Source organism: Pristiophorus japonicus, chromosome 3, assembly GCF_044704955.1.
Source record: "Pristiophorus japonicus isolate sPriJap1 chromosome 3, sPriJap1.hap1, whole genome shotgun sequence".
Taxonomy (NCBI): Eukaryota; Metazoa; Chordata; class Chondrichthyes; family Pristiophoridae; genus Pristiophorus; species Pristiophorus japonicus.
The window spans coordinates 74,422,353-74,566,531 of NC_091979.1; the positions used below are offsets into that span (position 1 = coordinate 74,422,353).

At 49.5% G+C, this 144,179-nt stretch overlaps 1 protein-coding gene across 1 annotated transcript; it reads left to right on the top strand.

Annotated features, from left to right (window-relative positions):
* Window positions 1-39,679: 39,679 nt before the first annotated feature.
* On the top strand, window positions 39,680-85,394 carry ddx18 (DEAD (Asp-Glu-Ala-Asp) box polypeptide 18). The gene is made up of 14 exons (XM_070875460.1): window positions 39,680-39,815; window positions 46,221-46,400; window positions 47,942-48,100; window positions 51,785-51,920; window positions 55,124-55,224; window positions 56,263-56,462; window positions 58,159-58,273; window positions 59,573-59,712; window positions 62,758-62,919; window positions 64,179-64,331; window positions 73,130-73,243; window positions 74,982-75,038; window positions 77,053-77,230; window positions 78,682-85,394. The coding sequence occupies exons 1-14, from the start codon at window positions 39,722-39,724 to the stop codon at window positions 78,825-78,827; spliced, it is 1,935 nt and encodes a 644-aa protein (XP_070731561.1). The 5' UTR covers window positions 39,680-39,721; the 3' UTR covers window positions 78,828-85,394.
* The last annotated feature ends 58,785 nt before the right edge of the window (window positions 85,395-144,179 follow it).

Below are 144,179 nucleotides of genomic sequence, written 5' to 3' on the forward strand. Positions count from 1 at the left end.
GTCTATGGGCAATGTTCGCCACCCACGGTCTACCGGACATCTTGGTCAGCGACAATGGCCCGTGCTTCACAAGCACTGAATTCCAGGACTTCATGGCAGGCAATGGAATTAACCATGTCAGAATGGCACCGTTCAAGCCGGCCTCAAACGGCCAGGCAGAACGAGCAGTGCAGATAATCAAACAGGGGATGCTCAGAATCCAAGGGGGTTCCCTACAAACCCGCTTATCACGCCTCCTGTTGGCCTATAGATCCCGACCGCAGAGCTGCTAATGAAAAGGACACTCAAAACCCGGCTATCCCTTATACACCCCACCATGAAAGAAATTGACGAGAGCAGGCACCAGCCACAATATGACTACCATGACAGGAATGCGAGGGCGCGATGTATTGATGTAAATGATCCTGTTTTTGTCCTCAACCAAGCTGCAGAGCCCAAATGGCTCGCAGGCACTGTGATTGCCAAAGAGGGAAATAGGATTCTGGTAGTTAAACTTACCAATGGACAAATCTGCTGCAAACACATGGATCAAACAAAAAGGAGGTTCAGCAACCCCATAGAAGAAACAGAGGAAGAACACGATGTAGAGTTCACTCCGCCACAGGTGACCGAACACCGGAACCAAAGGGAGGAGAGCCCAATCACTGTGGGCAGTCTGGATAGGCCTGAGGCACCGCAAACAGCAGACACTCAGGCCAGCGCCCAACAAACGGAGCCCCAACCCAGGCGCTCTACAAGAGAGCGTAAACCACCAGAGAGACTCAACCTGTGATTCCAAAATGACTTTGGGGTGGAGGTGATATCATGTATTCAACCAGCAGGGTAACCCTTGTATAATCTGACCTAAGTTGTACACTGTGAGAACAATGACCACTAGGTGGGAGACACTCCTAAACTTGACCTTCAGGTATAAAAGGGGAAGCTCCACCCATCTTCATCACTTGAGTGCTAAGGAATAAAGGACAGGCCACAGACTGACCTTCTCTCAAGCATGGGCCTCGTGTGCATTTATACTGTATAGTAAGGACCTATCAGTAGACACTTCAAGTCGCTGGAGAAATACCACCAATGATGTCTCTGCAAGATCCTGCAAATCCCCTAGGAGGACAGACGCACCAACGTTAATATCCTCGACCAGGCTAACATCCCCAGCATTGAAGTACTGACCACACTTGATCAGCTCCGCTGGGCAGGCCACAATGTTCGCATGCCAGACACGAGACTCCCAAAGCAAGCGCTCTACTCAGAACTCCTTCACGGCAAATGAGCCAAAGGTGGTCAGAGGAAACGTTACAAGGACACCCTGAAAGCCTCCCTGTTAAAGTGCAACATCCCCACTGACACCTGGGAGTCCCTGGTCAAAGACGACCCTAAGTGGAGGAAGTGCATCCGGGAGGGCGCTGAGCACCTTGAGTCTCATCGCTGAGAGCATGCAGAAATCAAGCGCAGTCAGCAGAAAGAACATGCGGCAAACCTGTCCCACCCACCCTTTCCCTCAACGATTATCTGTCCCACCTGTGACAGGGCCTGTGGTTCTCATATTGGACTGTTCAGCCATCTAAGGAATCATTTTTAGAGTGGAAGCAAGTCTTCCTCGATTCCGAGGAACTGCCTATGATGATTAGGAAAGGAAACAGCGGGGCTATTATTTCTGGAATCACAGTAATAAAACTACTGGAAGGTTGAGAAGGGTAGGATAGATTGACCAGTCATGTACATTTAAGGATGTATTTCACAACTCTCAAGAAAAATATATTCCAGTGAGGAGGAAAGGGTGTAAGAGAAAAGATAGCCATCTGTGGCTAACTAAAGAAATAAAGGACGGTATCCAATTAAAAACAAGGGCATACAAAGTGGTAAAAACTAGTGGGAGGACAGAAGATTGGGAAGCTTTTAAAAGCCAGCAAAGAATGACTAAAAAAATGATTAAGAAAGGGAAGATAGCCTATGAAAGTAAACGAGCACAAAATATAAAAACAGATAGCAAGAGTTTCTATCGGTATATAAAAAGGGAAAGAGTGGCTAAAGTAAATGTTGGTCCCTGAGAGGATGAGACCAGGGAATTAGTAATGGGGAACATGGAGATGGCAGAAACTCTGAACAAATATTTTGTATCAGTCTTTACGGTAGAGGACACTAACAATATTCCAACATTGGATAGTCTAGGCGCTATAGCGGGGGAGGAACGTAACATAATCACAATCACTAAGGAGGCAGTATTCAGTAAGATAATGGGACTAAAGGCAGGAAAATCCCCTGGACATGATGGCTTGCATCCTCAGGTCTTAAGAGAAGTCGCGGCAGGGATAGTGCATTGGTCAAAATTTACCAAAATTCCCTGGATTCTGTGGAGGTTCCAGCAGATTGGAAAACTGCAAATGTAACACCCCTATTTAAAAAAGGAGGGAGACAAAAAGCAGGAAACTATAGATCAGTTAGCCTAACATTTGTGGTTGGGAAAATGTTGGGAGTCCATTATTAAAGAAGCAGTAGCAGGGCATTTGGAAAAGCAAAATTCAGTCAAGCAGAGTCAGCATGGATTTATGAAGGGGAAGTTATGTTTGACAAATTTTCTGGAATTCTTTGAGGATGTAACAAACAGGGTGGATAAAGGGAACCCAGTGGATGTGGTGTATTTAGACTTCCAGAAGGCATTTGACAAGGTGCCACATAAAATGTTACTGCACAACATAAAAGTTCACGGTGTTGGGGGTAACATATTAGCATGGATAGAGGATTGGCAAACTAATAGAAAACAGAGAGTCGGGATAAATAGTTCATTTTCTGGTTGGTAACCAGTAACTAGTGGGGTGCCGCAGGGATCAGTGCTGAGACCCCAACTATTTACAATCTATATTAACGACTTGGAAGAAGGGACTGAGTATAACGTAGCCAAGTTTGCTGACAATACAAAGATGGGAGGAAAAGCAATATGTGAGGAGGACACAAAAAATCTTCAAAAGGACATAAGTGAGTGGGCAAAAATTTGACAGATGGAGTATAATGTTGGAAAGTGGAAACTTTGGCAGAAAAAATCAAAGAGGAAGTGATTATTTAAATGGAGAAAAATTGCAAAGTGATGCAGTATGGTGGGACCTGAGGATACTTGTGCATGAAACACAAAAGGATAGTATGCAGGTACAGCAAGTGATCAGGAAGACCAATGGAATCTTGGCCTTTATTGCAAAGGGGATGGAGTATAAAAGCAGGGTAGTCTTGCCACAGCTATACAGGGTATTGGTGAGGCTACACCTGGATTACTGCGTGCAGTTTTGGTTTCCATATTTATGAAAGGATATACTTGCTTTGGAGGCAGTTCAGAGAAGGTTCACTAGGTTGATTCCGGAGATGAGGGGGTTGACTTGTGAGGAAAGGTTGAGTAGGTTGGGCCTCTACTCATTGGAATTCAGAAAATGAGAGGTGATCTTATCGAAACGTATTAGATTATGAGGGATTTTGACAAGGTGGATGCAGAGAGGATGCTTCCACTGATGGGGGAGATTAGAACTAGAGGGCAGGATCAGAGAATAAGGGGCTGCCCATTTAAAACTGAGATGAGGAGAAATTTCTTCTCTCAGAGGGTGGTAAATCTGTGGAATTCGCTGCCTCAGAGAGCTGTGGAAGCTGGGACATTGAATAAATTTAAGACAGAAATAGACAGTTTCTTAACCGATAGGGGAAAAGGGGTTATGGGTAGCGAGCAGGGAAGTGGAGCTGAGTCCATGATCAGATCAGCCATGATCTTATTGGATGGCGGAACAGGCTCGAGGGGCTGTATGGCCTACTGTTCCTATTTCTTATGTTCTTATAGTCTTCTCAGGCCCAAAACATTACTTTATTGCATGTTTATGATTTTTCTATAATTACTGAACACAGGAAATCTGCACATTTGTATTTACAATGTTACTACATATGGTGATCAAGAGAAGTTAAAACTGACTGGAAAGTTAGCACGTCCCTATCCCTACCCAACATATTCTGTACCTGTGTCAAGATGTAATAAGTACAACTGTATTGAAATCTATTTAGACTTTCCAAACTATACCATGCTTATATAACTCTTTCAATCATTGCTATAGTCTAGTTTTTAAGAACTAATGATTTTTTTTCCCATTATTGTTACTAAGTACTGTGCTTAGCATTTTTCTTCCAACAATAATCTTGAAATTAGACACCATGTAATTAACACTAACTGCCATATTGTCGAAGCCACACAATTAAAATTGATGGATGCACCTACTGATTCAGATTTAATGCCAGCTCCTATGATAAGTGACATTTCTACAGAAGACCATTGAGTTGACCACTCCAGCCATTACATTTTCAGAATAGTATGTTTATTGTTAATGCTTCTAAACATCAATCTTTGACTTTTGATATATCCTTGTGTTTGAAGAGGTAACCGTGCAATAGAACACTTATTATCACATCATTTTTGCTGCTGTATTAAATGGGCACTGATTCAAGAGAACTTTTTTAGTCCGTATGTAACAAGCCCAACACGAGAGGTGGTGGTTTTGGAGTTAGTTTTGGGGAATGAAGCTGGACAGGTGGAAGAGGTATTAGTGGGAGAGCACTTGGGTGACAGTGACCATAATTCAGTCAGATTCAAGTTAGTTATGGATAAGGACAAGGATAGACCAGGAATAAAAGTCCCCAGTGGGGAAAAGCTAACTTTGCTAAGTTGTGGAGTGATTTAGCCACAGTGGACTGGAAACAGCTACTTGTGGGTAAATCAGTGTCGGAACAGTGGGAGGCATTCAAGGACAAGATCTGGAGGGCTCAGGCCAAACATATGCCCTTAAAGAAAAAGGCAGGGAATAACAATTCTAGAGCCCTCCAGATGTCTAGGGACTTACAGGGGAGAATAAAGAAAAAAAGGGAAGCTTATGTCATGCTTAAATACTGTGGAATCTTTGGAGGAATATAGAAAGTTAAGATATTAGGAATCCTAAGAGAGTATGAAAAATTCTTGGCTTCTAAAATTAAGAAAAACCCAAAGATGTTCTACAAATATATTAAGAGCAAGATGATAACTAAAGAAAGGGTGGGCCTATTAGAGACCATGAGGATAATCTTTGTGTGCAGGCAGAAGATGTTGGTAAGGTTCTCAATGAATATTTTGCATCTACTTTCACAAAGGGGCAATGCAGATACTGCTATCAAGAAGGAGTGTGAAATTCTGGATGAAATAAACAGTGAGAGAGGAGGTATTAAGGGGATTAGCAGCTTTGAAAGTAGATAAGTCCCCAGGCCCGGATGAAATGCATCCCAGGTTGTTGAGCAAAGTAAAAGAGGAAATAGCAGATGCCTTGACCATTATTTTCCTGTCCTCTTTGGATTTGGGCATGGTGCCGGAGGACTGGAGGACTTGTAACGTGATACTCTTGTTTAAGAAGGGAGAACGGGATAGGCTGGGTAATTACAGTCCTATCAGCCTAACCTCAGTGGTGGGAAAATTATTGAAAAAAATCCTGAAAGACAGGATAAATCTACATTTGGAAAGGCAAGGATTAATTCGGGACAGTCAGCACGGATTTGTTAAGGGAGGATTGTGTTTGACTAACCTGATGGAATTTTTTGAGGCGGTAACCAGGAGGTTCGATGAGGGTAGTGCATACGATGTAGTGTATATGGACTTTAGCAAAGCTTTTGACAAGGTCCCACATGGTAGACTGGTCACAAAGGTTAAAGCCATGGGATCCAAGGCAAAGTGGCGAGTTGGATTCAAAGTTGGCTTAGAGGTAGGAAACAAAGGGTAATGGTTGATGGATATTTTTGTGACTGGAAGGATGTTTCCAGTGGGGTTCCGCAGGGCTCAGTATTGGGTCTTTTGCTTTTTGTGGTATACATCAATGGTCTAGATTTGAATAGAGGGTGTACGATTAAGAAGTTTGCAGATGACACTAAAATTGGCTGTGTGGTTGATAATGAAGAGGAAAATCATGGACTGCACGAGGATATCAATCTACTGGTCAGGTGAGCAGAACAGTGGCAAATGGAATTTAATTCAGAGAAGTGTGAGGTAATGCACTTTGGGAGGGCTAATAAGGAAAGGATATACACATTAAGCGGTAGGCCACTTAAAAGTGTAGATGAACAAAGGGACCTTGGAGTGCTTGTCCATAGATCCCTGAAAGTAGCAGGCCAGGTGGATAAGATGGTTAAGAAGGCGTACGGAATGCTTGCCTTTATTGGCCGAGGCATAGAATACAAGAGCAGGGGGGTTATGCTAAAATTGTATAATACCCTGGTTAGGCCACAGCTGGAGTTCTGGTCACCATATTATAGGAAGGATGTGATTGCACTAGAGAGGGTGCAGAGGAGATTTACTAGGATGCTACATGGAATGGAGAATCTTAGTTATGAGGACAGATTGAATAGGTTGGGCTTGTTCTCATTGGAACAGAGGAGGTTGAGAGGAGACCTCATTGAGGTGTCCAAAATTTCGAGGAGCCTGGATATAGTGGATAGTAAGGGCCTATTTCTCTTGGTGGCGGGGTCAATTACAAAGGGGCATAGTTTTAAGGTGGTTGGTGGAAGGTTCAGAGGGGATTTGAGGGTTGTGGGGGTCTGGAACTCACTGCCTGGAAGGGTGGTGGGTGCAGAAACCCTCACCACATTTAAAAGGTGCTTGGATGGGCACTTGAAGTGCCGTAACCTGCAGGGTAATGGACCTAGAGCTGGTACGTTGGATTTGACTGGATAACCTCTTGTTGGCTGGCGCAAATACGATGATAAGTACTGCAGGGAATCGAATACGGGCAGGGTGATCTCCCGGACTAGTTTTGATCACGTGGAAGGGTTGGAGAGGAATTTTTCCAGATTTTTACCTCCCCCCGCCCCCTGCAATTGACCTGGATTTTTATCTGGTTTTTGCCTCTCCCAGGAGATCACGTGACTCTGGTTGGGGTGGAGTGTAGAATGTTTTGGTGCAAGAGGTGTCAAAGTTGTGTGGGGAGGACTGGTTGCGCTGGGTGCTCTTTACCTTTCCGCCATTGTTCATTGTTCATAGGTTTATATGTAATCTTCAGGGCTGCTAACCGAGGGCCGTGTGGTTCTTTGACGGCCGACACGGACACGATGGGCCGAAATAGCTTCCTTCTGCGCTGTAGATTTCTATGTTTCTATGATGTTAATCCACTTGTCAAAATAACGGATTAGAAATGCCAAGGAACATTAGTAACATTTGGAGTATACTAGATGTACTGAAAGGAATAAAAATAAAGGCCCTGACATTCCGACATTCCCGCACCCGTACGAAGTTTGTATGGACCCGGGAAGGCATCGAAAAAGCTGGTTTTTCAGCGCGCAATGCGCACTGAAAACCGGCTTTTCCAATCTGTCAAGTTTCTCGCTTGACAGATCATCCGCAGATCGGGAGCAAGGACATTTATAAGAGCAAATTTCCGATATTTACGCCTACAAATGTCCTCAAAAATCTTGCGCCTGAAAAAGCAGGCAGATAGCTTAATTTACAGGCGCAAGTGTTTTAAAAAACACAAAAACATATAAAATAAAGTTATGAAAACATATTTTATCATTAAAAACCCTCCCAAGGGTAAGTTTATTTTTTTTAACTTTTTTAAAAATCGGGAAAATATATATTTTTTTAAGGCATTAATAACTTTAATTTAAATGAATGTAATGTATATTTTCTATTTTTTATTAGTGTTGTGGGTGTTTGGGGTTATGTTTTGGGTGTTTGGGGCTGTTTCTCAATCAATGTAATCGGAGTTTAGGACCTTACGGAACTCCTATTACTATGATACTTTACCTGATTGGTTGCCCAGGGCCACGTGACTGCAGCTCCATGCCTGCGCACGTCCCGACGTGCACGCGCTGTGACTCGCAATCAGCTCAGGCCACAGATGTGAGAAAGGTCAGTGGAACTAACACAAAGCAGAGCATAAATTCAGGGAGTGATTAGCACCGCTTCCAGTTGTAATTTGATCTTGTATATAGTGTGTGACTATGGATCTGCTTGATGAGTTAGATGTGATTTTAACCAGCATTAAATTGATGTTATCAAGTGAAACTTAAAAAAAAACATTTTTTGTGCTCATCAACATCTGAGGAATGACACACTGGCACCCATCAGTATCAATTGCTCCCAGGTCAAACAAAAAACAGTGTGGAGCAGTTGTTTCCCTGGTCTCCCTAAATAGACTCCATCGCTTTCATCTTGTCTAAATTGGAAACCAAATCCCAGAGGATTTGAAAACTAGAAAACTAGCAAAAACTAACAAAGAGCTTCAAAATGGCCATCAACCAAAAAACATCACTGAATATAGACCTATGATAATGTGCATTTATACTGAAGGTGCAGCAGAACATAATGTAATTAGCAGGCTTATTCAATATTCGGTCATTGTAGTGGGAGATTGTGGAAACTTGCTGGGACGTTTCCACATTTTTGCATAGAAATTGTCACCTATTGTAGATATGTATTGTTACTATCTTGCTAAATCAGATCATTAACATGTTTTTAAATTGTTTAATTGGTTAGTGACACACAAGCACTCTTTTCCCCTTTCCCCATCCACATAGGCGCACATCTTCCTTGTCTTTAGTTCACAATGACACTCTTTTCCCCCACCAAGCACCTTCATTCCTCCCCTCCCTGCAAATGCATGCTACCATACTTCTGCTGCTGCTCTAGCGAATGGAAATTTGCTGTTGGTGGGAATTTCTGATCTTGCAAGATGATTGTTGGACTTCCCACCACAGCAGAGTTCCATCCACGAAGCAGCAACTTCAGGTAGGAGCTTGGGGCAGTACTGAAGGGAAAAGCTGTGAACTTCTCAATAACTTTGCACAATCAAATCAGCTTCAAATCCCTCTGTGCTTAACCCCTACCTCAGTGATCTCTTTCAGCCACAAACAACCTTCAACCTTGCGATCTGTCAAGATAAGTTCTAGGTTTAAGCTCATACGCAGGGCATGCCTAAACCCAGAACTTGAGGGGGCCCTATGGGCGCATGCACACCCGTAGGGGCCGTGAATTCAGCCCCATTATCATTTTATCTACATTTAGAATGAATTTTTGTTCTTGTCTAAGTCAGGGTTTTTAGTGTTGGAATTGACTAATTTTTCACCTTTTTCAGTATGATTATGGTGACATCAAATATTTGCCCAACTTCCACCCAGCGAATACTCGTGAAATTCTTACGCCCTGCGTTTATCAGCGTAAGACTTTAAAGGACAGAAAAATAAAACATTTTCAGTAATTTAAACATGTAAAAACCTGTGAAACAGGTAAGTTTATTTTTAGACTCTTTAAAATATGTACATTTATTTTTCAAAAAATTAAATTTTTGTTTTAAATAATTAATTACATTCCATTTTACTTACTTTTAAAGATGTGGGGTTTTAAAAAAATGTATTTTAAGTATATGTGTATTTTGTGGGATATTCCCATTCATACTTATGGTGATTCCGTATATATGGAACTCACCACATGTATGAATGGGAATACCCCTACTTTGATTAGTTGGGTCGGCCTACGTAGAAAATAGGTGCAGGAATAGGCAATTTGGCCCTTCGAGCCTGCACCGCCATTCAATGAGTTCATGACTGAACATGTAACTTCAGTACCCCATTTCTGCTTTCTCGCCATACCCCTTGATCCCCCTAATAGTAAGGACTACATCTAACACCTTTTTGAATATATTTAGTGAATTGGCCTCAACAACTTTCTGTGGTAGAGAATTCTACAGGTTCACCACTCTGTGGGTGAAGAGGTTTCTCCTCATCTCGGTCCTAAATGGCTTACCCCTTATCCTTAGACTGTGACCCCTGGTTCTGGACTTCCCCAACATTAGGAACATTCTTCCTGCATCTAACTTTAATTTAAATGAATGTAATGTATATTTTCTATTTTTTATTAGTGTTTTGGGTGTTTGGGGTTATGTAAAGGTCTCCTACGATGGAGCGGTGCACAAGCTACCCTTCTGGGTGGTACCGGGCGATGGTCCCACGTTGCTCAGCAGGAGCTGGCTGGGAAAGATACACCAGAACTGGGACAACGTCAGAGCGCTATTGCCCGCTCATGACACTTCGTTAGCCCAGGTCTTAAACAAGGTCCCGTCGCTGTTCGAACCAGGCATCGGGAAATTCCAAGGAGCAAAAGTGCAAATCCACCTAATTCTGGGGACGCGACCCATTCATCACAAGGCAAGAGCAGTACCGTACATGATGAGAGAGAGGGTGGAGATCGAGCTAGACTGGCTGCAACGAGAGGGCATCATCTCATCGATCGAGTTCAACGAGTGGGCCAGTCCTATTGTCCCAGTCCTCAAGGGAGACAGCACCGTCAGAATGTGTGGCGATTACAAAGTAACTATCAATCATTTCTGCCTGCAGGACCAATACCCACTACCAAAGGCCGACGACCTCTTTGCAACGCTGGCGGGAGGAAAGACGTTCACGAAGTTGGATTTGACTTCAGCCTACATGACGCAGGAACTGGAGGAATCATCGAAGGGCCTCACCTGCATCAACACGCACAAAGGTTTTTTCATTTATAACAGATGCCCGTTTGGAATTCGATCAGTGGCGCCGATATTCCAGAGAAACATGGAAAGCTTACTGAAGTCGGTCCCATGCACCGTGTCTTTCAGGACGACATCTTGGTTACAGGTCGGGACACAGTCGAGCATCTGCAGAACCTGGAGGTGGTTCTTAGTCGACTCAACCGTGTGAGGCTCAGGTTAAAACGCTCGAAGTGCGTTTTCCTGGTGCCTGAAGTGGAGTTCCTGGGGAGGAGGATCACGGCAGATGGCATCAGGCACACCAATTCGAAGACGGAGGCAATCAAGAATGCACCGAGGCCACAGAATGTGACAGAGCTGCGGTCGTTTCTAGGTCTCCTGAACTACTTTGGTAACTTCTTACTGGGTCTCAGCACACTGTTAGAACCACTGCATGTCTTACTGCATAAAGGGGGCGAATGGGTTTGGGGCAAAAGCCAAGAAAATGCCTTTGAAAAAGCTAGAAAATTAAACAAATTGCTTGTGTTGTATGATCCATGTAAGCGTTTGGTACTAGCATGTGATGCGTCGTCATATGGCGTCGGGTGTGTATTGCAACAAGCTAATGATTTGGGGAAATGGCAACCAATTGTTTATGCAATTAGAGTCTGTCTAAGGCTGAGAGAGCCTACAGCATGATTGAAAAAGAAGTGTTAGCGTGTATCAATGGGGTAAAGAAAATACATCAATATCTGTTTGGGCTAAAATTCAAATTGGAAACTGACCGTAAGCCACTCATATCCCTGTTTTCCAAGAGTAAAGGGATAAATACCAATGCATCGGCCCGCATCCAGAGATGGGCACTCACATTGTCCGCATACAACTACGCCATCAGCCATAGGCCAGGCACAGAAAACTGCACTGATGCGCTCAGTAGGCTGCCAGTGCTCACCACGGGGGTGGAAATGTCGCAGCCCGCAGATTTAGCCATGGTTATGGAAGCATTTGAGAGTGAGCAACCACCCAACACTGCCCGGTAGATCAAAACCTGGCTGAACCATGACCCCTTATTGTCCCTAGTCAAAAACTTTGTGCTTCACGGGAGCTGGTCAAGTGTCCCAGTGGAAATGCAGGAAGAGATAAAGCTGTTCCAGAGGCGCAAAGATGAAATGTCTATACAGGCAAACTGCCTTCTGTGGGGCAATCGAGTAGTTGTTCCCAAGAAGGGCAGAGACACCTTCATCAGTGACCTCCACAGTACCCACCCAGGCATCATAATGATGAAAGCGATAGCCAGATCCCATGTGTGGTGGCCCGGTATCGATACTATCAATGAGAATACACCCCTAAAACAAGAAACACAACACAATAATTTTTTAAAAAACATTGCATATTTAAAATTAATTGAAATTGAATGTAATTAAATGTTGTAGAAAAATATATATATTTCTGAATGTTTTTTTAATGTGTTTTAATAGGGTTAAAAATAAACTTACTTGACAAATTTGCTGGAGTTCTTTGAGGATGTAACAAACAGGGTGGATAAAGGGGAAGCAGTGGATGTGGTGTATTTGGACTTTCAGAAGGCATTTTACAAGGTGCCACATAAAGGTTACTGCACAAGATAAAAGTTCACGGGGTTGGGGGTAATATATTGGCATGGATCGAGGATTGGCTAACTAACAGAGAACAGAGAGTCGGGATAAATGGTTCATTCCCTAGTTGGCAACCAGTAACTAGTAGGGTGCCGCAGGGATCAGTGCTGGGACCCCAACTATTTACAATCTATATTAACGACTTGGAAGAAGGGACTGAGTGTAACGTAGCCAAGTTTGCTGACGATACAAAGATGAGAGGAAAAGCAATGTGTGAGGAGGACACAGAAAATCTGCAAAAGGACATAGATTGGCTAAGTGAGTGGACAAAAATTTGGCAGATGGCATACAATGTTGGAAAGTGTGAGGTCATGCACTTTGGCAGAAAAAAATCAAACAGCAAGTTATTATTTAGATGGCGAAGATTGCAAAGTGCCGCAGTACAGTGGGACCTGGGGGTACTTGTGCATAAAACACAAAAGGATAGTGATACGTTCGTAATAAAGGATGAGTACTGTGTACAATGAGCAAGTGTGACCTTAGCTACTTTAATAAGACTCCGGAGTGCAGGTACCTCGTGGGTGGCCTGCTAATATACTGTGCTTCCAAGGGATGCTGGGATCCCTTAGGACTCCAACAGATAGGCCCTCTGGTGGTAGTGTAAAACAGGTTACAAGGGGTTAAATACATATCACTGCCCTGTGAAGTCAAGAGTACACTTATTTACAGGGTGAGACGATCTGGGGCTTTGCGCTCCCTTGTCGATCGTCTCGATACAAATGCGGATGTGGGTGAGTTGGTTAGTTCTTCACTGGGCTGCTGGGCAGCCGGCCTTGCCGGGCTGCTGGGGATGATGAGTTTGGCTTCGTGGTCAACCATGATGTCAGTTGCCACTTGTGTGTGTGTTGGAGGGTCAAAGTTGGTGGTGTCTTCTTCGGGTTGTTCGTAGCTGTTGGTGAACCGCAACTTGATTTGGTCCAAATGTTTTCTGCATGTTAGTCCATTGGCCAATTTGACCTGAGACACCCTACTCCCTTCTTTGGCTATGACCATGCCAGCGAGCTATTTGGGGCCATGTCCATAATTGAGTACAAACACAGGATCATTGACCTCAGTATCACGTGACAAATTTGCGCAGTCATGGTACACACTTTGTTGATGCCGCCTGCCCTCCACGTGATCATGGAGATCAGGGTGCACAAGAGAGAGCCTTGTTTTGAGCGTGTTGATGCAGGTGAGGCCTTTCGAAGACTCCTCCAGCTTCTGCGTCATGTAGGCCGAGGTCAGGTCCAGCTGGGTGAACATCTTCCCTCCAGCCAGGGTTGCAAATAGGTCATCCGCTTTGGGTAGCGGGTACTGGTCCTGTAGCGAAAAACGGTTAATCATTACTTTATAGTCCCCATAAATTCTGACTGTGCCGTCCTCTTTAAGTACCGGGACAATCAGACTAGCCCACTCATTGAATTCCATCAGCGCGATGATGCCTTCTCACTGCAGCCTGTCCAGCTCAATTTCCACTTTCTCATGCATCATATATGGTACCGCCCATGCCTCGTGGTGGATGGGTCGCGAATCGGGAACCAAATGGATCTGCACTTTCGCCCCCGAGAAGCTTCCAATTCCTGGCTCGAACAACAATGGAAACCTGCTCAGAACCTGGTCATATGAGGCGTCGTCGACAGACAAAAGCACTCTGATATGGTCCCAGTTCCAGCGGATTTTTCCCAGCCAGCTTCTGCCAAACAATGTGGGGCCATCCCCTGGCACAATCCACAGCGGGAGTTCGTGTACTGCTCCATCATCGGAGACTTTGACTTCTGCACTGCCAATTACAGGGATTAGTTCCTTGGTGTAAGTCCTTAGTTTGGTGTGAATGGGGCTGAGCTTGGGCCTGTGTGCCTTTTTGCCCCACAGCCTGTCGAAGGCCTTTTTACTCATTATGGACTGACTCGCACCCGTGTCCAGTTCCATAGATACTGGAATTCCGTTCAGTTCAACTTTCAACATTATTGGTGGATATTTTGTGATGAATGTGAGTACCCCGTACACTTTTGCCTGCTCGGTACGAGTCTCCAATTCAGCCTGACCCATAGTGGATCGATCTTCCTCTGCAACGTGGTGGTTTGCAGGGTTTGCAGAGTTTGCAGGGTTTGCAGCTCGCCTGCACATTCGCTGGAGGTGTCCCATTATTCCGCAACCGTTGCACTCATAGTGCTTGAAGCGGCATTGATGGAGCCGATGATCACCTCCACAGCGCCAACAAGGTGTTAACTGCCTCGCATTAACGATTGATAGCGGACTCTGGGTCATCTGAGGTCGGGCAGCAGCAGCCGGCATGTACGTTCTACCATGTATATTCCTGCTCGAAAACGACGTTACTTTGTGCACAGTACTGGCCGAAACTTCTTTGCTCTGCGAAATCTGTTTGGTGTTGTCGCTGGTGGACATAAATGCCTGGGCTATCATTATGGCTTTACTTAGATTTGGAGTTTCAAAAGTCAACAGTTTGTGAAGGATTACCTCATGGCCAATGCCCAGTATAAAAAAGTCTCTAAGCATTTGTTCTAGGAACCCCTCAAATTCGTTCGCCGACATAGCTCGCCACTTCCTGGCCCTCCAACTGTTGACACGCACGGAACGGATATCTCGCCATCAAATCGCTTTCCTTCGGATTTAGGTGCTCCCGGACCAGCGTACACAATTCTTCATAGGATTTATCTGTAGGTTTTGCCGGAGCTAGAAGATTCTTCATGAGGCCATAGGTTGCGCCACAGACAGTTAGGAGGATCGGTCTTCGTTTGGCAGCGTTCTCGTCCCCTTCCGGCTTGTTGGCCACAAAGTATTGGTCAAGGATCTCCATGAAGGCCTCCTAATCGTCCCCTTCTGAGAACTTCTTGAGGATACCAACCGTTCTTTGCATATTCGCGTGGTTGTTCGTTATTTCATCGCCAATTGATACGTTCGTAATAAAGGATGAAACTGAGTACTGTGTACATAAGAACATAGAACAGAAGAATTAGGAATAGGAGTAGGCCATCTAGCCCCTCGAGCCTGCTCCGCCACTCAACAAGATCATGGCTGATCTGGCCGTGGACTCAGCTCCACTTACCTGCCCGCTCCCCATAACCCTTAATTCCCTTATTGGTTAAAAATCTATCTATCTGTTATTTGAATACATTCAATGAGCTAGCCTCAACTGCTTCCTTGGGCAGAGGATTCCACAGATTTACAACCCTCTGGGAGAAGAAATTCCTTCTCAACTCGGTTTTAAATTGGCTCCCTCGTATTTTGAGGCTCTGCCCCCTAGTTCTAGTCTCCCCGACCAGTGGAAACAACCTCTCTGCCTCTATCCCTTTCATTATTTTAAATGTTTCTATAAGATCACCCCTCATTTTTCTGAATTCCAACGAGTAAAGACCCAGTCTACTCAATCTATCATCATAAGGTTACCCCCTCATCTCCGGAATCTGCCGAGTGAATCGTCTCTGTACCCCCTCCAAAGCTAGTACATCCTTCCTTAAGTAAGGTGACCAAAACTGCACGCAGTACTCCAGGTGCAGCCTCACCAATACCCTGTACAGTTGCAGCAGGACCTCCCTGCTTTTGTACTCCATCCCTCTCGCAATGAAGGCCAACATTCCATTCGCCTTCCTGATTACCTGCTGCACCTGCAAATTAACTTTTTGGGATTCATGCACAAGGACCCCCAGGTCTCTCTGCACCGCAGCATGTTGTAACTTCTCCCCATTCAAATAATATTCCCTTTTACTGTTTTTTTTCCAAGGTGGATGACCTCACATTTTCCGACATTGTATTCCATCTGCCAAACCCAAGCCTATTCGCTTAACCTATCTAAATCTCTTTGCAGCCTCTCTGTGTCCTCTACACATCCCGCTTTCCCACTAATCTTTGTGTCATCTGCAAACTTTGTTACACTACACTCTGTCCCCTCTTCCAGGTCATCTATGTATATTGTAAACAGTTGTGGTCACAGCACCGATCTCTGTGGCACACCACTAACCACCGATTTCCAACCCGAAAAGGACCCATTTATCCCAACTTTCTGCTTTCTGTTAGCCAGCCAATTCTCTATCCATGCTAATACATTTCCTCTAACTCCGCATACCTTTATCTTCTGCAGTAACCTTTTGTGTGGCACCTTATCGAACGCCTTTTGGAAATCTAAATACACCACATCCATCGGTATACCTCTATTCACCATGCTCGTTATATCCTCAAAGAATTCCAGTAAATTAGTTAAACATGATTTCCCCTTCATGAATCCATGTTGCGTCTGCTTGATTGCACTATTCCTATCTAGATGTCCTGCTATTTCTTCCTTAATGATAGTTTCAAGAATTTTCCCCACTACAGATGTTAAACTAACCGGCCTATAATTACCTGCCTTTTGTCTGTCCCCTTTTTTAAACAGAGGCATTACATTAGCTGCTTTCCAATCCGCTGGTACCTCCCCAGAATCCAGAGAACTTTGGTAAATTATAATGAATGCATCTGCTATAACTTCCGCCATCTCTTTTAATACCCTGGGATGCATTTCATCAGGACCAGGGGACTTGTCTACCTTGAGATCCATTAGCCTGTCCAGCACTACCCCCCTAGTGATAGTGATTGTCTCAAGGTCCTCCCTTCCCACATTCCCGTGACCAGCAATTTTTGGCATGGTTTTTGTGTCTTCCACTGTGAAGACCGAAGCAAAATAATTGTGTAAGGTCATAGCCATTTCCACATTTCCCATTATTAAATCCCCCTTCTCATCTTCTAAGGGACCAACATTTACTTTAGTCACTCTTTTCCTTTTTATATATCGGTAAAAGCTTTTACTATCTGTTTTTATGTTTTGCGCAAGTTTACTTTCGTAATCTATCTTTCCTTTCTTTATTGCTTTCTTAGTCATTCTTTGTTGTCGTTTAAAATTTTCCCAATCTTCTAGTTTCCCACTAACCTTGGCCACCTTATACGCATTGGTTTTTAATTTGATACTCTACTTTGTTTCCTTGGTTATCCATGTCTGGTTATCCCTTCTCTTACCGCCCTTCTTTTTCACTGGAATATATTTTTGTTCAGCACTATGAAAGAGCTCCTTAAAAGTCCTCCACTGTTCCTCAATTGTGCCACCGTTTAGTCTGTGTTCCCAGTCTACTTTTGCCAACTCTGCCCTCATCCCACTGTAGTCCCCTTTGTTTAAGCATAGTACGCCCGTTTGAGACACTACTTCTTCACGCTCAATCTGTATTACAAATTCAACCATACTGTGATCACTCATTCCGAGAGGATCTTTTACTAGGGGATTGTTTATTATTCCTGTCTCATTACACAGGACCAGATCTAAGATAGCTTGCACCCTTGTAGGTCTGTAACATACTGTTCTAAGAAACAATCCTGTATGCATTCTATGAATTCCTCCTCAAGGCTACCCCGTTTGATTTGATTTGACCAATCGATATATAGGTTAAAATCCCCCATGATTACTGCCGTTCCTTTTTCACATGCCTCCATTATTCCCTTGATTATTGTCCGCCCCACCATGAAGTTATTATTTGGGGGCCTATAAACTACGCCCACCAGTGACTTTTTTCCCTTACTATCTCTAATCTCCACCTACAATGCTTTAACATTTTGTTCATTAGAGCCAATATCGTCTCTCACAACTGCCCTGATATCATCCTTTATTAACAGAGCTACTCCACCTCCTTTCCCTTGTTGTCTATCTTTCCAAATTGTCAGATACCCCTGTATGTTTAATTCCTAGTCTTGGCCACCCTGCAACCACGTTTCTGTAATGGTCACCAAATCATACCCATTTGTCATGATTTGTGCCGTCAACTCATTTACTTTGTTTCGAATGCTGCGTGCGTTTAGGTAAAGTGTTTTAATACTAGTTTTTAAACCATGATTTTTAGTTTTGACCCCTCCTGCAGCCCCTTTATATTCATACATATTGTCCCTTCCTATCACCTTGTGGTTTACACTTACCCCAGTGCTACTCTGTTCTGTTGCCTCTTGCCTTTTGCATCCTTTCTTGGGGTTCTGTTCATCTGAGCTCTCACCCACTCTAACTAGCTCAGAGCCCTCACCTGGGTTCCCATCCCCCTGCCAAGCTAGTTTAAAGCCCTCCCAACCGCACTATCAAAACCACCCACGAGAACATTGGTCCCGTCTCTGTTGAGGTGTAACCTGTCCGACTTGTACAAGTCCCACCTACCCCAGAAGCGGTCCAAATTGTTCAAGAAACTAAAGCCCTCCCTCCTACACCAATGCCCCAACCACGTATTTATCTGACTAGCCTTCCTATTTCAACCCTTACTAGTACGTGGCACTGGCAGTAATCCCGAGATTACCACCTTTGAGATCCTGGCTTTCAATCTTACTCTTAGCTCCCTAAACTCAGCTTTCAGGACCTCACCCCTCTTTCTACCTATGTCGTTGTTACCAATGTGGACCACAACCACTGACTGTTCCCCTTCCCTCCCTAGAATGCCCTGCAGTTGCTCAGTGACATCATTGACCCTTGCACCAGGGAGGCAACACACCATTCTGATGTCACTTTTGCTGCCGCAAAAGCGCCTATCTGCTCCCCTAACTATTGCATCTCCTATCACTATAGCCCTTCCCGTCTTCTTCCTCCCCCCCTGTACAGCTGAGCCACCCACGGTGCTGTGGACTTGGCCCTGGCTGCACTCCCCAGAGGCATCACCGCCCTCGCCAGTAGTCAGAATAGAGTACCGGTTGGAAAGCGGGATAGCCTCAGGAGACTCCTGCACTACCTGCCTCGCCATACTCTTGTGTGCGACGGTCACCCATTCCCTATCCTGCTGTACCCTTTTAATCTGTGGGGTGACCAACGCCTGAAACGAGCTATCCACTTACCTCTCGTTCTCTCGGATGCTCCTCAGTGCCTCCAGTCCTCGCTCAAGTTCCGAGACTCAGCGCTCGAGTTGGAGGGGCTGGAGACACTTCCTGCACATGTGGTCATCCCCGTTGTGAGAAGCATCCAGGAATTCCCACATGGCACAAGTGTTGCATTCCGTTTGAACGAGCTGCCCTGCCATCCCACTACTTACCCTTAAATTACCCAGCAAAAACACTGACTCCCACTACACACACTAAACAGCTATTTAGTAATTTATCCTCTTATCTATTAGAACACAAAATCAAAGAGATATACTCACCAGCCGATCAGCCAACCACTTACCAGCTTGGCTGTGACGCCACTTTTTGATTTCTTGTCCCTCCTCCCCGCACTGCTCGCTCACCGACTGCCGCTGGGCCTTTGTAGGCCGCTGACCCCGGACTGCCGCTGACACTGCTTCTCCCCGCACTCTGACGTCACCTCTCGATTTCTCACCCCTCTATCTTTGTCTGCAGCTGGTTGGGCTGGTCTCTGTATAATGAGCAAGAGTGACCTTAGCTCCTTTAATAAGACTCCAGAGTGCAGTTACCTCATGGGTGGCCTGCTTATATATCGTGCTCCCAAGGGATGCTGGGATCCCTTGGGATTTCAACAGGTAGGCCCTCTGGTGGTAGTGTAGTACAGGTTTCAAGGGGTTAAATACATAACAGATAGTATGCAGGTACAGCAAGAGATCAGGAAGGCCAATGTTATCTTGGCCTTTATTGCAAAGGGGATGAAGTATAAAAGCAGGGAAGTCTTGCTACAGTTGTACAGGATATTGGTGAGGCCACACCTGGAATACTGCGTGCAGTTTTGGTTTCCATATTTACAAAAGGATATACTAGCTTTGGAGGCAGTTCAGAGAAGGATTCCGGGGATGAGGGGGTTGACTTATGAAGAAAGGTTGAGTAGGTTGGGCTTCTACTCATTGGAATTCAGAAGAATGAGAGGTGATCTTATCGAAATGTATAAGATTATGAGAGGACTTGACAAAGTGGATGTAGAGTGGATGCTTCCACTGATGGGGGAGACTAGAACTCGAGGGCATGGTCTTAGAATAAGGGGCCGCCCATTTAAAACAGAGATGAGGAGAAATTTCTTCTCTCAGAGGGTTGTAAATCTGTGGAATTCGCTGCCTCAGAGAGCTATCGAAGCTGGGACATTGAATAAATTTAAGACAGAAATAGACAGTTTCTTAAACGATAAGGGGATAAAGGGTTATGGGGAGTGGGCGGGGAAGTGGAGCTGAGTCCATGATCGGATCAGCCATGATCTTATTGAATGGTGGAGCAGGCTCAAGGGGCCGTATGGCCTACTCCTATTCCTATTTCTTATGTTCTTATTATTGGACAAGGTTTTTATATAAAAATGAGTGATTTCTATGTTTTAAAACTCTTATGCTGCTAAAAGTAGGCTATATGCCTGCTTTTACCAAGCTTAAGAGTTTGAAGGACATTCGCTGGTCAAGAGTTGGGCATATAACCCAATCTCTGCCCCGCGGATGTCCTTCCTGAAATTTCAACAGATCGGAAAAGCGGTTCTCAGTGCACGTGCATCGCGCGCCGAGAACCGACATTTGTGAGGCCTCGCTGGGTTCGTGCGCACATCGTACGCACCCGGAGAGGCCTCAATTTTCGGCCCCATATCTTTGCCCCATATCCCTTAATACCTTTAGTTAACAAAAGTCTATCAATCTGAGATTTAAAATTAACAATTGAACTAGCATCAATTGACGTTTGCAGAAGAAGAGTTCCAAACTTCTACCACCCTTTGCGTGTAGAAGTGTTTCCTAAAAGGCCTGGCTCCAAGTTTTAGATTATGTCACCTAATCCTAGACTTCCCCCACCAGCGGTAATAGTTTCTATTAACTTAATATCTTGAAAACTTTGATCAAATCACCCCTTAAACTTTTAAATTCCAGTGTATACAACCCCAGTTTGTGTCATCTCTCCTCAGAATTTAACACTTTGAATCCAGGTATCATTCTAGTAAATCTACGTCGCACTCTCTCCAAGGCCAATATATTCTTCCTAAGGTGTGGTGCCCAGAACTGCTCACAGTACTCCAGGTGTGGTCTAACCAGGGCTTTGTATAGCCTTAGCTGTAGCATAATCTCTATCCCCTTATATTCTAGTTATCTGGAGATAAAGGCCAGAATTCTATTAGCCTTTCTGATTATTTTCTGTACCTGTCTATGATGTCTTAATGATCTATGTAAATAGAACCCCCCCCCCCACAAGTCACTTTGGACCTCCGCTGTTTATATTTTTTCACCACTTTAGAAAGTATTCTGTCCTATCTTTTTTAGGTCTAAAGTGGCCTAACAATTACCTCACATTTACCTACAATGAAATCTATTTTCCACAGTTTTGCCCATTCATTAATCTATTAACAGTTCTTTGTAATTTTATGCTTCCTATCTTTGTGTTTTCAGCAAATTTGGTATGTGGCTTTCTATCCCATCATCTAAGTCATTAATAAATAGTTAATAAATGCAGATGAGGTCCCAACACAGATCTTTGCAGGACACCACTAGTCACATCCTGCCAATTAAAGTATCTGCCCATTATCCCTACTCTCTGTCTCCTGCCGCTCAGCTCATTTCCGGCAATGTCAATAATTTGCCTTCAATTCCGTGAACTTCAACTTTAGCTAACAGTCTTTTATGAGGGACTTTATCAAATTCCTTCTGGAAGACCATATAAATAACATCCATAGACACTCCCTTGTCTGCTACCATAGGCACATCTTCAAAAAATTCAATCAGGTTCATCAGGTATGACCTAGCCTTTACAAATCCATGCTGGTTCTCTCTATCCTTAATTATAGACCCTAGCAATTTCCCAACAACAGATGTTAGGCTAAATTGTCTATAATTCCCTGGTTTCCCTCCCTCACCTGTCTTAAATAACGGGAGTGGCATGCACAATTTTCCAATCGAAAGGAACTGTTCCTGAATTGAGAGATCTATGGAAGATTATAGTTAGGGCTTCTGCAACGTTCTCACCTACCTCCTTCAAAACCCTGGGATGGAAACCATCTGGTCCTGGGGATTTTTCACTCTTTAGTGCCATTATTTTCTTCATTACTATTATTTTGCTTACGTTAATTTTGGTGCATCCCCGTCCTTGTTTCAATATTAGTTTCCTTAGTATATCCGGCATGCTATCCCCTTCCTGTACTGTAAATACTGACGCTAAGTAATTATTCAACTTGTCTGTCATTTCCTTAGTTTCAATAACAATATCACCGTTATCAGTTTTCAAGGGACTCACATTGCTCCTGATCACCCTCTTTTTCCTAATATCATTACAAAAAACTTTTGTGTTGATTTTGATATTCCTTGCAAGTTTCTCTTCATAGCTCTTACTATCTGTTTTGTCACCTTTTGTTGTTCTTTGGATCTCTCCCATTCGCCAGGATCTGTGCTAGTTTTTGCATTTTTGTATGCTTTTTCTTCTAGTTTTATATTGTCCCTTACCTCTTTAGTTGTCCATGGTTGTGTTTTTGGTAAGTAGAGATCTCGCCCCTTAGGGGTATAAATTGATTCAGTATCAAATTACATTCTTTTTTGAACACCTCCCACTAACAGATTACTGTGTACAGACTCTGTCTCATCGCATTGAAGTTAGCCTTACCTAAATCTAGAATCTTAATAGCTGTTTCGAGCTTCTCCCTTTCATATACTACATTGAACTTGATTATATTATGATTGCTATTAGATAAATGTTCACACATTGTTAGCCTGTAAACTAAATCTGGCTCAATACTAAATGTATTATGTCATGCCCCAAGAGAACAGCTCCGCAGGTCGGGCTATAAAAGAGCTGGAGCGGCATACCACTTCAACCTCGCTGCTCCAAGTATGCGACGATTTTGAGATGGGCGACTGGGTGATGTCATCAAAACCCTGGTCGCCGTTTTGGAGCGTGGGCAGTAACATCGGCAGGGCCCAGGTACAGAGGAGTGGGAAGGTCGGGGCAGATGAGCGGCGAGTGCTTGTGGCGAGATACGGTGAATGTTTATGGCGGAGGAGCGGTGAGAGATCGTGGCGGAGGTGCAACAGATGAGGGTACTGGCCCAGAAGAGCCAAGGGCCCAGGGGTAGCACGGGCCAGCACACAATGCGATGTGTGCGCGCGCTAGGTCTGTGCAGCAGAGCAGGTCTCCAGTCATGTTGGTTTACCCTTGCCACTGGATAAAGGCGTAGCTCTGCCAAGCCCATGTGGTGGCTGGTGTGCAATGGTCACGATACGTTAAAAAAATTGACACACAGGCATCTTCCATCCCCTCAATTGGAGCTCAGGACTAGAACATCGGGTCCTTCATTGAAACATCTGTGAACTCTTGGAAGCAAGTCATCCTCGTTCGAGGGACCGCCTATGATGATATAGGTTCTAGGACATATTGTTGCAGAAAACTATCCTGAACACACTCAAGAAATTCACTACCTTTTTGACATGAGCTTGTCTGCTTATCTCGATCTATATGAAAGTTCAAATCCCCCATTAAAATCACTCTGCCTTAACCACATGCTTGTCTAATCTCTGCATCTATACATTCTGCAAACTTCACAGCTGCTACCAGGGGAGGTGTATACACAACTCCCACTACAGTGTTAAATCCTTTTCTATTTCTTAATTCTACCGATAAAGTTTCCACCATCTACTTATTTTTCCTTATATCATCTTATCATAGAATGATCTCATCCTTAATCACTAAAGGTACTCTTCACCCTCTACTATTTTCCCTATCTCTCTTACACACCTTATAAACTGGTATATTTAGTTCCCAGTGCTGACTGTCTTGCAGCCATGTCTCAGTAATGGTTACCATGTCATACCCGCCAATTTGAATTTGCACCTGCAATTCATTCAAGTTGTTGTATACTCCGCGCATTTGTATAAAGAATGCATATTTGGCCCTTACCTGTCCTTCTACTCTAATGTTTTACTTACACATTTCTTATTTCTCTCTTCTGGTTTAACTACTTTATATCTTTTATCTTTCCCTTTACCTGTAGTGCCTAAAGCACAATTTCTGACTATTATTCTGCTCCCAACAAAAACAGATTATCTGGTCATTATCACATTGCTGTTTGTGAGAGCTTGCTTGTGCGCAAATTGGCTGCCATGTTTCCTACATTACAACAGTGACGACACTCCAAAAGTACTTAATTGCCTGTCAAGCTCTTTGAGACGTCCGGTGATCATGAAAGGCGCTATATAAATCCAGGTCGTTCTTTCTTCCTTTCATTTGTTTTAGAACTATTATTTATACTAACTTTTCAACCTGAGCCCTCTCCCCCACCCAACCCCCATTTACTAGTGTAAAGTCTTTGTGACTGCCCTATTTATCCTTTCCACTAGAAACATAGAAAATAGGTGCAGGAGTAGGCCATTCGGCCCTTCGAGCCTGCACCGCCATTCAATAAGATCATGGCTGATCATTCCCTCAATGCCCCTTTCCCGCTTTCTATCCATACCCCTTAATCTCTTTAGCCGTAAGGGCCATATCTAACTCCCTCTTGAATATATCCAATGAACTGGCATCAACAACTCTCTGCGGCAGGGAATTCCACAGGATAACAACTCTCTGAGTGAAGAAGTTTCTCCTCATCTCAGTCCGAATGGCCTACCCCTTATCCTAAGACTATGTCCCCTGGTTCTGGACTTCCCCAACATCGGGAACATTCTTCCCGCATCGAACCTGTCCGGTCCCGTCAGAATCTTATACGTTTCTATGAGATCTCCTCTCATCCTTCTAAACTCAAGTGAATAAAGGCCCAGTTGATCCAATCTCTCCTCATATGTCAGTCCAGCCATCCCTGGAATCAGTCTGGTGAACCTTCGCTGCACTCCCTCAATAGCAAGAATGTCCTTCCTCAGATTAGGAGACCAAAACTGAACACAATATTCCAAGTGACACCTCACCAAGGCCCTGTACAACTGCAGTAAGACCTCCCTGCTCCTATACTCAAATCCCCTAGCTATGAAGGCCAACATACCATTTGCCTTCTTCACCGCCTGCTGTACCTGCATGCCAACTTTCAATGACTGATGAACCATGACACCCAGGTCTCGTTGCACCTCCCCTTTTCCTAATCTGCCGCCATTCAGATAATATTCTGTCTTCGTGTTTTTGCCCCCAAAATGGATAACCTCACATTTATCCACATTATACTGCATCTGCCATGCATTTGCCCACTGACCTAACCTGTCCAAGTCACCCTCCAGCCTCTTAGCGCCCTCCTCACAGCTCACGCTGCCACTCAGTTTAGTGTCATCTGCAAACTTGCCGATATTATACTCAATTCCTTCATCTAAATCGTTAATGTATATTGTAAAGAGCTGGGGTCCCGCAATGAGCCCTGCGGTACTCCACTAGTCACTGCCTGCCATTCTGAAAAGGACCTGTTTATCCCGACTCTCTGCTTCCTGTCTGCCAACTAGTTCTCTATCCACATCAGTACATTATCCCCAATACCATGTGCTTTGATTTTGCACACCAATCTCTTGTGTGGGACCTTGTCAAAAGCCTTTTAAAAGTCCAAATACACCACATCCACTGGTTCTCCCTTGTCCACTCTACTAGTTATGTCCTCAAAAAATTCCAGAAGATTCGTCAAGCATGATTTCCCTTTCATAAATCCATGCTGACTTGGACCGATCCTGTCACTGCTTTCCAAATGCTTTCCTATTTCATCCTTAATGATTGATTTCAACATTTTCCCCACTACTGATGTCAGGCTAACCAGTCTATAATTACCAGTTTTCTCTCTCCCTCCTTTTTTAAAAAGTGGTGTTCCATTAGCTATCCTCCAGTCCCATAGGAACTGATCCAGAGTCGATAGATTGTTGGAAAATGATCACCAATGCATCCACTATTTCCAGGGCCACTTCCTTAAGTACTCTGCGATGCAGACTATCAGCTCCCGACGATTTATCGGTCTTCAATCCCATCAATTTCCCTAACACAATTTCCCGCTAATAAGAATATCCTTCAGTTCCTCCTTCTCACTAGACCCACTGTCCCCTAGTACATTCGGAAGCTTATTTGTGTCTTCCTTCGTGAAGACAGAACCAAAATATTTGTTCAATTGGTCTGCCGTTTCTTTGTTCCCCATTATAAATTCACCTGAATCTATGACTGCAAGGGACCTACGTTTGTCTTCACTAATCTTTTTCTCTTCACATATTTATAGAAGCTTTTACAGTCAGTTTTTGAGTTCCCTGCAAGCTTCCTCTCATACTTTATTTCCCCCTTTTAATTAAACCCTTAGTCCTCCTCTGTTGAATTCTAAATTTCTCCCAGTCCTCAGGTTTGTTGCTTTTTCTGGCCAATTTATATGCCTCTTCCTTGGTTTTAACACTATCCTTAATTTCCCTTGTTAGCCACAGTTGAGCCACCTTCCCCGTTTTTTTTTACTTCAGACAGGGATGTACAATTGTTGAAGTTCATCCATGTGATCTTTAAATTTTTGCCATTGCCTATCCACCGTCAACCCTTTAATTATATTGCCAGTCTATTTTAGCCAATTCATGCCTCATACCGTCGAAGTTACCTTTCCTTAACTCCAGGACCCTAGTTTCCGAATTAACTGTGTCACGTTCCATCTTAATAAAGAATTCTACCATATTCTGGTCACTCTTCCCCAAGGGACCTCGCACAACAAGATTGCTAATTAGTCCCTTCTCATTACACATCACCCAGTCGAGGATGGCCATCTCTCTAGTTGGTTCCTCGACATATTGGTCCAGAAAAAACCATCCCTAATACACTCCAGGAAATCCTCCTCCACCACATTGCTACCAGTTTGGTTAGCCCAATCAATATGTAGATTAAAGTCGCCCATGATAACTGCTGTACCTTTATTGCACACATCCCTTATTTCTTGTTTGATGCTGTCCCCAACCTCACTACTACTGTTTGGTGGTCTGTACACAACTCCCACTAATGTTTTCTGCCCTTTGGTATTCCGCAGCTCCACCCATACCAATTCCACATCATCCACGCTAAAGTCCCTCCTTACTATTGCATTAATTTCTTTTTTAACCAGCAACGCCTCCCCGCCTCCTTTTCCTCTCTGTCTATCCTTCCTAAATGTTGAATACCTCTGGACGTTGAGTTCCCAGCCTTGGAGCCATGTCTCCATGATGCCAATTACATCATATCCGTTAACTGTTATCTGCGCAGTTAATTCGTCCACCTTTTTCCGAATACTCCTCGCATTGAGGCACAGAGCCTTCAGGCTTGTCTTTTTAACACACTTTGCCCCTTTAGAATTTTGCTGTAATGTGGCCCTTTTTGTTTTTTGCCTTGGGTTTCTCTGCCCTCCACTTTTACTATTCTCCTTTCTATCTTTTGCTTCTGTCTCCATTTTATTGCCCTCTGTCTCCCTGCATTGGTTCCCATCCCCCTGCCATGTTAGTTTAACTCCTCGCCAACAGCACTAGCAAACACTCCCCCGAGAACATTGGTTCCGGTCCTGCCCAGGTGCAGACCGTCCGGTGTGTACTGGTCCCACCCCACCCAGAACAGGTTCCAATGTCCCAGGAATTTGAATCCCTCCCTTCTGCACCACTCCTCAAGCCACGTATTCATCTGAGCTATCCTGCGATTCCTACTCTGACTAGCACGTGGCACTGGTAGCAATCCTGAGATTATTACTTTTGAGGTCCTACTTTTCAATTTAGCTCCTAGCTCCCTAAATTCGTCTTGTAGGACCTCATCCCATTTTTTACCTATATGGTTGGTACCTATATGCACCACAACAAAGAAAAGAAAAAGAAAAGCTACTTACCAATCACCAGCCAATCACTTATCCCCTTGGCTGTGATGTGCCCTTTCGATTTCTTTCTACTTCTTTTTGCCTCCCTGCTGCAGCTGCACCGGCTGGTCTCCTCGACCTCCCGCTGGCGCTTCCCGACTGATGGGCCTTTTGTAGGCCTCCCGACTCTGTTGCTCCGCCTCTCCGATGCCTCCTCGGCCTCCCGTTGGCGCCTCCCGACTGATGGGCCTTTTGTAGGCCTCCCGACTCTGCTGCTCCGCCTCTCCGACGCCTCCTCGACCATCCGCTGGTGCCTACCGACTGATGGGCCTTTTGTAGGCCTCCCGACTCTGCTGCTCTACCTCTCCAATGCCTCCTCGACCTCCCCCTGGCGCCTCCCAACTGATGGGCCTTTCGTAGGCCTCCCGACTCTGCTGCTCCAACTCTCCAACGCCTCCTAGGCGACTGATCGGAGCCCGGTTCAGCTGGCGTATATCCCAATGATACAGTTCCTTCCTGTCACAGTACTGGTGCCGGTGTCCCATGAAATGCAATCCCTCTTTCTCACACCGTTGCTTCAGCCACATGTTCACCTCCCTAATCTACTTAGCCCTACACCAATTTGCACATGCCTTCGGTAATAATCCAGAGAATATAACCCTTGATGTTCTGTTCTTTAAATTAGTTCCTAGTTCCTGGTACTCTCCAAACAGGACCTCTTGCCTACTCTTTCCTATGTTATTAATCCCAACATGAACCACAGCGACTAGAAACATAGAAACATAGAAAATAGGTGCAGGAGTAGGCCATTTGGCCCTTCGAGCCTGCACCGCCATTCAATAAGATCATGGCTGATCATTCCTTCAGTACCCCTTTCCTGCTTTCTCTCCATACCCCTTGATCCCCTTAACCGTAAGGGCCATATCTAACTCCCTCTTGAATATATCCAATGAACTGGCATCAACAACTCTCGCAGCAGGGAATTCCACAGGTTAACAACTCTCTGAGTGAAGAAGTTTCTCCTCATCTCAGTCCTAAATGGCCTACCCCTTATCCTTAGACTGTGTACTCTAGTTCTGGACTTGCCCAACATCAGGAACATTCTTCCCGCATCTAACCTGTCCAGTCCCGTCAGAATCTTATATGTTTCTATGAGATCCCCTCTCATCCTTCTAAACTCCAGTGAATAAAGGCGCAGTTGATCCAGTCTCTCCTCATATGACAGCCCAGCCATCCCTGGAATCAGTCTGGTGAACCTTCGCTGTACTCCCTCAATAGCAAGAACGTCCTTCCTCAGACTAGGAGACCAAAACTGAACACAATATTCCAGGTGAGGCCTCACTACGGCCCTGTACAACTGCATTAAGACCTCCCTGCTTCTAAATTCAAATCCCCTAGCTATGAAGGCCAACATACCATTTGCCTTCTTTACCGTCACTGACTAGATCCTCCTCCTTCCCCTCCCTTGCCAATATCCTTTCAAGCTGGTTCGAGATGTCCCGGGTCGGCAATGTACCATGTGTTGCCAGTCTTAACATTGAGTTTAACAACTTTAGACCTTAACCACCGCTCCCATTTTCACTTTCACAGCAGGTGCTGGTAATGGTGGATGGCTACACCAGAGCTACTAGGAGTGGAGGAGGTGTGGGCTGCTGCTTGAAATGGTCAGCGCCCCTGGGGTCTTCCTGCCTTTCTTCCACCATGTACCCAGGCCATGGGAGACGTCTCTTCTTTTCTGAGACTTCTCAGATTTTCCAATGGTTGCCTGTCCCCTCTACTATACTGCTCTAACCATTTACACCTCCTCTAGACCCACTTTTTCTTTCCATACTTGTCTCATTATCACCTCATTTTGTCTTGCACCATCATAATTTTTGTTACTTAATCACTCCTGCCCTCCACCCAATCACACTTCTCTCCTTTTTATTCTCTTCCTGCCCCCTTCTCCCTGGCTGTGTACTTGCTTAAAATCTGTTCATCTCTACATCTTCCAGTTCTGATGAAAGGTCATCAACCTGAAATGTCAACTGTTTCTCTCTCCAGTGCAGGCCTTTATTTCTATTTCATAACATCCTCTTTTGCAAAGTACAGAATGAGTTTTCAGATGCACCTGGACATTTCTTTCAGTCAAAAAAGGGTTAGAAATAGGCTTTAATTTATCAGGCAAGAGCATCAAATCTGGCAATATGAACTGTTTTCAAAAACTCGACTGAAATTGGAGCTTTACCAAAGTAACAATGCTGCTGTTATTTTTTAAATTACTAATTTAAAGTGACAATATCTTTGGGCTACCTCACTGAATATTATTTAAAAATGCATGAGTATGCTTTAGCTTTCTGAGTTTAAATTTGGCACTTGTATGACTGATGGAAACCAACACTCAACAATGGATATTAAGGAGCTATCCATAATTGTCAGTTCTCAGAAAAAAGGGCATTCTTGTTTTACTCCCATGCCAAGAGTGTACTGTACAAAATGATGACAAATGATTATGGATGATCACTAACAGTTATGTGCTGGTAAAAATGGATCTACAATACTGAAATGCCCCCCAGCAGGCAGTCACAGCTTTATGAGCTCTTGTGTTCAATGATGCATTTAAGAGGAGGCTGAAGCATTTAAGGGGAGGCTAGACAAGCATATGAGGGAGAAGGGAATAGAGGTTTAGGCTGATAGATTTAGATGAGGAAAGCCAGGAGGAGGCTCGAGTGGAGCATAAATGCCGGCATGGACTGGTTGAGCTGAATAGCCTGTTTCTGTGCCATATATGCTATGTAATCCTATATAGATGCAGAAATGTCACTTATTACAGGAAGTGACATGTAGCACACATCTATACCTAATGCTGTGTATTGTAGCCATCGTTATACAGTAAAGCAGTCTGGTAAAATCAGCTCCAACAGTTGTAATTGTTTTACTTGATCACCAGAGGGTGCTATATAAAAGTTTTCATAAGATTCTTAGATTTTTCTAGTAAACCTTAGCAGTTAATTTCATGTTTTTAGTACATTATTCTTTCACACTAGTGGTCTCATTGAGGTCAGGCCAACTCTACCAGCTACAATCAAAGTTTGATCAAAAGTAATAGATTATAATTCATTTCAAAGTTTTATAGAGTAGCTCATACGTACAATATCATTAAGATCAAACTTAAACTAAATTGTACCTTCCATTTTTAGCAATCATTCTTAGCATTACTAAAAGGTTCAACTTAAACAAACATGTTTAAATTCAAGACTTCTATTCAGATACTCCCAAACCTGAACAATGTACACGCCTTCCATTTTTTTCTGCTTTGTTAATCCTTTTCCTGCTGTTTTTGATGCGCTTCTGACATTTTGCTCTATGAAGAGACAGGAAAGATATTTTAATGGTAGATTTCAATTAACGTAATATAAACTGGGAAAACTCAAGCAGTTTAGAGTCAGAGTTGGTAAATAGAAAGACTGCGCATTTACATAGGAAAAAAGAGCTTGCATTTATTTGATGCCTTTTACAACCTCGGGTTGTTCCAAAGCACTTCATAGCCTATGAAGTACTTTTGAAATATAGTCACTGTTGTAATGTAGGGTAACATGGAAGCCAATGTGCAGACAGTAAGGTCCCAAGGGACTGCTGCACTGTTAGAGGGGCAGTATTGAGGGAGCGCTGCGTCGTCAGAGCTGCCGTCTTTTGGATGAGAGGTTAAACCGAGGCCTCGTCTGCTCTCGCAGGTGGACGTAAAAGATCCCATGGCACTATTTCAAAGAAGAGCAGGGGAGTTATCCCCAAGTCCTGGACAATATTTATCCCTCAATCAACCTAACAAAAAAAAGAGGATCTGATCATTATCACATTGCTGTTTGTGGGAGTTGGCTGTGCGCAAATTGGCTGCCGTGTTTCCTACATTACAACAGTGACTCCACTTCAAAAGTACTTTATTGGCTGGAAAACGCTTTTGAGACACCCAGTGGTCGTGAAAGGCGCTATATAACTGCAAGTCTTTCTTTTTTCCCCACAAACAGCAGAGATAAATGACCGATGCCTTGGAACATTTTACTATGTTAAAGGCACTATATAAATACAAGTTGTTGATAATCTGTTTTAGTAATGTTGGTTGAGGGATAAAAATTGGCTGGAACACAGGGAAATTTCTCTCTGCTCTTCTTCAAATAGTGCCACGGGATCTTTTATGTCCCCAAGAGGGCTAACGGGACCTCAAGTTTAACATCTCATCCGAAAAACAGTACCTCTGACAGTAATGTGTTAGCCTAGACGATACGCTTATTGAAAGAACTAAAGGGGTAAATGTCATGTATGTAACCTTCATGTAACTGTAACCTTCATAACAACACTGCATACTGTATACACCTAAGAAATGCACACCTTGACCACAGGAGGTGAACTTGTGGGAGACACTCCTCACCTGGTCATCCAGGTATATAAAGGGAGGTCCCACGCAGGGTCATCACTTCTTGGTCCTGTGATTAAAGGTTCAGGTCACAGAGTGACCTTGTCTGCAGAATGTGCCTCGTGTGTTTTTATAGTAATGTGTAAGGACACTACATTTGGCGAAGAGAAATGGGAATCAACGACTCATGAGAATGGCTACCAGTAGCACAGAGGAACAGTACTGTGTTGGTGAGGACTGGGACGATTTCGTTGAGAGGCTGCAGCAGAGCTTTGTCATGAAGGACTGGCTGGGAGATGCAGCAGCTGACAAGCGAAGGGCGCATCTACTGACCAGCTGTGGACCTAAGACATACGCACTGATGAAAGACCTACTCGCACCCGAGAAGCCGGCGGACAAAATCTTTGAAGATCTCAGCAAACTGATCGGTGAGCACCTCAAACCACCGAGCAGTATACACATGGCCCGACACCGATTCTATACACACCGACGTCGGGAAAGACAGAGCATACCGGGCTTCGTTGCGGACCTCCGGCGCTTGGCCAGCCTCTGTAAGTTCACAGACACCTGCAGGGGGGAGATGTTAAGGAATTTCTTTATTGAGGGCATTGGTCATGCCGGGATTTTCAGGAAGCTAATTGAGACCAAGGACTTGACCTTGGAAGCGGCGGCGTTGATGGCTCAGACCTTCATGGTGGGGGAGGAGGAAACTAAGATAATATACGCCGCAACTCTGCTTCCAACGTGGCAATGGATCAGGGAGTTAACATTGTAAACGCGATTCAGAACCCCGCAGGCAGGCAAGGGCAATTCGACACCACCCAGGCAGCAACAGACTCTAGAGTGGGTCCACAACAGAGCCAATGGCAGGTTGAACGGACATTTACACCATCACGGTGGATAATGCGTCCCAGGATGGGGCCATTGACACCCATTAACAGAGTGCTCAAGAGTAATCAAAGAGACAATCAGAGAGGAATGCCTGGAAACAGCCCTTTTGTTCACAACGATCTCAGCTCATGCTGGAGGTGCGGGGGCAGATATGCTGCAAAAACCTGTAGGTTTCAACAATTTATCTGTAGAAATTGTAACTTTAGTGGACATTTAGCCAGAATGTGCAGGAAGCTGGCAGTGGGGCTAATTTACGAGGCAGATGAACCAGGAGAGGGGTCTGCAAGGCAGGTTGATGCTTGGGACAAAGCAATGGACATTGAAATTCAGCGGGTTCATGTGGCAAACATCCACAGCTCATATACCAAAACGCCACCTATGATGATGAAAGTCCTATTAAACGGCATCCCCGGTATGCATGGAGCTGGACACAGGGGCCAGCCAGTCACTTATGAGTGTCCAACAATTCGAGAAACTATGGTCACTCAGAGCTAGCAGACCCAAACTAGAACGCATTGACACGCAATTACGGACGTACACCAAAGAGATCATCCCAGTGCTAGGCAGTGCAATGTTGGTGGTCACACATAATGGATCAGAGAACCGGCTGCCACTCTGGATTGTCCCGGAAAATGGTGCTGCGCTTTTGGGGAGGAGGTGGCTCGCCGAGATGAACTGAAAATGGAGGGATGTGCACGCCATTTCATCTGTGGAGCGAAATTCATGCTAACAGGTCCTACAGAAATTTGAGTCACTATTTCAACCTGGTGTCGGGACTTTCAAAGGTACCAAAGTAGTGATATGCATCACTCCGGCGCCAGACCAGTGCACCACAAAGCCAGAGCTGTGCCATATGTGAAGCAAGAGAAAATTGAGAGTGAGTTGGACAGGTTGCTAAGAGAGGGCATAATTTCGCCCATTGAATTCAGCGACTGGGCAAGCCCCATCTTCACTGTCCTAAAAACGGATGGCTCGGTCAGGATCTGTGGCGACTACAAGGCCACTATCAACCGAGTCTCACTACAAGACCAATACCCGCTTCCAAGAGCGGAAGATCTTTTTGCCATGCTGGCAGGCGGCAATCTGTTCACCAAGTTGGACCTCACTTCAGCCTACATGACCCAGGAACTGGCCGAAGAATCCAAGCTACTGACGACCATCACCACGCACAAGGGGCTGTTTGTCTACAACAGGTGTCCGTTTGGCATTCGATCAGCGGCCGCTATCTTTCAAAGGAACATGGAAAGCCTGCTCAAATCCATCCCTGGAACAATCGTATTTCAGGATGACATCCTTATCATGGGTTGAGACACCGAGGAACACCTTCACAACCTGGAGGAGGTGCTACGCCGACTGGACCGGGTAGGCCTGCGACTAAATAAGTCCAAGTGTGTGTTTTTGGCCCCAGAGGTCGAGTTTTTGGGCAGGAGGGTTGCCGCAGACGGGATCCGGCCTACCGAATCCAAAACGGAGGCGATTCGTCGTGCGTCCAGGCCCGGCAACACATAGAAACATAGAAACATAGAAAATAGCTGCAGGAGCAGGCCATTCAGCCCTTCTAGCCTGCACCGCCATTCAATGAGTTCATGGCTGAACATGAAACTTCAGTACCCCATTCCTGCTTTCACGCCATACCCCTTGATCCCCCGAATAGTAAGGACTTCATCTAACTCCCTTTTGAATATATTTAGTGAATTGGCCTCAACTACTTTCTGTGGTAGAGAATTCCACAGGTTCACCACTCTCTGGGTGAAGAAGTTTCTCCTTATCTCGGTCCTAAATGGCTTACCCCTTATCCTTAGACTGTGACCCCTGGTTCTGGACTTCCCCAACATTGGGAACATTCTTCCTGCATCCAACCTGTCCAAACCCGTCAGAATTTTAAACGTTTCTATGAGGTCCTCTCTCACTCTTCTGAACTCCAGTGAATACAAGCCCAGTTGATCCAGTCTTTCTTGATAGGTCAGTCCCACCATCCCGGGAATCAGTCTGGTGAATCTTCGCTGCACTCCCTCAATAGCAAGAATGTCCTTACTCAAGTTAGGAGACCAAAACTGTACACAATACTCCAGGTGTGGCCTCACCAAGGCCCTGTACAACTGTAGCAACACCTCCCTGCCCCTGTACTCAAATCCCCTCGCTATGAAGGCCAACATGCCATTTGCTTTCTTAACCGCCTGCTGTACCTGCATGCCAACCTTCAATGACTGATGTACCATGACACCCAGGTCTCGTTGCACCTTCCCTTTTCCTAATCTGTCACCATTCAGATAATAATCTGTCTCTCTGTTTTTACCACCAAAGTGGATAACCTCACATTTATCCACATTATACTTCATCTGCCACGCATTTGCCCACTCACCTAACCTATCCAAGTCACTCTGCAGCCTCATAGCATCCTCCTCGCAGCTCACACTGCCACCCAACTTAGTGTCATCCGCAAATTTGGAGATACTACATTTAATCCCCTCGTCTAAATCATTAATGTACAATGTAAACAACTGGGGCCCCAGCACAGAACCCTGCGGTACCCCACTAGTCACTGCCTGCCATTCCGAAAAGTACCCATTTACTCCTACTCTTTGCTTCCTGTCTGACAACCAGTTCTCAATCCACGTCAGCACACTACCCCCAATCCCATGTGCTTTAACTTTGCACATTAATCTCCTGTGTGGGACCTTGTCGAAAGCCTTCTGAAAGTCCAAATATACCACATCAACTGGTACTCCTTTGTCCACTTTATTGGAAACATCCTCAAAAAATTCCAGAAGATTTGTCAAGCATGATCTCCCTTTCACAAATCCATGCTGACTTGGACCTATCATGTCACCATTTTCCAAATGCGCTGCTATGACATCCTTAATAATTGATTCCATCATTTTACCCACTACTGAGGTCAGGCTGACCGGTCTATAATTCCCTGCTTTCTCTCTCCCTCCTTTTTTAAAAAGTGGGGTTACATTGGCTACCCTCCACTCGATAGGAACTGATCCAGAGTCAATGGAATGTTGGAAAATGACTGTCAATGCATCCGCTATTTCCAAGACCACCTCCCTAAGTACTCTAGGATGCAGTCCATCAGGCCCTGGGGATTTATCGGCCTTCAATCCCATCAATTTCCCCAACACAATTTCCCGACTAATAAAGATTTCCCTCAGTTCCTCCTCCTTACTAGACCCTCTGACCACTTTTATATCCGGAAGGTTGTTTGTGTCCTCCTTAGTGAATACTGAACCAAAGTACTTGTTCAATTGGTCTGCCATTTCTTTGTTCCCCGTTATGACTTCCCCTGATTCTGACTGCAGGGGACCTACGTTTGTCTTTACTAACCTTTTTGTCTTTACATACCTATAGAAACTTTTGCAATCCGCCTTAATGTTCCCTGCAAGCTTCTTCTCGTACTCCATTTTCCCTGCCCTAATCAAACCCTTTGTCCTCCTCCGCTGAGTTCTAAATTTCTCCCAGTCCCCAGGTTCGCTGCTATTTCTGGCCAATTTGTATGCCATTTCCTTGGCTTTAATACTATCCCTGATTTCCCTAGATAGCCACGGTTGAGCCACCTTCCCTTTTTTATTTTTACGCCAGACAGGAATGTACAATTGTTGTAATTCATCCATGCGGTCTCTAAATGTCTGCCATTGCCCATCCACAGTCAACCCCTTAAGTATCATTAGCCAATCTATCTTAGCCAATTCATGCCTCATACCTTCAAAATTACCCTTCTTTAAGTTCTGGACCATGGTCTCTGAATTAACTGTTTCATTCACCATCCTAATGTTGGAGTTGCGTTCATTTCTGGGACTCTTGAACTATTTCAGGAACTTTCTGCCGAACTTAAGCACATTGTTGGAGCCGCTACACGTGCTCCTGTGTAAGGGTTGCGATTGGTTTTGGGGGGACTGTCAGGAACGGGCTTTCAATCGGGCGCAGAACCTGCTTTGTTCGAATAAGCTGTTGACTCTGTACAACCCCTGTAAGAAATTGGTTTTGACATGTGATGCATCATTCTATGGGGCTGGGTGCGAATTGCAGCAGAGTAATGATGAGGGCCAACTCCAACCTGTGGCTTATGCCTCCAGGTCGCTCTCCCAAGCAGAACGAGGATATGGGATGGTTGAAAAGGAAGCACTCGCATGTGTCTATGGGGTGAAAAAGATGCACCAGTACCTTTTTGGCAGAAGGTCCAAGTTAGAAACGGACCACAAGCCATTAACATCCCTGTTGTCAGAAAGCAAAGCTGTCAATGCCAATGCATCAGCGGTGGGTCCTCACGCTGGCTGCGTATGACTACACCATACGGCACCAGCCAGGCACCGAAAATTGCACTGACACGCTCAGCAGGCTTCCACTGGCCACCACTGAGGGGGCAGCGGAGCAAAGCGCTGAGATGGTCATGGCTGTTGAAGCCTTTGACAGCACAGGCTCCCCCATCACAGCCCGCCAGATCAAAATCTGGACCAACAGAGATCCCCTTCTATCCTTGATTAAGAAATGTGTCCTGACTGGGGATTGGGCACCCGCACACGGAGCATGCCCCGAGGAGGTCAGACCGTTTCAGACGGATGGATGAACTCTCCATCCAAGCCAACTGCCTACTATGGGGCAGCCGGGTAGTCATGCCGCAGAAGGGAAGGAAAGCATTCATCAGGGAACTCCACAGCGAGCACCCAGGCATCGTGCTAATGAAGGCCATTGCCCGGTCACATGTTTGGTGGCCAGGAATTGACTCAGACCTGGAACACTGTGTTCGCAGGTGCACGACGTGTGTCCAGATGGGCAATGCCCCCAGGGAGGCCCCACTCAGCCCTTGGCCCTGGCCCACCAGGCCATGGTCACATATTCTACACGTGCCCGTTCATGGGAAAAATGATACTCATTGTTGATGCGTACTCGAAATGAATCTAGTGCATCATATTGAATTCGTGCACGACATCCACCACTGTGGAGAGTCTGCGTGCGGTTTTTGCGACCCACGGCTTGCCGGACGTCCTGGTTAGCGACAAGGGCCTGTGTTTCACTAGCTATGAATTCCGGGAGTTCATGTCGGGTAATGGCATCAAACATGTCAGGACAGTACTGTTCAAGCCGGCTTCCAATGGCCAGGCGGAATGTGCGGTCCAAATCATAAAACAGGGCATGCTCCGGATTCAAGGACCCTCCCTTCAATGCCGCCTATCGCACCTCCTGCTGGCCTATAGGTCCCGACAGCATTCGTTCATGGGTGTCCCGCCTGCGGAACTACTCATGAAACATACACTTAAAACTCGGCTGGCCCTCATTCATCCTGTCCTGTCAGACATTGTTGAGGGCAAACGCCAGTCCCAAAATGAGTGCCATGACCGTAACTCAAAGGGGAGATGTATAGAAATCGATGACCCTGTATTTGTTCTTAATCACTCTTTGGGGCCCAAGTGGTTTGAGGGTACTGTAATTGGCAAAGAGGGGAATAGGGTCATAGTGGTCAGACTTAACAATGGACAGATATGCCGCAAACATCTGGACCAAGTAAAAAAAAGGTTCAGCATGGACACTGAAGAAGATCATGAGATGTTGCCCACACCACCGCCAGTGAACAAGCAACAAGAACATTCAACAGCATGCACAGTCCCTGCGGCCAGCCCGGACAAGCCGGAATCACCACAGGTGACAGAGACGCATGCCAAGGCTCAACAACCAGAGCCCCAACTCCACGAGAGTGCGTCCACTGCCTGAAAGACTTAATCTTTGACCCCATAAGACGTTGGGGGGGGGGGGGGGAAGGTGATGTCATGTATGTAACCTTCATGTAACTGTAATTTTCATAACAACACTGCATACTGTATACACCTAAGAAATGCACACCTTGACCACAGGGGGTGAACTTGTGGGAGACACTCCTCACCTGGTCATCCAGGTATATAAAGGGAGGTCCCACACAAGGTCATCACTTCTTGGTCCTATGAATAAAGGTTCAGGTCACAGAGTGACCTTGTCTGCAGAATGTGCCTCATGTGAATTTATAGTAGTGTATACAGTTAAGGAAGAAAGGTTCTTGAACTGAGAGCTATTAGACTCTAGGATGCTTCATCACAAGTTGCTAGTGAGTTAGAGACTAGAACATAATTTCAAAGGAAATGGGATAAATATTTGAAAAAGAGGAATGTAAAAGGATCTGGGGGTGGGGTTACAGGAGAGAGCGCCAGCACTGGCAATAGGGCCCAATGGCCTCCTCCTGTGCTGTAATTTGATAAAACCTCTCCTTTCGAGTCCGAGCCCAGGGAGTGGGTTGGACATGTTGGCGCTGTGCCCGGTGAGAATTGCCCCACACACCGAGCCCGCTGCCCTTCGTGCAATCTCACACACTCGGAGCATAACCCGGTCTCTTCTCTTTACAATTACTGACTGCAGTTCCACAATCCTTATTTCATTGCCATTTCTCCCGATTCAGTGTGAGCCGCTTCGCCCGTTATCAACTGATCTGCGACTGCGCGATCGTTAGTTGTCTGAATAGATCGCCAGAAAAATGGCAAATGACAAACCTATTGAAAAGCGCTTCGAGTGTCATTTCACGAAGGGATATGTTTAATTAGAGCAGAGATTATTTTTTGAAGCGCATAATCTGAGAATTCGCCGAGTCGTTGCTTCCGGTGAGCGGGCACTGCCGCAGCCACCCCGAGCGCTGGGTCCTGTCCTTTCACGTGTTGCGGCTAAGATGGCGGACCTGCACCTGAAGATTATCCGCAGGAGGCTCCAGAGGAAGAACGCCAAGATTAAACAGATCAATCTAGCGGCGGCGGCCGGAAAAGGTGAGCGCCAGGCGGTTATCGGAGGTGACGGAGGCCGAGGGAAATAAATGTGTGGCCCCAGCCCCCCACTCCCGTCCGGGAAATCCATGTGTGGCCCCGGCCCCGGCCCCGGCCCCGGCCTCCCACTCCCGTCCGGGAAATCCATGTGTGGCCCCGGCCCCGGCCTCCCACTCCCGTCCGCGCCGCGCTGGGATACCGGGTATCATTCCTATCTATTACTTCAGGGTTAGGCTGAATCTGCAATCGCTGCACCGTCCAGGTCTCCAGCAACCCCCAAGAAATGTTGGGGAGTTGTTATGATATGGAAGATGGCTGGAGCAGATGTAACAGAAATTTTCAAAAGGGAATTGGAGACGTACTTGAAGGGGCAATGGGAAAAGGAACAAATCGCACAGCTCTTTCAAAGAGCTGGTACAATGGGCCGAATGGCCTCCTGTGCTCTCTGATTATATGTTAGATTGGGGACTTAAACACGTGGTGTGTTAATGACTGGGATATATTCGGGACCTGGAATGTCAGGACCCTCATGGACAGCTCCCACCAGCGACAAACCGAAATGCCACCCACCTGTGACAGAGACTGTAGTTCCTGCATTGGACTGTTCAGTCACCTGAGAACTCACTTTGAGTGGAAGCAAGTCTTCCTCGATTTTGTTGGACTGCCTATGATGATGATGATGCATTAAATAGTAAAACTAAAATGATGTGGTATGTGGCGGTTCTGTTTTTGAGGATATTCCCATTTTTTTGGCGTTAACTTCTGTTAATAGACAAAATTTGCGTGAAAGCTGGATAGTGTTGAATGGGGGTCAGTCTACGAGCAGTAACAAGTGATACAGATAAATGGATTCTGTCGCCTCACCTTGCTGTTAATAGGTGGTGATGCCTTTACTTCAGCAGGAAGACAACTTGGATTTAATAATCAGCTGCTCTGACTAGCTGAGTTTTAAAATTCTTTTACAGGAGGTAATGCATTTGGGGAGGGCTAACAAGGAAAGGGACTATACATTAAATGATAGGACACTCAGAAGTGTGGAGGAACAAAGGGACCTTGGAGTGCATGTCCACAGATCCCTGAAGGTAACAGGCCAGGTAGATAAGGTGGTTAAGAAGGCATATGGAATACTTGCTTTTATTAGCCGAGGCATAGAATACAAGAGCAGGTGAGTTATGCTTGAACTGTATAAAACACTGGTTAGGCCACAGCTGGAGTACTGCATTCAGTTCTGGTCACCGCATTACAGGAAGGACGTAATTGTACTGGAGAGGGTACAGATGAGATTTACGAGGATGTTGCCGAGAGTGGAGAATCTTCGCTATGAGGACAGATTGGATAGGCTGGGTTTGTTTTCCTTGGAACAGAGGATGCTGAAGGGAGACCTGATTGAGGTGTATAAAATTATGTGGAGTCTAGATATAGTGGATAGAAAGGGCCTATTTTCCTTAGCAGAGCGGTCAACAACCAGGGGGCATAAATTTAAAGTAATTGGTAGAAGGTTTAGAGGGGATTTGAGGGGAAATTTCTTCACGCGGTGGGTTGTGGGGGTCTGGAACTCACTGCCTGAAAGGGTGATCGAGGCAGATACCCTCACCACATTTAAAAAGTACTTGGATGTGCACTTGAAGTGCCGTAACCTGCAGGATTACAGACCTAGATCTAGAAAGTGGGATTAGGCTGAATAGCCTCTTATTGACCGGCACGGACACGATGGGCCGAAATGGCCTCCTTCCATGTTGTAAACATCTGATTCTAGGATGTTGGCATCACTGCAAGTCCAGCATTTATTACTTTCTCCCTTTTATGCACTGAAAAATATAGTTTAAAAACAAGTTTGACTTTTTAAATAAACTGTAGATGCTGGAAATCTGAAACCAAAATGGTAAATGCCGGAAACACTCAACCATCCATGGAGAGAACAGATAAGTTAACATTCCTGACGAAGGGTCTAAACCTGATCTGTTACCTCCACAGATGTTCACCGACATGCTGAGAGTTTCCAGCATGTTAGGTATTTTGAATTTTGTTAAGGTTCATTTTCCCATCTGGTGCAACAATGAAGGTGTAACCTCCCTCTTAGGGTGCTTCATGACATCAGTGGGGTTAAACTCCATAAAGAACATTCGGCTGTAGTTTTCAGAGATTTGAGTCCATAATTGGCACTTCAGCACTGAGGTGCCATCTTTCAGATGAGATGTTAAATTCAGGCCCTGTCTGACACAGATTTCATACTTCGTTGCAGCTGATAAATAATCTTAACTCGCACCCATGACCCCTGTGCTCGCTGACCTACAATGGCTCCCGATGAAGCAACACCTCAATTTCAAAATTCTCATGCTTATTGGGGAGAGTTTAAACTAGCTTATCAGGGGGATGAGCGAGAACAAATTCAATAGGGAAGGAAGTAAAGCTGAAATTGGAACGCAAGAATGTAGAAACTGAATCTGTAAGACAGAGGAAACAAGGGTTAGTAAGCAGTAATCAAGGAGGTTTTCCTGTGCTAAATGGTATATACTTCAATGCAAGGAGTATAGCGAATAAGGCAGATGAGCTGAAAGCACAGGTAGGCAATTGGGAGTATGACATTATAGCCATTACAGAGACATGGCTGAAAGAGGGACAGCTTTGGCAGCTAAATTTTCCTGGTTACAGGATTTTTAGACAAGAAGGTGGAGGGGGTGGAGGGCACGGTATTGATTAAAGAAACTTACAGCTGTGAGGAGGGATGATCTGTTAAAGGGACCATCAAATGAGGCCATGTGGATCAAACTGAAAAATAAAAAAAGCGGCGATCACATTGCTGGGCGTGTATTATAGACCCCCCCCAAACAGTGGGAGGGAGATAGAAGAGCAAATATGTAGGCACATTTCTGTGAAGTCCAAAAATGATAGGGCAATAATAGTAAAGGATTTCAACAATCCTAATATTGATTGGGACAAATAAAGTGTGAAGAGTATAAAGGGCAGAATTCTTCAAATGCATTCAAGAGAACTTTTTTAGTCAGTGCATAACAAAACCCAACATGGGAGGGGGCGGTTCTGGATTTAATTTTGGGGAATGAAGCTGGGCAGGAGGAAGGGGTATCATTGGGAGAGCACTTGATTGCAAGTGATGGTAATTCACTCAGATTCAAGGTAGTTTTGGATAAGGACAAGGATAGACCAGGAATAAAAATCCCAAATTGGGGAAAAATTAACTTTGCTAAGTTGAGAAGTGAGTTGGCCACAGTGGATTGGAAACAGCTCCTTGTAGGTAAATCAGTGTCGGAACACTGGGGGGCATTCAAGGAGGAGATCCGGAGGGCTCAGGCCAAACGTGCCCTTAAAGAAAAAGGGTGGGAATAACAATTCTAGAGTCCCCTGGATGTCTAGGGACATATAGGGGGGTGGGTGGGGGGATAAAGAATAAAAGGGAAGCGTATGTCATATATACTTACGGCTAAATGCTGTAGAATCTCTGGAGGAATATAGAAAGTTCAGAGGTAAAATTAAAAATGATATTAGGAATGCTCAGAGAGAGATGAAAAATTCTTGGCTACTAAAATTAAGGAAAATCCAAAGATGTTCTATAAATATATTAAGAGCAAGAGGATAACTAAAGAAAGGGTAGGGCCTGTTAGCGACCATGAAGATAATCTTTGTGTGCAGGTGAAAGATGTTGGTATGGTTCTTAATTAATACTTTGCGTCTGTTTTCACAAAAGGAAAGAGGCAATGCAGGAGGAGTGTGAAATTCTGGATGAAATAGTGAGAGAGGAGGTATTGAGGGGTTTAGCAGCTTTGAAAGTAGATAAGTCCCCAGGCCTGGATAAAATGCATCCCAAGCTGTTCAACAAAGTAAAAGAGGAAATAGCAGAGGCCTTGACCATCATCCTCCAGTCCTCTTTGGATTTAGACATGGTGCTGGAGGACTGCTAATGTGGTGCCCTTGTTTAAGAAGGAAGAAAGGGATTGGCCGAGTAACTACAGGCCTGTCAGCCTAACCTCAGTGGTGGGAAAATTATTGGACAAAAGTCCGAAGGACAGGATAAATCTACATTTAGAAAGGCAAGGATTAATCGGGGACAGTCAACACGGATTTGTTAAGTGAAGATCTAATTTGACTAACCTGTTTGAATCTTTTGAGGAGGTAACCAAGAGGGTCGATGAGGGTAGTGTGTATGATGTAGTGTATATGGACTTTAGCAAAGCTTTTGATAAGGTCCCACATGGCAGACTGGTCACGAAGGTAAATGCCCATGGGATCCAGGACAAAGTGGCAAGTTGGATCCAAAATTGGCTTAGAGGTAGGAAGCAAAGGTAATGGTTGATGGATGTTTTTGTGACTGTAAGGATGTTTCCAGTGGGGTTCCGCAGAGCTCAGTACTGGGCCCCTTGCGTTTTGTGGTATACATCAATGATTTAGATTTGAATATAGAGGGTATGATTAAGAAGTTTGCAGATGACACTAAAATTGGCTGTGTAGTTGATAATGAAGAGGAAAGTCATGGACTACAGGAGGATATCAATCTACTGGCCAGGTGGGCAGAACAGTGGCAAATGGAGTTTAATTCGGAGAAGTGTGAGGTAATGCAATTGGGGAGGGCTAATAAGGAAAGGGTATACACATTAAACGATAGGCCACTTAGAAGTGTAGATGAACAAAGGGACCTTGGAGTGCTTGTCGACAGATCCCTGAAAGTAGTAGGCCAGGTGGGTAAGGTGGTTAACAAGGCATACCGAATGCTTGCATTTATTGGCCGAGGCATAGAATACAAGAGCAGGATGTTGTGCTTAATTTTTATAATACTATGGTTAGGCCACAGCTGGAAAATTGCGTGCAGTTCTGGTTGCCGTATTATAGGAAGGATGTGATTGCACTGGAGAGGGTACAGAGGAGATTTACGAGAATGCTGCCTGGAATGAAGAATCGTAGCTATGAGGACAGATTGGATATGCTGGGTTTGTTCTCCTTGGAACAGAGGAGGCTGAGAGGAGACATTGAGTTGTATAAAATTTTGAGGCCTGCATATAGTGGATAGCAAGGGCCTATTTCCCTTTGTGGAGGGGTCACTTACGAGGGGGCATAGTTTTAAAGTGGTTGGTGGAAGGTTTCGAGGTGATTTGAGGGGAGGCTTCTTCACGCAGAGGGTTGTGGGGTTCTGGAACTCACTGCCTGGAAGGGTGGTAGAGGTAGAAACCCTCACCACATTTTTTAAAAGTGCTTGGATGGGCACTTGAAGTGCCGTAACCTGCATGGTTACGGACTAGAGCTGATAAGTGGGATTAGACTGGATAACCTCTTGTTCGCTGGCGCACATATGATGGTAAGTACTTCAGGGAATCGAATACTGCCTGGGTGATGATCTGGACTAGTTTCGTTCGCCTAGATGGGTCGGAGAGGAATTTTCCAAGATTTTTTCCCCCAATTAGCCTGGGTTTTTATCTTTTTGTGTGTCTCCCAGGAGATCACATGGCTCCGGTTGGGGTGGAGTGTCAACTGTTGCGATACATAGGGTATCGCAGTTGTGTGAGGCGGACTGGTTGGGCTGGATGTTCTTTACCTTTCCACCATTGTTCATTGTTCATAGGTTTATATGTAATCTTCAGGGCTGCTGAGCAAGGGCTGTCTTGTTCTTTGTCTGCCGGCGTGGACACGATGGACTGAAATGGCCTCCTACTGCGCTGTAGATTTCTATGTTTCTATTTTCAAATCCCTCCATGGCCTTGCCCCTCCCTATCTCTGTAATCTCCTTCAGCCCCACAACCCGCCCCCCCCCCCCCCCCCCCCCGAGATATTTGCGCTTCTCTAATTGTGCCCTCTTGAGCATCCCTGGTTATAATTGTTCAATCATTGGTCGCCGTGCCTTCTGTTGTGTAGGCCCTAAGCTCTGGAATTCCCTGTTTAAAACTCTCCGCCTCTTTTTCCTCCTTTTAAGATGCTCCTTAAAACCTATCTCTGACCAAGCCTTTAGTCACCTACCCTAATTTCTCCTCATATGACTCAGTATCAAACTTTTTTGTCTCATAATACGCCTGTGAAATGCCTTGGGATGTTTTACTAAGTTAAATGCGCTGTATAAATACAGTTTGTTAAATTGCTATATGCCTCGCTTCTGCTGTTTGGGATCTCACTGTGCACAAATTGGCAGCCATCTTTCCTACCTTGTAACAGTGACTATACTTAAAAAAAATTTACTTAATTGACTGCAGAACTTCGGGATGACCTGAGGTGCTGTATAAATGCAAGTCTTTTTCTTTTCTTCAAACTGGTCTTGGAGCTGATTCGTTTCTGGGTCAGGCATATAGTAATTTAAGATTGTTGATCATCTGTAACCAAGTATGGCATCTATACCAGTGTGAGCATCTAATACTTGAACCTTCAGTGAATTTGGACTTGTATGAACAAAATTAAACTTTATGTTGACAGTGGTCCAAGAAAATGAAGTGGAAAATGAAATACCACAAGAGGTGGCAACTGATCAGGAAAAAACTACAAACATGTTGAAAAAAGAACAACGGCTTATGAAAGATGAGACTGAACGTAAATCTGTCACAGAAATAAAAAAGAGAAAGAAAAGAAAACTTGCAACTAACATCCAGGAAACTGGTAAGTTAATTTCAGTTTGTTTACTTCAATAATGCATGAATGCAATAATTTGTCATTGAAATGATAGAATAAATAAGAAGTTTAACTTGGAATCAGTCAAATCTAAAATAGTGCAATAATTAATTTGTAGGAAACTGAGAATAAGCACACTTAGCAATTAGTACTTGCCCCTGAATGAGTCCCATGTGTTTTTGTTGTTAAACACTGATGGGACAGAGATGCCATGCGATTAATACTACATTAGAAAATACATTCTGCTCTTCATTCAAAATTTAGAACAAAATTACCACTTAGCTGTGTTGCTTACATTGTTTCATTCCAATTATTGGATAATTTAATTCTTTAGTGAAAAAAAAATAGTTTGAATTATCAGGATTAGTCCAAAATCTCCTTGATTTATTATGCCTCTGTAATATAATTGTTTAACTGTCTGCAGATGAGATTAGGGACAGTTCTTAATGGGTGTACACCATGTAAAATAGTCACATTGTGGTATTTTACATTGGTGCAGAAAGGAAGGCTACCGCTGAATCGGGAAACTAAATACAGTGATGGGATAAAACATAATTTTGAAATCTTTTGTTTTGATATTTGAGAACTTAATTTTCTAAAATTGAGGCTCCTTGGTCTACTTATTACTGAGGTTCCTAATTGATTTTTATTAAATATGCATTTGGTCATGGCTCCCTATGTGCATACATATATATGGAAGATTGGGCATCTTGATTTGAAATTTGAGTTACTGCAGATGTTTGAGCTGTCAAATTAGCATAATTAAGTTTCAATTTTCAGAGTTACAACATCAGTAAATGATATGGGCAGAACAGGGTGTTGCTTTACTAGCATCCCGTGCCTTTTATTTTCGTTAAGTTCAGAAAAATGGAATGAAAGTCTCCCCTGGCCATGGTCAGGGTCCTATATGCCATATATTTAGTTAATCTTAACCCAGTGACTAAAGAATTTAGGACCAAGGCACAAAGCTGCACCTAGTTTGGCATTTAATAGGTAGTCACTCAAGCCACAAGGTTGGCTGGTGTGATAAAGTAAAATTGTTTTGTTGCCCTGATTTGGAGTTCAAAGTACATTATTTAGGCATAGTACAGAAATGTTGCTGTGTTTCTACCCTGTGCAACACGTGACCTGGACATGCTTTGATACCCAATGAGCTATTTTGCTGATTCAGCAGGTTAGGAAAATATGTATGCGTGTGTGTGGGGGTGTGTGTATATATAGTTACATTGGCGAAAACTAAATTGGAATGCAAAGCACAGCTATTAAGCCTGTTGTGTTGCAGGCTTTGCGTTTCTGACGGACAAGAACGCCACCAGTTCTGATTCTAGTGTTATACTTGCACGTTTGCATCGATGCACAGCCAAAACTGCTTTGATTTGACGAGAAAATGTCAGTACAGTTGCACCCTTATGGAGAGAATAATGACCCATTAAGATGTTCACAACATAGGAAAAGAGAATTAGTTTAATATTGCCAATGTTAGTAACACAACGGACCATAGGCCAACTTTATTTTATTCTTTATTGTAGAAACCAAAAAGCCAAAAAATGCAGAACAGAACGAGGAAAGCGAGCCAGAGGTGAACAAAGCTGATGACTTAGAAGTGGAACAAGATCAAAGGGATGAGGAAAATGATGACGAGCAATCTGAAGATGGTGACGGGCCAACTTTGCCTTTGGGGTTGACAGGTAACCTATTTCTGAGGTTTAAGCCATTGAATGTTGATGCACTGCAGCTATGTACAAAAGCAAGCTGTGATAATGTACGCCCAAAATATCACAGCAGAGTACATCAACTTCCTCTTCACAAGTGTTTGGTTGGTATGTGAAAATTGCGGGCTCGCTGTTGGATTAGCAAGCAAACACAAGAGTCAGTGGATTGGTCAAGAGTGGTGATGAGTTACAGCTGGGTGTCGCCAGCATACATGTCAAATCTGATGCCGTGTCTTCAGATGGTGTGGCCAACAGGCAGCATGTAGATGAGGAGTAGTGGGGATCAAGGATAAATTCTTGGGGACACCAGTGGTAACGGTAGGGAAAGAAAAAGAGATTGCCTGCCTACAATTGGATAAGTAAGAGTAGAGCCAATTGAGGGCAGTCACACTCAGCTGGACAATGGAGGAGAGGTGCTGGAGGAGGATGGTATGGTCAACCATGTCAAATGTTAGAGAGGTCAAGAGGACGAGGTGCTGTCATTATTGACTGATTAGGGTTGTTACAGTGCTATGGCAGGTTGGAAACCCGATTTGGAGAGGTCCCGACATGGTGTTATGAAAAAATCAGATGGATTTGGGAAGTAACATGTTCAAGGACATGAGGAAAGGTAGGTTGGAGATGGTGCAGTAATTTGCAAGGACAGAGGGGTCAGGGTAGTTTGTTGATGACTAGTTTTGAAAGGGACTGAACTTGAGAGGGAACAGTTTACAATGCCAATGAGCATGGAGGCAAGGAACTGAAGTTGGGTGGTTAGTAGTTTAGTGGGAATGGGGTTGATAGAGCAGGTGGGTATCATGGGGGTAGTATATTAGCATGGATAGAAGATTGGCTAATGAACAGAAAACATAGAGTAGGGATAAATGGTTCAGTCTCGGGTTGGCAATCAGCAACCAGTGGGGTGCCGCAGGGATCAATGCTGGGACCCCAACTATTTACAATCTATATTAATGACTAGGAGGAAGGGACAGAGTGTAACGTAGCCAAGTTTACTGATGATACAAAGATGGGAGGAAAAGCAATGTGTGAGAAGGACACACAAAATCTGCAAAAGGACATGGACAGGCTAAGTGAGTGGGCAAAAATTTGGCAGATGGAGTATAATGTTGCAAAGTGTGAGGTCATGCACTTTGGTAGAAAAAAATCAAAGAGCAAGTTATTATTTAGATGGAGAAAGATTGCAAAGTGCTGCAGTACAGCGCGACCTGGGGATACTTGTGCATGAGACACAAAAGGATAGTATGCAGATACAGCAAGTGATCAGGAAGGCCAATGGAATCTTGGCCTTTATTGCAAAGGGGATGGAGTATAAAAGCAGGGAAGTCTTGCTACAGTTGTACAGGGTATTGGTGAAGCCACATCTGGAATACTGCGTGCAGTTTTGGTTTCCATATTTACGAAAGGATATACTTGCTTTGGAGGCAGTTCAGAGAAGGTTCACTAGGTTGATTCCAGGGATGGGGGGGTTGACTTATGAGGAAAGGTTGAATAGGTTGGGCTTCTACACATTGGAATTCAGAAGAATGAGAGGTGATCTTATCGAAACGTATAAGATTATGAGGGGGCTTGACAAGGTGGATGTAAAGAGGATATTTCCACTGATGGGGGAGACTAGAACTAGAGGGCATGATCTTAGAATAAGGAGCCGCCCATTTAAAACTGAGATGAGAAATTTCTTCTCTCAGAAGGTTGTAAATCTGTGGCATTCGCAGCCTCAGAGAGCTGTGGAAGCTGGAACATTGAATACATTTATGACAGAAATAGACAGTTTTTTTTTTAAACGATAAGGGGATAAGAGGTTATGAGGAGTGGACAGGGAAGTGGAGCTGAGTCCATGATCGGATCAGCCATGATCGTATTAAATGGCGGAGCAGGCTAGAGGGGCCGTATGGCCTACTCCTGCTATTTCTTACGTTCTTATGGACAACGGTCAAATGCTGCCTTGATGTCAAGGGCAACTGCTCTCGCCTCTCCTGGCATTCGGCTCTTGCATCCATGTCTGGATCAAGGCTATGATGCAGACTGGAGACAAGTAGGTCTGGTGGAATCTGAACTGAGCATTGTTGCACAGATTACCAGTGCATAGTTGTTGATTGATGGGGCAATTGATGATTTTCCATCACTTGATGGTTGGGATGTGGTTGATAGGGTGGTAATTTGTCAGGATAGATTTATCCTTTTTTTGTAGATAGGGCATACATGGGCAACTTCCACATTATTCAGTAGATTCCAGTGTCATAGCTGCAATAGAACAGCTTCGCTAAGGGAGCAGCAGCTAGTGCACAGGGCTTCACCACCAGAGCCAGCTTGTTATCCAGGTTCATAGCTTTCGCTGGTCCAGTGGACTCTGCTACTTCTGAATGTCACATGGAATAAACTGAATTGACTGGACTCTGGCACCTTTGATGGTTGGGACCTTGAGACAGCCAAGTAAAATCACGCACTCAGCACTTCTGGCTGAAGATGCTTGCGAAAAACTTTGTTTCTTGCACTTGTGCTGGGCTCTATTGTGGCTGAGGAGATGATTGTGGATCCTGCTCCTGCTGCGAGTTGTCAACCACCACGTAATGGGGCTACTAAGCTTTGTTCTGATCTGTTGGTTGCACGCAGTAAGTTCAGTCAGTTATGATACGTGTGTGCTAACATTGTACACTGCCAGCCTTTTTTTAAGTTTAGTCCCTATTAAGCTGGAAATGTTAATGAATACTTCCCCTTTGAAGTTATTCAAATTCTAATAACTTTTACACAATTTAGCTGGAATTAGCAATAGTTATTTAAGTAGGTTTTGCTATACTTGTATATACATTTCTCATAGCATGTAAAGTAGATATTTTCTTCAGAATTGGCAATTTTAAAGAAAAGCAACCATTAAGATCTTGCATTGTAAATGGAAAAACTTCTCATTTCAGTGTGCTGGAGAAAATGTAGGATCTTAAAGTTGCACGATGCCAGGTAGTTCAGGGAATGTGTGCCTCCAATACATGTGAGAAAGAAAGGGAGGATTATAAGACACTAAAAAGGAGTCACAAGTGTCCTTTGTCAGATGTACAAGTTGTCTAATGTGTTAGAATGCCACATAATGTATTATATCTGTACAGTAACTAGCAAATATTTGAAAAATGCATAGGTTGTGAATGAAAGTACATGAGCCTACTTATGTGCAAGATTGTAGAATAATATATTTGTTGTATGATGGTGACTTGCTCAGTATATTGGCAGTTGCAGTTGGTCCCTTGTGTGAGGATATTTAAGGAAGTTGCAGTTTTTTTAATACGTCACTGCCAACAACTTTACCCAGAGAATGTGGAACTCGGTACCACAGATAGTAGTTTAGGCAAATAGCATAGATGCATTCAAGGGTAAACTACATGAGCACAAGAGGGAGAAAGGAATAGAAGGATGTGCTGATGGGGTTAGGTGAAGATGGGTGGGAGGAGGCTTGTGTGGAGCATAAATACTGGCATGGACCAGTTGGGCCAAATGGCCTGTTTCTGTGCTGTAAATACTTTATCAACATTGCTGCATTTTTTATGTGTTGCGATGATTATGCTTTGTGAAATGTGATTCTAAAGAAATGATGAGTGTCACTGATATTTATGTGATGAGTAGCTAGCCCTTCAGGTGATATCTTTTAGCTAATTTCATATTCTTTGTGTTCAGGAGCCTTTGAAGACACTGCGTTTTCTTCCTTGGCTGACATAGTTAGTGAGAATACTTTAAAGGCCATTACTGACATGAGCTTTACTCATATGACACAAATTCAACAGAAAAGTATCCGACCTTTGCTGGAGGGCAGGTAAGTTGTATTGATCATATAAGTACATGCTCAACATTATTTGGGTGCTGATTTTAAAAAGTGCCCTTTTTTGTACCTTATCCTCCTGTCGCTGTTTTGTCATTCTAGTAGGCAACTTAGATTACATCGTTCGGATAAAACATCAGAGGTAGCATAGAATAGACCTCTTTTGAACTTGCCTCCTCCACAGAAAATGGAGGTGTAGAAACTGTTGCCCTTGCAGCGTTCCATTGGAGGTCTCCAAGATGTGGTTCTCTCATCTTGGTCGTCTGCTGCCCCTTGGTAACATCATCCGCAGACATGGGTTCAACTTCTACCTGTATGCTGATGATGCCCAGCTCTTCCTCTCCACCACACTTGACTCCTCCACTGCCCCTTTGCTGTCAGACTATGTCCAACATCCAGCCTTTGAGCTGCAATTTCCGATATCTAAACATCTAGGAAAACTGAAGCCACCATCTTTGGTTCCTGCTTCAATCTCAGTACCATAGCCAACAGTTATTCTCTTCCCTGGCCATGTCTCAGACTGTTTACAACCTCGGCTGCCTATTTGACCCTGAGTGGAGCTTCCAGTCCCATATCCTCACCATCATGAAGACTCTACTTCCACCTCTTAACATCGTCTGTCTCTGACCCTGCTTCAGCACGTCTACTACTGAAACCTTAATCCATGCTTTTGTCATGCCAGACTTGTCTATTCCAATGCTCTCCTGGCCTGTCTCCTATCCACCACTCTGCTGCCCATACCCTACCCACAACAAGACTCGCTCATTCACCTCTCCTGTATTCACTGACCTGCATTGGCTTCTAGTCCTCTAGCGCCTCAAATTAAAAATTCTAATCCTTGAATTTAAGTCATTTCATGGCATCATTCCTCCTTATTTCTGTGAGTTCCCTCCAGTCCTGAAAACTCCCACCCCAAAACTCTGTTCCTCTGACCTCTTGTGTGGTGTCGCCTTCTCTTTGCCCCAACGTTGGCGGCGATGCCTTTAGCTTCCCAAGTCCCACATTCAGGAATTCTCTCCCTAAACTCCTCTGCCTCGCGACCTCCCTCTACTCTATTTTTAAGAGACTCTTTAAAACCCACCTCTTTGATCAAGCTTTTGGTCATCCCTGCCCTAATATCTCCTTTGGCTTGGTATCCTTTTTATTGATTGTTTTTGTGAAGCACTTTGGGACATTTTTCTACATTAAAGGTGCTATATAAGGGCAACTTGTTGATGCAGCGGAAGATGATCTGAGTTGAGAGTGTTTTTAATTTGAAAACATATTTAGAGTAAATGATATCCTTTTTTCTGGAGTTGCTATGTTTGTTCACAGTATTTGATCCAATAAATCATTCCCGATTATTGGATGTAAATTTGTAAGACATGTTTAAGGAGAGTGGAGAGCAGTAGTTCAAACTGTCACATGTCGGGGAGTGGAGAGCACCAGTTCCAACTGTCACAGGACGGGAGAGTGGAGAGCACCAGTTCCAACTGTCACAGTAGAGAGAGTGGAGAGCACCAGTTCAAACTGTCACAGGACGGGAGAGTGGAGAGCACCAGTTCCCACTGTCACAGGAGAGTGGAGAGCACCAGTTCCCACTGTCACAGGAGAGTGGAGAGCACCAGTTCCCACTGTCACAGGAGAGTGGAGAGCACCAGTTCCCACTGTCACAGGAGAGTGGAGAGCACCAGTTCCCACTGTCACAGGAGAGTGGAGAGCACCAGTTCCCACTGTCACAGGAGAGTGGAGAGCACCAGTTCCCACTGTCACAGGAGAGTGGAGAGCACCAGTTCCAACTGTCACAGGACGGGAGAGTGGAGAGCACCAGTTCCCACTGTCACAGGACGGGAGAGTGGAGAGCACCAGTTCCAACTGTCACAGGACGGGAGAGTGGAGAGCACCAGTTCCAACTGTCACAGGACGGGAGAGTGGAGAGCACCAGTTCAAACTGTCACAGGACGGGAGAGTGGAGAGCACCAGTTCCAACTGTCACAGGACGGGAGAGTGGAGAGCACCAGTTCCAACTGTCACAGGACGGGAGAGTGGAGAGCACCAGTTCAAACTGTCACAGGATGGGAGAGTGGAGAGCACCAGTTCAAACTGTCACAGGACGGGAGAGTGGAGAGCACCAGTTCCCACTGTCACAGGACGGGAGAGTGGAGAGCACCAGTTCCAACTGTCACAGGACGGGAGAGTGGAGAGCACCAGTTCCAACTGTCACAGGATGGGAGAGTGGAGAGCACCAGTTCAAACTGTCACAGGATGGGAGAGTGGAGAGCACCAGTTCAAACTGTCACAGGAGCATCCAGTCGTGCCCCGGTAACTGCCCCCAAAGGAAGTGGAGTGTGGGAAATTGCACTCCGCTTCCATTGAGGGGTGGTTAGGCCAATTCTGCAGCAGGAGCAGGACTTCCACGCTAGGGGCTAAAATTCCCTGCCACAGAAAGTTACCGCCCCCAAGATGGAAGCCTGTGCGGGGAGGCAGAGGGAAGTTGAGGGGAGATGGGGCGGGGGATGGAGGGGAGAGTGGTGGAGATGGGGGGCGGAGAAACCCAGGGCGGAGGACAGGAGGGGCCACATTGCAGCGGAGGTCTGGGGGGGGCGAAGTGTGTTGGAGGGGTGGGCCTGGGGGCTCTGTGCCTCAGTGCGGGGAGTGTTCAGAGTGGGGTGGACGGGTTGACTGCGCAGATGGCAGTTGGTGGATGCGGTGTGGTTGGCGTGGCTCCGGGGTGACCGGGGCTGGGGTTTCGACATCCGGGGGTGTTCGGCATTTGGGAAGGATTCTGACGGGGTGGATTGGGTGCGGGGGGAGTGTTCCCGGTGTTGGGTGGGTCCGGAGCTGGGGGGTGTGGGGGCAAGCTCTTGGGTGGGCTGTTTGGGGCTGGGATTGGGAGAGACTTCTTCACTCGGGGAGTTGTTGGCCTGTGGGGTTCCCTGCCGTGGAGAGTTGTTGATGCCAGTTCATTGGATGTGTTCGGGAGGGAGTTGGATGTGGCCCTTGCGGGTGGGGGGGGGAGGTGCTGTGGTGGGTGATAGCCATGATCTTGTTGAATGGCGATGCAGGCTCGAATGGCCTACTCCTACACCTATTTTCTATGTTTCTATGTTTTCCTGTATACTGCATAATTCATTCAAAAGAGGCAGTATTAAAAGTGGGAAAGAATGACTAGAGCCAGGACTATAAAATTAAATCCTCTTTTCACTATTGTTTTATAGGGATATTCTGGCTGCAGCTAAGACGGGCAGTGGGAAAACATTGGCATTCCTCATTCCTGCCATTGAACTGATCTACAAACTTAAGTTCATGCCGAGAAACGGTAAACAAATGGCTCAAGTTGTAATACTTTAATTGATTAAAGTTAGATGCATGTTCATCCACTATTGGACACATTAGTTTATTATAATTTATAAAAAGATTTTAGTTATTCAAATTGAACATGTTTAGTTCTTTGTGTTTGAAACAATATGCTTAAATATTCTAGATAAGACCAATAATTTTAAAACTCATTGCATCAGTGGCTAAAATTGTTTCTGAAAGTAAAATTTCAAAGTTGTGGGTGTAGGGTAATTTTTTTCTCTGGTTAACATTATTTTCAAGCCTTACAAGTCTTCTCTTTGCACAATCCACTAAAATGTGTAATGCTATAGAAAGTATCCTCATTGAGCCTGTTTTTGAGTTGATTTCTGCCTCCTCTTCCCTCCACTTCCAAATATATCTTAATTCTTTGCTAATAAAGTTACCTAATTTTGAAGCAGAAATAGATAAGAGGTATCGGGCTAGAAATTCGGGTCATTGGCACCCCCGGACCCTAAATTGGATATCGCCCCCCCCCCCCCCCCGAAGCTGTACCGGCAACTGTACGTGCCCCCCGAAGCTGAGTTGCTGGGCGCGTTAAAGGGGAGGTGTGGGCCTTTGGGGGAAAAATTACCCTATTTTGTAGAGCGCCCCATTGGCACTTGACCTTGGGGTCCGTGCTGTAATCGGTCAACCCGGCACTCTGCTTGAGTACCGAGCTATTGGCACGGCACCACCCACTCCCCGGTGGTCCAGGGAGGCCCCTTTCATCATTGCAGAGTTTGCAACTTGGGCCCTTCCCTTTAATTAAGGGAAGAGCCCCTCCTACTTGGCAGAGCTACGCGGCCCAGTGCACAGTGCTATATCCCAACCCGCCCACCCCACTACCACGCCCGAAAAGAAGCACGATATTTTGCGCCCCACTTCCGCACCTGGCGCAAAATGTCCCACCTCCCAGATGTCAACGCCCTTGAACTGAGCACAACAGAATTCCCCCCCATTGTTCGTAAAGCTAAGCTGAGGTTTTAGTCTGTAACTGAAAATAAACTTGTTTCCTCAGGGACGGGTGTCCTCGTTCTTTCACCCACTCGAGAATTAGCCATGCAAACATACGGTGTTCTAAAAGAACTAATGGCACACCATGTTCACACTTATGGTTTGCTCATGGGAGGTAGCAACAGAACTGCAGAAGCACAAAGATTGGCAAACGGAATCAACATCATAATAGCAACTCCAGGCAGACTTCTGGATCATATGCAGGTATTATGCATTTATCACTTGAACTCTGAATAAATGTATCTTTAAAAAAAGGAGTTTCATCAGATAGAACTATTCATGACTTCAGGACATCACAAAGCATTTCACAGCCAATTATGTCTTTTTAAAATGACCTATAAAGTGCGATACAGGTGCAGCGCCTAAAATCCAGAACCCAAGGCCATTCTGGATTCCGGGCTTTTCCGGATTTTCGATTTGTTTTCTGACATCACAAATCCAGAAACACCCGAGCCCAGGCTCGGGTATTTCCAGATTTCAGAGCGAGAGAAAGGGTTGAGGGGGGGGGGGGGAATTCCTGCCGAAGAGCTGCTCGGGCCATCTGGTCCCGCTGAGGAGGATGTCGTCGGGCGGGCCCCACCAAGGAGGTTGCCGGGCTGTCCAGCCACGCCGATGTTGTTGTCGGGTGGGGCCCCGCCGAGGATGTCGTACGCCAGCATCCCTCCTTGGTCTCATCCCTCGCTATCTCTAACCTCCTTCAGTCCTACAACACTCCGAGATAACTGTGCTCCTCCAATTCTGGTCTCTTGCGCATCCTCGATTTTAATCGCTCCACCGTCGGCGGTCATACCTTCAGTTGCCGAGCACCTAAGCTCTGGAATTCCCTCCCTAAACTTCTCTGCCTTTCTACTTTCATCCCTTAAGATGCTCCTTAAAACCTACCTCTTTGACCAAGCTTTTGATCATCTGCCCTAATATCATTATGTGTGGCTTTTGATAACGCTCCTGTGATGCACCTTGGGACATTTTACTACGCTAAAGGCGCTATATAAATGCATATTGTTGGTGCATAACTGGAATTCTCTTGAGATTGTGAGATATCGATGTGGCTATTGGAACCCAACAATCTCCTAATTTTGGGCTTGTCTATAATTCAACCATTCTAGGCTATGATTTTAAGGAGAGGTTGGCCATTAAACTACTCTGTTCTAGTGTTTTCTATAACTACTTTTGTTGGCTATTTAATTGACCTGCTGTGTATCTTTATTATAACACATTTGCTGTTCATGTGGTGCTAAGCAGAGCTACTAACAGTGTTGGGATTCAAATGCTCAGGAGAATAAGTTAGACTGGGAGTATAGTTTACACTCTTCACATTGAGCCATATTAAATTCATGTCATTGTGATCTCCCATTTTGAAGTACTGCAATCAGCAGGGGTCCATATGACAGAAGTTGGGTGTCTATGCTTGGGCTTAAAAGGAATGAATCAGTGGTACTGGTTATTTCAACCCAATGTTGTGATAGACAATATCTTTGGCTTATTCTCTCTTGCTTCTTTTATTCCTTTGCCTGTGTGCTTGTTTTTGTTTTTGTATAATATTCCCTTCTGATTGTTTTACTTGGATTAGATTGACCTAGACCTGGAACTTATAATCTTGATGTTTTCAAATCCCATTAATTCCTTTCTCATTGAACAGAACATTTCTTCCCAACTTTGCACCACACATAATGGATCTGCAGTGTTTGCCTTGGATGTTCTTTTTTCCTCTGAATGCCTGATTTTGTATGTGTGTGTGTGTATGTCCCCGGTTGTATGTATTTTTGAAAAATTCATTAAAAATTGGGAAAAGATGTTCAGATGGGATTGAAAATCTTCCACTTGTGACACAGTATGCATGAAATATTTGGATGTCTTGAGACTGTAAATGTATGATCTTTTGCGAATCTTTTCTTGGCAGAACACACCAGGGTTTATGTTCAAGAACCTGCAGTGTCTGGTAATAGATGAAGCAGACCGTATCCTAGAAGTGGGATTTGAAGAGGAACTAAAACAGATCATCAGACTTCTGCCAAGTATGTTAATCCAGTCATTTTATTTTTACTGTCCAGGAAAGATGAGTGCGATATATTTTAAAATATTCTTAATCTTCATTTTCACCGTGATAAATTGTTTTTTTTCAAGATTCCAGAAATACAATACAAAATATTTCCCATTTCAAATTGATTTTCACCTTTCTAGTTGGGATAAGTTAAGACTTCATTCCATTACTGCATTTGTAATCTTAGACAAACTGTCTGTGTTCATGCAGCCTAAGATCATTTGCAACACTGATTTGTCATCACATTCGAATCTAGCTTGTTCATTGTGAAAATCCTTGATCTGTTTTAAGCAAATATATTTATTTGGATTTTTAACTACTCAAAGAAAGAATACTATGTACAGGGATGTACTTAAGTACTTACCCCCTTGATTCACTGTTTAGTATTCTTAAATTTGGCATGTTGTGGTAGTTGGCTGGTTCCTTCTCAAAAAAAATAGAGGTATGCTGTACTTTTTCTTGACATTAACACAATTATTTGGCCTAGAGTTGGCAAGTGCCTGCGTTTTTGAGGCATTTGTATAGATTTTTTTTCTTGTAAGTTCTGTTTCATCACATCTTACCTGCACGTTCAGTATATTTGGAATTTATTCATTGTCATCCTATTCTTTTTCCGAAGTCGTTGATATCTTCCTGATGCCTGGTTCTGCCAGTATCAATCAGCGGTCATCCAGTACACTGAGTTAATGGATATTCTTGTGTGAACTTTGATGGTGAATGAAAACAAACTATACAAGCACGGAAGTCATCAAACCAAGCCTGTTTTCACCTGGCATCCCAACATGTACTTTCCAGCAGGGTCCCTACAAAAATCACAATCGCATCTCCATCTCTTCCCTACTTTTTAAATTTCCCAATTTAAGAATTAGTTGTATCTGTCTTCATGGCCTAAAAAGTTAGATAACAAAATGGAAGGCTGCATAAATTCAATGCATTGTCAGGTCAGAAGGTGCAGGAAGGAAAAGTAATGGAATGGCACAGATGCAGTAGTGTAAGGGCTCTTTTTCTCCAATCCCTCCATGACAATTAACAGCAAATATTTTTGAACGCTTGACTGGGTGAACTTTATAAACTATCTTAAGTTTGTTTGGGTCTGACCTTCATAAATGTTTCTCGGGTAGGAACATTGGGGGTACATTTTATTTTTTCGACTGGCAAAAAAACCCCAACTTTTTTGCTAATGTTAGCAATGGAAGAAAAATACACCCTAGAAAGTGATGGTATTTGAAACAAAAGGAAATTAATTCGAAGTACCTGTCTATAACCTTTACAGAGCGGCGGCAGACAATGCTTTTCTCTGCTACACAAACTCGTAAAGTGGAAGACTTGGCCAAAATCTCACTGAAGAAAGAACCTTTGTATGTGGGTGTTGATGACGACAAAGAAACTGCAACTGTAGACGGCCTTGAACAGGTGAGATGAATGCCTTTTTTTCAGTACTGTGCTTTTGTTTTTGCTTGCATTTACATATTGGGTTATTGATCAAACAAATACACACGTGACAAAATTTGTCAAATTACTGGGGTTACAATTAACATACCGTAATACCTGTAGTTCAAAATGCAATGTTTTCCCACAGTTCATTTGCAATTTACTTGTCAAAGCAGTTTAAAATAGTGAGCGGATTTGTTAGCAGAGAGAAATGCTTTGGACTGTGATCCACAACACCTTACAATCTCAGTTCTGTGATCTTCTGAGAAGAGGTAGATTTACTGTTGAGGGAGGTGTTCATACTCAGTTCCATGGTCTCACTCCACCTGACCTTTGGAGCTAATTCTCTGCTTTTTACTCTTTATTACTGCCCATGCCCAATCTTCTCCACCTTCAGAGATTACTCTTTGGAACTTTCTTCCAAAAACTTTGTCTTGCTGCTTCATTCCCTTCCTGTGAAGGTCTTCTAAACTGTCTGAAGGGGCAGTTCCTTTCAGGATACGCTTCAATCACCATCTGGCACTTTCCCAAGCAAGTGTAGTCAATGCAACATCTGTCCATTTGAGCCTTTACAAGCCATTGGTCAGAACCCTAACATGTCTTCCATCTGCGGCGGCAGTTTATTTATATTTCTTCACAGCTTATAGGGCAGTATTCTCTACACTGGAGAGAACACGTTAACAAGATTCTGACCTCGCTGTAGCTTAGAATCATAGAATGGTTGGTTCAGCTTGCCACGTGATCTCCCTGCCATTCCCATTCTGACCTTTCTATCTTTGCCAATTGTCTTTAACACATGCTTAAGGAACCGGTTCTCATTTCTGTTTGGTCTAAACATTGACTTTAGCAACTTGGCTATCTCTTCCATTTTCCTGGTGAAGGTCATCGACCTGAAATGTTAACTCTGTTTCTCTATCCACAGATGCTGCCTGACCTGCTGAGTGTTTACCGACATTTTCTGTTTTTATTTCAGATTTCCAGTATCTACAGTATTTTATTTTTGTCCTGCTATTATCTTGTCTGCTTCATCTATTCACATCTTTTGGCCCCTTTTCTGTCTTTTCTAATGCCTCTTTACAGCCAACCAGACAGCCCACATTCTAACCTGCGTAAACCAGAGGTGATCCAAAACTCGGTTGCCCGTGCCCTAACTCGCACCGTCCCGTTCACCCATCACCCTTGTGCTCGCTGACCTACAATGGCTTCCAGTAAAGCAACGCCACAATTTCAAAATTCTCATCCTTATTTTCAAATCCCTCCATGGCCTCGCCCCTCCCTCTCTCTGTAATCTCTTGCAGCCCCACAACCCCTGAGATATCTGCTCTCCTTGAGCAGCCCTGATTTAAAAACGCTCAACCATTGGTGGCCTTCTGTTGCCTAGGTCCCTGCCTAAACCCCTCCACCTCTCTCCCTCTCTTTCCTTCCTCAAGGCACCACTTAAAACATACCTCTTTGACCAAGCTTTTGGTCACCTGCGCTAATTTCTACTTATGCAGCACGGTGTCATATTTTTACCTCGTAATACTGGGAAGCACCTTAGGACGTTTCACTATGTTAACGGTGCTATATAAATACAAGTTGTTGTTGTTGACTGAGTTGATCTTTGTTTATCATTCAGCTATTTCTCACTATTTTCTATGGGTTTTTTTTGAGTGGGGGTGGGTGGGGGGAGATATCTGTTCATGGAAACTATTAAACCCCATTCATTAATTGCTTCTTCGTGATGATGTACCTAATCTGACTTATGGATTTTGTTTCTTCTTGTCTACTCTGTTTTATTTGGTCCTATGAAGTAACTCATTAATTTCCGAGTTATGACAGAGGCCTCAGTTCCATTGCATCTGCCGACTGAACAGTGGCTTAGCCAAGTCCAGCAGTACCATCAGCAGGCATATAGTGGAATTGCAGCTGTTCATAAAATTCACAATGGCCTCAAAATTAACCAGCCTACAGTATCCTCTAATGTTCTCTACATGGTCTGAAGTTAAACTGAAATAAAAATTTCAGTTGAAATTTATAGCATGGCAGGACAGAAGAATGTTTCATTTCTAAATTGTGTATAAATTCTTGTTCTTTGTTCTAGAAAATTAATGTCAAAAGTTTATCTAAAAGAAGTATTTTGTTGTAGTCCCAATCACCAAAACAATTTTTTTAATTTTGGGGTGTTTTGGATTGTATTGTGCCCAGGTGAACGCAACATGTTTGTTTTGATAAAATAAACATTTTTAAGGGAATTTATTTTCATGTGGAAGATGAGGAAAGCATCTGATAATTGGGTGATAAATGCATTCATTATTCTGTGCTGTTGTCCTACTGAAAGTATTCCCCTCTTAATATATTGCCCTTTCCCTATTTCATATTTTGTATTTTCTGTTTTCACTGATCAAAATTCATGGAACAACTCTCTAATCTGCCAATAACTAGCCTCAGCACAGCAACAGGGGTCAGCTCCATAATAATGACTACATGAAGCTGATGTAAACAAGAATAAAATTAAGGCTGTTTCCTTCCACATAATACATTTTTGCACCAATGTATTTTCCCTCACTGATCAGTGCTTCGTAAACATGACTTCTCATTTTCCAAGTGTATGATTCATATAAGGATAATGTTAAAACTTTTTCTGGTTCTTTTTCCAATTCTAAGTTTGTCAATATTACTCGTATATTTAAAGGTACATGGTGGCGAGATCACCCTATGCAGGGAATTTAAGAGAATAACGCAATAGTCTTTTAAATATTGTAACTTAAAAATGACTATTTTTCCCCAGAAGTTTTTTTCAAGTTTCTCCCAATTTCCTCCGCCCCCCCCCTCCCCAGGAGGAGGGGAAATTAAAACTGATCGCCTTTAAATATACCAGTAAACCTGCAGTTTTCTAAAGGCTGGTGCGTTGTCCACAGAACAGTAAAACCTGCAAGACAGCACAATGAAACAAAATATTTCACTATCTGTATTTTACTTGCGAATGGATATACAGTTCATGTGCAATACTTAATTATATACTGACTGATTTGTCTTCATATTTAGGGTTATGTAGTTTGCCCATCTGAGAAAAGATTCCTCTTGCTCTTCACTTTTCTAAAGAAGAACCGTAAGAAGAAGCTCATGGTTTTCTTCTCTTCGTGCATGTCTGTGAAGTATCACTATGAGCTCTTGAACTACATTGACCTACCTGTTATGGCAATTCATGTGAGTAAAAAAAATTGCCAGTTTTCTCTCTGCTTTATTCCAGAAACTGTTGCTGGGATATGGTTTCACACGTGCCAGTTGTATCTGGTGCCCCATCCAACTGGCCATCATTCACGTGAGCTATGGGTGTTGGGCAGGTTATTCACACCATGAGGGAAATTTCAACAAGCTTGATTCTGGTGTACACAGATACCCTTTTAGCATAGTCACTGAATAGTGATTGAATGGGAACTTTGGCCAATTTACTCTTGCCTAATCCATGGGTATTAAGGCTATTTGTAGTACCATTAATGCTGCCACTGAGATCAGCTAACTTAGCACAGGCCAGGCATTGGCTTGGAGCCTTCCTGGTCTGTATGATGCATCTAATCAGTGAACAGATCTGCTGCGCCATGGGAACAGGGATCTCTCTATTGTGTCTTGATTGCATTGAGAAGCTTATGATAAGAACGCTATTGCGTTTTGTATTGGGCACACCCATTTATGGAAATGTACTCTTAATAATTTACTTTTTCCTCCCTTATGGTTGTACTGTTAGTAATTTCTAGCTGGTTACTTCAACAACAAAAAAATAAACATTTGTTCTATAAAATATATTTTTTAAATGATTGCTTTTCTGAGCTATCCATTGACTGTACAGTTGGCTGTAATAGTTCCATTTGTTTGGGAAAAAACGTAGCTGTTTCATCTGAATTTAAAAAAAAATTTAATTATGGAATATGGATGGTGCTGCCAAGAAACATTTGTTGACATCTGTAGTTGTCCTGTTGAGGTGTTGCTGGTCCTTAAATAGTGATTAGGCAATAACAACACGGGACTGGAATTACATGTAGGGTAACAGTGAGTCAGGGTTGCAGATTCCCTTTCCTTGATGACCATGCATTTCTGAAATGCCTTTCACATCCTTAAAATGTTCCAAAGTGTTTCACAGCCAAATGTTGGCTAGGACACAAGGAAAACTCTCTTGCCTTCTTTTGAATAGCACCTACTGATTTTTTTAAATTATTGTAAAAATAAATAAATAAATATCAACCTGAACAAGGATTGGTTTAATGTCTCATCTGAAAGACGACACCTGCTTTGCAGTACTGTCTCAGTGCAGCACTGAAGTGTCTACCCAGATTATGGACTTGAGTTTTATGTGCATGAATGGTTACTGAAAACATTTTACAATTCGATTTACAGAATGTTTCTAACATTTAAATGAAAATCACTTTTCATAATTGTTTCTCTCAATTTTCTCTGCTCAATATCTTTAGGGAAAGCAAAAGCAGACAAAACGTACATCCACCTTCTTCCAGTTCTGTAATGCAAACGATGGAATATTGCTGTGTACAGATGTAGCTGCCAGAGGGCTGGATATTCCTGAAGTAGACTGGATTGTACAGTATGACCCCCCTGATGATCCAAAGGTATAGTATTTCACACAAAATGAGTACAAAAGTTACTATACTAATTCTAAAGTTTGTTACAAGCTTTCTCACTGGATTTATTCATACATCAAAGTGCTTCATGCCAATGTTCTCTCAAAGATTTAACGGGAACATTGCTTCAGGCCCATTAGTTTTCTCAGATGCAAATTGCGTTTGAATAGCCCCAGATCTGTTTAGATAAACGTTTGAAGTAGCTTTCGAGCTAAACAAAATGTTTTCCAAGTGGCCTGCCGTTCTGGCCTATTTGCTGAATACAGTTTGCTTAGCCTACAGTTAAGAGTCAACCATTGGTGTCGGACTGGAGTCACGTATAGGCCAGATCTGGTAAGGACAGCAAGACAATCAAACAGCTTCCTGATCACTTTTATTTCCAGGTGTTATATTAAACTGAATTCAAATTTTCAAACCACTCTGCTCAGAACTCACATTCTCTGGATTATTAATGCAGCTCTCTGGATTATTAGTTCAGTAACATAACCACTACACTGCTTTACTGTTCTTCCTCATCATTTTATTACCATTTGTAAGTGGGAGTAAATTCAAATAAATAGACCATTGGCTGAAAATCTGTTTTCAGCAATTTGAATGGAAAAGTGGTAAAGATTGACATATCAAAGGAGAAAAAATAGAGAGCGTGGTAGGGTGACAAGTTTATATTGGCAATTTCCATTATAATACCTTTGTTACCTCTAAACTTGAGCTTGTCCAAAGCTCTGCTGCTTGTATCCTAACTCGCACCAAGTCCTGTTCACTGATCTACATTGGCTCCCGGTTAAGCAATGCCTCGATGTCAAAATTCTCATCCTTGTTTTCAAATCCATGGCCTTGCTTCTCTCTATCTCTGTAATCTCCAGCCCTACTACCCTCCAAGATCTCGGCACTCCTCCAATTCTGGCCTCTTGCACATCCCTGATTTTAGTCGTTTGACCATTACCTGATGTGCTTTCAGCTGACTAGGCCCTAAGCTCTGGAATTCCCTCCCTAAACCTCTCTGCCTATCCACCTCTTTAAGACTCTCCATAAAACTTAACTCTTTGACCAAGCTTTTGGGCATTTGTCCTAATATCTACTTATGTGGCTCGGTGTCAAATTTTGTTTGATAATGATCCTGTAAAGCACCTGGGGATGTTTTACTATGTCAAAGGCGCTATATTAATGCAAGTCATAAAAGCATGAAGTTATAATGAAAAAAATAGACAGGGAAAGGCTGCTCAGTATACTTACTGTGATCCACACATGGCAGTGAAGGTTTACGGTGATATTAACATTTTCAATTTCAATTTCAATGCCCATTGCATCTAAATCTTGTTAATATTATGACTGGTAAATTCTGTCTGCCTCCACTGAACTATTTAACCTCTCAAATTCTGGCAGCCTCTGGGAATTCCTGTCACTAATTTTACGTGAAAAATGTGTATATTAAGTAATAAAAGGACTCCAGAAATGGATATAATAACCCCAACCAACATTCCCACTAAGCTGCGTGGCTGTGCAGCTCTCTGCTGGTCCCACGCAGCCCGGGACCCAGATTTTCAATGCACAAAACTGAAGGGGCCATGTGCACACACAACAAATTGGGGGAACATTAACCCCAACCTACTAACCCCAAAACAGTTTCACTTTTATTTTGGTTATCAGCTGGTCTATCTTGTCCCCTCTTTTTCCCTTTACTCCCAATTGCCTTTCTACTTTTTATTTTAATATTGCTTTTCAATGTTCTCTTCACCTATCTAACTATCTTTCCAACTTTTTCTAATTTACATCTGTTGTTTAAATTTTTTTTATGTCTGCCTACTCCCACCATCCTACAAAACGACCCAAGGTGCTTCACAGACATGCAGGGACAAAATGGATGCCAATCAAATTTATAAAGTCATACATTGTGTTCCTTTTTATGTAGATAGAAAATATCAAATTAAATACTATATTAAAAATCTTGCACTTGTGCATAATGCTGGTCTCTTTTTCCATTATAAATTTTGGGGCCCAAGTTTCGGCCTCAGTTGCTCCTGATTTTTTGGAGCAACTGGTGTAGAACAGAGTATCTTAGAAATTCAAATTCTCGGCATTTAGTTTGCTCCAGTTCTAGTCAGTTAGAACAGTTTCACTTTGGAACAGAATTTTTTTTTCAAAAGGGGACGTGTCCGGCCACTTACGCCTGTTTTCAAAGTTTCGTCAGTGAAAACTTACTCCAAACTAACTTAGAATGGAATAAGTGAAGATTTTTGTACGCTCGAAAAAACCTTGTCTACACTTTAGAAAATCAGGCGTAGGTTACAAATCAGGCGTAGGGAATGGGGGGGTGGGTTTAAAGGGAAGTTTACAAACATTAAACACTTCAGTTTTACAAATAAAGAGCCATCATCAATAATAAATGATAAAAACATCAATAAATCAACCAATAAATCAATCAAAAAATTAATAAGAAATTTTTTTTTGAAAAATCAATAAATAAAACATTTTCTACTTACCGACTGCAGCACCGGGAGCCCTCCAACAGCGTGCTGGGATGCCCCCCCCCCCCCCCCCCCCCCCCCCCCCAGTGTGTCTCTGTCAGCGTCTCTCTCTCTCTCTCTCTCTCTCTCTGTGTGTCTCTCACTCTCTGTCTGTCAGTGTCTGTGTTTCTGACAGCGAGGGGAGGGGGAGAGAGGGAGGGGAGGGAGAGAGACAGACAAAGGGAAGGGGGGGGAAGAGGAGAAGGGGAAAGGGGAGGGGGGGAGAGGAGAAGGGGAAAGGGGGGGGGAGAGGAGAAGGGGAAAGGGGGGGAGAGGGGAAGGGGGGGAGAGGAGAGGAGGGGAAGGGGAAAGGAGGGGGAGAGAAAAAGGGGGAGGGGGAGAGGAGAAGGGAGAGGGAGGCTGAATGGGCTGGGCCCAAGACTTCAGGCAGGGCCCGTCCCCAGCACCAGATTTACAGGTAGGTGGCGTCGGGCCGGGAGCGCGGGTCGGGTCGGAGAGGTGGTGGGAGTGAGGTGAGGTGAGGTCGGTTCGGGTCGGGGGGTTGGGGGAGGGAGGGAGATGGAGGTCAGGTCGGGGGGGGGGGGGGGGGAGCGCGGGGGGGGGGGGGGGTGTAGCGGGAGTCGGTTCGGGAGGAAGCGGAGCTGGGCGTGGGAGGCAGCCTTATGCACGCAGCCCCAGTAAGGCCATTCGGCCAGGACTAGGGGCTGCGTGCTTCGGGCCCCTCCCACACAGTTTTGGGCGCCTGGAGCTACTGCACATGCGCGCCTACTGTCGCACGCATGTGCAGAGGTCTCGGCACTGTTTTCAGCGCAGGGACCTGGCTCCGCACCCTACAGCTCATGCTGCGCCGCGCCGAGCTGCAAACGACCTGCAGGGAGCTGAAGAATACGAACGCTTTTTTTAGGCGCACTTTGTGGCGCGAAAAACGGGCGTCCAGGTCGGGGCTGCACCATTCTCGGCGCGACCCGAAACTTGGGCCCTTAGGTTTATATAGGCAGTTTCCACACTGTCAGTGGTGCTGCCACTGGTGGTGTTGACAGGAAGTGCATGCAGATATGAGTTTTAATATAGACAGATACTTTGATGACTGATCAACATTGGGCTGTAATTTGCAGTCTTGCGCCCATAGAGCCCACACAAGTTCCGGGTTTAGGCATGTGCGAAAGCCTGGAACTTGCGATCTCTCAAGAATTCTCTTGACAGATCCTCCACATCCCAGGGAAAAGTGCCTCTGCGGTGCCCAACTTCAGCCTAGCGAATGCCTGTGAAATTCTGACACCAGATAAAAGCAGGCATAAGGCCTGCTTTTACCAGCTTAAGAGTTTTTAAAAACATAAAAATATTTTTTTCATTCACTTAAACATTAAAACACGTACAATAAGGTATGGTTATTTTTAGCCTCATTAAAACATTTAATTTTATTTTTCAAAAATTGAATTTTTGTTTTAAATGTTTAATTATATTTTTTAATTAATTTTAAACATGTAACTTTTCAAAATGTACTTGTTATGATAAATTTTTTTATGTGATCCCCATTCATGCTTATGGTGATTCCGTATATCCTCATAAGCGTGAATGGGAATCTCGTTTCTTTGGTTGGGCCAGACCACATGATCCCAGGGACGCTTGCAAACCGCATACACCCCTTGGATACGTGGGCCTCTACGCAGGCCTAGGCTCAGGAGCGCAAGTCCCCATAGATACCAAGGCAGAAGGTAAGTTTATAGATTTTTTTTTTGCTGGTCCGGGGCCTCCACCCGCAGGAAGCCTCTGACTGCAAATTCAGCCCCAATATAAACTCTCTAGGGGTTATGCTAAGGCTTTACAATGAAATGGTCAGACAGGACTTGAAGTGCTGTTTAGTTCTGGTTATCACACTGGAAACGGGTGTATATTTATTGAAGAGGATGCAGAGAAGAACAACAGAAATGATAAGTGTACTGGGGATAACTTGTGGGGAACAATTAGAAAAGCACAATCTTTATATAGTCTAAGGAAGATGTTGAAAAAGCAGGTGAACCAAGAATATCATTTCAATGTTACGTCATAAGGCAGACAAGTACATGCAGGGGATATAAGAATGACATTAGATGACCAAACTGGTAGCAATACTGTGGAGGAGGATTTCCTGGAATGTATAAGGGATGGTTTTCTAGACCAATATGTCGAGGATTCAACTAGAGAGCAAGCCATCCTAGACTGTGTCTTGTGTAATGAGAAAGGATTAATTAGCAATCTTGTCATGCGAGGTCCCTTGGGGAAGAGTGACCATAATATGGTAGAATTCTTCATTAAGATGGAGAGCGACACAGTTAATTCAGAGACTAGGGTCCTGAACTTAAGGAAAGATAACTTCGATGATATGAGACGTGAATTGGCTAGGATAGACTGGCGAATGATACTTAAAGGGTTGACAGTGGATAGGCAATGGCAGACATTTAAAGATCACATGGATGAACTACAACAATTGTACATCCCTGTCTGGCGTAAAAATAAAACTGGGAAGGTGGCTCAACTGTGGCTAACAAGGGAAATTAGGGATAGTGTTAAATCCGAGGAAGAGGCATATAAATTGGCCAGAAAAAGCAGCAAACCTGAGGACTGGTAGAAATTTAGAATTCAGCAGAGGAGGACAACGGGTTTAATTAAGAGGGGGGAAATAGAGTATGATAGTAAGCTTGCAGGAAACATAAAAACTGACTATGTGAAGAGAAAAAGATTAGTGAAGACTAATGTAGGTCCCTTGCAGTCAGAATCAGGTGAATTCATAATGGGGAACAAGGAAATGGCAGACCAATTGAACAAATACTTCAGTTCTGTCTTCACTAAGGAAGACACAAATAACCACCCGAAAATGTATTAGCATGGATAGAGAATTGGCTGGCGAACAGAAAGCAGAGAGTCGGGATAAATGGGTCCTTTTCGGGTTGGAAATCGGTGGTTAGTGGTGTGCCATGGGGATCGATGCTGGGACCACAACTGTTTACAATATACATCGATGACCTGGAAGAGGGGACAGAGTGTAGTGGAAGAAAATTTGCAGATGAGACAAAGATTAGTGGGAAAGCGGGTTGTGTAAAGGACACCGAGAGGCTGCAAAGAGATTTAGATAGGTTAAGCGAATGGGCTATGGTTTGGCAGAATGAATACAATGTCGGAAAGTGTGAGGTCATCCACCTTGGGGGAAAAAAACAGTAAAAGGGAATATTATTTGAATGGAGAAAAATTACAACATGCTGCGGTGCAGAAGGACCTGGGGGTCCTTGTGCATGAATCCCAAAAAGTTCGTTTGCAGGTGCAGCAGGTAATCAGGAAGGCGAATGGAATGTTGGCCTTCATTGCGAGAGGGATGGAGTACAAAAGCAGGGAGGTCCTTCTGCAACTATATAGGGTATTGGTGAGGCCGCACCTGGAGTACTGCGTGCAGTTTTGGTCACTTTGCTTAAGGAAGGATATACTAGCTTTGGAGGGGATACAGAGACGATTCACTAGGCTGATTCCGGAGGTGGGGGGGGGTTACCTTATGATGATAGATTGAGTAGACTGGGTCTTTACTCGTTGGCGTTCAGCAGGATGAGGGGTGATCTTATAGAAACATTTAAAATAATGAAAGGGATAGACAAGATAGAGGCAGAGAGGTTGTTTCCACTGGTCGGGGAGACTAGAACTAGGGGGCACAGCCTCAAAATATTGGGAGAGCCAATTTAAAACCAGTTGAGAAGGAATTTCTTCTCCCAGTGGATTGTGAATCTGGAATTCCCTGCCCAAGGAAGCAGTTGAGGTTAGCTCATTGAATGTATTCAAGTCACAGATAGATAGATTTTTAACCAATAAGGGAATTAAGGGTTATGGGGAGCGGGCGGGTAAGTGGAGCTGAGTCCACGGCCAGATCAGCCATGATCTTGTTGATGGCTGAGCAGGCTCGAGGGGCTAGATGGCCTACTCCTGTTCCTAATTCTTATGTTCTTATAATATTAATACTAGGGGACATGGGGTCTAGCGAGAAGGAAGAACTGAGGGAAATCCTTATTAGTCAGGAAATGGTGTTAGGGAAAATGATGGGATTGAAGGTCGATAAATCCCCAGGGCCTGATGGTCTGCATCCCAGAGTACTTAAGGAAGTGGCCCTAGAAATAGTAGATGCATTGGTGATCATTTTCCAACATTCCATGGACTCTGGATCGTTCCTATGGATTGGAGGGTAGCTAATGTAACTCCTCTTTTTAAAAAAGGAGGGAGAGAAAACAGGGAATTATAAACCGGTTAGCCTGACATCGGTAGTGGGGAAAATGCTGGAATCAATTATTAAAGTGACAGGATCTGTCCAAGTCAGCATGGATTTATGAAAGGGAAATCATGCTTGACAAATCTTCTAGAATTTTTTGAGGATGTAACTAGTAGAGTGGATAAGGGAGAACCAGTGGATGTGGTGTATTTGGACTTTCAAAAGGCTTTTGACAAGGTCCCACACGAGATTAGTGTGCAAAATCAAGGCACATTGTATTGGGGGTAATGTATTGACGTGCATAGAGAACTAGTGGGCAGACAGGAAGCAAAGAGTGGTATTTAAAGGGGTCCTTTTCAGAATGGCAGGCAGTGACTATTGGGGTACCGCAAGGTTCATTGCTGGGATCCCAGCTATTTACAATATAAATGATTTAAACAAAGGAATGTAATATCTAAGTTTGCAGATGACACTAAGCTGGGTGGCAGTGTGAGCTGTGAGGAGGATGCTAAGAGGCTACAGGGTGACTTGAACAGGTTAGGTGAGTGCGCAGATGCAGTATAATGTGGATAAATGTGAGGTTATCCAGTTTTGGGGCAAAAACACGAAGGCAGAATATTATCTGAATGATAAAAGGGGAGGTGCAACGAGACCTGGATGTCATGGTACATCAGTCACTGAAAGTAGGCATGCAGGTACAGCAGGCAGTAAAGAAAGCAAGTGGCATGTTGGCCTTCATAGCGAGAGGATTTGAGTATTGGAGCAGGGAGGTCCTACTGCAGTTGTACAGGGCCTTGGTGAGGCCACACCTTGAGTATTGTGTGCAGTTTTGGTCTAATCTGAGGAAGGACATTCTTGCTATTGAGGGAGTGCAGCGAAAGTTCACCAGACTGATTCCCGCTATGGCAGGACTGACATGAAGAAAGACTGGATCGACTAGGCTTTATATTCACTGGAATTTAGAAGAATGAGAGGGGATCTCATGGAAGCATATAAAATTCTGACGGGATTGGACAGGTTAGATGCAGGAAGAATGTTCCCGATGTTGGGGAAGTCCAGAACCAGGGGTCACAGTCTAAGGATAGGGGGTAAGCCATCTAGGATCGAGATGAGGAGAAACTTTTTCACCCAGAGAATTGTGAACCTATGGAATTTTCTACCACAGAAAGTTGTTGAGGCCAGTTCATTGGATATATTCAAAAGGGAGTTAGATGTGGCCCTTACAGCTAAAGGGATCGGGGGTATGGAGAGAAGGCAGGAGTGGGGTACTGAAGTTGTATGATCAGCCATGATCATATTGAATGGTAGTGCAGGCTCGAAGGGCCGAATGGCGCCTATTTTCTATGTTTTTATGAAGTGTAATTTGAAAACCAATATTGGAAAGAACTTTTTTTACACAAAGGATGCTGAATGTTTGGAATAATGTATTGGATGGTAGTAGAGATAACATTATGGACTTTCAAAATACAGTTGGATGCTGGACTTTTTGAAATACTAAAGGCACAAGCTTTAATAGGCCTTGCATGTTTGTGATTCTTTAAAACTTTTAAAAATTCATTTATGGGATGTGGGCCTCGCCAGCGAGGCCAGCATTTATTGTCCAACTCAAATTGCCCTTGAGAAGATGGTGACGAGCCGCCACCTTGAACCGCTGCAGCCTGTGTGGTGAAGGTTCTGCCACAGTGCTGTTAGGGAGGGACTTTCGGGATTTTGACCCAGCGACGATGAAGCAATGGCGATATGTTTCCAAGTCAGGGTGGTTATGACTTGGAAGGAAACTTGAAGGTGGTGGTGTTCCCATGTGCCTGCTGCCATGTCCTTCTCGGTGGTAGAGGTCAGGGGCTTGGAACTTCCTTGGTCATAACAAGGCAAAAGAGAAGGAATCCCATTTTAAATTTTACTAAACGTATTGTAATTTTTGAATGTTGACAGCTTCGAGTCTTGTATTGTGATTTTTAACTACATAGAGGTGAAGCAAATATACACCCATTTATGCAGCTCGTTTGGAAGATTTATGTGGTTTAAATACTTACCCTGCACTTCTACCCAAATAAAATAAAAATTCATTCTGTTCTGACTTTTCACTATCATACCAGGAATATATCCACCGTGTGGGTAGGACTGCACGAGGAATGAATGCACAAGGACATGCATTACTTATCCTGAGAGCGGAAGAGCTGGGTTTCCTTCGTTACCTCAAACAGGCCAGGGTAAATGTTTCTTGTTCATTTTCCATGGACATTGTGAGATTTAATTCAAGGTTCAGTTACCTAGTAGTCAAGTGATTCCTAATTTTTGCTTCTGTTTTAAACCTTTTGTTTACAAAAGTGAAAGTAAAGACCCATGTGTTACTGCATGTTTTGCATAATTTCCAAATTATTTCAAGACGGCAGGTCAGTCTGATGATCATTGAACCAGCCACAGACTTTGAGCCCCATTGAAGTACTTAGGGGAGCCTATGTAGTCTGAAGTAAAATTAAGGAATTATTAACTGTGGTGTCACATAGAATCGAATTTCTCTACGCCTGTAATTTCACCTTGCTAGTTCCTATCTACTGTTTAATGGTGACAGGCTGAAAAGTGGGAAGAGATTCAAAAATAAAACCATGAAATATTCGTAGTTTTGCTTTGTCTATTGGTGTAACTAGGAGTTTGTCTAAAACAAATTGACTTTTTAAATGGAAAGTAATCATTTGTATTATTCAGAGCCTTTTATAACCTCCGGGCATCCCAAAATGTTCCACAACCAATGAAATACATGTGTAGTCACTTGTAATGTAGGGCATTTCATATATTATGGTAAACATATTGGGGCTGAAATTGGTCGACATACCGCCCAAAAATGCGATTTTGTTCAAAAAACACCTACATACTGCTGACATGCCACCCGGCGGAATATTCATCATTGACATACTGCCGAGTGGTATGCACACCGTCCACCGTGCAGGACCGCCCGCGTACCGCCCAAAAAGTCCGCTTTTCATCGCGTACCATTGGAGCTGCATACCGTCCTGGAAAAGGTGGCTTTACGCAATGGCAAATGGGCGGAGTGCACGGATCCATCATTTTGGAAATTGGGAAATATCAGCTAATGCCGCAGCTCTATTTCTGAGGTGGACAGTAATTTTACAGTGCGATTTTGATTGGAAAATGTATATTTACTATTACTGCGTAACTTATTAAGATAGAAAGGCATTTTAGTTATTTTTTTTCAAGAACGGGGCCTGTATTATCTCAGGCTGTATTGCTGACTGCCTATCTAATGGAGGAACCAGACGTAAGGAAGTTTATTCAACATAGTTATAAGGGTAATGGATGATGAGGAGGAGGAGGCCTTACCCACAAAGGATCTTCAGGGAGATGTGTTCATACTTGGACCTGACCGATTGACGGTGTCCGAAGGCTGCGCTTCCGAAAAGAGATCATCACTGAGATTTTTGCATTGTTAAATATCTTTTCTTAGTCTTCAAACTGAAGAATTATTAGTTGGTTGGGATATATTTGGTATTTTTCAAGTAACTGCTCGTCGACTAGCTTTCTGCTCCTCTCTCTCCCTCCCTCTTCAGGCATGCGCAGGTGACCCCTGACCCCCGAAATTGCGGGTAAAATGCTTGTGTAAAAAAAACGGGGGGGCGATGGGGGGGAGAATTCACACATGCGCAGTTCCGTGCCGTGCCGCACCGCCCATTGAGGAGATATGGATCGACTACTAGGATACATGCCACCTGACGCAGACCGCTGACATACCCCCGAAAATGTTTTGAACACTTTTGTCCTCTTCAGTCTTGGTGGTATGCCGGTGGTGTGAAATGACATGCCACTGAGAAATGGGCGGACCTTGCGCATCGACCCATTTCGGGCCCATTGACAGATATTTTGGGTTATTCTTTTAGTTGCTGGCAGAAATATATAGCGTAACCTTTACACTGCTAAATTTTATTTTGATAGGTACCTCTGAATGAGTTTGACTTTTCGTGGAGCAAGATATCAAACATACAAGTTCAGGTAAAATTACATTAGGCAGCTATATATTGTGATGGTGTTTGTTTAAGATAGCTTTTCAAAAAAATTACTTGCCAATTCCATGCATACAATGAAACTATCATGTAAAGTAATAAAAATGAGTCCTTCAGATCTGCAGCTGCATGTTTGCTTACAATTCTGTGATTGGTAAAAGCCAGGGTAGGAGTCAGGAAAAGGAAAGCGCTCTGAACGTGATCGTCAATTTTGGAATGAAAACAAAAGCTGTAATAATAAGTATGAATGAAATTGGGCTAAGAAAATGATTTTTGAATTAAGGTTAACTATATGTGAATTGGTGTTTTGCATATTTAAGATAATTGTTTGCTTTTGAAAGTTTGATCTGTTCAACAATCCTTTCTGGTGGTAAACATTGGTGCAACAACTTACAGTATCAAGCAACAGAGATTCTGAGGTTGCCCTTTATTCTGCATTCTTGATCTTTGATACTGTGCGGCGAGGAATGGTTGTCAAATAACTGCTGTAACAAAACTCTGCAGCTGGCCGCAGAGCGGCTTCTGGTTTCGGGAAAGCCATGGGAGATGCGTGGCCCAGGGAGATCTGAACACTGAGTGTAATAGAGAGAATAAAGTAATTTTACACGAGACATTTTTGATCTGCAAACCTATTCACCCTCTTATAAACCACACTAAATTGTCCCTACTTACCAGTGTTTATGTATAATAATGACATTGCCTGACAAGCTCTTAAACAGTTAGTCTCCCATGAGTTCCAAAGTTGCATTGGCCTTGTTCAAGCTGCTGTAATTTGATAGTGGGCACTTTTGTCCATATTAGGAATGTTAAAAATGTGCATAGTATTTTTTTTTTTATCCGCGACAGATGTGATTTTACAAGTTGTCAGTTGTTCAAAAACTTCATCAAATCAACCACTTTTTCTTTTTTTTCTAATTTGTACATTTTGGAAGGTGAGGATATATGGCTTGTTAGAAGATGGTTGACCTTAAATAATTATCCAGAGAAGACTCCCAGAAACAATATTTTTAACCTTACATTATAAATAAATTGTGATGTAAAATGAAATCTAAATTTTAAGTGTTGAAACATTCTATTTTTATGCTCACTTTGGTACAGTGAAACTTGTACATCACACACTCCCAAAAAAAGGCATTTTCTGGATGTCCTAAATAACTTGCATTGCAATCGATGCAAGCTGCACCTTTAAACCTCGGATACTCGCAAATTCTGAACTATGGACAGCCTTCAAAACACCAAGTCCGTTTACAACTTAAAACCCGGGACATGCAAGTCAGCATGAGGCAGCAGCAGGTGAAAGAAACGGCTGTTGTGGGATGGAGTGCTCTTGACCCAGCATCCATAGCAGCAGGGAGACCGCTCTATCTCTGGGATTGAATGCTTGCACAGCTCTCTCCCAGGGATAGAGCAGTTTCTCTGCAACTGTGGATGCTGTGTAAAAAAATCCACATTCGACAAAAGCTGTCCACATACGACAAAAGCTGGGAACTGCACCAGTAAATTAGAAAGTGCCTGGTAGAATTTTGGTGCATTAAATCTGCAGAATATTTTTGCCTTTTATGAAAAGCTTTTTTGTGAAAATTTTCATACATTAGGAATTGAACTATTAGTCCATAACTTTGGAAAGCAGAGAGGGTGGGAGAAGATGACCAGGCACCTGTGAATGCTACTTTTGAACCAGCGATGCCCTTTGAGTTAGCATCTTGCCTCTCCATTCTGGGATTGGAACTCACCGTGTGGGTGAACTGCATCTTGCTAATCTGTTGTTTGGTATTTTGCCATCAAACTACTCCTTTCAGCACAACATTTTAATACTTTTTCTTCAATTCTAATTTGTTTAACATTCGAAAATACAGAATTTCTGGAGGCTGTATGATGAGTAATGAGCATACAGTTTGAAAACCACAGCAGTCACTTGGTACTCTAATTGACCATAGATTCCTGGCGATTGTCTTTCATTTCTCATCACCTTGAATCTAAACATGTTATGTTTTTGTTTACAGCTTGAAAAACTGATTGAGAAAAATTACTACTTGCACAAATCAGCACAGGAAGCTTACAAGTCTTATATCCGTTCCTATGATTCTCATTCTCTCAAAGAGATTTACAGTGTCAGCACCCTGGATCTACCCAAAGTGGCTCTGTCATTTGGCTTCAAAGTACCACCATATGTTGATCTCAGTATCCTTTTGCAATTATGTTCTTTTTATTTGTAGTGCATTTCTAAATTTAAAGTTATTTAACAGCATTCCACCCTTCAAAAAAAAACTCTTTACTGTTCTTTTACTTTGTCTTTAGCCTTTTGTCAGTCTCGAAGAATACATTTTCTGTTTCTAAGAGGATGGGAGCTGTTTCAAGTGAAAGCACTGAAGCTGGTTTTGAATGGGAGATTATATGTATGTAATGGCAAAAAATGGTACAAGTGCCTGTGAGCTGTTTTATTTTGTTGAAAGTGTAATTAATAACGTGAGGTACTTTTGAGATGTTTATGAACTTTGATTTCTTAACCAGCTTGTCTCAAAGTCGCCATTTGCTTTAAAACAGAATTAGACATATTGATGCTGTTTTTCCTTTCAAATAATGCAAAATAGGTTAGAATACCATTTCAAAACATTATAGCATAATTTTTGTGTTAGAATATTGACCCAAGAGTTGGTTAAATCAGAAGTTCCAATCGAAAACGCTAGAATTTTCATCATGACTATAAATACAGAACATGCGTTTTTCTGTTACTAATTTAGTTATAGATTTTTCTTAATTCTGATTCTCTTTCTACATTTTTTCCCTTGTTCTCCCAGTAGCAATTTTTTGTTAAGGGTGGGCAGTCTTGGGGAATTTTCCAGTCACTGGGCTATCACTACCGAACCAAGCCCGTTCTCACCAACAGCACATAGCTTTACATAGCCTACAGCACAGAATCAGGCCATTTGACCCAGCTGGTCTATGTTGGCATTTATGCTTCATACGAACATCCTCCCGTTTCTCCTCTTCTAACTATTGGCATACCCTTCTATTCTTTTCTCCCTCGTGCTTATCTGACTTCCCCTTAAATGAGTCCAGCTATTTGCCTCAACTACTACTTGAGGTGAATATACATTTTAGAAAGGCTCATTGCATAGCTGGCAGAATTGGAGATCATAGTCGGGTTTTGGGGGGAAGGTGGAGAGGCAGTTGCTTTCCCAACCTAAGAACATTAAGGCTAGTTGAAACACTCCTTTACCTTCTGTATGTCCTCCCCGATATCCTTGGGTTAAATTGGCTAATTTAGCAGTCTCTAGATCAAGCCTCAAACTTTGCTTGTGTGTATCATCTCCATACTACACCTCCGTGCATTTATTCATCAAGTCATTTGGTCTACTGTTCCAATTTGTAAAATGATCTGGCACATATTCTGAAAAGATGAGGGATAAAGTAAATCACTGAATGCACATGTATCCAGCCTGTATATCAGTTTGACTCGATAGTAATCTGTCTATTTGACCTTATTTTTAATTCATTTTACACCTTTAATGATGTACATTCCTGAATTTTGTCATTAGTTTTGGAATGGTGCTGCGAAAATTTCTTCCTAGTCATTCCTGCTGTAACTTCTGTATTTATATTTGTAGTTTTTCTTAACCAAAGTACTTCAGATGTAAATGCCACCAGAGGAATGAAACTGAAGAAGAGAGGTGGTGGAGGTGGATTTGGGTATCAGAAGTCCAAAAATGTCCACAAAGCAAAGATCTTCAAGCAAATTGGCAAGAATAAATCAGACAAAAGACAGTTTTCTCGTTAGATATCCCTACCCCAACTGCAATATTCTTCCTCTTCTTTTTTTTTTAAAAAAGCTGCAAGGAATACGTTTTTTTTCCCCTTGAGTTAAATGCCTCCGGTTAATCAGTTTTGGCAACTTTCTTCAGACCTGTACTGATTAAAGTTATTGCTAACTGACTCATGTTCACAGTGCTACTCATGTATGCCTATTTTTTTTTTCTACACACTTGCTCATGTGTAGAATTTACTATTTAAATGAGTTTAATTTGAACATAAAAGCCCTGTTTATAATGAATCTTTAAATTGTGACATCCTTAGAATACATTGAATAATATTATATGACTCTGACATATTTTGTATTCAGATCAATCAAAGCATTCCCCTTTCTGACAGACATCTTTTTAATGAAAATATTTAACAGGACCAGATAGCTTTGTGTCACATTGACTAAATAATCTAGAGATGTATATAAAATGGTCTACTTTTCAGACTCTGTAATAAACTATTCCATGTTTGTTTAATCTCCACATACAAGTAAATGCAAGTGTCATCCAAAAGAACAAAAACCATTGGGACACTTCTGTGAAGAGTTTGATGCCTAGTGGACATGTACTCTTCGAGCACTTGCTGAATATAAAGCTTTGTTCTGGTTTAGAAGTTCCAGTTTTTTTGTGCCATTTACAACAATTTGTACTGCTACTTTGTCCTCTCCATAATTTATGTTCTGAAGTCATTACTCCTTTTGGTAAAATAACTTGTGGTGTATTTTATATTTTACGCTTCTGTGTTTATTAAGCTGAAAAATGTGAATTTAAATATAGCATAAGCTTCACTTTGCGCATCCCGTGTCGGTGTCAGATATTCCTAGATCAGGTATACTAGAGGCAGAAAAAGCTCCTTGTCCTCTGGCTCAACCCCAGAAGGTCGCCCCCAATTACACAATTATAAACATTATTTCCTATGTCAGCCATCCTTGTCTTCTATGATAAATTCCCCATTTATAGTGAATTGGTGACTGTTGTAGACCCAAACAATTTTGCATGAACAGAACCAGCAAAATGAGAAGTCTTTAATCCCAGTGTGCTGGGCTTGTTTTGAAACTTCTTTTTGCATTAAGTACTTGGGTTGATACTTGCACCGGTGAAATCTTTCCTTGGTCAGTACTCAAAATTCAACAATAATCACTTGCCAACTTCCAACATAGATATAATTACCTGCACTAATGTATCCTATTTACTGGGAAGTGATCTTGGAAGAATGTTCTCCCAGTATTGGTAAAGACTCACAATCCAGGACTTGCATAAAACATAGAAACATGGAAAATAGGTACAGGAGTAGCCATTCGGCCCTTTGAGCCTGCACCACCATTCAATAAGCTCATGGCTGATCATTCACCTCAGTACCCCTTTCCTGCTTTCTCTCGATACCCCTTGATCCCTTTAGCCGTCAACAAACTGGCATCAACAACTCTCTGTGGTAGAGAATTCCACAGGTTAACAACTCACTGAGTGATGAAGTTTCTTGTCATCTCGGTCCTAAATGGCTTACCCCTTATCCTTAGACTGTGACCCCTGGTTCTGGACTTTCCCAACATCGGGAACATTCTTCCTGCATCTAACCTGTCCAGTCCCGTCAGAATTTTATATGTTTCTATGAGATCCCCTCTCATCCTTCGAAACTCCAGTGAATACAGGCCCAGTTGATCCAGTCTCTCCTCATATGTCAGTCCCGCCATCCCAGGAATCAGTCTGGTGAACCTTCGCTGCACTCCCTCAATAGCAAAAACGTCCTTCCTCAGATTAGGAGACCAAAACTGAACACAGTATTCCAGGTGAGGCCTCACCAAGGTCCTGCACAACTGCAGTAAGACCTCCCTGCTCCTATACTCAAATCCCCTGGCTATGAAGACCAACATGCTATTTGCCTTATTCACCGCCAACTGTACCTGTATGCCAACTTTCAAAGACTGATGTACTATGACACCCAGGTCTCGTTACACCTCCCCTTTTCCTAATCTGCCATTCTGCCTTTGTGTTTTTGCTCCCAAAGTGGATAACCTTACATTTATCCACATTATACTGCATCTGCCATGCATTTTCCCACTAACCTAACCTGTCCAAGTCACCCTACAGCCTCTTGGCATCCTCCTCACAGCTCACACCGCCACCCTGCTTAGTGTCATCTGCAAACTTGGAGATATTACACTCAATTCCTTCATCTAAATCATTGATGTACATTGTAAGTAGCTGGGGTCCCAGCACTGAGCCCTGCGGCACCCCACTAGTCACTGCCTGCCATTCTGAGAAGGACCCGTTTATCCCTACTCTCTGCTTCCAGTCTGCCAACCAGTTCGCTATCCACATCAATACATTACCCCCAATACCATGTGCTTTAATCTTGGGACACGAATCTCTTGTGTGGGACCCTGTCAAAAGCCTTATGAAAGTCCAAATACACCACATCCACTGGTTCTCCCTTGTCCATTCTACTAGTTACATCCTCAAAAAATTCCAGAAGATTTGTCAAGCATGATTTCCTTTCATAAATCGATGCTGACTTGGACCGATCCTGTTGCTGCTTTCCAAATGCGCTGCTATTTCATCTTTAATAATTAATTCCAACATTTTCCCCACTACTGATGTCAGGCTAACCGGTCTATAATTCCAAATCTTCTCTCCCTCTTTTAAAAAGTGGTGTTACATTAGCTACCCTCCAGTCCATTGGAGCTGATCCAGATTCAGTAGACTGTTGGAAAATGATCACCAATGTATCCACTATTTCTAGGGCCACTTCCTTACTCTGGGATGCAGATTATCAGGCCCTGGGGATTTATCAGCCTTCAATCCCATAAATTTCCCGCCGAATAAGGATTTCCTTCAGTTCCTCCCCGCTAGACCCTCGGTCCCCTAGTATTTCCGGAAGGTTATATGTGTCTTCCTTCGTGAAGCCAGATCCAAAGCATTTGTTCAATTGGTCTGCTATTTCTTTGTTCCCATTATAAATTCACCTGATTTTAACTGCAAGGGACCTACATTTGTCTTCACTAATTGTTTTCTCTTCCCATATCTATAGAAGCTTTTGCAATCAGTTTTTATGTTCCCAGCAAGCTTCGTCTCATACTCTATTTTCTCCCTCCTAATTAAACCCTTTGTCCTCAGGTTTGCTGCTTTTGCTGGCCAATTGATATGCCTCTTCCTCGGATTTAACACTATCCCTAATTTCCCTTGTTAGCCAAGGTTGAGCCACCTTCCCACTTTTATTTTTACTCCAGACAGGGATGTGCAATTATTGAAGTTCATCCATGTGATCTTTAAATGTTTGCCTTTGCCTATCCACCGTCAACCCTTTAAGTATCATTGGCCAGTCTATTCTAGCCAATTCATGTCTCATAGCGTCGAAGTTACCTTTCCTTAAGTTCAGGACCCTAGTCTCTGAATTAACTGTCATGCTCCATCTTAATGAAGAATTCTATCATATTATGGTCATTCTTCCCCAAGGGGCCTCTCACAACAAGATTGCTAATTAGTCCTTTCTCATTACACATCAGCCAGTCTAGGAAGGCCAGCCCTCTAGTTGCTTCTTTGACATAATGGTCTCGAAAACTATCCCTAATACACTCCAGGAAATCCTCCTCCACCATATTGCTACTATTTTGGTTAGCCCAATCTATATGTAGATTAAAGTCGCCCATGATAACTGCTGTACCTTTATTGCATGCATCCCTAATTTCTTGTTTGATGCTGACCCCAACCTCACTACTACTGTTTGGTGGCCTGTACACAACTCCCACTAGTGTTTTCTGCCCTTTGGTATTCCGCAGCTCTACCCATACAGATTCTACATCATCCAAGCTAATGTCCTTCCTTACTATTGCGTTAATTTTCTCTTTAACCAGCAGTGCTACCCCACCTCCTTTTCCTTTCTGTCTATCTTTCCTGAATGTTGAACACCCCTGGATGTTGAGTTCCAGCCTTGGTCACCCTGGAGCCATGTCTCCGTAATCCCAATTATATTCATTAATATCTGCCTGCGCAGTTAATTTGTCCACCTTATTATGAATACTCGTCACATTGAGGCATAGAGCATTCAGGCTTGTCTTTTTAACACACTTTGTCCCTTTAGACTTTTGCTGTAATGTGGCCCTTTTTGATTTTTGCCTTGGGTTTCTTTGCCCTCCACTTTTACTTTTCTTCTTTCTATCTTTTGCTTCTGCCCCTATTTTACTTCCCTTTGTCTCCCTGCATAGGTTCCCATCGCCCTGCCATATTAGTTTAACCCCTTCCCAACAGCACTAGCAAACACTCCCCCTTGGATATTGGTTCCGGTCCTGGCCAGGTGCAGACCATCTGGTTTATACTGGTCCCACCTCCCTCAGAACCGGTTCCAATGTCCCAGGAATTCAAAAGTTAAATGGGTACCACATATACAGGTGTATCTGGGAGATTAGCTGGTAGTTATGCAGATCATGGCTTGAGTGGTTTTACAATTGTGATGCAAGCTCAAACTGTTGGTGCTTGGTTACAGATGGCTCTGGACAGTTTTACTGTCATTCTATGTGCAAACCATGCTTTGAGCAAGGTTCGTTAAATATTGTATTCAGATCCCAGTACTGATGGCAGCAGCTATCCTTGTGGCAATGGAAGGCAATTATGGGATTTCTGTGTTATTAAACCCTGGGCATCTGGCATTTCATTGTCTCAAAATTATGTCAAGCAGGAGGCAATCAAGGTGACCTTAAGACAAATGTAATAACGGGATTACTGCTTAAAAACTGTACTCTTTCTGCACTGCCTCTCTCCTTAAATTAGGATGCCACCTCCTAGGAGAATAAGCCATAAAATGATTTACATGCAAGATTTTGGCAAGGAAGGAAGGAAGGCTCATGGGTGACGTTTGAGTTGCTTGAGTTCTTATGCACCAGAAAACCTAGACAGTCCAAGGAATAAACCCCAAAAAGGATGTTCAGTTGGTAAATAGGCCGTTGAGCGGTGGCAGACATTTAAGGAGATATTTCATAACTGCAGAGATAGTGGATGCATTGGTTGTAATTACCAAAATTCCCTGGATTCTGGGGCGGTCCTAGCGGATTGGAAAATTGCAAATGTGACACCCCTATTTAAAAAAAAAAGGCAGACCAAAAAGCAGGAAACTATAGACCAGTTAGCCTAACATCTGTCATTGGGAAAATGCTGGAGTCCATTATTAAGGAAGCAGTAGTGGGACATTTGGAAAAGCATAATTCAAGCAAGCAGAGTCAGCATAGTTTTATGAAAGAGAAATCATGTTTGACAAATTTGGTGGAGTTCTTTGAGGATGTAACGAGCAGGGTGGATATGGGGGAACCAGTGGATCTGGTATATCTGAATTTCCAGAAGGCATTCGATAAGGTGCCACGTAAAAGGTTACTGCACAAGATAAAAGTTCACAGAGTTGAGGGTAATATATTAGCATAGATAGAGGATTGGCTAACTAACAGAAAACAGTCGGGATAAATTTACGGTTGGCAAACAGTCATTCTGTACTGCAGCACTTTTTCTCCATTTAAATTATAATTTGCTTTTCTATTTTTTCTGCCAAAGTGGATAATCTCACATTTCCCCACATTGTACTCCATCTGCCAAATTTTTGCCCACTTACTTAGCCTGTCTATATCCCTTTGCAGGTTTTTTGTGTTCTCTTCACAATTTGCTTTCCCCCCCATCTTTGTATCATCAGCAAACTTGGCTCATTACACTCGGTCCCATGCATTGCATTGGAGGCTGTTCAGAGAAGGTTCACTAGGTTGATTCTGGAGATGAGGGGGTTGACTTATGAAGGTAGGTTGGGCCTATACACATTGGAGTTCAGAAGAATGAGGTGATCTTATCAAAACATAGGATAATGAGGGAGCTCGACAAAATGAATGCAGAGAGGATGTTTCCACTCTGGAAACTAAAACTAGGCGACAGAGTCTCAGAATAAGGGCTGCCCATTTAAAACTGAAACGAGGAATTTCTTCACTGAAGGTTGTAAATCTATAGAATTCTCTGCCCCAAAGAGCTGTGGAGGCTGGGTCATTGAATATATTTAAAGTGGCGATATACAGATTTTTGAGCGATAAGGGAATAAATGGTTATGGGGAGCAGGCAGGGAAGTGGAGCTGAGTCCATGATCAGATCAGCCATGATCTTATTAAATGGCAGAGCAGGATCGAGGGCCCAGGTGACCTACTCCTGCTCCTATTATGTTCTTATGATCAATGAAGTACTTTTTGTTACACAGGCAAAGGCAGCAGCTGTTTTACGCATAGCAAGGTCCCACAAAAAGCAATGAGAAATGACTAGATACTCAATTTTGGGGGTACTGGTTGAGGGATAAATATTAGCCTAGATACTGGGGTATCTTCCCTATTCTTTGAATAATGCAATGGGATCTTTTATGTTGATCTGAGAGGGCAGACAAGGCCTGATTATAACCAAACAATGCATCTCTGGATAACTTAGCAGCAAACAGGGCATAATCTTGTTTAACATAATTGCAGAATACAACACATCAAATAGTTCTGAATTATCTCATCATCTTAGGAGGAAATAAACTTGGTTTAATTTTGTCTTGTGTGAGAACTTATCTTTGTACACATTTTTCTACCTCCAATCCCTTTGGATATTGAATACAAATTTTAATGCAGAGATGTTTATTATGAGATCCGGTATACTAGCCATAGAGTAACAGTGGAACAAGTTCTAAGACAGTGGTTCTCAAACTTCTTTTGGTTGAAGGACCCATTTTCAAATGGATTAGTAATCAACACCTCCTATCTAAAATGTAATTAAAATACTGTATAATACTCATAATACAAAAGTGCTGCATGAGCTGAAGACTGCTAAAAGAGTGTTTCAATAATGTTTTAAGAACACAGGTATTCAGTAATGCCAACCCCACTGTTTCATAAATCAAGAAACAAACTTAAAAATCAAGAGGTTTGGTATAGAAATCATGAGTTGCTATTTTATTCAAACATAAACCAATAACTCACATACGATTAAAGTAATTTACTCACACACACTAAACTCATGAAGCTACCGAGAACTGCGAAGTCTTGGCCAAGGGTCTGCCAAGGAAGTTTAAATGTCCTTCATAGATGACCAGTAACAGAATAAAGGCTCCAAATGCAATGCATCAAGTTTATGTTTAAATTAACCTATCTGAGGAATACTTTCTGGTCACCAGTTTGAACATGGCCTCGGCCGCTCTCCCATGAACTGATAGAGAAGGGGCGGGGTCATGTTCAAACTGGTCACCAGAAAGTATTCCTCGGATTGGTTAATTTACGAGACGTCATCCGGCGACTTGAAGAGGATTACATCACTCATTAGCAGCACTTGGCTCTCATTCGAGATTTTGGCTAGGGAGTGTGCTAATGGTTGAAAGAGAGGAGGCCCTTGGAGCAGTCACTGCTTTCTGGACATGCTGCCGACTGCGACTATTTCTTGGTATTTCCAGGACCCTTCGCGGACCCCAGTTTGAGAAAAGCTGTTCTAAGATGTATCAGAATGTATATAAGCTGGTACATCAAGCTGAAAAACTAAACAGTTATGACTTGATCTCTTGTGGCATTGTGCAAAACACACATATTTTCGGTCTTCCTCTAATTCTCTCTCTCCCACCAAGTCTATTTTTGTTTGTCTTCCTCCTCTCATGCTCTCACTCACACTTTTCTTTGTTTCTGTACATTACTCTAACTTTTATCCTCTTTTTCTGTAAACAGTATCCTCCATCTCTCGCCTCTGCTACATTTCACAGTGAGTATCTTGCACTGTTGATCTGCTGCATTTGTTTTATTTTACATTTCTTAAAAGTTCAGGAATCAAAATGCACCTGGCCAAAGGTGAGCAGTTAGATTTGACCATTTGAGAGGTTCTATACGATTCACAGGTGTAAGCGAAACTGGGAGTTGAGCCCTGGCTCAAAAATAGTGGGAGAAGCAAGTGATGCATGGACCTGAAATTGCGGTCGGAGGCTTCCTGCAGGTGACTGCCTCTGATTGGCAAGAAAAGTACACACTTACCTGGTGCCTCCGTATCTTCTGACTCTCGCAGTCCTGGGCCTGCAGGCACATGCCTGCGTAAAGGCCAAAGTATCCCAGGGGCGCATGCAGTTCGCAAGTATTCCTGGGATCAAGTGGGCCAGCCCAACGAATCAAAAAAGAGAATTCCCATTATGCTTATGGTGATTCCATTTATGGACGGAATCCCCATAAGCATAATCATCATAATCATAGGCAGTCCCTCGAACGAAGATGACTTCCTTCCACACCAAAGGAAGATGAGTTCACAGATGTTTCAATGAAGGACCCGATATTCCAGTCCTGAACTCCAATTGAAGGGGTGCAAGATGCCTGTGCATGGATTTTCTTAACATGTGGTGGCCGTTGCACATCAGTCACCCCATGGGCCTGATAGAGCTAGGCCTTTATCCAATGGCAAGGGTTAACCAGGACGACTGAAGACCTGCTCTGCTGCACGGACCTAATGCACACACATATCAAAGTGTGGGCTGGCCTGTGCTGCCCCTGGGCCCTCGGCTCTTTGGCCCCCTTACACATATTTGACGCACCTCCGCAACGATCTCTTGCTGCTCCTCCACCACAAACATTCGCACCGCCACCACGAATTCTCATCACTCCTCTGCCACAAACATTCGCTGCATTTCCGCCACAATCTCTTGCCGCTCATCTGCCCCAACCTTCCCGCTCCTTCGCTGTACCTGGGCCCCACCGATCTAAATCTAAGTCATTCATTCATTCATTCATTTTGGCCCATTGAGTCCGTGCCGGCTGACAAAGATCTATCCAGCCTAATCCCACTTTCCAGTTCTTGGACCATAGCCTTGTAGGTTACGGCACTTCAAGTGCATATCCAAGTACTTTTTAAATGTGGTGAGGGTTTGTGCCTCCACCACTCTTTCAGGCAGTGAAAGAAATTCCTCTCATATCCCCTCTAAACATAGAAACATAGAAAATAGGTGCAGGAGTAGGCCATTCGGCCCTTCAAGCCTGCCGCATCATTCAATAAGATCATGGCTGATCATTCATCTCAGTACCCCTTTCCTGCTTCCTCTCCATACCTCTTGATCCCCTAAGCCGTAAGGGCCACATCTAGCTCCCTCTTGAATATATGCAACGAACTGGCATCAACAACTCTCTGTGGTAGAGAATTCCACAGGTTAACAACTCCCTGAGTGAGGAAGTTTCTCCTCATCTCAGTCCTAAATGGCTTACCCCTTATCCTTAGACTGTGATACCTGGTTCTGGACATCGGGAACATTCTTCCTGCATCTAACCTGTCCAGTCCCGTCAGAATTTTATATGTTTCTATGAGATCCCCTCTCATTCTTCTAAACTTCAGTGAATACAGGCCCAGTCGATCCAGTCTCTCCTCATATGTCAGTTCTGCCACCCCGGGAATCAGTCTGGTGAACCTTCGCTGCACTCCCTCAATAGTAAGAATGTCCTTCCTCAGATTAGGAGACCAAAACTGAACACAGTATTCCAGGTGACGCCTCACCAAGGTCCTGTACAACTGCAGTAAGACCTCCCTGCTCCTATACTCAAATCACCTGGCTATGAAGACCAACATGCCATTTGCCTTATTCACCGCCAACTGTACCTGTATGCCAACTTTCAAAGACTGATGTACTATGACACCCAGGTCTCGTTGCACCTCCCCTTTTCCTAATCTGCCATTCAGATAATATTCTGCCTTTGTGTTTTTGCTTCCAAAGTGGATAACCTTACATTTATCCACATTATACTGCATCTGCCATGCATTTGCCCACTCACCTAACCTGTCCAAATCACCCTGCAGCTTCTTAGCATCCTCCTCACAGCTCACACCGCCACTCAGCTTGGTGTCATCTGCAAACTTGGAGATATTACACTTAATTCCTTCATCTAACTCATTGATGTATATTGTAAATAGCTGGGGTCCCAGCATTGAGCCTTGCGGCACCCCACTAGTCACTGCCTGCCATTCTGAAAAGGATCCGTTTATCCCGACTCTCTGCTTCCAGTCTGCCAACCAGTTCTCTATCCACGTCAATACATTACCCCCAATACCATGTGCTTTAATTTTTCACACCAATCTGTTGTGTGGGATCTTGTCAAAAGCTTTTTGAAAGTCTAAATACACCACATCCACTGGTTCTCCCTTGTCCATCTACTAGTTACATCCTCAAAAAATTCCAGAAGATTTGTCAAGCATGATTTCCTTTCATAAATCCATGCTGACTTGGACCGATCCTGTCACTGCTTTCCAAATGCGCTGCTGTTTCATCTTTAGTAATTGATTCCAACATTTTCCCCACTACTGATGTCAGGCTAACCAGTCTATAATTATCCGTTTTCTCTCTGCTTCCTTTTTTAAAAAGTGGTGTTACATTAGCTACCCTCCAGTCCATAGAAACTGATCCAGAGCGATAGACTGTTGGAAAATGATCACCAATGCATCCACTATTTCTAGGGCCACTTCCTTAAGTACTCTGGGATGCAGCCTATCAGGCCCTGGGGATTTATCGGCCTTCAATCCCATCAATTTCCCTAACACCATTTCCCTCAGTTCCTCCTTCTCGCTAGACCTTCGGTCCCCTAGTATTTCCGGAAGGTTATTTGTGTCTTCCTTCATGAAGACAGAACCAAAGTATTTGTTCAATTGGTCTGCCATTTCTTTGTTGCCCATTATAAATTCACCTGATTCTGACTGGAAGGGACCTACATTTGTCTTCACTAATCTTTTTCTCTTCACATAGCTATAGAAGCTTTTGCAGTCAGTTTTTATGTTCCCAGCAAGCTTCGTCTCATACTCTATTTTCCCCCTCCTAATTAAACCCTTTGTCCTCCTCTGCTGAAGTCTAAATTTCTCCTAGTCCTCAGGTTTGCTGCTTTTTCTGGCCAATTTATATGCCTCTTCCTCGGATATAACACTATCCCTAATTTCCCTTGTTAGCCACGGTTGAGCCACCTTCCCCGTTTTTTTTTACTCCAGACAGAGATGTACAATTATTGAAGTTCATCCATGTAGTCTTTAAATGTTTGCCATTGCCTATCCACCGTCAACCCTTTAAGTATCATTTGCCAGTCTATTCTAGCCAATTCACGTCTCATACCATCGAAGTTACCTTTCCTTAAGTTCAGGACCCTAGTCTCTGAATTAACTGTGTCACTCTCCATCTAAATGAAGAATTCTACCGTATTATGGTCACTCTTCCCCAAGGGGCCTCTCACAACAAGATTGCTAATTAGTCCCTTCTCATTACACATCACCCAGTCTAGGATGGCCAGCCCTCTAGTTGGTTCCTCCTATAAAAGAGCATAGCACTGCAACTTCCAGCGTGAGTCGTTCCAAGTTTGCGATGATTTCGAGGTGGGCGACTAGGTGACCTCATCAAAACCCAGGTCACTGTTTGGAAAGTATAATAGGAAAGACATAAAAAACACACTTTCACACAATTTAAATAAAAATGTAAACATTTTTAAAGGGGCTGAAAATTATCTAAACTAATTTTAAATGTTTTTGAATGTTTAAATGATTTTTTTTAATGTATTTTAATATTTAGTTAAACCCTTACGCTAGTAAAAGAAGACCCAATACCTGCTTTTACCAAGCATAAGAATTTTCAGGACATTTGCTGACCGATTGCAAATGTCAGATTTTTGCGCATGCACAGTGCATGTGGAAACCCAGAACTTGCGGGGCACTTATGACTGCGTACTGTCATAGGTCCCTGTGAAATCTGGGCCTTGGTATTGTTTGACAGCTGCCATCAAAATAGGCACAATGTAATATTATTATGGCATCACTTTGTTGTAATATTTACCTTTGTGATGATTAAAATTGAACATTTTTATTTAAAAAAAATCAAAATGAGCTTTACAAATGATATTGACTGCAGTTTTCAGGTGAGTTAAATTGCATTGTTTATTTGTAAACATTTAGATCTAACGGTGTGACAATAGTAAATTGTATTTGCATGGTAATTTTGTGTGTTGGTAAAATGACCTGTGGAAATTGCCAGTGATTAGCATATCCTTCTTCATCACACATGGGTGTGCTGTTGTGTTCAAATATCTATGTGGTTTTCACCAAACTTAAATGATTTCCTGCCATAGTCCTTTTTGAGATCTGCTGTTTAAGAATGATCTTATTGTCAGACTATGTCAGAAATATGCTAGGATGAGGCCTAGAAATTTCTATTTACCAATTAGTCTGGGATAAGTACTTTCCAGCCTTGCTGAAAAATAATACAACTTATCAATTTGCATTGTGCTTGTTTTATTGGAAATTTTCTATTGGGCACTCCTCATTGGCCCAGAATTTACAGTCAGTGACGAAACAAAGATGTTCATCACTGGCTCCGAAGTAAGCTTCCCACAAAGATCTCGCGATCTCTGAGGTGAGAAGTTCGGCTTTTCCAACATTCAGTTGAGATCAATGTAAATTCATAGGGAATCCCTAACGCGAGCTGCTGTGACGTCAACAAGCTGTCTGAGAAGCCAATCATAATGCAGAATACTCACAGACCAAAACTCAGGAAGTGAATAAGCTCCTTTTATTCTAACTTTTTAAAACTGTTATAGAGAGCAAAACAATGATTAGGTCTCTCACATGGGGAAAAGGTAAACCTGAAATAAAGATGAACAAACTTAAAAAAAAAAATAATTTTCTTAAAAATTGTAATTTTTATTAAAATGGATACATTTGACTCTAACAAATTTAAAATTAGTTTTTCAGGGCCAACGTTTGTTTAGCAGTCAATATGGTGTTAAAGTTACACCTAATCCAACAAAACCTAACATTTGCCTAACATTTGCCATAACTTGTGCCATTACCATCTCAATTCGGCCCATCATCCCCCTTATCTCTCAAATCTCTTCTGCTTTCCACCTATCACAGACCTTCCCTTTTGTTCTTTCCACTGCCCCCACCCCCCCGCCCCCTTTCAGAGTCCCAGCACTTCCTTAAGAATGTGTTACATTTTGAACTATTGCCAGTTCTGATGAAGAGTCATTGATCTGATATGTTAAATCTGTTTCCCTCACCACAGATGCTGCCTGACCCGTTGAGATTTCCAGCATTTCTGTTTTTATTTAAGACCTAACATTTAATGGGGTATTTAACAGCAATATTACTGTAGAAAAGCCCAAGTTTTCATCAGTTTCACTGATTTCGCTGATTACACAGATTGCACGGATTGCTGACTGAGGGTGGGGCCACAGCGCAACCAGTTTCGGAGCAGTGAATGACTGACCGCAACTTCAGGATTTCCACATTAGGATGCACGTGCGAAAAACCTGAAATTGCAGTCAGTTTGAAAGGGGTAATAGCAGCGAACGCTGTCTATTCGCTATAACAGAGACATTGAGAGAGTGATTGAGAGAGATATTGAGTAAGACATTGAGGGAGACATTGATAGAGACATTGAGAGAAACATAGACTCAATGTCTCTCTTAAAATCTCACTCAATGTCTCACTCAATATCTCTCTCAATGTCTCTCTCAATGTCTCCGCAAATTCTGGGCCTTTTGCTTTCTCTGCTTTCTTAACCAAAATGAGACCAGAATTTCATACAGTACTCCAGATTGAGCCAAACCAGTGTTGTTTTCAAGCTTAAAGATAACCAGTTAATATTTTTGGCAGCCCAGTATCATGTCCAGAAACACACTTTCACTCCTTTTATTCCCACTGTAGGCCTTCCCTGTAAACTGAAGTCACCTATAACGATTAACGTTGATGCCTCACATACATCCCTTGTTGAATTATAAAATCCATGTCTCTCTCCTTGACCTGATAGATCCCAATAGTTTTTTGGGTCCCTTACTATCACTTACCTTTTGTCTGCACCTATTTTGTCTGATCCAGATTTTGTCATATACCTGTTATCATGTCCTCCTTCATACAAAAATCTAGCTCAGCACCCAATTTTTCTTTTGTATCCTTACCTAACAAGTTGTATCCTTGCAAGTTCATCTGCCTCCAACGCTTCTTGATATATATCAATGACTTGGACATGGGTGCACAGGGCACAATTTCAAAATTTGCAGATGACACAGAACTTGGAGGTATAGTGAGCAGTGAGGACGATAGTGATAGACTTCAAGAAAACATAGACAGGCTGGTGGAATGGGCCAACACTTGGCAGCTTAAATTTAACACAGAAAAGTGCGAAGTGATACATTTTGATAGGAAGAATGATGAGAGGAATTATAAATTAAAGGATACAAATCGAAAGTGGCTGCATAAGCAGAGAGACCTGGGGGTATATGTGCACAAATCATTGAAGGTGGCTGGACAAGTTGAGAAAACGGTTACAAAAGCTTACGGGATCCTGGGCCTCATAAATAGAGGCATAGAGTACAAAAACAAGGAAGTTATGATGAACCTGTACAAAACACTGGTCCTACTTCAACTGGAGTATTGTGTCCAATTCTGGGCACTGCACTTTAGGAAAGATGAAAAGGCTTTGGGGAGGGTGCAAAAAAGATTTACAAGAATGGTTCCAGGGATGAGGGACTTCAGTTACGTGGATAGACTGGAGAAGCTGGGGTTGTTCTCCTTACAACAGAGAAGGTTGAGAGGAGATTTGATCGAGGTGTTCAAAATCATGACAGAGTAGATAGAGAGAAACTAGTCCCATTGACAGAAGGGTCGAGAACCAGAGGACACAGATTTAAGGTGACTGGCAGAAGAACCAAAGGCGCCATGAGAAAAAAACTTTTTTACGCAGCGAGTGGTTAGGATCTGATATGCATTGCCTGAGAGGGAGGTGGAGGCAGATTCAATTGTAATTTTGAAAAGGGAATTGGATAGGTACCTGAAAGGAAAAAAATTGAAGGACTATGGGGATAGGGCAGAGGAGTAGGACTAGCTGAAGGGCTATAATAATAAAAACAGAAAATGCTGGAAATCTCAGGAGGTCAGGCAGTATCTGTGGAGAGGAAGCAGAGTTAACGTTTCGGGTCGATGACCTTTGTCAGAACTGGAGAATGTTCGGAAAGAACAGATACTTAACAAGCCCTGAAAGGGGGAGGAGAAGAAAGAACAAAAGGGAAGGTCTGTGATAGGTTGGAAGACAGGAGAGATTAGAGAGACAAAAGGGATGATGGCCCAAATTCAAATGGTAATGCCAGGAGTTAGAAAAACATTAGTCAAGATAGGGTGTGAATGCTGGGATAATGACCAACTGCCATTAGAACATAAGAACATAAGAAATAGGAAAGGAGTAGGCCATCTAGCCCCTCGAGCCTGCTCCCCCATTCAACAAGATCATGGCTGATCTGGCCATGGACTCAGCTCCACTTACCCGCCCGCTCCCCGTAACCCTTAATTCCCTTATTGGTTAAAAATCTATCTATCTGTGATTTGAATACATTCAATGAGCTAGCCTCAACTGCTTCCTTGGGCAGAGAATTCCACAGATTCACAACCCTCTGGGAGAAGAAATTCCTTCTCAACTCGGTTTTAAGTTGGCTCCCCCGTATTTTGAGGCTGTGCCCCCTAGTTCTAGTCTCCTCGACCAGTGGAAACAACCTCTCTGCCTCGATCTTGTCTATCCCTTTCATTATTTTAAATGTTTCTATAAGATCACCCCTCATCCTTCTGAACTCAAACGAGTAAAGAACCAGTCTACTCAATCTATCATCATAAGATAACCCTCTCAACTCCGGAATCAGCCTAGTGAATCGTCTCTGTACCCCCTCTAAAGCCAGTATATCCTTCCTTAAGTAAGGTGACCAAAACTGCATGCAGTACTCCAGGTGTGGCCTCACCAATACCCTATACAGTTGCAGCAGGACCTCCCTGCTTTTGTACTCTATCCCTCTCGCAATGAAGGCCAACATTCCATTCGCCTTCCTGATTACCTGCTGCACCTGCAAACTAACTTTTTGGGATTCACTCTGCATCTCCCCCGGAACCTCCCTCGGGAGCCGGCGCCTCACAACTTGAGCCGCCTCGAGGAAATCCCCTCCGTGCCTTTCAGTTCCGCGCGGAGGGGTTTCCTGTACGGGCTGCTCCTGCACACTCTCAACTTTGCCATCCTCGCCTACCGTCCGGACACGCCATGGCATACCATCTTGCCATCCGGAGGAGGCGAGGGTCCCCGATGGAGGGCACTCGACGCGGGAGTCCTTCCAGTATTTATCGGGGACTTGGCCTGGAGGGTGGTGCACGGAACAGTCCCGTGCAATAAATTTTTAAGCCGGTTCACGGGCTCCCAGGCCGCCTGCAATTTCTGCGGTCTGGAAGAGTCCGTGTTCCATGTTTTTATTGAGTGCATGAGGTTGCAGCCCCTGTTTTGCTATTTAAAGGGGCTGCTCCTGAAATTCTGGCTGCACTTCAGTCCCACACTTCTGATCTTCAGGCACCCTGTGCGGAGGGGAGTGGGTAGGTCCGAGGGCCTCCTCGTAGGACTGCTCCTGGGCACGGCCAAGGGTGCCATCAGCCGGTCCAGGCAGTGGGCGGTCAAGGGGGTCGTTCAGCCAGACTGCCTGCCTCTCTTCCGCGCGTACATCCGGTCCAGGGTGTCCTAGGAGATGGAGCACGCGGTGTCCACCGGTACGCTCGCGTCCTTCCGTGAGAGGTGGGCACCGGAGGGACTGGAGTGCATCATCACACCCGGCAACCAAATTTTAATTTGATTTTATGTTTTTAAGTTAATTTGTTTTAATTGCCGGTGCTTTTAGTGTCCCCCTCCCCTTTTATAGGGGGCACTTGGAAAAAATTTGATTCTGTGCCAAAAAAAAAAAGGGCCTTGTAAATGTTAGTGTTTCCCCCAGATCGGGGGGCACGGTTTAATGTTTTTTGTTGACTCCTAAAAGAGTTTCACTCTGCATCTCAGCATGTTGTAATTTCTCCCCATTCAAATAATATTCCTTTTACTGTTTTTTTTCCCAAGGTGGATGACCTCACACTTTCCGACATTGTATTCCAGCTGCCAAACCTTCGCCCATTCACTTAACCTATCCAAATCTCTTTGCAGCCTCTCTGTGTCCTCTACACAACCCGCTTTCCCACTAATCTTAGTGTCATCTGCAAATTTTGTTACACTACACTCTGTCCCCTCTTCCAGGTCATTTATGTATATTGTAAACAGTTGTGGTCCCAGCACCGATCCCTGTGGCACACCACTAACCACCGATTTCCAACCCAAAAAGGACCCATTTATCCCGACTCTCTGCTTTCTGTTCGCCAGCCAATTCTCTATCCATGCTAATACATTTCCTCTGACTCCGCGTACCTCTATCTTCTGCAGTAATCTTTTGTGTGGCACCTTATCGAATGCCTTTTGGAAATCAAAATACACCACATCCATCGGTACACCTCTATCAACCATGCCCGTTATATCCTCAAAGAATTCCAGTAAATTAGTTAAACATGATTTCCCCTTCATGAATCCATGTTGCGTCTGCTTGATAGCACTATTACTATCTAGATGGCCCACTATTTCTTCCTTAATGATAGTTTCAAGCATTTTCCCCACTACAGATGTTAAGGTAACCGGCCTATAGTTACCTGCCTTTTGTCTGCCCCCTTTTTTAAACAGAGGCGTTACATTAGCTGCTTTCCAATCCGCTGGTACCTCCCCAGAGTCCAGAGAATTTTGGTAGATTATAACGAATGCATCTGCTATAACTTCCGCCATCTCTTTTAATACCCTGGGATGCATTTCATCAGGACCAGGGGACTTGTCTACCTTGAGTCCCATTAGCCTGTCCAGCACTACCCCCCTAGTGATAGTGATTGTCTCAAGGTCCTCCCTTCCCACATTCCCGTGACCAGCAATTTTTGGCATGGTTTTTGTGTCTTCCACTGTGAAGGCCGAAGCAAAATAATTGTTTAAGGTCTCAGCCATTTCCACATTTCCCATTATTAAATCCCCCTTCTCATCTTCTAAGGGACCAACACTTACTTTAGTCACTCTTTTCCGTTTTATATATCTGTAAAAGCTTTTACTATCTGTTTTTATGTTTTGCGCAAGTTTACCGTTGAAATCTATCTTTCCTTTCTTTATTGCTTTTTTAGTCATTCTTTGCTGTTGTTTAAAATTTTCCCAATCCTCTAGTTTCCCACTAACCTTGGCCACCTTATACGCATTGGTCTTTGATTTGATACTCTCCTTTATTTCCTTGGTTATCCACGGTTGGTTATCCCTTCTCTTACTGCCCTTCTTTTTCACTGGAATATATTTTTGTTGCGCACTATGAAAGAGCTCCTTAAAAGTCCTCCACTGTTCCTCAATTGTGCCACCATTTAGTCTGTGTTTCCAGTCTACTTTAGCCAACTCTGCCCTCATCCCACTGTAGTCCCCTTTGTTTAAGCATAGTACGCTCATTTCTGACACAACTTCCTCACCCTCAATCTGTATTACAAATTCAACCATACTGTGATCACTCATTCTGAGAGGATCTTTTACTAGGAGATCGTTTATTTTTCCTGTCTCATTACACAGGACCAGATCTAAGATAGCTTGCTCCCTTGTAGGTTCTGTTACATACTGTTCTAAGAAACAATCCCGTATGCATTCTATGAATTCCTCCTCCAGGCTACCCCGTGGGATTTGAGTTGACCAATCGATATGTAGGTCAAAATTCCTCATGACTACTGCCGTTCCTTTTCACATGCCTCCAGTATTCCCTTGATTATTGCCCGCCCCACCGTGAAGTTATTATTTGGGGGCCTATAAACTATGCCCACCAGTGACTTTTTCCCCTTACTATCTCTAATCTCCACCCACAATGATTCAACATTTTGTTCATTAGAGCCAATATCGTCTCTCACAACTGCCCTGATATCATCCTTTATTAACAGAGCTACCCCACCTCCTTTCCCTTCTTGTCTATCTTTCCGAATCATCAGATACCCCTGTATGTTTAAGATAGCTTGTTCCCTTGTAGGTTCTGTAACATACTGTTCTAAGAAACAATCCCGTATGCATTCTATGAATTCCTCCTCAAGGCTACCCCGTGCGATTTGATTTGACCAATCGATATGTAGGTTAAAATCCCCCATGATTACTGCCGTTCCTTTTTCACATGCCTCCATTATATCCTTGATTATTGCCCGCCCCACCGTGAAGTTATTATTTGGGGGCCTATAAACTACACCCATAAGTGACTTTTTCCCCTTACTATCTCTAATCTCCACCCACAATGATTCAACATTTTGTTCATTAGAGCCAATATTGTCTCTCACAACTGCCCTGATATCAGAGTTACCCCACCTCCTTTCCCTTCTTGTGTATCTTTCCAAATTGTCAGATACCCCTGTATGTTTAATTCCCAGTCTTGGCCCCCCTGCAACCACGTTTCTGTTATGGCCACCAAATCATACCCATTTGTAATGATTTGTGCCGTCAACTCATTTACTTTATTTCGAATGCTGCGTGCGTTTAGGTAGAGTGTTTTAATATTAGTTTTTAAACCATGATTTTTAGTTTTGACCCTTCCTGCAGCCCCTTTATATTCATACATATTGTCCCTTCCTATCACCTTGTGGTTTACACTTACCCCAGCGCTACTCTGCTCTGTTGCCTCCTGCCTTTTGCATTCTTTCTTGGGGTCCTCTTCATCTGAGCTCTCACCCACTCTAACTAGCTCAGAGCCCTCTCCTGGATTCCGAATACTCCTTGCATTGAGGCACCGAGCTTTCATGCTTGCCTTTTTATTACACTTTGACCCTTTAGAATTTTGCTGTACAGTGGCCCTTTTTGTTTTTTGCCTTGGGTTTCTCTGCCCTCCACTTTTACTCATCTCCTTTCTGTCTTTTGCTTTTGTCTCCATTTTGTTTCCCTCTGGCTCCCTGCATTGATTCCCATCCCCCTGCCATATTAGTTTAACTCCTCCCCAACAGCAGTAGCAATCACTCTCCCTAGGACATTGGTTGCGGTCCTGCCCAGGTGCAGACGGTTCGGTTTGTACTGGTCCCAACTCCCCCAGAACCGGTTCCAATGCCCCAGGAATTTGAATCCCTCCCTGCTGCACCACTGCTCAAGCCACGTATTCATCTGAGCTATCCTGTGATTCCTACTCTGACTAGCTCGTGGCACTGGTAGCAATCCCGAGATTACTAATTTTGAGGTCCTACATTTTTAATTTAGCTCCTAGCACTTTAAATTCGTCTTGTAGGACCTCATCCCTTTTTTTACCGATATCGTTGGTACCAATGTGCACCACGACAACTGGCTGTTCACCCTCCCTTTTCAGAATGTCCTGCACCCGCTCCAAGACATCCTTGACCCTTGCACCAGGGAGGCAACATACCATCCTGGAGTCTCGGTTACAGCCGCAGAAACGCCTATCTATTCCCCTTACCATTGAATCCCCTATCACTATCGCTCTCCCACTCTTTTTCCTGCCCTCCTGTGAAGCAGAGCCAGCCATGGTGCCATGAACGTGGCTGCTGCTGCCCTCCCCTGATGAGTCATCCCCCTCAACAGTACTCAAAGCGGTGTATCTGTTTTGCAGGGGGATGACCGCAGGGGACCCCTGCACTACCTTCCTTGAACTCGTCTTCCTGCTGGTCTTCCATTGCCTATCTGGCTGTGGACCCTTCACCTGCGGTAAGACCAACTCGCTACATGTGCTACTCACGTCATTCTCAGCATCGTGGATGCTCCAGAGTAAATCCACCCACACAACGCGGACCGTCAGGAGCTGGAGGTGGATACACTTCCCGCACACGTAGTCATCAGGGACACCAGAAGTGTCCCTGAGTTCCCACATGGTACAGGAGGAGCATATCACGTGACCGAGCTCTCCTGCCATGACTTAACCCTTAGATACACTTAATTGGCAACTACAATGCTAAAGTTTACTCATTGTTATAGAACAGAAAAACGAAAAACTACTCACCAATCACCAGCCAATCACTTACCCCCTTGGCTGTGATGTCACCTTTCTGTTTCTTTCTACTTCTTTTTTGCCTTCTCCCTGTAGCTGCACAAGCTGGGCCTTTATAGGCCTCTGCCGATCCCCGGTCTCACGCCTCAGCGCCGCACCTCCCGACTGCTGAACTCGCGGCCTTTATAGGCCTCTGCAGATCCCCGGACTCACGCTTCTCCATGCACCTCCCGACTGCTGAACTCGCGGCCTTTACAGGCCTCTGCCAATCCCCAGACTCACGCCTCAGCGCTGCAACTCCCGACTGCTGAACTCGCGGCCTTTATAGGCCTCTCGCCGATCCACGGACTCACGCCTCTCCACGCACCTCCCGACTGCTGAACTCGCGGCCTTTATAGGCCTCTCCCGATCCCCGGACTCACGCCTCAGCAACCCACCTCTCGACTGATGAACTCACGGCCTTTATAGGCCTCTGCCAATCCCCGGACTCACGCCTCAGCGACCCACCTCCCGACTGCTGAACACACGGCCTTTATAGGCTTCTCGCCGATCCCCGGACTCACGCCTCAGCGACCCACCTCCCGACTGCTGAACTTGTGGCCTTTATAGGCCTCTGCCGATCCCCAGACTCACGCTTCTCCACGCACCTTCCGACTGCTGAACTCGCGGCCTTTATAGGCCTCTCGCCGACCCTGGACTCACGCCTCAGCGACCCACCTCCCGACTGCTGAACTTGTGGCCTTTATAGGCCTCTGCCGATCCCCGGACTCACGCCTCAGCGACGCACGACCCGACTGCTGAATTTGCGGCCTTTATAGGCCTCTCGCCGATCCCCGGACTCACGCCTCTCCACGCACCTCCCGACTGCTGAACTTGTGGCCTTTATAGGCCTCTGCCGAACTCCGGACTTACGCCTCAGCGACCCACCTCTCGACTGCTGAACTCGCAGCCTTTACAGGCCTCTGCCAATCCCCGGACTCACGCTTCTCCACGCACCTCCCGACTGCTGAATTTGCGGCCTTTATAGGCCTCTCGCCGATCCCCGGACTCACGGCTCTCCACGCACCTCCCGACTGTTGAACTCGCGTCCTTTATAGTCCTCTCCCGATCCCCGGACTCACGCCTCAGCGACCCACCTCCCGACTGCTGAACTCACGGCCTTCATCGGCCTCTCGCCGATCCCCGGACTCACATCTCAGCGACCCACCTCTCGACTGCTGAACTCGCAGCCTTTACAGGCCTCTGCCGATCCCCGGACTCACGCTTCTCCACGCACCTCCCGACTGCTGAACTCGCGGCCTTTATAGGCCTCTGCCGATCCCCGGACTCACGCTTCTCCACGCACCTCCCGACTGCTGAACTCGCGGCCTTTATTGGCCTCTGCCTGTCTCCGGACTCACGCCTCAGCGACCCACCTCCCGACTGCTGAACTCACGGACATTATAGGCCTCTGCCAATACCCGGACTCACGCCTCAGCGACCCACCTCCCGACTGCTGAACTCGCGGCCTTTACAGGCCTCTGCCGATCCCCGGACTCACGCCTCAGCGACGCACATACCGACTGCTGAATTTGCGGACTTTCTAGGCCTCTCGCCGATCCCCAGACTCACGCCTCTCCACGCACCTCCCGACTGCTGAACTCGCGGCCTTTACAGGCCTCTGCCAATCTCCGGACTCACGCCTCAGCGACCCACCTCCCGACTGCTGAACTCGCGGTCTTGATAGGCTTCTGCCGATCCCTGGACTCACGCCTCTCCACGCACCTCCCGACTGCTGAACTCGCGTCCTTTATAGGCCTCTCGACGACCCCGGACTCACGCCTCAGCGACCCACCTCCCGAATGCTGAACTCGCGGCCTTTATAGGCCTCTGCCGATCCCCGGACTCACGCCTCAGCGCTGCACCTCCCGACTGCTGAACTCACAGCCTTTATAGGCCTCTCGCCGATCCCCGGACTCACGTCTCTCCATGCACCTCCCAACTGCTGAACTCACGGCCTTTATAGGCCTGTCGCCGACCCCGGACTCACGCCTCAGCGACCCACCTACCGAATGCTGAACTCGCGGCCTTTATAGGCCTCTGCCGATCCCCGGACTCACGCCTCAGCGCTGCACCTCCCGACTGCTGAACTCACAGCCTTTACAGGCCACTGCCGATCCCCGGACTCACGCTTCTCCACGCACCTCCCGACTGCTGAATTTGTGGCCTTTATAGGCCTCTCGCCGATCCCCGGACTCACGCCTCTCCACGCACCTCCCGACTGCTGAACTCGCGGCCTTTACAGGCCTCTGCCGATCTCCGGACTCACGCTTCAGCGCCGCACCTCCCGACTGCTGAACTCGCGGCCTTTATAGGCCTCTCGCCGATCCCCAGACTCACGCCTCAGCGACCCACCTCCCGACTGCTGAACTCACGGCCTTTATAGGCCTCTGCCGATACCCGGACTCACGCCTCAGCGACCCACCTCCCGACTGCTGAATTCGCGGCCTTTATAGTCCTCTCACCAACCCTGGACTCACGCCTCAGCAACGCACCTCCCGACTGCTGAACTCGCAGCCTTTACAGGCCTCTGCCGATCCCCGGACTCACGCCCCTCCATGCACCTCCCGACTGCTGAACTCACAGCCTTTATAGGCCTCTCGCCGACCGCGGACTCACGCCTCAGCGACCCACCTCTCGACAGCTGAACTCGCGGCCTTGACAGGCCTCTGCCGATCCCCAGACTCACGCTTCTCCATGCACCTCCCAACTGCTGAAGTCGCAGCCTTTACAGGGCTCTACCGATCCCCGGACTCACGCTTCAGCGCCGCACCTCCCGACTGCTGAACTCGCGGCCTTTATAGGCCTCTCGCCGACCCCGGACTCATGCCTCAGAAACGCCCCACCCGACTGCTGAACTCGCGGCCTTTATAGGCCTCTGCCGATCCCCAGACTCACGCCTCAGCGACGCACTTCACGACTGCTGAACTCGCGGCCTTTATAAGCCTCTCGCAGATCCCCGGACTCAAGCCTCTCCACCCACCTCCCGATTGCTGAACTCACGGCATTTATAGGCCTCTCGCAAATCCACGGACTCACGCCTCAGCGACCCACCTCTCGACCGCTGAACTCGCAGCCTTTACAGGCCTCTGCCGATCCCCGGACTCACGCTTCTCCACGCACCTCCCAACTGCTGAATTTGCGGCCTTTATAGGCCTCTCGCCGATCCCCGGACTCACGCCTCCCCACGCACCTCCCGACTGCTGAACTCATGGCCTTTATAGGCCTCTCGCCGACCCCGGACTCACGCCTCAGCGACCCACCTCCCGACTGCTGAACTCGCGACCTTTACAGGCCTCTGCCGATCCCCAGACTCACGCTTCTCCACGCACCTCCCGACTGCTGAACTCGCAGCCTTTACAGGCCTCTGCCGATCCCTGGACTCACGCTTCTCCACGCACCTCCCGACTGCTGAATTTGTGGCCTTTATAGGCCTCTACCGATCCCCGGACTCACGCTTCTCCACGCACCTCCCGACTGCTGAACTCGCAGCCTTTACAGGCCTCTGCCGATCTCCGGACTCACGCTTCAGCGCCGCATCTCCCGACTGCTGAACTCGCAGCCTTTATAGGCCTCTCGCCGACCCCGGACTCACGCCTCAGCGACCCACCTCCCGACTGCTGAACTCGCGGCCTTTATAGACCTCTCGCCGATCCCCGGACTCACGTCTCTCCATTCACCTCCCAACTGCTGAACTCACGGCCTTTATAGGCCTCTCGCCGACCCCGGACTCACGCCTCAGCGACCCACCTCCCGACTGCTGAACTCGCGGCCTTTATAGGCCTCTCGCCGATCCCCGGACTCACGCCTCTCCACGCACCTCCCGACTGCTGAACTCACGGCCTTAATAAGCCTCTCGCCGATCCCCGGACTCACGCCTCAGCGACCCACCTCCCGACTGCTGAACTCGCAGCCTTTACAGGCCTCTGCCGATCCCCGGACTCACGCTTCTCCACGCACCTCCCGACTGCTGAATTTGTGGCCTTTATAGGCCTCACGCCGATCCCCGGACTCACGCCTCTCCACGCACCTCCCGACTGCTGAACACGCGGCCTTTATAGGCCTCTCGCCGACCGCGGACTCACGCCTCAGCAACCCACCTCTCGACAGCTGAACTCGCGGCCTTGACAGGCCTCTGCCGATCCCCAGACTCACGCCTCAGCGACGCACTTCACGACTGCTGAACTCGCGGCCTTTATAGGCCTCTCGCAGATCCCCGGACTCACGCCTCTCCACGCACCTCCCGACTGCTGAACTCATGGCCTTTATAGGCCTCTCGCCGACCCCGGACTCACGCCTCAGCGACCCACCTCCCGACTGCTGAACTCGTGGCCTTTATAGACCTCTCGCCGATCCCCGGACTCACGTCTCTCCATTCACCTCCCAACTGCTGAACTCACGGCCTTTATAGGCCTCTCGCCGACCCCGGACTCACGCCTCAGCGACCCACCTCCCGACTGCTGAACTCGCGACCTTTATAGACCTCTGCCGATCTCCGGACTCACGCCTCAGCGACCCACCTCCCGACTGCTGAACTCGCGGCCTTTATAGGCCTCTGCCGATCCCCGGACTCACGCCTCAGCGCCGCACCTCGCGACTGCTGAACTCGCGGCCTTTATAGGCCTCTCGCCGATCCCCGGACTCACGCCTCTCCATGCATCTCCCGACTGCTGAACTCACGGCCTTTATAGGCCTCTGCTGATCTCCGGACTCACGCCTCAGCGACCCACCTCTCGACCGCTGAACTCGCAGCCTTTATAGGCCTCTCCCAATCCCCGGAATCACGCCACAGCGACGCACGTCCCGACTGCTGAATTTGTGGCCTTTATAGGCCTCTCGCCGATCCCCGGACTCACGCCTCTCCACGCACCTCCCGACTGCTGAACTCACAGACTTTATAGGCCTCTCGCCGACCCCGGACTCACGCCTCCGGTCTCCGGACTCACGCCTCAGCGACCCACCTGCCGACTGCTGAACTCGCGGCCTTTATAGGCCACTCCTGTTCCCACATGGTACAGGAGGAGCATATCACGTGACCGAGCTCTCCTGCCATGACTTAACCCTTAGATACACTTAATTGGCAACTACAATGCTAAAGTTTACTCATTGTTATAGAACAGAAAAACGAAAAACTACTCACCAATCACCAGCCAATCACTTACCCCCTTGGCTGTGATGTCACCTTTCTGTTTCTTTCTACTTCTTTTTTGCCTTCTCCCTGTAGCTGCACAAGCTGGGCCTTTATAGGCCTCTGCCGATCCCCGGTCTCACGCCTCAGCGACCCACCTCCCGACTGCTGAACTCGCGGCCTTTATAGGCCTCTGCCGATCCCCGGTCTCACGCCTCAGCGCCGCACCTCCCGACTGCTGAACTCGCGGCCTTTATAGGCCTCTGCCGATCTCCGGACTCACGCCTCAGCGACCCACCTCCCGACTGCTGAACTCGCGGCCTTTATAGGCCTCTCGCTGACCCTGGACTCACGCCTCAGCGACCCACCTCCCGACTGCTGAACTCGCAGCTTTATAGGCCTCTCGCCGACCCCGGACTCACGCCTCAGCGACCCACCTCCCAACTGCTGAACTCGCGGACTTTACAGGCCTCTGGCAATCCCCGGACTCACGCCTCAGCAACACACCTCCCGACTGCTGAAACTGCGGCCTTTATAGGCCTCTCGCCGACCCCGGACTCACGCCTCAGCAACGCACCTCCCGACTGCTGAACTCGCGGCCTTTATAGGCCTCTGCCGATCCCCGGACTCACGCCTCCCCACGCATCACCCGACTGCTGAACTCACGGCCTTTATAGGCCTCTGCTGATCTCCGGACTCACGCCTCAGCGTCCCACCTCCCGACTGCTGAACTCACGGCCTTTATAGGCCTCTGCCGATCCCCGGACTCACGCCTCTCCATGCATCTCCCGACTGCTGAACTCACGGCCTTTATAGGCCTCTGCTGATCTCCGGACTCACGCCTCAGCGACCCACCTCTCGACCGCTGAACTCGCAGCCTTTATAGGCCTCTCCCAATCCCCGGAATCACGCCACAGCGACGCACGTCCCGACTGCTGAATTTGTGGCCTTTATAGGCCTCTCGCCGATCCCCGGACTCACGCCTCTCCATGCACCTCCCGACTGCTGAACTCACGGACTTTATAGGCCTCTCGCCGACCCCGGACTCACGCCTCAGCGACCCACCTCCCGACTGCTGAACTCGCGGCCTTTATAGGCCTCTGCCGATCTCCGGACTCACGCCTCAGCGACCCACCTCCCGACTGCTGAACTCGCGGCCTTTATAGGCCTCTGCCGAACTCCGGACTTACGCCTCAGCGACCCACCTCTCGACTGCTGAACTCGCAGCCTTTACAGGCCTCTGCCGATCCCCGGACTCACGCTTCTCCACGCACCTCCCGACTGCTGAATTTGCGGCCTTTATAGGCCTCTCGCCGATCCCCGGACTCACGGCTCTCCACGCACCTCCCGACTGTTGAACTCGCGTCCTTTATAGTCCTCTCCCGATCCGCCGGACTTACGCCTCAGCGACCCACCTCCCGACTGCTGAACTCACGGCCTTCATCGGCCTCTCGCCGATCCCCGGACTCACATCTCAGCGACCCACCTCTCGACTGCTGAACTCGCAGCCTTTACAGGCCTCTGCCGATCCCCGGACTCACGCTTCTCCACGCACCTCCCGACTGCTGAACTCGCGGCCTTTATAGGCCTCTGCCGATCCCCGGACTCACGCTTCTCCACGCACCTCCCGACTGCTGAACTCGCGGCCTTTATTGGCCTCTGCCTGTCTCCGGACTCACGCCTCAGCGACCCACCTCCTGACTGCTGAACTCACGGACTTTATAGGCCTCTGCCAATACCCGGACTCACGCCTCAGCGACCCACCTCCCGACTGCTGAACTCGCGGCCTTTACAGGCCTCTGCCGATCCCCGGACTCACGCTTCTCCACGCACCTCCCGACTGCTGAATTTGCGGACTTTATAGGCCTCTGCCGATCCCCGGACTCACGCTCCTCCACGCACCTCCCGACTGCTGAATTTGCGGACTTTATAGGCCTCTCGCCGATCCCCAGACTCACGCCTCTCCACGCACCTCCCGACTGCTGAACCCGCAGCCTTTATAGGCCTCTGCCGATCCCCGGACTCACGCCTCAGCAACACACCTCCCGACTGCTGAACTCGCCGCCTTTATAGGCCTCTGCCGATCCCCGGACTCACGCCTCAGCAACACACCTCCCGACTGCTGAACTCGCGGCCTTTATCGGCCTCTCGCCGACCCCGGACTCACGCCTCAGCGACCCACCTCCCGACTGCTGAACTCGTGGCCTTTATAGGCCTCTGTCGATCTCCGGACTCACGCCTCAGCGACCCACCTCCCAACTGCTGAACTCGCGGCCTTTATAGGCCTCTCCCGATCCCCGGACTCACGCCTCAGCGACGCACATACCGACTGCTGAATTTGCGGACTTTCTAGGCCTCTCGCCGATCCCCAGACTCACGCCTCTCCACGCACCTCCCGACTGCTGAACTCGCGGCCTTTACAGGCCTCTGCCAATCTCCGGACTCACGCCTCAGCGACCCACCTCCCGACTGCTGAACTCGCGGTCTTGATAGGCTTCTGCCGATCCCTGGACTCACGCCTCTCCACGCACCTCCCGACTGCTGAACACGCGTCCTTTATAGGCCTCTGCCAATCCCCAGACTCACGCCTCAGCGCTGCAACTCCCGACTGCTGAACTCGCGGCCTTTATAGGCCTCTCGCCGATCCACGGACTCACGCCTCTCCACGCACCACCCGACTGCTGAACTCGCGGCCTTTATAGGCCTCTCCCGATCCCCGGACTCACGCCTCAGCAACCCACCTCTCGACTGCTGAACTCACGGCCTTTATAGGCCTCTGCCAATCCCCGGACTCACGCCTCAGCGACCCACCTCCCGACTGCTGAACTCACGGCCTTTATAGGCTTCTCGCCGATCCCCGGACTCACGCCTCAGCGACCCACCTCTTGACTGCTGAACTCGCGGCCTTTACAGGCCTCTGCCGATCCCCAGACTCACGCTTCTCCACGCACCTTCCGACTGCTGAACTCGCGGCCTTTATAGGCCTCTCGCCGACCCTGGACTCACGCCTCAGCGACCCACCTCCCGACTGCTGAACTTGTGGCCTTTATAGGCCTCTGCCGAACTCCGGAATTACGCCTCAGCGACCCACCTCCCGACTGCTGAACTCGCGGCCTTTATAGGCCTCTCCCGATCCCCGGACTCACGCCTCAGCGACGCACGTCCCGACTGCTGAATTTGCGGCCTTTATAGGCCTCTCGCCGATCCCCGGACTCACGCCTCTCCACGCACCTCCCGACTGCTGAACTTGTGGCCTTTATAGGCCTCTGCCGAACTCCGGACTTACGCCTCAGCGACCCACCTCTCGACTGCTGAACTCGCAGCCTTTACAGGCCTCTGCCGATCCCCGGACTCACGCTTCTCCACGCACCTCCCGACTGCTGAATTTGCGGCCTTTATAGGCCTCTCGCCGATCCCCGGACTCACGGCTCTCCACGCACCTCCCGACTGTTGAACTCGCGTCCTTTATAGTCCTCTCCCGATCCCCGGACTCACGCCTCAGCGACCCACCTCCCGACTGCTGAACTCACGGCCTTCATCGGCCTCTCGCCGATCCCCGGACTCACATCTCAGCGACCCACCTCTCGACTGCTGAACTCGCAGCCTTTACAGGCCTCTGCCGATCCCCGGACTCACGCTTCTCCACGCACCTCCCGACTGCTGAACTCGCGGCCTTTATAGGCCTCTGCCGATCCCCGGACTCACGCCTCAGCAACACACCTCCCGACTGCTGAACTCGCGGCCTTTATCGGCCTCTCGCCGACCCCGGACTCACGCCTCAGCAACACACCTCCCGACTGCTGAACTCACGGACTTTATAGGCCTCTGCCAATACCCGGACTCACGCCTCAGCGACCCACCTCCCGACTGCTGAACTCGCGGCCTTTACAGGCCTCTGCCGATCCCCGGACTCACGCTTCTCCACGCACCTCCCGACTGCTGAATTTGCGGACTTTATAGGCCTCTGCCGATCCCCGGACTCACGCTCCTCCACGCACCTCCCGACTGCTGAATTTGCGGACTTTATAGGCCTCTCGCCGATCCCCAGACTCACGCCTCTCCACGCACCTCCCGACTGCTGAACCCGCAGCCTTTATAGGCCTCTGCCGATCCCCGGACTCACGCCTCAGCAACACACCTCCCGACTGCTGAACTCGCCGCCTTTATAGGCCTCTGCCGATCCCCGGACTCACGCCTCAGCAACACACCTCCCGAATGCTGAACTCGCGGCCTTTATAGGCCTCTGCCGATCCCCGGACTCACGCCTCAGCGCTGCACCTCCCGACTGCTGAACTCACAGCCTTTATAGGCCTCTCGCCGATCCCCGGACTCACGTCTCTCCATGCACCTCCCAACTGCTGAACTCACGGCCTTTATAGGCCTGTCGCCGACCCCGGACTCACGCCTCAGCGACCCACCTCCCGACTGCTGAACTCACAGCCTTTACAGGCCACTGCCGATCCCCGGACTCACGCTTCTCCACGCACCTCCCGACTGCTGAATTTGTGGCCTTTATAGGCCTCTCGCCGATCCCCGGACTCACGCCTCTCCACGCACCTCCCGACTGCTGAACTCGCGGCCTTTACAGGCCTCTGCTGATCTCCGGACTCACGCTTCAGCGCCGCACCTCCCGACTGCTGAACTCGCGGCCTTTATAGGCCTCTCGCCGATCCCCGGACTCACGCCTCAGCGACCCACCTCCCGACTGCTGAACTCACGGCCTTTATAGGCCTCTGCCGATACCCGGACTCACGCCTCAGCGACCCACCTCCCGACTGCTGAATTCGCGGCCTTTATAGTCCTCTCACCAACCCTGGACTCACGCCTCAGCAATGCACCTCACGACTGCTGAACTCGCAGCCTTTATAGGCCTCTCGCCGACCCCGGACTCACGCCTCAGCGACCCACCTCCCGACTGCTGAACTCGCGGCCTTTATAGGCCTCTCGCCGACCGCGGACTCACGCCTCAGCGACCCACCTCTCGACAGCTGAACTCGCGGCCTTGACAGGCCTCTGCCGATCCCCAGACTCACGCCTCAGCGACGCACTTCACGACTGCTGAACTCGCGGACTTTATAGGCCTCTCGCAGATCCCCGGACTCACGCCTCTCCACGCACCTCCCGACTGCTGAACTCATGGCCTTTATAGGCCTCTCGCCGACCCCGGACTCACGCCTCAGCGACCCACCTCCCGACTGCTGAACTCGTGGCCTTTATAGACCTCTCGCCGATCCCCGGACTCACGTCTCTCCATTCACCTCCCAACTGCTGAACTCACGGCCTTTATAGGCCTCTCGCCGACCCCGGACTCACGCCTCAGCGACCCACCTCCCGACTGCTGAACTCGCGACCTTTATAGACCTCTGCCGATCTCCGGACTCACGCCTCAGCGACCCACCTCCCGACTGCTGAACTCGCGGCCTTTATAGGCCTCTGCCGATCCCCGGACTCACGCCTCAGCGCCGCACCTCGCGACTGCTGAACTCGCGGCCTTTATAGGCCTCTCGCCGATCCCCGGACTCACGCCTCTCCATGCATCTCCCGACTGCTGAACTCACGGCCTTTATAGGCCTCTGCTGATCTCCGGACTCACGCCTCAGCGACCCACCTCTCGACCGCTGAACTCGCAGCCTTTATAGGCCTCTCCCAATCCCCGGAATCACGCCACAGCGACGCACGTCCCGACTGCTGAATTTGTGGCCTTTATAGGCCTCTCGCCGATCCCCGGACTCACGCCTCTCCACGCACCTCCCGACTGCTGAACTCACAGACTTTATAGGCCTCTCGCCGACCCCGGACTCACGCCTCCGGTCTCCGGACTCACGCCTCAGCGACCCACCTGCCGACTGCTGAACTCGCGGCCTTTATAGGCCACTCCTGTTCCCACATGGTACAGGAGGAGCATATCACGTGACCGAGCTCTCCTGCCATGACTTAACCCTTAGATACACTTAATTGGCAACTACAATGCTAAAGTTTACTCATTGTTATAGAACAGAAAAACGAAAAACTACTCACCAATCACCAGCCAATCACTTACCCCCTTGGCTGTGATGTCACCTTTCTGTTTCTTTCTACTTCTTTTTTGCCTTCTCCCTGTAGCTGCACAAGCTGGGCCTTTATAGGCCTCTGCCGATCCCCGGTCTCACGCCTCAGCGACCCACCTCCCGACTGCTGAACTCGCGGCCTTTATAGGCCTCTGCCGATCCCCGGTCTCATGCCTCAGCGCCGCACCTCCCGACTGCTGAACTCGCGGCCTTTATAGGCCTCTGCCGATCTCCGGACTCACGCCTCAGCGACCCACCTCCCGACTGCTGAACTCGCGGCCTTTATAGGCCTCTCGCTGACCCTGGACTCACGCCTCAGCGACCCACCTCCCGACTGCTGAACTCGCAGCTTTATAGGCCTCTGCCGATCCCCGGACCCACGCTTCTCCACGCACCTCCCGACTGCTGAATTTGTGGCCTTTATAGGCCTCTCGCCGATCCCCGGACTCACGCCTCTCCACGCACCTCCCGACTGCTGAACTCGCGGCCTTTATAGGCCACTCGCCGATCCCCAGACTCACGCCTCAGCGACCCACCTCCCGACTGCTGAACTCACGGCCTTTATAGGCCTCTCGCCGACCGCGGACTCACGCCTCAGCGACCCACCTCTTGACAGCTGAACTCGCGGCCTTGACAGGCCTCTGCCGATCCCCAGACTCACGCCTCAGCGACGCACTTCACGACTGCTGAACTCATGGCCTTTATAGGCCTCTCGCCGACCCCGGACTCACGCCTCAGCGACCCACCTCCCGACTGCTGAACTCGTGGCCTTTATAGACCTCTCGCCGATCCCCGGACTCACGTCTCTCCATTCACCTCCCAACTGCTGAACTCACGGCCTTTATAGGCCTCTCGCCGACCCCGGACTCACGCCTCAGCGACCCACCTCCCGACTGCTGAACTCGCGGCCTTTATAGACCTCTGCCGATCTCCGGACTCACGCCTCAGCGACCCACCTCCCGACTGCTGAACTCGCGGCCTTTATAGGCCTCTGCCGATCCCCGGACTCACGCCTCAGCGCCGCACCTCGCGACTGCTGAACTCGCGGCCTTTATAGGCCTCTCGCCGATCCCCGGACTCACGCCTCTCCACGCACCTCCCGACTGCTGAACTCACGGCCTTAATAGGCCTCTCGCCGATCCCCGGACTCATGCCTCAGCGACCCACCTCTCGACTGCTGAACTCGCAGCCTTTACAGGCCTCTGCCGATCCCCGGACTCACGCTTCTCCACGCACCTCCCGACTGCTGAATTTGTGGCCTTTATAGGCCTCTCGCCGATCCCCGGACTCACGCCTCTCCACGCACCTCCCGACTGCTGAACTCGCGGCCTTTATAGGCCTCTGCCGATCCACGGACTCACGCTTCTCCACGCACCTCCCGACTGCTGAATTTGTGGCCTTTATAGGCCACTCGCCGACCCCGGACTCACGCCTCAGCGACCCACCTCCCGACTGCTGAACTCGCGACCTTTACAGGCCTCTGCCGATCCCCAGACTCACGCTTCTCCACGCACCTCCCGACTGCTGAACTCGCAGCCTTTACAGGCCTCTGCCGATCCCTGGACTCACGCTTCTCCACGCACCTCCCGACTGCTGAATTTGTGGCCTTTATAGGCCTCAACCGATCCCCGGACTCACGCTTCTCCACGCACCTCCCTACTGCTGAACTCGCAGCCTTTACAGGCCTCTGCCGATCTCCGGACTCACACTTCAGCGCCGCACCTCCCGACTGCTGAACTCGCAGCCTTTATAGGCCTCTCGCCGACCCTGGACTCACGCCTCAGCGACCCACCTCCCGACTGCTGAACTCGCGGCCTTTATAGACCTCTCGCCGATCCCCGGACTCACGTCTCTCCATTCACCTCCCAACTGCTGAACTCACGGCCTTTATAGGCCTCTCGCCGACCCCGGACTCACGCCTCAGCGACCCACCTCCCGACTGCTGAACTCGCGGCCTTTATAGACCTCTGCCGATCTCCGGACTCACGCCTCAGCGACCCACCTCGCGACTGCTGAACTCGCGGCCTTTATAGGCCTCTCGCCGATCCCCGGACTCACGCCTCTCCACGCACCTCCCGACTGCTGAACTCACGGCCTTAATAGGCCTCTCGCCGATCCCCGGACTCATGCCTCAGCGACCCACCTCTCGACTGCTGAACTCGCAGCCTTTACAGGCCTCTGCCGATCCCCGGACCCACGCTTCTCCACGCACCTCCCGACTGCTGAATTTGTGGCCTTTATAGGCCTCTCGCCGATCCCCGGACTCACGCCTCTCCACGCACCTCCCGACTGCTGAACTCGCGGCCTTGACAGGCCTCTGCCGATCCCCAGACTCACGCCTCAGCGACGCACTTCACGACTGCTGAACTCATGGCCTTTATAGGCCTCTCGCCGACCCCGGACTCACGCCTCAGCGACCCACCTCCCGACTGCTGAACTCGTGGCCTTTATAGACCTCTCGCCGATCCCCGGACTCACGTCTCTCCATTCACCTCCCAACTGCTGAACTCACGGCCTTTATAGGCCTCTCGCCGACCCCGGACTCACGCCTCAGCGACCCATCTCCCGACTGCTGAACTCGCGGCCTTTATCGACCTCTGCCGATCTCCGGACTCACGCCTCAGCGACCCACCTCCCGACTGCTGAACTCGCGGCCTTTATAGGCCTCTGCCGATCCCCGGACTCACGCCTCAGCGCCGCACCTCGCGACTGCTGAACTCGCGGCCTTTATAGGCCTCTCGCCGATCCCCGGACTCACGCCTCTCCACGCACCTCCCGACTGCTGAACTCACGGCCTTAATAGGCCTCTCGCCGATCCCCGGACTCATGCCTCAGCGACCCACCTCTCGACTGCTGAACTCGCAGCCTTTACAGGCCTCTGCTGATCCCCGGACTCACGCTTCTCCACGCACCTCCTGACTGCTGAATTTGTGGCCTTTATAGGCCTCTCGCCGATCCCCGGACTCACGCCTCTCCACGCACCTCCCGACTGCTGAACTCGCGGCCTTTATAGGCCTCTGCCGATCCACGGACTCACGCTTCTCCACGCACCTCCCGACTGCTGAATTTGTGGCCTTTATAGGCCACTCGCCGACCCCGGACTCACGCCTCAGCGACCCACCTCCCGACTGCTGAACTCGCGACCTTTACAGGCCTCTGCCGATCCCCAGACTCACGCTTCTCCACGCACCTCCCGACTGCTGAACTCGCAGCCTTTACAGGCCTCTGCCGATCCCTGGACTCACGCTTCTCCACGCACCTCCCGACTGCTGAATTTGTGGCCTTTATAGGCCTCTACCGATCCCCGGACTCACGCTTCTCCACGCACCTCCCGACTGCTGAACTCGCAGCCTTTACAGGCCTCTGCCGATCTCCGGACTCACGCTTCAGCGCCGCACCTCCCGACTGCTGAACTCGCAGCCTTTATAGGCCTCTCGCCGACACTGGACTCACGCCTCAGCGACCCACCTCCCGACTGCTGAACTCGCGGCCTTTATAGACCTCTCGCCGATCCCCGGACTCACGTCTCTCCATTCACCTCCCAACTGCTGAACTCACGGCCTTTATAGGCCTCTCGCCGACCCCGGACTCACGCCTCAGCGACCCACCTCCCGACTGCTGAACTCGCGGCCTTTATAGACCTCTGCCGATCTCCGGACTCACGCCTCAGCGACCCACCTCGCGACTGCTGAACTCGCGGCCTTTATAGGCCTCTCGCCGATCCCCGGACTCACGCCTCTCCACGCACCTCCCGACTGCTGAACTCACGGCCTTAATAGGCCTCTCGCCGATCCCCGGACTCATGCCTCAGCGACCCACCTCTCGACTGCTGAACTCGCAGCCTTTACAGGCCTCTGCCGATCCCCGGACCCACGCTTCTCCACGCACCTCCCGACTGCTGAATTTGTGGCCTTTATAGGCCTCTCGCCGATCCCCGGACTCACGCCTCTCCACGCACCTCCCGACTGCTGAACTCGCGGCCTTTATAGGCCACTCGCCGATCCCCAGACTCACGCCTCAGCGACCCACCTCCCGACTGCTGAACTCACGGCCTTTATAGGCCTCTCGCCGACCGCGGACTCACGCCTCAGCGACCCACCTCTCGACAGCTGAACTCGCAGCCTTGACAGGCCTCTGCCGATCCCCAGACTCACGCCTCAGCGACGCACTTCACGACTGCTGAACTCGCGGCCTTTATAGGCCTCTCGCAGATCCCCGGACTCACGCCTCAGCGACCCACCTCCCGACTGCTGAACTCGTGGCCTTTATAGACCTCTCGCCGATCCCCGGACTCATGTCTCTCCATTCACCTCCCAACTGCTGAACTCACGGCCTTTATAGGCCTCTCGCCGACCCCGGACTCACGCCTCAGCGACCCACCTCCCGACTGCTGAACTCGCGGCCTTTATAGACCTCTGCCGATCTCCGGACTCACGCCTCAGCGACCCACCTCCCGACTGCTGAACTCGTGGCCTTTATAGGCCTCTGCCGATCCCCGGACTCACGCCTCAGCGCCGCACCTCGCGACTGCTGAACTCGCGGCCTTTATAGGCCTCTCGCCGATCCCCGGACTCACGCCTCTCCACGCACCTCCCGACTGCTGAACTCACGGCCTTAATAGGCCTCTCGCCGATCCCCGGACTCATGCCTCAGCGACCCACCTCTCGACTGCTGAACTCGCAGCCTTTACAGGCCTCTGCCGATCCCCGGACTCACGCTTCTCCACGCACCTCCCGACTGCTGAATTTGTGGCCTTTATAGGCCTCTCGCCGATCCCCGGACTCACGCCTCTCCACGCACCTCCCGACTGCTGAACTCGCGGCCTTTATAGGCCACTCGCCGACCGCAGACTCACGCCTCAGCGACCCACCTCTCGACAGCTGAACTCGCGGCCTTGACAGGCCTCTGCCGATCCCCAGACTCACGCTTCTCCATGCACCTCCCAACTGCTGAAGTCGCAGCATTTACAGGGCTCTACCGATCCCCGGACTCACGCTTCAGCGCCGCACCTCCTGACTGCAGTACTCGCGGCCTTTATAGGCCTCTCGCCGACCCCGGACTCATGCCTCAGAAACGCCCCACCCGACTGCTGAACTCGCGGCCTTTATAGGCCTCTGCCGATCCCCAGACTCACGCCTCAGCGACGCACTTCACTACTGCTGAACTCGCGGCCTTTATAGGCCTCTCGCAGATCCCCGGACTCACGCCTCTCCACCCACCTCCCGATTGCTGAACTCACGGCATTTATAGGCCTCTCGCAAATCCACGGACTCACGCCTCAGCGACCCACCCCTCGACCGCTGAACTCGCAGCCTTTACAGGCCTCTGCCGATCCCCGGACTCACGCTTCTCCACGCACCTCCCAACTGCAGAATTTGCGGCCTTTATAGGCCTCTCGCCGATCCCCGGACTCACGCCTCTCCACGCACCTCCCGACTGCTGAACTCATGGCCTTTATAGGCCTCTCGCCGACCCCGGACTCACGCCTCAGCGACCCACCTCCCGACTGCTGAACTCGCGACCTTTACAGGCCTCTGCCGATCCCCAGACTCACGCTTCTCCACGCACCTCCCGACTGCTGAATTTGTGGCCTTTATAGGCCTCTGCCGATCCCCAGACTCACGCTTCTCCACGCACCTCCCGACTGCTGAACTCGCAGCCTTTACAGGCCTCTACCGCTCCCCGGACTCACGCTTCAGCGCCGCACCTCCCGACTGCTGAACTCGCGGCCTTTATAGGCCTCTACCGATCCCCGGACTCACGCCTCAGCGACCCACCTCCCGACCGCTGAACTCGCGGCCTTTATAGGCCTCTCGCCGACCCCGGACTCATGCCTCAGAAACGCACCACCCGACTGCTGAACTCGCGGCCTTTATAGGCCTCTGCCGATCCCCAGACTCACGCCTCAGCGACGCACCTCACGACTGCTGAACTCGCGGCCTTTATAGGCCTCTCGCAGATCCCCGGACTCACGCCTCTCCACCCACCTCCCGACTGCTGAACTCACGGCATTTATAGGCCTCTCGCCGATCCCAGGACTCACGCCTCAGCGACCCACCTCTCGACCGCTGAACTCGCAGCCTTTACAGGCCTCTGCCGATCCCCGGACTCACGCTTCTCCACGCACCTCCCAACTGCTGAATTTGCGGCCTTTATAGGCCTCTGCCGATCCCCAGACTCACGCTTCTCCACGCAGCTCCCGACTGCTGAACTCATGGCCTTTATAGGCCTCTCGCCGACCCCGGACTCACGCCTCAGCGACCCACCTCCCGACTGCTGAACTCGCGACATTTACAGGCCTCTGCCGATCCCCAGACTCACGCTTCTCCACGCACCTCCCGACTGCTGAACTCGCAGCCTTTACAGGCCTCTGCCGATCCCTGGACTCACGCTTCTCCACGCACCTCCCGACTGCTGAATTTGTGGCCTTTATAGGCCTCTCGCCGATCCCCGGACTCACGCCTCTCCACGCACCTCCCGACTGCTGAACTCGCGGCCTTTACAGGCCTCTGCCGATCTCCGGACTCACGCTTCAGCGCCGCACCTCCCGACTGCTGAACTCGCGGCCTTTATAGGCCTCTCGCCGACCCCGGACTCACGCCTCAGCGACCCACCTCCCGACTGCTGAACTCGCGGCCTTTATAGACCTCTCGCCGATCCCCGGACTCACGTCTCTCCATTCACCTCCCAACTGCTGAACTCATGGCCTTTATAGGCCTCTCGCCGACCCCGGACTCACGCCTCAGCGACCCACCTCCCGACTGCTGAACTCGCGGCCTTTATAGACCTCTGCCGATCCCCGGACTCACGCCTCTCCACGCACCTCCCGACTGCTGAACTCACGGCCTTAATAGGCCTCTCGCCGATCCCCGGACTCACGCCTCTCCACGCACCTCCCGACTGCTGAACTCGCGGCCATTATAGGCCACTCGCCGATCCCCAGACTCACGCCTCAGCGACCCACCTCCCGACTGCTGAACTCGCGGCCTTGACAGGCCTCTGCCGATCCCCAGACTCACGCCTCAGCGACGCACTTCACGACTGCTGAACTCGCGGCCTTTATAGGCCTCTCGCAGATCCCCGGACTCACGCCTCTCCACGCACCTCCCGACTGCTGAACTCATGGCCTTTATAGGCCTCTCGCCGACCCCGGACTCACGCCTCAGCGACCCACCTCCCGACTGCTGAACTCGCGGCCTTTACAGGCCTCTGCCGATCCCCAGACTCACGCTTCTCCACGCACCTCCCGACTGCTGAACTCGCAGCCTTTACAGGCCTCTGCCGATCTCCGGACTCACGCTTCAGCGCCGCACCTCCCGACTGCTGAACTCGCGGCCTTTATAGACCTCTCGCCGACCCCGGACTCACGCCTCAGCGACCCACCTCCCGACTGCTGAACTCGCGGCCTTTATAGACCTCTCGCCGATCCCCGGACTCACGTCTCTCCATTCACCTCCCAACTGCTGAACTCACGGCCTTTATAGGCCTCTCGCCGACCCCGGACTCACGCCTCAGCGACCCACCTCCCGACTGCTGAACTCGCGGCCTTTATAGGCCTCTGCCGATCTCCGGACTCACGCCTCAGCGACCCACCTCCCGACTGCTGAACTCGCGGCCTTTATAGACCTCTGCCGATCTCCGGACTCACGCCTCAGCGACCCACCTCCCGACTGCTGAACTCGCGGCCTTTATAGGCCTCTGCCGATCCCCGGACTCACGCCTCAGCGCCGCACCTCGCGACTGCCGAACTCGCGGCCTTTATAGGCCTCTCGCCGATCCCCGGACTCACGCCTCTCCACGCACCTCCCGACTGCTGAACTCACGGCCTTAATAGGCCTCTCGCCGATCCCCGGACTCATGCCTCAGCGACCCACCTCTCGACTGCTGAACTCGCAGCCTTTACAGGCCTCTGCCGATCCCCGGACTCGCGCTTCTCCACGCACCACCCGACTGCTGAATTTGTGGCCTTTATAGGCCTCTCGCCGATCCCCGGACTCACGCCTCTCCACGCACCTCCCGACTGCTGAACTCGCGGCCTTTATAGGCCACTCGCCGATCCCCAGACTCACGCCTCAGCGCCGCACCTCCCGACTGCTGAACTCGCGGCCTTTATAGGCCACTCGCCGATCCCCGGACTCACGCCTCAGCGACCCACCTCCCGACTGCTGAACTCGCGGCCTTTATAGGCCACTCGCCGATCCCCAGACTCACGCCTCAGCGACGCACTTCACGACTGCTGAACTCGCGGCCTTTATAGGCCTCTCGCAGATCCCCGGACTCACGCCTCTCCACCCACCTCCCGACTGCTGAACTCACGGCATTTATAGGCCTCTCGCCGATCCCCGGACTCACGCCTCAGCGACCCACCTCTCGCCCGCTGAACTCGCAGCCTTTACAGGCCTCTGCCGATCCCCGGACTCACGCTTCTCCACGCACCTCCCAACTGCTGAATTTGCGGCCTTTATAGTCCTCTCGCCGATCCCCGGACTCACGCCTCTCCACGCACCTCCCGACTGCTGAACTCATGGCCTTTATAGGCCTCTCGCCGACCCCGGACTCAAGCCTCAGCGACCCACCTCCCGACTGCTGAACTCGCGGCCTTTACAGGCCTCTGCCGATCCCCAGACTCACGCTTCTCCACGCACCTCCCGACTGCTGAACTCGCAGCCTTTACAGGCCTCTGCCGATCCCTGGACTCACGCTTCTCCACGCACCTCCCAACTGCTGAATTTGTGGCCTTTATAGGCCTCTCGCCGATCCCCGGACTCACGCCTCTCCACGCACCTCCCTACTGCTGAACTCGCGGCCTTTATAGGCCTCTCGCCGATCCCCGGACTCACGCCTCAGCGACCCACCTCCCGACTGCTGAACTCACGGCCTTTATAGGCCTCTGCCGATATGCGGACTCATGCCTCAGCGACCCACCTCCCGACTGCTGAATTCGCAGCCTTTATAGTCCTCTCACCAACCCTGGACTCACGCCTCAGTAACGCACCTCCCGACTGCTGAACTCGCAGCCTTTACAGGCCTCTGCCGATCACCGGACTCACGCTTCTCCACGCACCTCCCGACTGCTGAATTTGCGGCCTTTATAGGCCTCTCGCCGATCCCCGGACTCACGCCCCTCCATGCACCTCCCGACTGCTGAACTCACGGCCTTTATAGGCCTCTCGCCGACCGCGGACTCACGCCTCAGCGACCCACCTCTCGACCGCTGAACTCGCGGCCTTGACAGGCCTCTGCCGATCCCCAGACTCACGCTTCTCCACGCACCTCCCAACTGCTGAAGTCGCAGCCTTTACAGGGCTCTACCGATCCCCGGACTCACGCTTCAGCGCCGCACCTCCCGACTGCTGAACTCGCGGCCTTTATAGGCCTCTACCGATCCCCGGACTCACGCCTCAGCGACCACCTCCCGACTGCTGAACTCGCGGCCTTTATAGGCCTCTCGCCGACCCCGGACTCACGCCTCAGCGACCCACCTCCCGACCGCTGAACTCGCGGCCTTGACAGGCCTCTGCCGATCCCCAGACTCAATCCTCAGCGACGCACTTCACGACTGCTGAACTCATGGCCTTTATAGGCCTCTCGCCGACCCCGGACTCACGCCTCAGCGACCCACCTCCCGACTGCTGAACTCGTGGCCTTTATAGACCTCTCGCCGATCCCCGGACTCACGTCTCTCCATTCACCTCCCAACTGCTGAACTCACGGCCTTTATAGGCCTCTCGCCGACCCCGGACTCACGCCTCAGCGACCCACCTCCCGACTGCTGAACTCGCGGCCTTTATAGACCTCTGCCGATCTCCGGACTCACGCCTCAGCGACCCACCTCCCGACTGCTGAACTCGCGGCCTTTATAGGCCTCTGCCGATCCCCGGACTCACGCCTCAGCGCCGCACCTCGCGACTGCTGAACTCGCGGCCTTTATAGGCCTCTCGCCGATCCCCGGACTCACGCCTCTCCACGCACCTCCCGACTGCTGAACTCACGGCCTTAATAGGCCTCTCGCCGATCCCCGGACTCATGTCTCAGCGACCCACCTCTCGACTGCTGAACTCGCAGCCTTTACAGGCCTCTGCCGATCCCCGGACTCACGCTTCTCCACGCACCTCCCGACTGCTGAATTTGTGGCCTTTATAGGCCTCTCGCCGATCCCCGGACTCACGCCTCTCCACGCACCTCCCGACTGCTGAACTCGCGGCCTTTATAGGCCTCTGCCGATCCACGGACTCACGCTTCTCCACGCACCTCCCGACTGCTGAATTTGTGGCCTTTATAGGCCACTCGCCGACCCCGGACTCACGCCTCAGCGACCCACCTCCCGACTGCTGAACTCGCGACCTTTACAGGCCTCTGCCGATCCCCAGACTCACGCTTCTCCACGCACCTCCCGACTGCTGAACTCGCAGCCTTTACAGGCCTCTGCCGATCCCTGGACTCACGCTTCTCCACGCACCTCCCGACTGCTGAATTTGTGGCCTTTATAGGCCTCTACCGATCCCCGGACTCACGCTTCTCCACGCACCTCCCGACTGCTGAACTCGCAGCCTTTACAGGCCTCTGCCGATCTCCGGACTCACGCTTCAGCGCCGCACCTCCCGACTGCTGAACTCGCAGCCTTTATAGGCCTCTCGCCGACCCTGGACTCACGCCTCAGCGACCCACCTCCCGACTGCTGAACTCGCGGCCTTTATAGACCTCTCGCCGATCCCCGGACTCACGTCTCTCCATTCACCTCCCAACTGCTGAACTCACGGCCTTTATAGGCCTCTCGCCGACCCCGGACTCACGCCTCAGCGACCCACCTCCCGACTGCTGAACTCGCGGCCTTTATAGACCTCTGCCGATCTCCGGACTCACGCCTCAGCGACCCACCTCGCGACTGCTGAACTCGCGGCCTTTATAGGCCTCTCGCCGATCCCCGGACTCACGCCTCTCCACGCACCTCCCGACTGCTGAACTCACGGCCTTAATAGGCCTCTCGCCGATCCCCGGACTCATGCCTCAGCGACCCACCTCTCGACTGCTGAACTCGCAGCCTTTACAGGCCTCTGCCGATCCCCGGACTCACGCTTCTCCACGCACCTCCCGACTGCTGAATTTGTGGCCTTTATAGGCCTCTCGCCGATCCCCAGACTCACGCCTCTCCACGCACCTCCCGACTGCTGAACTCGCGGCCTTTATAGGCCACTCGCCGATCCCCAGACTCACGCCTCAGCGACCCACCTCCCGACTGCTGAACTCGCGGCCTTTATAGGCCTCTCGCCGACCCCGGACTCACGCCTCAGCGACCCACCTCCCGACCGCTGAACTCGCGGCCTTGACAGGCCTCTGCCGATCCCCAGACTCAATCCTCAGCGACGCACTTCACGACTGCTGAACTCATGGCCTTTATAGGCCTCTCGCCGACCCCGGACTCACGCCTCAGCGACCCACCTCCCGACTGCTGAACTCGTGGCCTTTATAGACCTCTCGCCGATCCCCGGACTCACGTCTCTCCATTCACCTCCCAACTGCTGAACTCACGGCCTTTATAGGCCTCTCGCCGACCCCGGACTCACGCCTCAGCGACCCACCTCCCGACTGCTGAACTCGCGGCCTTTATAGACCTCTGCCGATCTCCGGACTCACGCCTCAGCGACCCACCTCCCGACTGCTGAACTCGCGGCCTTTATAGGCCTCTGCCGATCCCCGGACTCACGCCTCAGCGCCGCACCTCGCGACTGCTGAACTCGCGGCCTTTATAGGCCTCTCGCCGATCCCCGGACTCACGCCTCTCCACGCACCTCCCGACTGCTGAACTCACGGCCTTAATAGGCCTCTCGCCGATCCCCGGACTCATGTCTCAGCGACCCACCTCTCGACTGCTGAACTCGCAGCCTTTACAGGCCTCTGCCGATCCCCGGACTCACGCTTCTCCACGCACCTCCCGACTGCTGAATTTGTGGCCTTTATAGGCCTCTCGCCGATCCCCGGACTCACGCCTCTCCACGCACCTCCCGACTGCTGAACTCGCGGCCTTTATAGGCCTCTGCCGATCCACGGACTCACGCTTCTCCACGCACCTCCCGACTGCTGAACTCGCAGCCTTTACAGGCCTCTGCCGATCTCCGGACTCACGCTTCAGCGCCGCACCTCCCGACTGCTGAACTCGCAGCCTTTATAGGCCTCTCGCCGACCCTGGACTCACGCCTCAGCGACCCACCTCCCGACTGCTGAACTCGCGGCCTTTATAGACCTCTCGCCGATCCCCGGACTCACGTCTCTCCATTCACCTCCCAACTGCTGAACTCACGGCCTTTATAGGCCTCTCGCCGACCCCGGACTCACGCCTCAGCGACCCACCTCCCGACTGCTGAACTCGCGGCCTTTATAGACCTCTGCCGATCTCCGGACTCACGCCTCAGCGACCCACCTCGCGACTGCTGAACTCGCGGCCTTTATAGGCCTCTCGCCGATCCCCGGACTCACGCCTCTCCACGCACCTCCCGACTGCTGAACTCACGGCCTTAATAGGCCTCTCGCCGATCCCCGGACTCATGCCTCAGCGACCCACCTCTCGACTGCTGAACTCGCAGCCTTTACAGGCCTCTGCCGATCCCCGGACTCACGCTTCTCCACGCACCTCCCGACTGCTGAATTTGTGGCCTTTATAGGCCTCTCGCCGATCCCCAGACTCACGCCTCTCCACGCACCTCCCGACTGCTGAACTCGCGGCCTTTATAGGCCACTCGCCGATCCCCAGACTCACGCCTCAGCGACCCACCTCCCGACTGCTGAACTCACGGCCTTTATAGGCCTCTCGCAGATCCCCGGACTCACGCCTCAGCGACGCACTTCACGACTGCTGAACTCGCGGCCTTTATAGGCCTCTGCCGATCCCCAGACTCACGCCTCAGCGACGCACTTCACGACTGCTGAACTCGCGGCCTTTATAGGCCTCTCGCAGATCCCCGGACTCACGCCTCAGCGACCCACCTCCCGACTGCTGAACTCGTGGCCTTTATAGACCTCTCGCCGATCCCCGGACTCACGTCTCTCCATTCACCTCCCAACTGCTGAACTCACGGCCTTTATAGGCCTCTCGCCGACCCCGGACTCACGCCTCAGCGACCCACCTCCCGACTGCTGAACTCGCGGCCTTTATAGACCTCTGCCGATCTCCGGACTCACGCCTCAGCGACCCACCTCCCGACTGCTGAACTCGCGGCCTTTATAGGCCTCTGCCGATCCCCGGACTCACGCCTCAGCGACGCACCTCGCGACTGCTGAACTCGCGGCCTTTATAGGCCTCTCGCCGATCCCCGGACTCACGCCTCTCCACGCACCTCCCGACTGCTGAACTCACGGCCTTAATAGGCCTCTCGCCGATCCCCGGACTCATGCCTCAGCGACCCACCTCTCGACTGCTGAACTCGCAGCCTTTACAGGCCTCTGCCGATCCCCGGACTCACGCTTCTCCACGCACCTCCCGACTGCTGAATTTGTGGCCTTTATAGGCCTCTCGCCGATCCCCGGACTCACGCCTCTCCACGCACCTCCCGACTGCTGAACTCGCGGCCTTTATAGGCCTCTGCCGATCCACGGACTCACGCTTCTCCACGCACCTCCCGACTGCTGAATTTGTGGCCTTTATAGGCCACTCGCCGATCCCCGGACTCACGCCTCAGCGACCCACCTCCCGACTGCTGAACTCATGGCCTTTATAGGCCTCTCGCCGACCGCGGACTCACGCCTCAGCGACCCACCTCTCGACAGCTGAACTCGCGGCCTTGACAGGCCTCTGCCGATCCCCAGACTCACGCTTCTCCATGCACCTCCCAACTGCTGAAGTCGCAGCATTTACAGGGCTCTACCGATCCCCGGACTCACGCTTCAGCGCCGCACCTCCTGACTGCTGAACTCGCGGCCTTTATAGGCCTCTCGCTGACCCCGGACTCATGCCTCAGAAACGCCCCACACGACTGCTGAACTCGCGGCCTTTATAGGCCTCTGCCGATCCCCAGACTCACGCCTCAGCGACGCACTTCACTACTGCTGAACTCGCGGCCTTTGCAGGCCTCTCGCAGATCCCCGGACTCACGCCTCTCCACCCACCTCCCGATTGCTGAACTCACGGCATTTATAGGCCTCTCGCAAATCCACGGACTCACGCCTCAGCGACCCACCCCTCGACCGCTGAACTCGCAGCCTTTACAGGCCTCTGCCGATCCCCGGACTCACGCTTCTCCACGCACCTCCCAACTGCTGAATTTGCGGCCTTTATAGGCCTCTCGCCGATCCCCGGACTCACGCCTCTCCACGCACCTCCCGACTGCTGAACTCATGGCCTTTATAGGCCTCTCGCCGACCCCGGACTCACGCCTCAGCGACCCACCTCCCGACTGCTGAACTCGCGACCTTTACAGGCCTCTGCCGATCCCCAGACTCACGCTTCTCCACGCACCTCCCGACTGCTGAATTTGTGGCCTTTATAGGCCTCTGCCGATCCCCAGACTCACGCTTCTCCACGCACCTCCCGACTGCTGAACTCGCAGCCTTTACAGGCCTCTACCGCTCCCCGGACTCACGCTTCAGCGCCGCACCTCCCGACTGCTGAACTCGCGGCCTTTATAGGCCTCTACCGATCCCCGGACTCACGCCTCAGCGACCCACCTCCCGACCGCTGAACTCGCGGCCTTTATAGGCCTCTCGCCGACCCCGGACTCATGCCTCAGAAACGCACCACCCGACTGCTGAACTCGCGGCCTTTATAGGCCTCTGCCGATCCCCAGACTCACGCCTCAGCGACGCACTTCACGACTGCTGAACTCGCGGCCTTTATAGGCCTCTCGCAGATCCCCGGACTCACGCCTCTCCACCCACCTCCCGACTGCTGAACTCACGGCATTTATAGGCCTCTCGCCGATCCCAGGACTCACGCCTCAGCGACCCACCTCTCGACCGCTGAACTCGCAGCCTTTACAGGCCTCTGCCGATCCCCGGACTCACGCTTCTCCACGCACCTCCCAACTGCTGAATTTGCGGCCTTTATAGGCCTCTGCCGATCCCCAGACTCACGCTTCTCCACGCACCTCCCGACTGCTGAACTCATGGCCTTTATAGGCCTGTCGCCGACCCCGGACTCACGCCTCAGCGACCCACCTCCCGACTGCTGAACTCGCGACCTTTACAGGCCTCTGCCGATCCCCAGACTCACGCTTCTCCACGCACCTCCCGACTGCTGAACTCGCAGCCTTTACAGGCCTCTGCCGATCCCTGGACTCACGCTTCTCCACGCACCTCCCGACTGCTGAATTTGTGGCCTTTATAGGCCTCTCGCCGATCCCCGGACTCACGCCTCTCCACGCACCTCCCGACTGCTGAACTCGCGGCCTTTACAGGCCTCTGCCGATCTCCGGACTCACGCTTCAGCGCCGCACCTCCCGACTGCTGAACTCGCGGCCTTTATAGGCCTCTCGCCGACCCCGGACTCACGCTTCAGCGACCCACCTCCCGACTGCTGAACTCGCGGCCTTTATAGACCTCTCGCCGATCCCCGGACTCACGTCTCTCCATTCACCTCCCAACTGCTGAACTCACGGCCTTTATAGGCCTCTCGCCGACCCCGGACTCACGCCTCAGCGACCCACCTGCCGACTGCTGAACTCGCGGCCTTTATAGACCTCTGCCGATAACCGGACTCACGCCTCTCCACGCACCTCCCGACTGCTGAACTCGCGGCCTTTATAGGCCTCTCGCCGATCCCCAGATTCACGCCTCAGTGACCCACCACTCGACTGCTGAACTCGCAGCCTTTACAGGCCTCTGCCGATCCCCGGACTCACGCTTCTCCACGCACCTCCCGACTGCTGAACTTGTGGCCTTTATAGGCCTCTCGCCGATCCCCGGACTCACGCCTCTCCACGCACCTCCCGACTGCTGAACTCGCGGCCATTATAGGCCACTCGCCGATCCCCAGACTCACGCCTCAGCGACCCACCTCCCGACTGCTGAACTCGCGGCCTTGACAGGCCTCTGCCGATCCCCAGACTCACGCCTCAGCGACGCACTTCACGACTGCTGAACTCGCGGCCTTTATAGGCCTCTCGCAGATCCCCGGACTCACGCCTCTCCACGCACCTCCCGACTGCTGAACTCATGGCCTTTATAGGCCTCTCGCCGACCCCGGACTCACGCCTCAGCGACCCACTTCCCGACTGCTGAACTCGCGGCCTTTACAGGCCTCTGCCGATCCCCAGACTCACGCTTCTCCACGCACCTCCCGACTGCTGAACTCGCAGCCTTTACAGGCCTCTGCCGATCTCCGGACTCACGCTTCAGCGCCGCACCTCCCGACTGCTGAACTCGCGGCCTTTATAGACCTCTCGCCGACCCCGGACTCACGCCTCAGCGACCCATCTCCCGACTGCTGAACTCGCGGCCTTTATAGACCTCTCGCCGATCCCCGGACTCACGTCTCTCCATTCACCTCCCAACTGCTGAACTCACGGCCTTTATAGGCCTCTCGCCGACCCCGGACTCACGCCTCAGCGACCCACCTCCCGACTGCTGAACTCGCGGCCTTTATAGGCCTCTGCCGATCTCCGGACTCACGCCTCAGCGACCCACCTCCCGACTGCTGAACTCGCGGCCTTTATAGACCTCTGCCGATCTCCGGACTCACGCCTCAGCGACCCACCTCCCGACTGCTGAACTCGCGGCCTTTATAGGCCTCTGCCGATCCCCGGACTCACGCCTCAGCGCCGCACCTCGCGACTGCCGAACTCGCGGCCTTTATAGGCCTCTCGCCGATCCCCGGACTCACGCCTCTCCACGCACCTCCCGACTGCTGAACTCACGGCCTTAATAGGCCTCTCGCCGATCCCCGGACTCATGCCTCAGCGACCCACCTCTCGACTGCTGAACTCGCAGCCTTTACAGGCCTCTGCCGATCCCCGGACTCACGCCTCTCCACGCACCTCCCGACTGCTGAACTCGCGGCCTTTATAGGCCACTCGCCGATCCCCAGACTCACGCCTCAGCGCCGCACCTCCCGACTGCTGAACTCGCGGCCTTTATAGGCCACTCGCCGATCCCCGGACTCACGCCTCAGCGACCCACCTCCCGACTGCTGAACTCGCGGCCTTCATAGGCCACTCGCCGATCCCCAGACTCACGCCTCAGCGACGCACTTCACGACTGCTGAACTCGCGGCCTTTATAGGCCTCTCGCAGATCCCCGGACTCACGCCTCTCCACCCACCTCCCGACTGCTGAACTCACGGCATTTATAGGCCTCTCGCCGATCCCCGGACTCACGCCTCAGCGACCCACCTCTCGACCGCTGAACTCGCAGCCTTTACAGGCCTCTGCCGATCCCCGGACTCACGCTTCTCCACGCACCTCCCAACTGCTGAATTTGCGGCCTTTATAGTCCTCTCGCCGATCCCCGGACTCACGCCTCTCCACGCACCTCCCGACTGCTGAACTCATGGCCTTTATAGGCCTCTCGCCGACCCCGGACTCAAGCCTCAGCGACCCACCTCCCGACTGCTGAACTCGCGGCCTTTACAGGCCTCTGCCGATCCCCAGACTCACGCTTCTCCACGCACCTCCCGACTGCTGAACTCGCAGCCTTTACAGGCCTCTGCCGATCCCTGGACTCACGCTTCTCCACGCACCTCCCAACTGCTGAATTTGTGGCCTTTATAGGCCTCTCGCCGATCCCCGGACTCACGCCTCTCCACGCACCTCCCTACTGCTGAACTCGCGGCCTTTATAGGCCTCTCGCCGATCCCCGGACTCACGCCTCAGCGCCGCACCTCCCGACTGCTGAACTCACGGCCTTTATAGGCCTCTGCCGATATGCGGACTCACGCCTCAGCGACCCACCTCCCGACTGCTGAATTCGCAGCCTTTATAGTCCTCTCACCAACCCTGGACTCACGCCTCAGTAACGCACCTCCCGACTGCTGAACTCGCAGCCTTTACAGGCCTCTGCCGATCACCGGACTCACGCTTCTCCACGCACCTCCCGACTGCTGAATTTGCGGCCTTTATAGGCCTCTCGCCGATCCCCGGACTCACGCCTCTCCATGCACCTCCCGACTGCTGAACTCACGGCCTTTATAGGCCTCTCGCCGACCGCGGACTCACGCCTCAGCGACCCACCTCTCGACCGCTGAACTCGCGGCCTTGACAGGCCTCTGCCAATCCCCAGACTCACGCTTCTCCACGCACCTCCCAACTGCTGAAGTCGCAGCCTTTACAGGGCTCTACCGATCCCCGGACTCACGCTTCAGCGCCGCACCTCCCGACTGCTGAACTCGCGGCCTTTATAGGCCTCTACCGATCCCCGGACTCACGCCTCAGCGACCACCTCCCGACTGCTGAACTCGCGGCCTTTATAGGCCTCTCGCCGACCCCGGACTCACGCCTCTCCACCCACCTCCCGACTGCTGAACTCACTGCATTTATAGGCCTCTCGCCGATCCCCGGACTCACGCCTCAGCGACCCACCTCCCGACCGCTGAACTCGCAGCCTTTACAGGCCTCTGCCGATCCCCGGACTCACGCTTCTCCACGCACCTCCCGACTGCTGAACTCACGGCCTTTATAGGCCTCTCGCCGACCCCGGACTCACGCCTCAGCGACCCAGCTCCCGACTGCTGAACTCGCGGCCTTTACAGGCCTCTGCCGATCCCTGGACTCACGCTTCTCCTCGCACCTCCCGACTGCTGAACTCGCAGCCTTTACAGGCCTCTGCCGATCCCTGGACTCACGCTTCTCCACGCACCTCCCGACTGCTGAATTTGTGGCCTTTATAGGCCTCTCGCCGATCCCCGGACTCACGCCTCTCCACGCACCTCCCGACTGCTGAACTCGCGGCCTTTACAGGCCTCTGCCGATCTCCGGACTCACGCTTCAGCGCCGCACCTCCCGACTGTTGAACTCGCGGCCTTTATAGGCCTCTCGCTGATCCCCGGACTCACGCCTCAGCGACCCACCTCCCGACTGCTGAACTCGCAGCCTTTACAGGCCTCTGCCGATCCCCGGACTCAAGCTTCTCCACGCACCTCCCGACTGCTGAATTTGCGGCCTTTATAGGCCTCTCGCCGATCCCCGGACTCACGCCCCTCCATGCACCTCCCGACTGCTGAACTCACGGCCTTTATAGGCCTCTTGCCGACCGCGGACTCACGCCTCAGCGACCCACCTCTCGACAGCTGAACTCGCGGCCTTGACAGGCCTCTGCCGATCCCCAGACTCATGCTTTTCCACGCACCTCCCGACTGCTGAACTCGCAGCCTTTACAGGCCTCTACCGATCCCCGGACTCACGCTTCAGCGCCGCACCTCCCGACTGCTGAACTCGCGGCCTTTATAGGCCTCTGGCGATCTCCGGACTCACGCCTCAGCGACCCACCTCCCGCATGCTGAACGCGCGGCCTTTATAGGCCTCGGCCGATCCCCGGACTCACGCCTCAGCAACGCACCACCCGACTGCTGAACTCACGGCCTTTATAGGCCTCTCGCCGATCCCCAGACTCACGACTCAGCGACCCACCTCTCGACTGCTGAACTCGCGGCCTTTATAGGCCTCTGCCGATCTCCGGACTCACGCCTCAGCGACCCACCTCCCGCATGCTGAACTCGCGGCCTTTATAGGCCTCTGCCGATCTCCGGACTCACGCCTCAGCGACCCACCTCCCGCATGCTGAATTCGCGGCCTTTATAGTCCTCTCACCAACCCTGGACTCACGCCTCAGCGACGCACCTCCCAACTGCTGAATTTGCGGCCTTTATATGCCTCTCGCCGACCCCGGACTCACGCCTCAGCGACCCACCTCCCGACAGCTGAACTCGCAGCCTTTTAGGCCTCTGCCGATCCCCGGACTCACGCTTCTCCACGCACCTACCGACTGCTGAATTTGCGGCATTTATAGGCCTCTCGCGGACCCCGGACTCACGCCTCAGCGACCCACCTCCCGACAGCTGAACTCTCGGCCTTTACAGGCCACTGCCGATCCCCGGACTAACGCTTCTCCACGCACATCCCGACTGCTGAACTCGCAGCCTTCACATGCCTCTACCAATCCCCGGACTCACGCCTCAGCGCCGCAACTCGCGACTGTTGAACTCGCGGCCTTTATAGGCCTCTCGCCGATCCCCGGACTCACGCCTCTCCACGCACCTCCCGACTGCTGAACTCACGGCCTTAATAGGCCTCTCGCCGATCCCCGGACTCACGCCTCAGCGACCCACCTCTCGACTGCTGAACTCGCAGCCTTTACAGGCCTCTGCCGATCCCCGGACTCACGCTTCTCCACGCACCTCCCGACTGCTGAATTTGTGGCCTTTATAGGCCTCTCGCTGATCCCCGGACTCACGCCTCTCCACGCACCTCCCGACTGCTGAACTCGCGGCCTTTACAGGCCTCTGCCGATCTCCGGACACACGCCTCAGCGCCGCACCTCGCGACTGCTGAACACGCGGCCTTTATAGGCCTCTCGCCGACCGCGGACTCACGCCTCAGCGACCCACCACCCGGCTGCTGAACTCGCAGCCTTTATAGGCCTCTGCCGATACCCGGACTCACGCCTCAGCGACCCACCTCCCGACTGCTGAATTCGCGGCCTTTATAGTCCTCTCACTAACCCTGGACTCACGCCTCAGCAACGCACCTCCCGACTGCTGAACTCGCAGCCTTTACAGGCCTCTGCCGATCCCCGGACTCACGCCTCAGCGACCCACCTCCCGACTGCTGAACTCGCGGCCTTTATAGGCCTCTGCCGATCCCCGGACTCACGCCTCAGCGCCGCACCTCGCGACTGCTGAACTCGCGGCCTTTATAGGCCTCTGCCGATCCCCAGACTCACGCCTCAGCGATGCACTTTGCGACTGCTGAACTCGCGGCCTTTATAGGCCTCTCGCAGATCCCCGGACTCACGCCTCTCCACCCACCTCCCGACTGCTGAACTCGCGGCCTTTATAGACCTCTCGCCGACCCCGGACTCACGCCTCAGCGACCCACCACCCGACTGCTGAACTCGCGGCCTTTACAGGCCTCTGCCGATCCCCAGACTCACGCTTCTCCACGCACCTCCCGACTGCTGAACTCGCAGCCTTTACAGGCCTCTGCCGATCCCTGGACTCACGCTTCTCCACGCACCTCCCGACTGCTGAATTTATGGCCTTTATAGGCCTCTCGCCGATCCCCGGACTCCTGCCCCTCCATGCACCTCCCGACTGCTGAACTCACGGCCTTTACAGGCCTCTGCCGATCCCCAGACTCACGCTTCAGCGCCGCACCTCCAGACTGCTGAACTTGCGGCCTTTATAGGCCTCTCGCCGACCCCGGACTCATGCCTCAGAAACGCACCACACGACTGCTGAACTCGCGGCCTTTATAGGCCTCTGCCGATCCCCAGACTCAGGCCTCAGCGACGCACTTCACGACTGTTGAACTCGCGGCCTTTATAGGCCTCTCGCCGATCCCCGGACTCACGCCTCTCCACGCACCTCCCGACTGCTGAACTCACGGCCTTAATAGGCCTCTCGCCGATCCCCGGACTCACGCCTCAGCGACCCACCTCTCGACTGCTGAACTCGCAGCCTTTACAGGCCTCTGCCGATCCCCGGACTCACGCTTCTCCACGCACCTCCCGACTGCTGAACTCGCAGCCTTCACATGCCTCTACCAATCCCCGGACTCACGCCTCAGCGCCGCAACTCGCGACTGTTGAACTCGCGGCCTTTATAGGCCTCTCGCCGATCCCCGGACTCACGCCTCTCCACGCACCTCCCGACTGCTGAACTCACGGCCTTAATAGGCCTCTCGCCGATCCCCGGACTCACGCCTCAGCGACCCACCTCTCGACTGCTGAACTCGCAGCCTTTACAGGGCTCTGCAGATCCCCGGACTCACGCTTCTCCACGCACCTCCCGACTGCTGAATTTGTGGCCTTTATTGGCCTCTCGCTGATCCCCGGACTCACGCCTCTCCACGCACCTCCCGACTGCTGAACTCGCGGCCTTTACAGGCCTCTGCCGATCTCCGGACACACGCCTCAGCGCCGCACCTCGCGACTGCTGAACACGCGGCCTTTATAGGCCTCTCGCCGACCGCGGACTCACGCCTCAGCGACCCACCTCCCGACTGCTGAACTTGCGGCCTTGACAGGCCTCTGCCGATCCCCAGACTCACGCTTCAGCGCCGCACCTCCCGACTGCTGAAGTCGCAGCCTTTATAGGCCTCTACCGATCCCCGGACTCACGCCTCAGCGACCCACCTCCCGACTGCTGAACTCGCGGCCTTTATAGGCCTCTCGCCGACCCCGGACTCATGCCTCAGAAACGCACCACCCGACTGCTGAACTCGCGGCCTTTATAAGCCTCTGCCGATCCCCAGACTCACGCTTCTCCACGCACCTCCCGACTGCTGAACTCGCAGCCTTTATAGGCCTCTCGCCGATCCCCGGACTCACGCCTCAGCGACCCACCACCCGACTGCTGAACTCGCAGCCTTTATAGGCCTCTGCCGATACCCGGACTCACGCCTCAGCGACCCACCTCCCGACTGCTGAATTCGCGGCCTTTATAGTCCTCTCACTAACCCTGGACTCACGCCTCAGCAACGCACCTCCCGACTGCTGAACTCGCAGCCTTTACAGGCCTCTGCCGATCCCCGGACTCACGCCTCAGCGACCCACCTCCCGACTGCTGAACTCGCGGCCTTTATAGGCCTCTGCCGATCCCCGGACTCACGCCTCAGCGCCGCACCTCGCGACTGCTGAACTCGCGGCCTTTATAGGCCTCTGCCGATCCCCAGACTCACGCCTCAGCGATGCACTTCGCGACTGCTGAACTCGCGGCCTTTATAGGCCTCTCGCAGAATCCCGGACTCACGCCTCTCCACCCACCTCCCGACTGCTGAACTCGCGGCCTTTATAGACCTCTCGCCGACCCCGGACTCACGCCTCAGCGACCCACCACCCGACTGCTGAACTCGCGGCCTTTACAGGCCTCTGCCGATCCCCAGACTCACGCTTCTCCACGCACCTCCCGACTGCTGAACTCGCAGCCTTTACAGGCCTCTGCCGATCCCTGGACTCACGCTTCTCCACGCACCTCCCGACTGCTGAATTTATGGCCTTTATAGGCCTCTCGCCGATCCCCGGACTCCTGCCCCTCCATGCACCTCCCGACTGCTGAACTCACGGCCTTTACAGGCCTCTGCCGATCCCCAGACTCACGCTTCAGCGCCGCACCTCCAGACTGCTGAACTTGCGGCCTTTATAGGCCTCTCGCCGACCCCGGACTCATGCCTCAGAAACGCACCACACGACTGCTGAACTCGCGGCCTTTATAGGCCTCTCGCCGATCCCCGGACTCACGCCTCAGCGACCCACCTCTCGACCGCTGAACTCGCAGCCTTTACAGGCCTCTGCCGATCCCCGGACTCACGCTTCTCCACGCACCTCCCGACTGCTGAATTTCAGGCCTTTATAGGCCTCTCGCCTCTCCACGCACCTCCCGACTGCTGAACTCACGGCCTTTATAGGCCTCTCGCCGACCCCGGACTCACGCCTCAGCGACCCACCTCCCGACTGCTGAACTCGTGGCCTTTACAGGCCTCTGCCGATCCCCAGACTCACGCTTCTCCACGCACCTCCCGACTGCTGAACTCGCAGCCTTTACAGGCCTCTGCCGATCCCTGGACTCACGCTTCTCCACGCACCTCCAGACTGCTGAACTCGCGGCCTTTCTAGGCCTCTGCCGATCCCCGGACTCACGCTTCAGCGCCGCACCTCCCGACTGCTGAACTCGCGGCCTTTATAGGCCTCTCGTCGATCCCCGGACTCACGCCTCAGCGACCCACCACCCGACTGCTGAACTCGCGGCCTTTATAGGCCTCTGCCGATACCCGGACTCACGCCTCAGCGACCCACCTCCCGACTGCTGAACTCGCGGCCTTTATAGGCCTCTGCCAATCCCCGGACTCACGCCTCAGCGACCCACCTCCCGACTGCTGAATTCGCGGCCTTTATAGTCCTCTCACTAACCCCAGACTCACGCCTCAGCGCCGCACCTCGCGACTGCTGAACTCGCGGCCTTTATAGGCCTCTCGCCGATCCCCGGACTCACGCCTCTCCACGCACCTCCCGACTGCTGAACTCACGGCCTTAATAGGCCTCTCGCCGATCCCCGGACTCACGCCTCAGCGACCCACCTCTCGACTGCTGAACTCGCAGCCTTTACAGGCCTCTGCCGATCCCCGGACTCACGCTTCTCCACGCACCTCCCGACTGCTGAACTCGCGGCCTTTATAGGCCACTCGCCGATCCCCGGACTCACGCCTCAGCGACCCACATCCCGACTGCTGAACTCACGGCCTTTATAGGCCTCTGCCGATACCCGGACTCACGCCTCAGCGACCCACCTCCCGACTGCTGAATTCGCGGCCTTTATAGTCCTCTCACCAACCCTGGACTCACGCCTCAGTAACGCTCCTCCCGACTGCTGAACTCGCAGCCTTTACAGGCCTCTGCCGATCCCCAGACTCACGCTTCTCCACGCACCTCCCAACTGCTGAATTTGCGGCCTTTATAGGCCTCTCGCCGATCCCCGGACTCACGCCTCTCCACGCACCTCCCGACTGCTGAACTCATGGCCTTTGTAGGCCTCTCGCCGACCCCGGACTCACGCCTCAGCGACCCACCTCCCGACTGCTGAACTCGCGGCCTTTACAGGCCTCTGCCGATCCCCAGACTCACGCTTCTCCACGCACCTCCCGACTGCTGAACTCGCAGCCTTTATAGGCCTCTCGCCGATCCCTGGACTCACGCTTCTCCACGCACCTCCCGACTGCTGAACTCGCGGCCTTTATAGGCCTCTCGCCGACCCCGGACTCATGCCTCAGAAACGCACCACCCGACTGCTGAACTCACGGCCTTTATAGGCCTCTGCCGATCCCCAGACTCACGCCTCAGCGACGCACTTCACGACTGTTGAACTCGCGGCCTTTATAGGCCTCTCGCAGATCCCCGGACTCACGCCTCTCCCCCCACCTCCCGACTGCTGAACTCACGGCATTTATAGGCCTCTCGCCGATCCCCGGACTCACGCCTCAGCGACCCACCTCTCGACCGCTGAACTCGCAGCCTTTACAGGCCTCTGCCGATCCCCGGACTCACGCTTCTCCACGCACCTCCCGACTGCTGAATTTGAGGCCTTTATAGGCCTCTCGCCGATCCCCGGACTCACGCCTCTCCACGCACCTCCCGACTGCTGAACTCACGGCCTTTCTAGGCCTCTGCCGATCCCCGGACACACGCTTCAGCGCCGCACCTCCCGACTGCTGAACTCGCGGCCTTTATAGGCCTCTGCCGATACCCGGACTCACGCTTCAGTGACCCACCTCCCGACTGCTGAACTCGCGGCCTTTATAGTCCTCTCACCAACCCTGGACTCACGCCTCAGCAACGCACCTCCCGACTGCTGAACCCGCGGCCTTTATAGGCCTCTGCCGATCCCCGGAATCACGCCTCAGCGCCGCACCTCGCGACTGCTGAACTCGCGGCCTTTATAGGCCTCTCGCCGATCCCCGGACTCACGCCTCTCCACGCACCTCCCGACTGCTGAACTCACGGCCTTAATAGACCTCTCGCCGATCCCCGGACTCACGCCTCAGCGACCCACCTCTCGACTGCTGAACTCGCAGCCTTTACAGGCCTCTGCCGATCCCCGGACTCACGCTTCTCCACGCACCTCCCGACTGCTGAATTTGTGGCCTTTATAGGCCTCTCGCCGATCCCCGGACTCACGCCTCTCCACGCACCTCCCGACTGCTGAACTCGCGGCCTTTACAGGCCTCTGCCGATCTCCGGACTCACGCTTCAGCGCCGCACCTCCCGACTGCTGAACTCGTGGCCTTTATAGGCCACTCGCCGATCCCCGGACTCACGCCTCAGCGACCCACCTCCCGACTGCTGAACTCACGGCCTTTATAGGCCTCTGCCGATACCCGGACTCACGCCTCAGCGACCCACCTCCCGACTGCTGAATTCGCGGCCTTTATAGTCCTCTCACCAACCCTGGACTCACGCCTCAGTAACGCTCCTCCCGACTGCTGAACTCGCAGCCTTTATAGGCCTCTCGCCGATCCCCGGACTCACGCCTCAGCGACCCACCTCCCGACTGCTGAACTCGCGGCCTTTATAGGCCTCTCGCTGACCGCGGACTCACGCCTCAGCGACCCACCTCTCGATAGCTGAACTCGCGGCCTTGAAAGGCCTCTGCCGATCCCCAGACTCACGCTTCTCCACGCACCTCCCAACTGCTGAACTCGCAGCCTTTACAGGCCTCTACCGATCCCCGGACTCACACTTCAGCGCCGCAACTCCCGACTGCTGAACTCGCGGCCTTTATAGGCCTCTACCAATCCCCGGACTCACGCCTCAGCGACCCACCTCCCGACTGCTGAACTCGCGGCCTTTATAGGCCTCTCGCCGACCCCGGACTCATGCCTCAGAAACGCACTTCACGACTGCTGAACTCGCGGCCTTTATAGGCCTCTACCGATCCCCGGACTCATGCCTCTCCACCCACCTCCCGACTGCTGAACTCACGGCATTTATAGGCCTCTCGCCGATCCCCGGACTCACGCCTCAGCGACCCACCTCTCGATCGCTGAACTCGCAGCCTTTACAGGCCTCTGCCGATCCCCAGACTCACGCTTCTCCACGCACCTCCCAACTGCTGAATTTGCGGCCTTTATAGGCCTCTCGCCGATCCCCGGACTCACGCCTCTCCACGCACCTCCCGACTGCTGAACTCATGGCCTTTATAGGCCTCTCGCCGACCCCGGACTCACGCCTCAGCGACCCACCTCCCGACTGCTGAACTCGCGGCCTTTACAGGCCTCTGCCGATCCCCAGACTCACGCTTCTCCACGCACCTCCCGACTGCTGAACTCGCAGCCTTTATAGGCCTCTCGCCGATCCCTGGACTCACGCTTCTCCACGCACCTCCCGACTGCTGAACTCGCGGCCTTTATAGGCCTCTCGCCGACCCCGGACTCATGCCTCAGAAACGCACCACCCGACTGCTGAACTCACGGCCTTTATAGGCCTCTGCCGATCCCCAGACTCACGCCTCAGCGACGCACTTCACGACTGTTGAACTCGCGGCCTTTATAGGCCTCTCGCAGATCCCCGGACTCACGCCTCTCCCCCCACCTCCCGACTGCTGAACTCACGGCATTTATAGGCCTCTCGCCGATCCCCGGACTCACGCCTCAGCGACCCACCTCTCGACCGCTGAACTCGCAGCCTTTACAGGCCTCTGCCGATCCCCGGACTCACGCTTCTCCACGCACCTCCCGACTGCTGAATTTGAGGCCTTTATAGGCCTCTCGCCGATCCCCGGACTCACGCCTCTCCACGCACCTCCCGACTGCTGAACTCACGGCCTTTCTAGGCCTCTGCCGATCCCCGGACACACGCTTCAGCGCCGCACCTCCCGACTGCTGAACTCGCGGCCTTTATAGGCCTCTGCCGATACCCGGACTCACGCTTCAGTGACCCACCTCCCGACTGCTGAACTCGCGGCCTTTATAGTCCTCTCACCAACCCTGGACTCACGCCTCAGCAACGCACCTCCCGACTGCTGAACCCGCGGCCTTTATAGGCCTCTGCCGATCCCCGGAATCACGCCTCAGCGCCGCACCTCGCGACTGCTGAACTCGCGGCCTTTATAGGCCTCTCGCCGATCCCCGGACTCACGCCTCTCCACGCACCTCCCGACTGCTGAACTCACGGCCTTAATAGACCTCTCGCCGATCCCCGGACTCACGCCTCAGCGACCCACCTCTCGACTGCTGAACTCGCAGCCTTTACAGGCCTCTGCCGATCCCCGGACTCACGCTTCTCCACGCACCTCCCGACTGCTGAATTTGTGGCCTTTATAGGCCTCTCGCCGATCCCCGGACTCACGCCTCTCCACGCACCTCCCGACTGCTGAACTCGCGGCCTTTACAGGCCTCTGCCGATCTCCGGACTCACGCTTCAGCGCCGCACCTCCCGACTGCTGAACTCGTGGCCTTTATAGGCCACTCGCCGATCCCCGGACTCACGCCTCAGCGACCCACCTCCCGACTGCTGAACTCACGGCCTTTATAGGCCTCTGCCGATACCCGGACTCACGCCTCAGCGACCCACCTCCCGACTGCTGAATTCGCGGCCTTTATAGTCCTCTCACCAACCCTGGACTCACGCCTCAGTAACGCTCCTCCCGACTGCTGAACTCGCAGCCTTTATAGGCCTCTCGCCGATCCCCGGACTCACGCCTCAGCGACCCACCTCCCGACTGCTGAACTCGCGGCCTTTATAGGCCTCTCGCTGACCGCGGACTCACGCCTCAGCGACCCACCTCTCGATAGCTGAACTCGCGGCCTTGAAAGGCCTCTGCCGATCCCCAGACTCACGCTTCTCCACGCACCTCCCAACTGCTGAACTCGCAGCCTTTACAGGCCTCTACCGATCCCCGGACTCACACTTCAGCGCCGCAACTCCCGACTGCTGAACTCGCGGCCTTTATAGGCCTCTACCAATCCCCGGACTCACGCCTCAGCGACCCACCTCCCGACTGCTGAACTCGCGGCCTTTATAGGCCTCTCGCCGACCCCGGACTCATGCCTCAGAAACGCACTTCACGACTGCTGAACTCGCGGCCTTTATAGGCCTCTACCGATCCCCGGACTCATGCCTCTCCACCCACCTCCCGACTGCTGAACTCACGGCATTTATAGGCCTCTCGCCGATCCCCGGACTCACGCCTCAGCGACCCACCTCTCGATCGCTGAACTCGCAGCCTTTACAGGCCTCTGCCGATCCCCAGACTCACGCTTCTCCACGCACCTCCCAACTGCTGAATTTGCGGCCTTTATAGGCCTCTCGCCGATCCCCGGACTCACGCCTCTCCACGCACCTCCCGACTGCTGAACTCATGGCCTTTATAGGCCTCTCGCCGACCCCGGACTCACGCCTCAGCGACCCACCTCCCGACTGCTGAACTCGCGGCCTTTACAGGCCTCTGCCGATCCCCAGACTCACGCTTCTCCACGCACCTCCCGACTGCTGAACTCGCAGCCTTTATAGGCCTCTCGCCGATCCCTGGACTCACGCTTCTCCACGCACCTCCCGACTGCTGAACTCGCGGCCTTTATAGGCCTCTCGCCGACCCCGGACTCATGCCTCAGAAACGCACCACCCGACTGCTGAACTCACGGCCTTTATAGGCCTCTGCCGATCCCCAGACTCACGCCTCAGCGACGCACTTCACGACTGTTGAACTCGCGGCCTTTATAGGCCTCTCGCAGATCCCCGGACTCACGCCTCTCCCCCCACCTCCCGACTGCTGAACTCACGGCATTTATAGGCCTCTCGCCGATCCCCGGACTCACGCCTCAGCGACCCACCTCTCGACCGCTGAACTCGCAGCCTTTACAGGCCTCTGCCGATCCCCGGACTCACGCTTCTCCACGCACCTCCCGACTGCTGAATTTGAGGCCTTTATAGGCCTCTCGCCGATCCCCGGACTCACGCCTCTCCACGCACCTCCCGACTGCTGAACTCACGGCCTTTCTAGGCCTCTGCCGATCCCCGGACACACGCTTCAGCGCCGCACCTCCCGACTGCTGAACTCGCGGCCTTTATAGGCCTCTGCCGATACCCGGACTCACGCTTCAGTGACCCACCTCCCGACTGCTGAACTCGCGGCCTTTATAGTCCTCTCACCAACCCTGGACTCACGCCTCAGCAACGCACCTCCCGACTGCTGAACTCGCGGCCTTTATAGGCCTCTGCCGATCCCCGGACTCACGCCTCAGCGACCCACCTCTCGACTGCTGAACTCGCAGCCTTTACAGGCCTCTGCCGATCCCCGGACTCACGCTTCTCCACGCACCTCCCGACTGCTGAATTTGTGGCCTTTATAGGCCTCTCGCCGATCCCCGGACTCACGCCTCTCCACGCACCTCCCGACTGCTGAACTCGCGGCCTTTACAGGCCTCTGCCGATCTCCGGACTCACGCTTCAGCGCCGCACCTCCCGACTGCTGAACTCGTGGCCTTTATAGGCCACTCGCCGATCCCCGGACTCACGCCTCAGCGACCCACCTCCCGACTGCTGAACTCACGGCCTTTATAGGCCTCTCGCCGACCGCGGACTCACGCCTCAGCGACCCACCTCTCGACAGCTGAACTCGCGGCCTTGACAGGCCTCTGCCGATCCCCAGACTCACGCTTCTCCACGCACCTCCCAACTGCTGAAGTCGCAGCCATTACAGGGCTCTACCGATCCCCGGACTCACGCTTCAGCGCCGCACCTCCCGACTGCTGAACTCGCGGCCTTTATAGGCCTCTCCGATCCCCGGACTCACGCCTCAGCGACCCACCTCCCGACTGCTGAACTCGCGGCCTTTATAGGCCTCTCGCCGACCCCGGACTCATGCCTCAGAAACGCAATACCCGACTGCTGAACTCACGGCATTTATAGGCCTCTCGCCGATCCCCGGACTCACGCCTCAGCGACCCACCTCTCGACCGCTGAACTCGCAGCCTTTACAGGCCTCTGCCGATCCCCGTACTCACGCTTCTCCACGCACCTCCCAACTGCTGAATTTGCGGCCTTTATAGGCCTCTCGCCGATCCCCGGACTCACGCCTCTCCACGCACCTCCCGACTGCTGAACTCATGGCCTTTATAGGCCTCTCGCCGACCCCGGACTCACGCCTCAGCGACCCACCTCCCGACTGCTGAACTCGCGGCCTTTACAGGCCTCTGCCGATCCCTGGACTCACGCTTCTCCACGCACCTCCCAACTGCTGAATTTGTGGCCTTTATAGGCCTCTCGCCGATCCCCGGACTCACGCCTCTCCACGCACCTCCCGACTGCTGAACTCGCGGCCTTTACAGGCCTCTGCCGATCTCCGGACACACGCTTCAGCGCCGCACCTCCCGACTGCTGAACTCGCGGCCTTTATAGGCCTCTCGCCGATCCCCGGACTCACGCCTCAGCGACCCACCTCCCGACTGCTGAACTCGCGGCCTTTATAGGCCTCTCGCCGATCCCCAGACTCACGCTTCTCCACGCACCTCCCAACTGCTGAAGTCGCAGCCTTTACAGGGCTCTACCGATCCCCGGACTCACGCTTCAGTGCCGCACCTCCCGACTGCTGAATCCGCGGCCTTTATAGGCCTCTACCGATCCCCGGACTCACGCCTCAGCGACCCACCTCCCGACTGCTGAATTCGCGGCCTTTATAGGCCTCTACCGATCCCCAGACTCACGCTTCTCCACGCAGCTCCCGACTGCTGAACTCGCAGCCTTTACAGGCCTCTGCCGATCCCTGGACTCACGCTTCTCCACGCACCTCCCGACTGCTGAATTTGTGGCCTTTATAGGCCTCTGCCGATCTCCGGACTCACGCCTCAGCGACCCACCTCCCGACTGCTGAACTCACGGCCTTTATAGGCCTCTGCCGATATCCGGACTCACGCCTCAGCGACCCACCTCCCGACTGCTGAATTCGCGGCCTTTATAGTCCTCTCACCAACCCTGGACTCACGCCTCAGTAACGCACCTCCCGACTGCTGAACTCGCAGCCTTTACAGGCCTCTGCCGATCCCCGGACTCACGCTTCTCCACGCACCTCCCGACTGCTGAATTTGCAGCCTTTATAGGCCTCTCGCCGATCCCCGGACTCACGCCCCTCCATGCACCTCCCGACTGCTGAACTCACGGCCTTTATAGGCCTCTCGCCGACCGCGGACTCACGCCTCAGCGACCCACCTCTCGACAGCTGAACTCGCGGCCTTGACAGGCCTCTGCCGATCCCCAGACTCACGCTTCTCCACGCACCTCCCGACTGCTGAACTCGCAGCCTTTACAGGCCTCTACCGATCCCCGGACTCACGCTTCAGCGCCGCACCTCCCGACTGCTGAACTCGCGGCCTTTATAGGCCTCTCGCCGACCCCGGACTCATGCCTCAGCAACGCACCACCCGACTGCTGAACTCGCGGCCTTTATAGGCCTCTCGCAGATCCCCGGACTCACGCCTCTCCACCCACCTCCCGACTGTTGAACTCACGGCATTTATAGGCCTCTCGCCGATCCCCGGACTCACGCCTCAGCGACCCACCTCCCGACCGCTGAAGTCGCAGCCTTTACAGGCCTCTCGCCGATCCCCGGACTCACGCTTCTCCACGCACCTCCCGACTGCTGAACTCACGGCCTTTATAGGCCTCTCGCCGACCCCGGACTCACGCCTCAGCGACCCACCTCCCGACAGCTGAACTCTCGGCCTTTACAGGCCTCTGCCGATCCCCGGACTCACGCTTCTCCACGCACCTCCCGACTGCTGAATTTGCGGCATTTATAGGCCTCTCGCCGATCCCCGGACTCACGCCCCTCCATGCACCTCCCGACTGCTGAACTCGCGGCCTTTACAGGCCTCTGCCGATCTCCGGACACACGCTTCAGCGCCGCACCTCCCGACTGCTGAACTCGCGGCCTTTATAGGCCTCTCGCCGATCCCCGGACTCACGCCTCAGCGACCCACCTCCCGACTGCTGAACGCACGGCCTTTATAGGCCTCTGCCGATACCCGGACTCACGCCTCAGCGACCCACCCCCCGACTGCTGAATTCGCAGCCTTTATAGTCCTCTCACCAACCCTGGACTCACGCCTCAGTAACGCACCTCCCGACTGCTGAACTCGCAGCCTTTACAGGCCTCTGCCGATCACCGGACTCACGCTTCTCCACGCAGCTCCCGACTGCTGAATTTGCGGCCTTTATAGGCCTCTCGCCGATCCCCGGACTCACGCCTCTCCACGCACCTCCCGACTGCTGAACTCGCGGCCTTTATAGGCCTCTCGCCGACCCCGGACTCATGCCTCAGAAACGCAGCACCCGATTGCTGAACTCGCGGCCTTTATAGGCCTCTGCCGATCCCCAGACTCACGCCTCAGCGACGCACTTCACGACTGTTGAACTCGCGGCCCTTATAGGCCTCTCGCAGATCCCCGGACTCACGCCTCTCCACCCACCTCCCGACTGCTGAACTCACGGCATTTATAGGCTTCTCGCCGATCCCCGGACTCACGCCTCAGCGCCGCACCTCGCGACTGCTGAACTCGCGGCCTTTATAGGCCTCTCGCCGATCCCCGGACTCACGCCTCTCCACGCACCTCCCGACTGCTGAACTCACGGCCTTAATAGACCTCTCGCCGATCCCCGGAC

Bases quoted from the DNA above. Each gene is read 5' to 3' on its own strand.
- ddx18 (XM_070875460.1), top strand. From the start codon at position 39,722: ATGGCGGACCTGCACCTGAAGATTATCCGCAGGAGGCTCCAGAGGAAG. The intron at 56,463-58,158 runs GTATTATGCATT...TTTTCTTGGCAG, and splicing joins GACTTCTGGATCATATGCAG to AACACACCAGGGTTTATGTT. The intron at 62,920-64,178 runs GTGAGTAAAAAA...CAATATCTTTAG, and splicing joins TACCTGTTATGGCAATTCAT to GGAAAGCAAAAGCAGACAAA.